Source organism: Sparus aurata, chromosome 19, assembly GCF_900880675.1.
Source record: "Sparus aurata chromosome 19, fSpaAur1.1, whole genome shotgun sequence".
In the NCBI taxonomy this organism is placed as follows: Eukaryota; Metazoa; Chordata; class Actinopteri; order Spariformes; family Sparidae; genus Sparus; species Sparus aurata.
In genome coordinates this window covers 29842143-29964642 of record NC_044205.1, presented here as the reverse complement: position 1 = coordinate 29964642, position 122500 = coordinate 29842143, and the positions used below count along the sequence as shown (strand labels likewise).

General features: G+C 44.0%; 3 protein-coding genes and 2 long non-coding RNA genes across 6 annotated transcripts in view; all 5 read left to right on the top strand.

Moving 5' to 3' along the window:
* The window catches only part of rreb1a (ras responsive element binding protein 1a), a 26187-nt gene extending 7689 nt beyond the window's left edge, over nucleotides 1–18498 (top strand). Inside the window, exons 5-18 of one of the 2 annotated variants that reach the window (XM_030398068.1) lie at nucleotides 210–299; nucleotides 445–608; nucleotides 7073–7208; nucleotides 7309–7457; nucleotides 8962–9151; nucleotides 9228–9497; nucleotides 9602–10073; nucleotides 10178–11909; nucleotides 12488–12864; nucleotides 13424–13585; nucleotides 14006–14161; nucleotides 14301–14428; nucleotides 16616–17339; nucleotides 17512–18498. In XM_030398068.1, coding sequence (XP_030253928.1) covers nucleotides 210–299; nucleotides 445–608; nucleotides 7073–7208; nucleotides 7309–7457; nucleotides 8962–9151; nucleotides 9228–9497; nucleotides 9602–10073; nucleotides 10178–11909; nucleotides 12488–12864; nucleotides 13424–13585; nucleotides 14006–14161; nucleotides 14301–14428; nucleotides 16616–17339; nucleotides 17512–18191 — 5430 coding nt within the window. In that variant the 3' untranslated portion in view covers nucleotides 18192–18498. The remainder of the gene's footprint in view (nucleotides 1–209; nucleotides 300–444; nucleotides 609–7072; nucleotides 7209–7308; nucleotides 7458–8961; nucleotides 9152–9227; nucleotides 9498–9601; nucleotides 10074–10177; nucleotides 11910–12487; nucleotides 12865–13423; nucleotides 13586–14005; nucleotides 14162–14300; nucleotides 14429–16615; nucleotides 17340–17511) is intronic. The other variant, XM_030398069.1, reaches the window with a different exon arrangement.
* Nucleotides 18499–31680: 13182 nt separating this feature from the next.
* Nucleotides 31681–33612, top strand: LOC115569980 (ribonuclease inhibitor-like). The gene is made up of 2 exons (XM_030398235.1): nucleotides 31681–31820; nucleotides 33389–33612. The coding sequence occupies exons 1-2, from the start codon at nucleotides 31708–31710 to the stop codon at nucleotides 33609–33611; spliced, it is 336 nt and encodes a 111-aa protein (XP_030254095.1). The 5' UTR covers nucleotides 31681–31707; the 3' UTR covers nucleotide 33612.
* An 11526-nt stretch (nucleotides 33613–45138) lies between these two features.
* On the top strand, nucleotides 45139–103164 carry LOC115569840 (NACHT, LRR and PYD domains-containing protein 14-like; the record flags this gene model as incomplete). Its single annotated transcript, XM_030398004.1, has 13 exons — nucleotides 45139–45259; nucleotides 45433–45555; nucleotides 64603–64707; nucleotides 66462–68300; nucleotides 68794–68967; nucleotides 69950–70123; nucleotides 71066–71239; nucleotides 81728–81779; nucleotides 82053–83749; nucleotides 85344–85517; nucleotides 91643–91816; nucleotides 92100–92241; nucleotides 103117–103164. Coding segments are annotated over exons 2-13 (4857 nt in total), but the record flags the coding sequence as incomplete, so codon positions are not given.
* On the top strand, nucleotides 93669–94332 carry LOC115570014 (uncharacterized). The gene is made up of 2 exons (XR_003981674.1): nucleotides 93669–93984; nucleotides 94150–94332. It is a non-coding gene; the product is annotated as an uncharacterized LOC115570014 (long non-coding RNA).
* An 11516-nt stretch (nucleotides 103165–114680) lies between the features above and the next one.
* On the top strand, nucleotides 114681–115573 carry LOC115569983 (uncharacterized). Its single transcript, XR_003981638.1, has 3 exons — nucleotides 114681–114779; nucleotides 114949–115088; nucleotides 115498–115573. It is a non-coding gene; the product is annotated as an uncharacterized LOC115569983 (long non-coding RNA).
* The last annotated feature ends 6927 nt before the right edge of the window (nucleotides 115574–122500 follow it).

Genomic DNA, 122500 nt, shown 5'->3' with positions numbered 1-122500 from the left:
GTGTGTGTGTGTGTGTGTGTGTGTGTGTGTGTGTGTGTGTGTGTGTGTGTGTGATTATTCCTGATAACGAACATGTCGTCAGCCGTTATCACCTGTATTAACACTGATTTAATGGATCCTGTGACTCTTCTGACTGGTTTCTGTTGAACTCTTTCCCTGATCTCTACATTGACCTGAATCTGTGTGTGTGTGTGTGTGTGTTGTTGCAGGACACCAAAGACGACAGCTCAGCTTTTATCTGTCCACTGTGTGACAAGAACTGTCAGACACAACACGGGCTCACCATGCACATCAGACAGGTACACACTGACTGTCCTGCAGAGAGACGGAGAACCTTTCCTACTGTTTAAGGCTCGAAGATAAGATTATAGTTGGAGTAAGACGGTGTGTGTGTGTGTGTGTGTGTGTGTGTGTGTGTGTGTGTGTGTGTCGTCCTCTCTGCAGCACAACGCCGACACCGGAGCGACGGATCACTCCTGCAGCATCTGTGGGAAGTGTCTGAGCTCGGCCTCGTCGCTCGACAGACACATGCTGGTCCACAGCGGAGAGAGACCCTACAAGTGTAACATCTGTGGACAGACCTTCACCACCAACGGCAACATGCACAGGTACACACACACCAACGCACACTAACACACACACTGACACACACTTCCTGTTGTCTGTGACGTAAACAACGACTCACAGGAAGTTAATTTGCTCAGGCAGAAAGATTCTCTGCAGTGCAAAGTAATGATTATAAAAACAGAGTAAAGTCATTCTTACTGCAAACAGACGGGCTGCAGATCAGTGTGTCCCTGCTGAACACACACACACACACACACACACACACACACACACACACACACACACCATGTAACCTCAGGCAGAGGAAGTTAGCGTTTAACTCGGTCCCCAGTCAACCATGATGGGAGCACAAACCCAGACTGGTCCTGAGAGTGTGTGTGTGTGTGTGTGTGTGTGTGTGTTGGGGGGGTTTACACAGGAAGTGGGAAGACGACTTCAAATCATCCATCTCCATCACACACACACACACACACACACACACACACACACACACACACACACACACACACACACACACACACACACACACACACACACACACACACACACACACACACACACACACACACACACACACACACACAGAACAACGCCCAGACATTTATCAGCAAAGTCCCGCCTCCACCATCAGACTCAACAGTCTCTGCAGTTTCCTCTCCTCGTCTCCTCTCCTCGTCTCCTCTCCTCGTCTCCTCTGCCCTCCCTGTGTTGCCCATCCCTCATTTTTCGGTGTACTGCTCCTTTAAGTCACACTTTTGCCGTCTCGTGTCTCGTTGAAGCTGCAGACGTGTTTCTCCGCTCCGTCTTCACCGGCAGGAAACGCGACATCTCGCAGCCAAACACCCGAAAAAACCTGCGAGCACAGAAACAAATCACAGTGGAAACTGATGGAGAGTTTCAGTGACATCCAGCAGATTTGTGTCTGCCGGCCTACAGTCATTCCTCTCTGCCCACTCCTCCTCATACCAGCACCATGACTGACACAACACAACTTTGTCCCAGTCAAACATTAACAGGCCGCATTTTCCATTAAAACTCGACAAACGAAGCGTTTCACTGGGATGAGTCTTCCACTCTGAGTCCATTCATCCCCCTGAAACACCAACATCTGTCAGAAAGCTCCAGAAACAAGATCACAGCGTCAGTATGAGGCTCTGCAGCCGACCGCGTTCAGTCAGACCAAACAGGAATGAAAGCAAATGAACTGAGTTTATAAGAGTGTCTGATTCGTTGTTCTGGAGCTCAGACGGTTTCTTTAAACTGAAACAAACCAGAGAAACAAACCAGAAGCTGTTTGAGGTGAAACATGTTTCATCCTCAGTTACAGTTCAAGTTAAAGATGTGAATAATTTGACTCTTTGTTTCCTGGATGTGGATTCCTTGTGGTTGTGCGACCCGATGACTCTTCTTATAGCTCTGTTCTGGTCTCCACCACCTCCTGAGGGAGATGTTCCTCACTTCAGCTGTTAAATGTTCACCAGCTCGTCTCGGACTGAACCAGAACCGTAAAGTTCTGTCAGTCCTGTGAACCACGAGCTCAGACTGTCGACACAGACGTGTTCTCGACAGAAGCAGTTTCAGTAAACTTGTTGTTCTGGACGTTGGTTCACACCACGACAAACTTCTGGGACCCGGTTCCAGATTGTGATCTTTTGAACTCATCTCCATTCTGTCGCCGTGTGACCCGGCAACACGCAGATCTGAAGACGTGACATCACAGACCATCTCTCTTTGTATTGCTGAGTTTATCAGCGCTAACTTCGTCCGTCCAGACAACATTTCTGAGCGTTTGTTTGCCTTCGTCTGCGTGTTTGTTTGTTCTCTCCGCCCTGCAGGAGAAAGTGTCGGCGGTGTTTCATTACAGAGTTACACCGCCGACCGACAGCCTGGCACGCACAGTGATCCTCTTCAAATCCATTTGAACTTGTTTCACACACAAGCAAATTAACTTTTCCATTCTAGTGGAGGATGTCGTCGTGTAAACGTGGCCAGATAAGAACAGGATCTTCTGTTGTGATTCAGACGACCGCCGCGGCTTCACATCCTGATCTCAGCGCCGCAGAAAGCCGGCGTTCTGGTTTAGTGAGTCTCAGACTGAACGCACGCTGAGCGAACAACACGCCGATCTGGATGCTGATTTCCGTCAACACACCCTGGAAACGGTTGCGTCATTTTCTGAGAATCCTGCGGGTCTTATTAAAACAAACCAAAAATAAAACTGTGAACAGGACGACACACAAACACAGCAGCTTTTTTTATTTAGCGCTGATTTACAATGCAAAGCAGAGAAGAGGAGGAAGAGAGGGAGGAAAAGCTGAGCTCCACATGTGGAGCTGCTCGCTCTGCTCGGCCTGAGCTCACACACTGCTGTAGGAAAATAAAGAGGAGGCCTGTTTGGATGGAGAGTGGAAACGAGAAGCAGAGGGAGGGAGGGAGACGCAGGGAGGGAGGGAGACGCAGGGAGGAGGGAGGGAGACGCAGGGAGGAGGGAGGAGGGAGACGCAGGGAGGAGGGAGGAATCCATTTTGCAGCGGAGCATCCTTTGAAATGTGAAACGTGAGAGTTTCCTACTCGACCGTCTTCAGAGAGGAAGACGGAGGGAGGGAGGAACAAAGGAAAGGAGAGATGGGAGGCGATGGATGGAAAGAGGGAGGGAAAACAGAGGAGTGGAATGTGTCCTTCCTCCCTCAGGAGAGAAATTCAGAGAAGTCAAGAAAAAGAAGGCTGAAAAGTTCTGATGCAGCACGACAACAGGAGATAAAAACACATAAAGAACAAACAAAAGGAGAGAAATGTGAAACTCTGTTTTTCATCCAAACATCAACTTTATTCAAAGTGTAGAAATCTAATATTCCTGTTGAAGCTCGAGCGGAGGAAGAAACGAGCTGCGAGTCTGTTTGTGTCAGAATTTACATGCTGCATTTCCTGAATTTGTTTTTTAACTAAACACAGACGGACGTGAGCTTTTACTGTGTTCACTCCCAGCATGCATCCTGTGGAGAGCAGCAGTGAAGAGACGCATCATCACAGCGTCGTCCAGTTTGTAATCATGGTTAAAAACATCTTCAACATAAAATAAACATCAGCTAATCTTATCTGACAAGGAGCAGAACTTTTTATCGTGTTAAAAATAAACTCATCTTATTTTCTGATGGATGAATTATTAGATTATCATCTCCTGAATTATTGCAGACGTTGTTCAACTAGTGAACGTCAGATCAGAGAGAGCGACACACATCTTTAAAATCCTCGTCCAGTCGGGATTAAGAGCAAAAGTTAAGTTTCCTTTTTATGCTGGAATTAGACTTTTGAAACATTTAACTGGATGAAGTCGTCGATTTTAAGAATTCATTCACTTATTTGGTTAATTTTTTAATGATTTTGTGTCGTAGAAATTAAGTAGTTTGGCGCAAACGGTTATGAAATAGAGACGAGTTGATTTAAGTTGATTTCTCTTAATTCACAAGTGATCAATACAATAATCAATACTACTATTGATAATCACTTTGATTAATACCAAGTTTCTCAAACCTGTAAAACAAACAGAATCTAAAGTATAAAGATGGACGTCTGACTGAGTTAGAACAACATTACACTCTCCCAACATCGATCGTCATGTCAGAAAAACTTTTCCACGGGACAGAACCGGGACAGAACCGGGACAGAACCGGACAGAACCAGGACAGAACCAGACAGAACCAGACAGAACCAGGACAGAACAGGACAGAACCAGACAGAACCGGGACAGAACCGGGACAGAACCAGACAGAACCAGGACAGAACCAGGACAGAACCAGACAGAACCGGGACAGAACAGGACAGAACAGGACAGAACCGGGACAGAACCAGACAGAACCGGGACAGAACAGGACAGAACAGGACAGAACCGGGACAGAACCAGACAGAACCGGGACAGATCCGGGACAGAACCAGGGCAGAACAGGACAGAACCAGGACAGAACCAGGGCAGAACAGGACAGAACAGGACAGAACCAGGGCAGAACCAGGGCAGAACCAGACAGAACCAGACAGAGGAGAAGCACAGATGGAGAGCAGCGGCATCACGAGTCGTCCTCTCTCGGCCCTCTGTCGCTCTGTTGTGAGGCCGTTGGGCCTGGTTGCCATGGCGAGGCATCCCATTAGCCTATTATGGGCTGGCAGCAGTGTGCTGAGCCGTGATTGGCTCTCGGAGGCTGCACGGTTCAGCCGAGCAAAGAGGAAGAGAAGAAGAGAGAAGCTCAGAAAGTTCTGTTCATCCTTTTGCCTCAATCCTTCCTCACTCCCTCGCTCACCTCCTTCCTTCCTTCCTTCCTTCCTTCCTTCCTTCCTTGTGTCCTACATGTGCGGCTCCTCCTCCCCTCCCTCCTGTTCGTCTCTCCGTCTCCTTCCTCTCCTCCTGACGGGAGAAGTGAAGTGTTTGTCGTTTGACTCACAGGCTGATACATGTGTCAGAGCCGCCTGGGCCGAGCGCTCGCCGACCCAACAGCGCCCCCGTGGTGATGTAGAGGAACTGCAGGTGGAGACGAGGAGGGGGGAGGAGGAGGAGGAGGAGGAGGAGGAGGGGAGGAGGGGGAGGGGGGAGGAGGGAGGAGGAGGAGGGGGGGAGGAGGGAGGAGGAGGAGGAGGGGGAGGTAACACTAGTACATCATGTTACTGTTTGTTCTGTTACTGACTGCAGCAGCTTGAGTTCTGGTTCTGGTTCTGTCTGCAGTAAACTTGGGTTGAGTTCAGGTATATTACCAAAGTGTACTTTATGTAGTCAGTTCAGTTCACAGTGCAGAACCAGAACCTGGTACTGACAGAACCTCTACTACACTGAGTGTGTAAATGTGATGAACTGAAGTGTTTTGGTCTAAATTTAGTAATTTTGTGTGTGTGTGTGTGTGTGTGTGTGTGTGTTTTTGTGTGTGTGTGCAGCTGTTCACAACACACACACACACACACACACATACACACACACACACACACACACACAGCAGGCTTGTGTCTCTGCTGACTCTGCGTGTTTCCTGCCCCCTGATTGGTCGGTTCTGGGGTCACAGTACACTTTGGGCCAAGAAGACTTTGCTCTCTCGTTGTCCCGCCTCCTCTGTTTCCCTTCGTCCACCTGATTGGTTAATAAACAGCTTCCTGTCAGCTGGTCCCAGGTCTGCTGACTGGACCTCTCTGTCAGGACCTCTTATGGGCGTCCAGCCTGCTGCCTGTTGGGTCCTATTAATAGACGATATCATTCAATCCCACCTCGTCCTCTCCTGCTCTCTCCCATCGTTTCCTATCCTTCCTTCTCTGTCGTCTCCTTATCTCCTCTCCTCCTGCTGCCTCTCTCCTTCTTCACCTCCTCCTCCACTGTGCTCACATCCTCTCCTTTCCTTGTTTCCTTTCCCTCACTTCCTTTCCTTCCCTGCTCTTCTCTCCTTTCTCCTTTCATTGTTTCTTCTCCTTGTCCCATTTCTCCTTTTCTTGTTTCCTTTTCTCTTTTCCTCTCCTCTCTCCTTTCTTGTCTTCCTCTTGTTGTCATTTCCTGTAGTTCCTTTTTTATCTCCCTCTTCTCCTTTCCTTTCCTTCCCTCCTGTTATCCCCTCTGCTTTCTCATTTCATTGGTTCCTCTCCTCGTCTCTTCTCCTTTTCTTCCATCCTTTCCTTTCTCCTTCTTTCATTTCCTTCCTTGTCTCCTCTCCCACTGTCCTCACATCCTCTCTCCTCTTCTCTTCTTCACTTCCTTTCCTTCCCTCCTCTTGCCTCTATCCTTCACTCTTCCTTCTCTACCCACGTCCTTTCCTTATTTCCTTTCCTCCTCTCCTTTCTTTTCTTCCCCTTCTTTTCATTTCCTTTACTTACTTTTTCCTTTCATCCTCTCCTCTTTTCTTTGAACTTCTGTAAACTGACACCGTCACTAGCGCCACATGCTAGCTGTGTGACCTTTATACACACACACACACACACACACACACACACACACACACACAGCTACACAAACACACACACACACAGCTACACACACACGCTAACAGCCTGCACACTTTCTCACGCTTCTAGTAACACTTAAACTTAAACAGACTCACAAACACTCGATCAACACATTCACAAGAATGAAACACACACACACACACACACACACAGCTTTAAATCATCCAACAACATCTGACCTTTGAGGAGACGCAGCTGAAGGAGAAACTGGAGGAGGAAGAGGAAAGATGAGATCTCCATCCTCCTCCTCCTCCTCTTCCTCCTCTTCTCTTCTTGCATGAAACCAATAATCAGCTGATCAGTCAGGTTGTATTTGAGTCTGAGCTGGTGGACGATGATGATGATTTATAACATTGAGGTTTAAATCATCTTTGTCAAAACAACTTTCATGTTTGTTCTGAGGTCTGAAGTGAAACAGGTTTTAACTCTCAGAATAAAGAAATTCCCTCGTTATCTCCGTCTGAAGTGATGCTGAACTCACAGCAGAGTGACGGTTGATGTTCTGAAGTTCACCGGTGAGTTTCCGTCTCTCTGTCAGACACATGAAGATCCATGAGAAGGACCCGGCCAGCGGTCTGCTCCCCGTCAGCCCGCCATCGCCCACCAAACGCCGCCGTCCGTCCGTCAAGAGGCGGCAGGAGGAGGAGAACGGAGAGGAGCCGCCCTCCAAGAAGGTACCAACACTTCAAGCTTTGTGTTCTTTTGCTGATGAAGCTGCGAGTGGATGATGCTGTAGAGGTGTTGGTGTGTTAATGTGTGTGTGTGTGTGTTCAGGTGGTGGAGGACGCGGCGGCGGAGGAGTCGGCGGCGGCGGTTCGCGGGGCGGAGGAGGAGCTGCTGCCCTGTCCAATCTGCTTCAAGACCTGCAACTCCAGACTGGAGCTGGACGCACACATGGACGCTCACCCGGACACCGCCCTGAGGTACGCACACGCAAACACCCGAGTACAGTAACTGAGTAAATGTACTTAGTTACATTACATCACCGCCAATAAAACATGTTGGATACTTTCACTAAAAGTACATTTGGCTGATACATGAAGTATTTTTGAGTACTTCTGTTTTTTACTTAAGAGATCTGAGTACTTCTTCCACCACTGGTGATGTAATTGTGCTAAGCTATGCTAAGCTAAGCTAGGCTAACATGCAGCTAGCTGATGTAAGAGTGGCATCAATCCTCTCATTTAAACTAGCGTTCAAAGATTTAACAAAGTTTAAAGTTTAACCAGAGAGGATGAAAGGAGGAAAGCAGTCATTTGGAAATAATGTTGAAGTGGAGAAAAACGGAAATGAGGGATGGAGGAGAAGAAGGATGGACGGATGGATTATGAGAATAAGAGAGGGAGGAAGCTAACAAGTTACTGGAGACACAGAGAAACTTAATAAGTAACGAGAGAGGAGGAGGAGCAGGAGGAAGAGGAGGAGCAATGGAGGAAAAAATGAAATGAAAATAAAGGATATAAAGACAGCGAAAAGAAAGAGGTAGAGAGGAAGAGTGCGGCAGGCGGCGCTGAGCTCGTTATGGAGGAAGGCGAGAATATTTAGCTGTAAATCCTCACTAATCATCCTGTAAGAGGATCGACTGAACCGGGGGGAGGAGAGGAGGAGAGGAGGAGAGGGATGGAGCCATATTGATTCAGCTTTATTTGTTATCATAATTACATTAGCTGCAGCTATGTAAATATAAGGCAATCTGTGTCTGAGGCTGCCGAGCTGCATTGTGGGTAATGAAGGCAGAAGGTTTTTGAGCCGGGGAGCAAAATGTGCTGAGGAGAGAAGATATTAAAGGTTCTGCTGCAGAGATTTACATCTTTTTTACAAGTGCATCCTAAAACCTTGAAGTCAGTTCCCATTGTAGCACTTCCTGTTCCCTCGTTAAAGCTAGAACCATAAACCCACGTACAGGGAGGAGGAGGGGGGAGGAGGAGGAGGAGGAGGGGGGAGGAGGAGGAGGAGGAGGAGGAGGAGGCTGAAACAGGAGGAGGAGGACGAGTGATGGAGAGGGAGGTGGAGGGTTTAACAAGTGCTGGTCCACATATGGTCCACTGTGTTTCCCTCTGCTGCCCCCAAAAATCCCCTGACAATGTGTCTGAGGGGATTACACACAGCTTATACACACACACACACACACACACACACACACACACACACACACACACACACACACACACACACACACACACACACACACACACACACACACACACACACACTGAGGATGTGATAAGAGTGTGTGACTGTGGCAGACACTGAGCAGCTGTCCTCTCAGCGCTTAACAAGAGCAGGAGCAGCACAGCCACCAGGGGTTATCACACACACACACACACACACACACACACACACACACACACACACACTCTCCTTCTTCTTCTTCACTTGTTCTTTGTGATGTAAATGTTGACGTCAGCTCCCTCGTTGTGTTCTTAGGTGTGATCTCTGCTGCCTGTCTTTCCGAACCCATCGTGGTTTGTTGCGTCACAACGCCGGCGTTCACAAGCTCCTCCCCCAGGACCCCAACGGGCACCCCTTCATCCAGAACAACCCCTCCATCCCCACCGGCTTCAACGACCTGGCCTTCATCGACTTCTCCTGCAAGAAGTTTGCTCACATCGCACAGGTACGACGCAGCACCGCGGCTCTGCTGCCCGTCAGGCGTGAGGGTCAGTGTGTAACCGGCTCTTCTGTCCTCGCAGGTCTGGTGTGAGACGAACCTTCGGCGCTGCATCAGTAAGTTCCACCGGTTCGTCTGCGATTGCTGTGACAAGGCGTTCCCGCTGCGCTCGGCCCTGGACCTGCATAAAACCATCTCCCACCCTGCCAAAACTGACACAGAGGACCTGGAGGCGGAGGAGGAGGGTGGAGCTGCAGAGAGCAGTGCTGAGAGCAGCCGTCAGGAGGAAGACGTGGTGCCGTCAGAGCAGGCCAGCTTCCTGGAAGGCCTCGGCCTCCAGCACGTTTCTACGGTAAGCTTTGGAAACACGAGGTTTAATAACAAGAGTGAGGATGGAAGGAGTAGAAGATGTGTTGCTGTAGTGCGTCCTGTAAACAGATGCGGTCTCTCTCTCAGGTGAAGTCCGGTCCCACAGACGATGAGATCCATCAGGCCCACCTGGACAGCATCAAGGTGATCCACGTGGAGCCGCCGTGCTCCAGCCTTCCCCTGGAGCCGGCCTCGGCCTTCCTGTCCGGAGGTCTGGGCCTGACTTTGGGGCTGGGTGTTGGCGGTCTGGCAGCCCTCAGCATCCCCCTGCTGGAGGGCTCTGGCTCCGCCTCCGCCCTGCAGGGCCTCTCGCAGCGGGACGCCCTCAGCCTGCTCTCCCTGCAGCCCTTCCAGACCAGCTTCCTCCTGCAGCCGGATGGGAGCGCTGCGACAGGCAGTGCCGCCTCGTCGGGGGTCAAACCCGGAGAAGCGGGTGGAGCCGGGATCATGGAGCTGGCCGACATCCAGCAGATTCTCAAAGTGGCGAGTGCAGCTCCGAATCAGATGGGGCTGACCCTCCCGTCTCTGGCCAAAGCTCCAGGATTCGCTGGAGGTCAAGGTAGTCCATTTATGATCAGTCCGTGTTTAAAGACGCTCAAAGATTTGGAGTTGTGGTTTTGACAACATTTCGTGCTGCTCATCGACTGTTTCTTCATCCTCCAGGTCAAGTCCAGGGTCAGAAGGCGATGCCTCCGTTGAAGCCCAAACCTCCCCTCACGCCTCGCTCCAGCCTCACAGCGACGACTCCTCCCCCCCTCCAGAGCTCCCAGCAGGCATCACTGGGCTGCATCAGCCCCAGCCTGCCTCCCCCAACCCCGACTCTCTTCAAAACCCCCTCCTCATCCTCCTCTTCCTCCTCCTCAGCTGGGAACGGAGGGCAGCTGGATGCAGAGTGTATGGGTGACGCTCACACGCCTTTGTCTGATTCCCCGCCGGCCGCCACCACAGCAGTGCACGATGAGGCGGGGCTTAGCGGGAGAAAGCCGGGAACCAAAGGGGGAAACAACGCCGGCTCGGCTAAAGGCTCGTTCCCGTGTCGATTCTGCGACCAGGTGTTCGCCTTCTCTGGCGTCCTGCAGGCTCACATGCGCTTCCACCTCGGCATCCTTCCGCATCAGTGCAACATCTGCGATTACGTTGCTCCGGACAAAGCCACGCTGATCCGACACCTGCGGACGCACAGCGGCGAGCGACCGTACGTCTGCCGGGTCTGTCACTATCCTTTCACTGTCAAGGCCAACTGCGAGCGCCACCTCAGGAAGAAACATGCCAAGACCTCGAGGAAGGACATCGAGAAAAACATCAAGTACGTCACCTCCAACACGGCCAACATCGCCACGGCAATCACCGCATCAACCACCACCCAAGACACGGAGACGGGCTGCACCGGAGCTGAGACGACGTGCCGGTTCTGCGGCGAGGACCTGAAGACCTATCGTGCGCTGCAGATCCACCTGCGCACTCACAACGGCTGCCAGAGGAAGCCATTTGAGTGCCGGCGATGCGGCGCCGCCTTCCTGGCCAAACGCAACTGCATCCACCACCTGCTCAAGCAGCACCCGGAGGTCCAGGAGAGGGAGATCGAGGACCACATCGCCACGCTCCTGCCGGCCACCGTGCCCGTCGCTACCGCCACCTCAGGTCGAGCTGCTGCGGTCACTCAGATGGCGCTGAACGGGGTCAGCCAGCCTCCCGTTCAGACGCTCCAGGCAGTGAAGGTGGAGGAGCTGGCCAATGTGATGTTCCCTACAGAACTGGACCAGCCTCTGGACTTCTCCGCTAAGGGTCGAGGATCCCTCAGCCAGTCTGGGTCTCCTGGAGTCAAACTGGAGAGCGTCTCCCCGAGCTTCGACTGCTCCATGCTGGACCAGCCCATCGATCTGTCCATCCCCAGCAAGAGGCAGAAGAGGGAGGCAGCGAGCGCCGGAGAGAAGAGGGAGATCAAGACGGAGCAGAGCGGCAGCAGCATCGTGGAGCAGCAGCACGCTCTGTCTTTATCCAAGGAGGAGAAGACGGCAGCTGTCCTGCCTCCTCTGCACCCTCACCCCCAGCTGGGCTGCTACCAGCTCCCCCCTGGATCCACCCCTCCCCCCGCCTCCCTCAACAACTCCACACGAGCCCAGCGCCTCAAACCCCTGCTCCCCAAGCCGACCTCCTCCACCAGCACCTCCTCGCCTTCCACTGCCCTCAAGGAGCTCCCTCCTCTGGCCTCCATCGCTCAGATCATCAGCTCTGTCTCCGGAGCTCCAGACCTGCTGAAGAGAGAGTCCGCGACGCTGGAGGGCAAAACACAGCCGGTGGCAGCGTCCTCTCAGGCGGACTCTGCTGCAGACGGGCCGGGACCCTCCACCGTCCTGGAGACGCCAAGTGACGACACGCCTGAATCATCCTCCAGGTACGAGACGCACACTGAATACAGCTGATATAATGATTTAATGAGGAAACACATTCACACGTATAGCTCAAACTCTGAAACAATCAACCAGAATAATTCAGTAGTTTGAGCTTCTTGTTTTTCACAGTTTGACATCAGATTTAGAGGTTTCGCTCAGTTTGTTGGAAAACTGAGAAGAATTTTTTTTGTCTAATAACAGTTTACCACAATTTATTGTCAACTCATAAAAAAAGACTGACATTGAATTTAATAGTCATGCTTTTAATTGTTATTTCCATGTTTATAACATCTCATCAGTAGATTTTTGCTAATTGATCCGTTAAATACATCAAACATGATCTCATTATTAAATCAGAAACAACACTTTACCCGTTTTAACTCAATTCTGTCAATTCTTCTGAGCAAAAAGTTTATTTTAAGTGTTATGAAAAGAGAGTCGATGATCAGTGTTGATACATGGAATAAACAGATGAAGGAAGTTAAAAGTTACAGCTGGAGGACTCAGCTTCTACCACCAGATGGCGCCAGAGTTAAACCAATAAACTGTTGTTGAGCTTTTCATCTCCTCTGTCCAACAGGAAGCGGTCCAGGAAGAAGCCGGCCGGCCTGGCGATGAAGGAGAAGTCCGTGGCGAGCGGCGGAGGCATCGACCTCGAATCCAGCGGGGAGTTCGCCAGCGTGGAGAAGATGTTGGCGACCACAGACGCCAACAAGTTCAGCACCTACCTGCAGACGGGAGCCGCAGACCTCGGAGGAAAGAGAGACGTGGACAGAGCGGGAGGAGGGGAGGAGAAGGATGGAGGAGCCAAGGAGGAGGTGAAGGTGTCAATCGGGCCGCAGTCCAAAGGAAAGAAGAACGCTTACTCCAACTCTGTCCAGAAGATGACCTGCCCCTTCTGCCCCCGAGTGTTCCCCTGGGCCAGCTCTCTGCAGAGACACATGCTGACACACACCGGTACTACACGCACACACACACACACACACACACACACACACACACACACACACACACACACACACACACACACGGTGAACAACAGACACCTGTGACTTCCTTATTTCACAGCTCAGGTGCAGAACTTAAATTGTCCTTTGCTTTATTTTATCACTGGTTGTTTTGTGAACATCAGTCCAAAATATCAGTTTTCAGTCTCTTTGATTTCTAATAATTGTATCGATATCGATATTAATATTTCGCCATGAAGCAGATTTGAGCCTCAGTCTGAGTTTTGCGCATCAGAACTTTTATCTCTCCTCTCCCATTAATCATGTGACGACCCCTCTGGTTTATCTGGCGACCCTTTGGAGGAGCCAGACCCCCATGTTGGGAAACTAAACTAATCTAACTGTCTATGAAGTCCTTCAGTGTGTCCGCAGCTGCAGCAGCGCCGACAGAACCGCCACAGAACTTTTCTTTGTGATGATGAACTTCCTCCACCTCTGTAGCTCCCTCAGCCCGGAAAATAAAGTTCATGAATCAGATAATTAAAAGAATAAATGTTGTCTGTCTTCAGGCCAAAAGCCGTTCCCCTGCCCCAAGTGCGACGCCTTTTTCTCCACCAAATCCAACTGTGAGCGCCACCTGCTGAGGAAACACGGCGTGACCCAACGGACGCTGCGACGCAACGGCGCCCTCGTCAAAAAAGACGCGGACGACGGATCGCACGAGAGCGCAGGTCAGAAACTAAGAACGCCTCAACATTTAAATATTTATTCCTAAAGAAGGACAAAGACATAAAAGTAACTTTAGTCTGAGGAATCTTTTCTCTCAGTGAGCTTTTGATTCGCAGCGATGTTTAAATTAAAATAATTAAATGAGGCTGAAAAAGTAAAACTGTGAACTAAAGGTTCATTAATGACGTTAGAATTTTTATAATTTTGCAAAAACTATGAACAAAAAGTCCAAATAAAATTCTCACGTGACCAAAAAAAGCCAAAAAAGTTTTTTCTTAGTTACCAACCTGGAAGTAAGACTCCTGGTGTTCATCTCACCTGGAGACCATCGATCTGTGCTGATCTGTGGACTGGTTGTATTGATTGTATTGATGTATTGATTGTGTCTTTGTATTGACTGTTTGGCTGTGTCGTCCCTACAGAGAGTCAGTCGGAGACGGAGCAGGTCGCAACAGAAGCACAAGATCTCAGTGCCTCGTCAGACTCAGGCTCCGCCCCAATAGATGATAAGCCCGCCCCCTCAGAACAACAAGAGGCGGGGCCGTCAACATCAAGCCCCACCCACAATCCATGCCACAGTGAGTCGACCGCAACATCTTCAAAATGAGTCTGCTTGTGTCTGTGTCTTTCATCTCTTCCGTCTCATTAAAGAATCACTGCTGTGTTGTTGGTGCTCAGTTTGCTGATGGTGTTGACAGATGTTGGTTTGTGCTGCAGGTTGGAGTCCAGCTGCCGGCGCTGAAGAGCAGCAGGACACAGAAACCTCGGAGCAGCCGGACCAGCAGGGGGCGCCAGAGACTGGCACAGCACAAGACAAACCGCCTCCACAGAGCAGCAGCAGCAAGGTAACATGAGCCTCCTGTTCACCTGCAGGATCACACCTGCAGCTTCACACCTGCAGCTTCACACCTGCAGCGTCACACCTGCAGCGTCACACCTGCATCATCACACCTGCATCATCACACCTGCAGCAGCTTCACACCTGCAGCATCACACCTGCAGCATCACACCTGCAGCTTCACACCTGCAGCAGCTTCACACCTGCAGCTTCACACTTTCAGCGTCACACCTGCAGCTTCACACCTGCAGCTTCACACTTTCAGTGTCACACCTGCAGCATCACACCTGCAGCATCACACCTGCAGCTTCACACCTGCAGCAGCTTCACACCTGCAGCTTCACACTTTCAGCGTCACACCTTCAGCATCACACTTTCAGCATCACACCTTCAGCGTCACACCTGCAGCGTCACACCTGCAGCATGAAACTTTCAGCGTCACACCTTCAGCATCACACTTTCAGCATCACACCTTCAGTGTCACACCTTCAGCGTCACACCTTCAGTGTCACACCTGCATCATCACACCTGCAGCATCACACCTGCAGCATCACACCTTCAGTGTCACACCTTCAGCATCACACCTTCAGTGTTACACCTTCAGCATCACACCTTCAGCATCACACCTGCAGTGTCACACCTTCAGTGTTACACCTTCAGCATCACACTTTCAGCATCACACTTTCAGCATCACACCTGCAGTGTCACACCTTCAGTGTTACACCTTCAGCATCACACCTTCAGCATCACACTTTCAGCATCACACCTGCAGTGTCACACCTTCAGTGTTACACCTTCAGCATCACACCTTCAGCATCACACCTTCAGCATCACACCTGCAGCATCACACCTTCAGTGTCACACCTTCAGTGTTACACCTTCAGCATCACACTTTCAGCATCACACCTTCAGCATCACACCTTCAGCATCACACTTTCAGCGTCACACCTGCAGTGTCACACCTTCAGTGTTACACCTTCAGCATCACACCTTCAGCATCACACTTTCAGCATCACACCTGCAGCGTCACACCTTCAGTGTCACACCTGCAGCATCACACCTTCAGCATCACATTTTCAGCATCACACCTGCAGCGTCACACCTTCAGTGTTACACCTTCAGCATCACACCTTCAGCATCACACTTTCAGCATCACACCTTCAGTGTCACACCTTCAGCGTCACACCTTCAGTGTCACACCTGCATCATCACACCTGCAGCATCACACCTGCAGCATCACACCTTCAGTGTCACACCTTCAGCATCACACCTTCAGTGTTACACCTTCAGCATCACACCTTCAGCATCACACCTGCAGTGTCACACCTTCAGTGTTACACCTTCAGCATCACACTTTCAGCATCACACTTTCAGCATCACACCTGCAGTGTCACACCTTCAGTGTTACACCTTCAGCATCACACCTTCAGCATCACACTTTCAGCATCACACCTGCAGTGTCACACCTTCAGTGTTACACCTTCAGCATCACACCTTCAGCATCACACCTTCAGCATCACACCTGCAGCATCACACCTTCAGTGTCACACCTTCAGTGTTACACCTTCAGCATCACACTTTCAGCATCACACCTTCAGCATCACACCTTCAGCATCACACTTTCAGCGTCACACCTGCAGTGTCACACCTTCAGTGTTACACCTTCAGCATCACACCTTCAGCATCACACTTTCAGCATCACACCTGCAGCGTCACACCTTCAGTGTCACACCTGCAGCATCACACCTTCAGCATCACATTTTCAGCATCACACCTGCAGCGTCACACCTTCAGTGTTACACCTTCAGCATCACACCTTCAGCATCACACTTTCAGCATCACACCTGCAGCGTCACACCTTCAGTGTCACACCTGCAGCGTCACACCTTCAGTGTCACACCTGCAGCATCACACCTGCAGCATGACACTTTCAGTGTCACACCTGCAGCTTCACACCTGCAGCTTCACACGGTCAGGGTCCGCCACATGTAAACACAGTAACACAGTTTAAGTTTTTGTCCTTTAAGGTCAGTTTGTTTGTTCAGTTTGTTTCAGTCAGTGCAGCTCCTTCTCTTCTCTTTAACATTCCTACATACTGCTCCTTTAAAGGACGTCTCTCCACAGGTATTGATCTCTCCTTCCATCCCATCGGATCAATAATCTGTAATAATCTGTTCTGTTGGTCTGTCTGCAGGTAGAGAGCGCCGACGATGACGACTGCCACAGCAACAAGAGTCTGGACCTGAACTTCGGCAAGAAGCTGATCGACTTCAAGCTGTCGACGACCTCAAGCTCCGCTCAGGAAGATCAGCCCTCCCAACCTGCATCCACCTCCTCATCCTCCTCCACCTCCCCCTCCTCCACATCCTCTACCTCCGCTCCCCACGTCACAACAGAGAGCCAAGAGAAGGAGAAGAGCGCCACCTCCTCCTCGTCCTCCTCCAGCAGCCCTGTGGTGAAGCAGCAGCCGGACTACAAACACGTGTGCCGGGTCTGCAAGAAGAGCTTCCGCTACGCCACCACGCTGGCTCGCCACGAGAGGGCGCACCTCTCCGAGGAGACGCCGCCCCCGGCGCCGGCAGAGGAGAACCCACCGGTGAATGAGGAGGCGACAGAGAGCAGCAGCACCAAACTAACAGAGGAGGAGAAAGAGGAGGAGCAGGGGAAGGATGCGGAGATGGACATGGAGGAGGAAGACGGAGGAGCGAGGGGAGGTGAGAGCGACGGAGGAGAGAGTGGAGGGGAGGAGGAGGAAGAGAAGGAGGAGAGGAGTGACGAGGAGGCGTCAGAACCAAAGAGTTTAGAGGGAGGGGAGGCGTCAGGAAGACGAGTCGACAAGAGGAAGAAGATCTGTAACGTCTGCGGCAAAAGATTCTGGTCTCTGCAGGACCTGACCCGACACATGCGGTCCCACACAGGTACCGTTCACCTCAGTGTGTTAATCCTCCAGTAGTTTGTTTCTATCATATCTTTTATTTTAAGTTTTTACATTATTTCGTCACATTTACTGACTTCTTTATTGATGTTTGATGTGATCGAGTCGTCTGAACGCTTCCTGTCCTCGTGCTGATCTCACCTGTGTCCCTGCAGGTGAGCGGCCCTACCAGTGTCAGACCTGCGAGAGGACCTTCACCCTGAAGCACAGCCTGGTCCGGCACCAGAGGATCCACCTGAAGCCCCGAGGAGCCGACGGAGGCTCGGCCGGGAACGACGACGTCAGCGAGGACGGAGACTCCTGCACCCCGACCCCGACCTCCACCTGCCCGCCCTCGGAGAACGAGAGCGAGTGCGGCAGCGGCACGGCGGGGACCAAGGAGCTGGAGGAGGAGGACGTGAAGGAGGAGGGCGAGGAGGACGGAGAGGAATCAGCCACGTTGGAGGAAGAACAACCTGCGAGCCAGGCTGATTCAGAACCACTGGCCACCGCCGCCTCCACAGACCCGGACGCTGAGGAAAAAACTGAACTCTCTGCAACGACACAACAGCTTCCTGTTGACACGACTCCCAGCCAACAAGCTACTGACACAAAGACAACTACTGGCGACGACTCCTCAGCCGCCGACCAATCCACGCCTGAATCAAACATCTCCAAAGACCCCTCCTCCTCCTCCTCCTCCTCCTCATCCTCATCCTCCGGCGCTCCGCCAGAGGAGTCTGCGGCAGCCGCCCCCGCCGAGGGCTTCATCCAGGGGCTACTGGAGATCCACGCCAAGCCCCCTCTGGAGCACCTCCTGCCCAACGGAGAGCCTCCTCTGGTGGGGGCGGACTGAGGGGACGTGGGCCCTCCGTCACCACAGTGCCATAAGACGGGACGACACCATTGATGATGATGCAAAAACCAGCCCGGAAAACTTTTTTGATAGAAAGACGAAAGCCTCGTTTTCTTGAAGTGCCTTACTACTAGTCCTACTTCTAAGAGATGTTTTTTGCTATATCTTTATCTGCATTATTACGGAGGATGGATCTAATTTTTATAGCTTTTTATGGTGACAATGATTTGCATTACTATTTTTTTGTGCGGGGAATCTATATTTCAGCAATAAAAAGAATAAAATTATGATTTATTATTGTTCTAGATTCTGTTTGAGAATTGATGATCAACTTGAGAGACGCAGAGAGACGAAGGCTGCGACGGACGTCTGCGTTTATTCTTCTGTATTTAAATCGCAGCAGACTGAACGACCCAGTTTTAACATTTGAACCAGCTCTGGATGTGAGAGCAGAACCGGGCCGGGTGACGAACTGGACTTTTGTTTTTTGTCCACCAGCCGCAGCAGCTTTTCTAAAACTCACCAGACTTGGTGGTTTGAAACATTTTTGAAATGGAACCCGGAGGCGCCGTCTGGTGGACTGGAAGCGGCTGCTGGTCGCTCGCTGTGTGACAAAGGAAGCTTCTTTTTGTTGTAACTGGAAACACAGAAAGTTCGGCGCCTCGTCGTTCTTTCCACTCGCTTCCGCACCGTCTGTCTCTCAGCTGGCTCACAAAACACACAAACATTCACAAACTTTTTCAAAGTGGCAGCGGATGTCTGTGTGAGGGAGTCGTGAAGGCGACATAGTGTCGATCAGTTTGTGTTCTCCGTGTCTTTTTTAAACCCATCACACTATTGATCCCTCTCTCCCTGAAAGCCACCCTGTGAGTTGGTCTGTGTGTTAATAATTTCTCATTCATAATCATTCTCAGTTGATTCCATGTGTGTACAGAGAGGTGAACATGTGGCTCGTGATGCTCGAGTATTTTCTGTTTTGTTTTTCTGCGTGTGTGCGATTATCAGTGACATGTCGGTGTAGGGAGGGGAATTCTTGTGTTACCTAGATTATTTTTTTTTCTTTTATAACTGAACAAATCAATTTTCTTTCTTGGTGTGTGTGAATGTGACTCCCACCTGTCTCTCATCAGCCCCCTAGTGTTCATGTAGGGTTCATTACAGTGCCTCCAGCGTGCTAACGTAGGCTACATCGCCGCCAACACGTGACCCGGGTTCAGTTTACCTCAACTTCTGCTTTTTAACTGCAACCATTAAAACAAGAGATGAGCAGCTCTGTAGGCGACTCTTTAAATCCTATGTCTTCCTCAAACGGCTAGCAGGGCTAATTCTTTGCTAGCCTACTTTGAACTGTGGGCCAAATCAGAGCTAGCCAGGGCTAACTTGTTTAAGTTTTTACTAGCGTAGCATGCACAATGGCCCAAACGGAGCTAACCGTAGCGATCTCCATATCACCGACAGTGTAAAGTACAGGTAACGTTTGCTAAGTCAGGCCTGGTTTGCGTAATTACCGTGCTAGACTTTGGCTTTATCTTCACCCCAGGTTATTTAAGGGCTAATACTAGCTAGCTGCAGTTATTAGCCTGCATTGGCTAAACTGACATCAGCTACAGGCTTGAACACAAGCTAGCAAAGGGCTAAAAGATGAGACCAAACAAGATATCGGAGCTAACAATGCCTTAATGTGGCTCATTTCTCAGTTAGCCCCGGCTAGCTCAACAGATTAGCTCGGAACTAGACTGGTATGGTCAGTTAGCTCAAGGGAGAGCTAACCATTAGCCTAAAGTTTGCTCAGTGGACACAGTGATATCAACCTGAGGTAAAAACACATGCTAACTAGAGCTAACTGACCGTACCAGGCAAGCTAATGCAGCCCACACATTGCACACTGTAGTTGGTTAACAGCATTTCTAGCTAACGGCAGGTCTCCTCCCAGTATTATCTCAGTATCGTGAGTTGGTTCTTTCTGTCTTTAGCACATGCTAACGGACAAACAGAGAAGCTAATAAACTCTGTGTTGATGTTGCATCGCTGACGTTGGACACCTGAAGACACGTGGTTATGAATTTGGCGAGACAATCACTCGAAATGGAAAACAGATGTTTTTAAAACTAAAGCCTGCAGCTGAATCTCAGCGTGGTTTCCAGAGAGAGCTAGACGAGGGTGAAAGGGATGGACGGACGGATGGATGGATGGATGGATGTGTAGGTTGGCGTGTGGGGGTGTGAGTGAACTGTATTAGCCTGCTGCACACACACAAACACAAGTTAAAGGGCTGTTCCGCCCCTCGCACCAACCTAACCGGACATTCCCAGCAGAAGATAACGGTGTGAACGTGGCGCCGGAGAGGACAGGCAGTGTGATGTGTGGCTCTTGTTTCGTGTGAAGATGAACATAGCAAATCTTTCTTCTTGTACATTTTCGTCTGTTTTTTGTTTTTTTATATATATATATCAAGCAACCTCATAATCAAAACGAATCGAACCTCAGCGGCTCATAACGGAACTGTAAGGCAACGACGGTCAGTCAGTGAGTCGGTGGAAAAGGCAAGAAATACAGAACAACCGCAGCTGGACTGACTGTCTGACTGGACGCTGCTGTGAACTGGCACTAACAACTTCCAAAACTACTACTTCTACTACTTCTACTACTAGTACTACTACAGTGGAATATCGCAACACAATCAAGAGAGAAAGAGAGCGAGAGAGTTTCTCAGCCGTCATCTGGAACCGAAGATCACGCTGACGTCTAGAAGCGCAGACATGGATGATTGATTCTGGAGCTGCAGACGCTCCCAGCAGGCGTCTGGATGGAATCTCTTAAAGTCACAATAAAAGACGAGTTTGTTGAACGTGCGGCGTGTCGACTGAGTTGCTGTGTCAGCAGAGCGTCTGAAGCTTCAACACTTCCTGTTGTGCAGAATCAGAACCTGATGTGTAGCTGTCGGTTGTTGTCGGTCAGTCAACAGATTCACGCAGAGTTTATTACAGACTGACTGTCACAAGAAAATACAATCCTGACTTTAATATCAAAGTGATGGTTGTGTTTGTCAGAATGACGTCTTCAGTCAGAACCTGGTCTTCTCTCTCACGCTGACCTCTGCTGGTGGAAACATGCTGCTGCAGAGCGACCGGCCGGCCGGCCGGCACACAAACTCACAAACTCACAATTCTGTCTGAGCACAAAGAGAGAGTTTCTCTAAAAACGTGTGGAGACTCTCTTCCTCTCTCTCTCTCTCTCGTCTGTTTATGTTTGTTAGCTCTCTGTACGTCCCTCTCCCTCGGGAATGTGTGTGTGTGTGTGTGTGTGTGTGTGTGTGCACGGCCATATGAATACTGGACTTCCATTCGAATGCACATGGACTGTTTTTAAATGTATTTATTGGAGCCCAGGTGTGTGTGTGTGTGTGTGTGTGTGTGTGTGACTGTGTGTGTGTGTGAGTTTCTACAATGACTTGAGAAGAAGCCATGTATTAAAAATATCACATTTATGCTGCAGAACTGTTTTGAGGAACTGATGGTTTTGTGTTGTGGACTCACCGGCTTGCCGTAGGGCGCCGCGCCGCGAATCGGACGAGCAATAAGAATCCTCTGAATCCAAAAAGCTTTATGTAGATCTCCTGTACACGAGTGGAGAACAGGCGGTCCGAGTGTCCCGGTTCTGTTGTTCTGTTGTTAGTTTGGCTGAGAAATGATTTGTGTTGTTTATTTTTCTCTCCGACATTTAAATGAGTATAAAACTGTGAAAATCCATGTGTTCAGTTAAAGGGTGAGTTTAGCTTAGCTGTTTATTTTGTTTCTGCATGTTAATCTAATTTGTTCAATTATGGATGATTTCTCCTTTCTCCATCTCTTCTGACGCCACACACACACACACACACACACACACACACACACACACACACACTTAAATATATATAAATATTAAATATATATAATCTCGCTCTCAGGGTCTTTCACAAATCCATTACTCGAAATGCTTCATGTTCTTATTTCCTGAGTTGCAACTTGTTCTTTCCGAGTCCTGATTATTTTACCTTTTTTTTTTTTTAAAGTATTGATTCAGAACTGTCAATCACTACATTGAGCACTTGACTGTGAACTCGTCATCACCTGACAGACGAGAGGTGTCGTTGGATTCTGGTGTTCTGAAGCCAGAATATTGTGTTCCGCTCCGTTCTCTCCTCCTCGCTCCTGGTTCAAGTCCCTCTCTCTGTTTCCTGTCTCTGGTTCAACCCTCGTGTCACTTCCTGTCCTGGTCAGAGGTCAAAGGGAACACACACACACACACACACACACACACACACACACACACACACACACACACACAGATGCTGGACCTCAATCAGAAGCATTAACAAACAATCATGTGGAAACTTTGTGATTTTCGGTGGTTGTTTCCATCCTCCCTTCATCCCTCGTCTGTCCTCCTCCTCTTCCTCTTCCTCTTCCTCTTCCTCTTCCTCTTCCTCTTCCTCCTCCTCCTCTTCCTCTTCCTCTTCCTCTTCCTCTTCCTCTTCCTCCTCTTCCTCTTCCTCCTCCTCTTCCTCCTCCTCTTCCTCTTCCTCCTCTTCCTCCTCTTCCTCCTCCTGCTGTTAGCAGAACATGACAGTGTTTCACAAAGTCAAGAGATGTAAACCTGTTCTGTATTCAACCCAATAAGAAAAAGCAATAAAGATTATATTAAGGAAAGGTGTGTGAATCAAATGCTGTTTGTGCTTCTGTCTTTCTTTACGCTGCTGTGAGAACATCAGAACCAGGAGCAGACCAGGAGAAACCTTCTGCTGGTTCGGTTCTGGCTGTGAGGCTTCACGGAGACTCGGTCCAGCTCCAGCTCACTGTGTTAAGAACCCACCAGTTCTGATCTGGGGTCAGGTGCTGGACTTGTTCTTCTTCTAACACATTCATGTGTTTAACAGCTGCAGTGTCAGATTAGTGTGTTAGATATAAACATGTGACAGGTTAACGAGCCTCCAGAATTAAGAAGCAGTTAAACTGACGTCCACCTTCAACAGACGACATTAAAGTCTCACTGATGACCAACATGACAACACTGACACGGAACATCCTGAGGGCTTCATGTCAGTCACTTCTAATCTGTTGTTGGCTCACTGAATAATATTTTAATGCAGTTATAATAATTATAGTAACAAACTTTAGTGATGAAGCTTTGACAGTCGAGCAAAAGCAGGAAACCAAACACGAGGAAGTTAAAACAAGAAAGAACAGAACAACACAAAGACAACATGAGTCATCACAATTTAAAGACATTAAAGTGATAAAACAGACAAAAGGAAGAAAGAGAAGAAAAATGCAACAATAGAAATCAGAGAATAAAGACAGAACTTCAAAGGACGGTCGTGTTGTTGATACTTGATATTAATACTTGAGTGTTCCAACACTTTTTATGACAGAAGCTCCACGTTACAGTCTGGTTCTATTGGATCGGTTCTGATTCTGCTTCTTATCAAATCTTCACACAGAAAATAAACAGAAGTGTTCTGTGAGCAGATTCAGGCGGCCATGTTGTTCCATCCTGTAACACTGAGGCTGCACCTGAGACGTTCAGAGCCTTTTCATCCTTATTTAGAGGAAAAGTCACAGAACGTTTGAAGTGTTTTTAAATGGGACTTGACTTTAACTTCACTCATGCAGTTTAAAGTGAAGCTGTGGCTCTTTATTCCGTCATTAGAAGTCTTGTTAACCAGAAGTAACTGACCAGTGTTGCCAAGATGGCTGCCGGATGCACCTTGAACATCTTTAGGTTAAGAAATGAACCCCGGTTCTCTGAAACATGAGTGAGGTCTCTCACTATAGGACACGCCCCCTGTGCTTGTCCCCAGAAGATATTTTCCACGACGCCAGTCTTGACTGGCAGACAGACGTGACGTCCGCTCCCTGGAGGAGGGACTTCCTCCTTATAAAGCCGGCGTAACGTCATCTATTCAGTCTTAAACCTCTTCTGGCTCCCAGAAGCTCTCAGACAGCAGGTGTAGCTCAACTAGCAATACAGTTCACAGAGCGAGCTAACCACTCAGTCGCTGAACGCTACGTTACCTAAAGCTACAAAGCTTTCTGAGTGCAACAGCTGGACTGTCTCAGAACAGGAGCTGCTTCCATCCTTTACAGAGCTGACAGAATGTCAGAGCTCGTACCTTCCCTCACCATGGAAGACATCAAGCCAGCGAGGATGTGTGATGAATGCCTGTCCATTAAGACCCGGCGATGCAGGCTAGCACGCCACCCGTCACCCGGGGGCGAGTCAGGCAGCGGGTCTCCAAACCCGCCCGCCAGTACTGACCTGCACGATGTCAGCAAGAGAACGGCTGCAGAGCTGGCATCACGTGGCCGGAAACCTCCACCGAGGCCACCAAGTCTCGTTATGAGGGAAGAATGCTGCCCAAGGTCAAATCCTCCACCAGTGTGGAGTAATGTGCTGGTGGACCCGAAAGACCTGTTCGGCCCGGCGGTTGCCACCATGCGGAGACAATGTGAGGAAAATAAAAAGGAGGGTGAAGTTCTTCAACTGTGTCTCTCCAGGAAGATGCAGCCACCTCCTCCCCTGCAGCACCTCGGCAGACGTTTGCCCAAGTTGCAACCCGGCCGGGTTACCACATCCCCAAACACCAGCCTCAAGCCCAGGCAGCCACCCAGAGCAAGCCACATGAACTTAATAATACACGGGTGAAGAAGTCCTCTGCTGCCAGGGTGACGCAGGGGAACCAAGCAGCCCCCTGCTGCTCACGGGGGTAAGAAGAAGCAACACCACCTAGTGCTCTGTCCTCAGAGGGAGCTGGCAGTTCCAGTCGGACGACTGCTTCACCTGATGAAAGATGTTCTGTTCCCGCCATGTTCAGAGAGGGCATGTTCTGGTCAGTTCACAGCCAGATGAAGAGGAGGAAGGTGGGACCTGCAGGGAACTCTGTGGAGCCCCAGCTGTGTCACAACAGCACACACCAGTGTCCCTTCCCCCTGAAACCTTTAATAAAAATGTTTTCTGGTGCTCATCCAGGCTCAAAGCTGCAGCCACATTTGTTAATGACAACAGGAATAAAAAAGAAACAGAACACGGCTGTACAGCCCCATATAACTCCACAGAGCGGAGACATAACCCCACTCATGGTGCAGCGGACCAGTCTGTCTGCTGGACAGCACAGAAATATCACACTGGTTTTACTGTATTTCTGACCATTCTTACCTTATTGTTTCTATAAATGTCTTCTCTGCTGATTGGATGGTCCACACAGCTGTGAACAGGTTTGTGTTAATAATCATAATATTACTTTGGTAGATAAAATGATGAAGATGCTTGTTTAGGTCCTCTAATAGTTCTTCTAAGTGTCCTGAGGTAGTTTTCAACAGAAGTATATGAGTCTGGCTCTCATTCATATGCTGTTACATTAGTGCTTTACTGTGCTGGTGCACACACACACACACACACACACACACACACACACACACACACACACACACACACACACACCTGATACCTGTAAGTTGAGAGGGGAGGAGCAGCGCAGATCATGTGATCCAGGATATAAGAACAGGTAAGAAACCTCGGAAGTGAAAGTGTTCAGTCAGTTGTCTGAAGTTTGAGGCGACAGACGAGGGAGGAATCTAAAGCTGATGCAGGGTGAGTCTTCATCTAACATTTTTTATTTCACTGCCAAAGTCTGTGAGTGAATGTTCTCCCTGTGGACTGGAGAGGAAAGAACTGCTAACATGAACTCAACACTTTGATTCATATGTGGACACAAAGTTGTGATTGGCTGAATAAAACACATTAAGTGTAACGCAAGAACACAGACACAGATTTAAAGAGAGCTGACTGAGTGGAGATCTGTCTCCATATATTATACTGTACACTGCTGCTGTGGGTGTGAAGGGAGAACCGGAGATTGTGAACTACTCCCTGTTTCTCAGTCTCAGCCAGTGCTGCTGTTTTATCTTGCAGAGAGATTAAAGTCCAGAAAATGAGTCATCATGTGGAGGAAACAGAGAACAAAATGGAGTCTCCAGTGTCGAGCTGTCTGTCTCTGAAGAGTGACCAGTCCAAACAAGAACCTCTACAGTTCAGTACAGAACCAGAACCCTCAGACACACAGTAAGAGAACTGATACTAACTTATTTATCTGACTAATTTTCAGTCTTTTCTGATTCCACTGGTTGATTGTGTGTTTTATGTGACATTATTTACTGAGATGTATTTGCTGCCTAAATCTAACAAACTGTCTGTGAAACTAAAATAATTAGTCTCATCTTCCTCTTCTTACCTGTGACAGCTGTCAGTCACCTTCTAATGTAATCAGTAATCTAATCTAAAGGACTAATACAAACTTTAAACTCCTAATAATAGGACACGTGGGATGCTTGTCCCTTAGCAAAAAGTAGTTTATTCAAGTGTACTACAAGTATACTTATTTTATACTAAAACTGAGGCAGTACACTTGAAGTGTACTTTTTATATACTACATTTTATATACTTAAGAAAAGTATAGTGAAGTATACTTGGCTTATACTGAAAAGTATAAAGAATAGTCTTAGACTAAGTACATTAATACTTAGACTTATACTTTAATACTAAAGCTTATACTTGTACTTTAGTATACTGTGGACTGTGGCGCAAAGACTCTTGGGTATTCTGTTGTTGTTAGTGTAATTATGGTTCATGAATGTGTTTGTGAATAAGATGATGTGTAAGACGGTTGCGGTTTAATTCACATCCTTGTTCTGTGGTTAAATTGTGTCGAATTAACAAAGATGATAAAAATGTACCGTGAGTGAAGGGGTGTTGTCTGTTAAGCAGTGGGCATGTCTGATAATAAATGGTGAATCTCTTGCTAGAGAGATACATTACAAGTGCTAATACTTACAATATCTTGATGTAAGTACAGAAAAAGGTTGCGTCATTGAGTTGTGCTTATATTTAATTTAGCAGAATAAAAATGTTTTCACTACACACACTTGCTTTGAGGTATTACCCCTCAACTTACATGTTAATAAACTAAAATGTGGACTAAAAGTATATACTTAGTACACTAGTAGTATATAGATGAGTGTACTTGATGTATACTTGAAAGTGTACTTCTGTAAACTTAAAATGACCTTATAAAGTATACTTAAAGTATACTTTTATAAACTTAAAATGTTCCAATTTAGTCCGAAGAAGTATTAGATTAGTATACTTTCTAGTACGCTACAAGTACATGGTCCATAGTATACTAGCTATACTTATACTTATACTCAAGCATACTTAATAAAATGAACTTCAAGTATACTACTTTTTGCTAAGGGGTGACATGATAGTAAAGTAATATTGCTACATTTCTGCTTATAAACTACTCAAAGTTAACGACAGAGCTAGCTTTAGCTAACATGGCTAACATTAGCCTAGCCACCGTAGCCAGTCTGACTAATCAATAGCAGAAACTTTGAGCCAGTGACCAGCAGCCGTTATTTCAATGTTGATTGAAGATGCAGTTACAACATGAATGTGTCACATAACACAATTAAATTGTGTAACTCGTTGTGATCATTTGTTCAGGCTGAGATGTTACATTGATGAGTGACAACAAGACCTTTCCCGGAACCCGTAACGCGAGTATTTTATACGTTAATGTCAAACAACACGATTGCGCTGACTGCTGTAGCGCGCATGAGCAAACACTGTGAACAACGACACTCGTAGTTGTAGAGAAAAAGGCAACAAGTGAAGGTTTGAGGTACGAGGCGCACCGGTGCAGTGACTTTCTTTATACTTCTTTATTTTGTGCCTTAAATTTACCTTTTATCCTTCACAGTGGGACAGATTTGTCATTTGAAAGCCAGGATTGCAAATTCTGGTGAAATATGGTCTAAATGTTAACATTTAATCAACATCCTCAAATAGACCTTTACTAAATGTGCACTGACAGCCCAGATGTTCTGGTCTGGATGTCAGGTTTCCTGTCTTAATCTGATCAAATATGCTTTTAATATATGAGGTTTAATTTATGAACCTTCATTTGTTCATCTTTGTTGTGTTTTGTTTTTTTCCAACTATGACTTTTCTGTTTTTCGAGTCAGAGTATTTTGAAAAGTAAAAAATAACTTCACCCTCTAATGTATGTTGTATTTTTCAGCCCTGTTAAGAACCAGTTAGTCTAAAATACTCAGGTGCCTTTAAACAATCCAGACTGAAAAATGTGTTCAGTATCTTTAAATGCCCTGAAATAATCCAAGTCATCAGACGTGGACAGTGCCACCTCCTGGCAGATATCTGGACCTGCGTCTGTACATTGACAGTAAACTATTTCAGGTGTGGTCAATACTTTACACACTATCCTAAGATCATGAGAAAATACCCCGATGTCCTCTCCAATCATCCAGTGTGCATTGTTCCTTTATAAAGACGAGGAAACTGTCTCCTGTCACCACCGACATACGTCCCTGTGCAGGTTTAAAGCGTCCTGTGTTCGTGTCTTCTCACAACGCTCCTAATATTCATGACTAAGCTCAGCTGCTGCTGCCGACGTTTATTCTGTTTATTTTAATTTTATTTTCTACTCAAATTAAGTTACTAATCAAAACTTGTGACACAAAGAAGTCATTTGTGTCGTCTTCCTCTGAAGAGAACTGAAACAAACTTTGAAACCTCCTAATTATCAACAGCAGCAGCAGTTTGTGTATTTACAGCTTCCTGAATGACGAATATATGATGAATAATATTGTGATATGACACGTTCTGTAAGATGTCAGTATGGTATGAAGCCTATTACATGTACAAATCTGGACATATTTGTAGTTTGCAGAAATGTTAAGTGCTAACATTTTGTCCTGGAGGCGCCTCAGTTGGCTGTCTTCAGAGAATTTATCAAAGATTCATGAGATATTAATAAAAACATGTTGTTGCAGAGTTCAGTTCTACAGACAGAGAGCAGAGTCTCCAGTATCCAGCTGTCTGTCTCTGAGGAGTGACCGGTCCAAAGGTCTTCCTGTCTACTTCAGTAATGGACCTTCAGACACACAGTAAGAGAACTGATACTAATATATGTATATGATTCATATTTAGCTGCTTCTGTCAACGCTTATTTTGTGTTCTAATCTATTAAAAATTGTACTATTATGTAGTTAATAAGTAAAACTAGTGACACAAAGAAGTCATTGTGTCGTTTTCCTCTGAAGAGAACTGAAACAAACTTCAGCTGCTTCTGCCAACGTTTATTTTGTATTAATCTATTAAAATGTCAACAAGAATGTAGTTGCTAAGACACAAAAAAAAATGAGTCACAATCTTCCATCACATTTTGGATGCAGAACTATCAGCTCAGATCATGTTTCAAACTGAAATGGATCTTATTTTATTTCTGCAGCAAACAAAATGAGAACTTCCATCAGAGAATTTACACTTCAAGAGAGTATTGTTAGTTTTGTACCTTTTATCAACAACCAACAAATCATATTAGTTAAAAATAAAAGATGTCTTGACAGGAAGAGGAGGCATGTTTCTGTGGAGGAGCAGCCGTCCTGCTGTTCTTTGTGTCAGGAGGTCCTGAAGGATCCAGTCTCTACCAGCTGTGGACACTGGTTCTGCAGACAGTGCATCACCTCATACTGGGACCAGTCTGCTTCATCAGAACACTCCTCCTGTCCCCAGTGTGGACAAAGATCCAGGTCAAGACCAGCCGGTCAGACCAGCAGTGTACAATGTAAGACTATCAAAAAAATATCACCTGCTACATGTAACTACAAATAACAGAGGGTTGATGGGCTCTATATGTAGATTGTCGTTGTGTTTTGTTTTGTCTCACACTTTTCTCCCTTTTTCTTTAGTGAATGTTGTTCTGCAGGAGGCTTTAGATGAACATAAGATCAGTCTGAGGATGAGATGTGAACGTGTGACTGAAGGAAGTGATGGAACAGGAAGTGATGGAACAGGAAGTGATGAAACAGGAAGTGGAACCCTCCTCAACAGGATCTACACTGAGCTCTACATCACAGAGGGACAGAGTGAAGAGGTTAATACCCAACATGAGGTGAGACAGCTAGAGACAGCTTCCAAGATGGAGACCCTCCATGACACTCCAATCAGGTGCTGCGACATCTTTAAAGCCTCACCTGACCAACAGAGACGCATCAGAGTCGTTCTGACCAACGGCGTCGCTGGAGTTGGAAAAACCTTCTCGGTGCTGAAGTTCACTCTGGACTGGGCAGAGGGCTCCGAAAACCAAGATGTCAGTCTGCTGGTTCTGCTGTCGTTCAGGGAGCTGAACCTGATCAGAGATGAGCGGTACAGTCTTCTCAGGCTGCTCCATGTTTTCCATCCAACATTACAGAAGGTGACAGCAGAGAAGCTCGCTGTCTGTAAACTTCTCTTCATCTTTGACGGCCTGGATGAAAGCAGACTTTCACTGGATTTCAACAACCATGAGGTCGTGTCTGATGTCACACAGAAGTCATCAGTCAGCGTGCTGCTGACAAACCTCATCCAGGGGAAGCTGCTTCCCTTGGCTCTCGTCTGGATCACTTCCCGACCTGCAGCAGCCAATCAGATCCCTCCTTCATGTGTGGACAGGGTAACAGAAGTACGAGGCTTCACTGACGTCCAGAAGGAGGAGTACTTCAGGAGGAGGTTCAGTGATGAAGATCTGTCCAGCAGAATCATCTCACACATCAAGACCTCCAGGAGCCTCCACATCATGTGTCTGATCCCAGTCTTCTGCTGGATCACTGCTACAGTTCTGGACCACATGTTGACTACAGACCAGAGAGGAGAGCTGCCCAAGACCCTGACTGACATGTACTCACACTTCCTGCTGGTTCAGACAAAGAGGAAGAAGCAGAAGTACCATGAGGGACGTGAGACGAGTCCACAGGAGCTGACGGAGGCTGACAGGGAAGTTCTTCTGAAGCTGGGGAGGCTGGCGTTTGAACATCTTGAGACAGGAAACATTATGTTCTACCAAGAAGACCTGGAGCGCTGTGGTCTTAATGTCACAGAGGCCTCGGTGTACTCAGGAGTTTGTACAGAGATCTTCAGAAGAGAGAGTGTGATCTTCCAGAAAACAGTCTACTGCTTTGTTCATCTGAGCGTTCAGGAGTTTCTGGCTGCAGTCTACATGTTCCACTGTTTCACCAACAGGAACACAAAGGTAATTAAGGCTTTTCTGGGAAAGAAACATGTTGATTCAACACTTGATGTGTTTCTGATGGGAGCAATAATGAAATCCCTTGAAAGTAAAAATGGCCACCTGGACCTGTTTGTTCGCTTCCTTCATGGCCTCTCTCTGGAGTCCAACCAGAGACTCTTAGCAGGTCTGCTGGGTCAGACAGACAACAGTCCAGAACTCATCCAGAGAGCCATCAACAACCTGAAGAAGAAAAGGAAGAAAAATATCTCTCCTGACAGAAGCATCAACATCTTCCACTGTCTGATGGAGATGAACGACCACTCAGTTCATCAGGAGATCCAAAAGTTCCTGAAGTCGGGCAAAAAAACAAATAAGGAACTCACTTTGATCCAATGCTCAGCTCTGGCCTACATGCTGCAGATGTCAGAGGAGGTTCTGGATGAGTTGGGCACAGGGAAGTACAACACATCAGAGGAGGGACGACAGAGACTGATTCCAGCTGTGAGGAACTGCAGGAAGGCTGGGTAAGTCCAGATGTGATTATCAAGACTGTAAAACAACATCAGTGTTAGAGTAGAGATCCTCCCTCAAGACACATGTACCATATAAAACCTCCATATTGGAAAAGTTTTCCTTAAATTAGTATTTAACCTGTTTCTTTATCAAACAATTAAACATGTTCATTTAGAAATGTCTATAAAAATCATTGTTGTGTTTCTATCTATGAAACTAGTGAACACTAGTAGCTTCTGTCATCTTCTCACTGTCTTTCTTTGGGTGATGGAGGCTTCAGAAATGTCTCCACAGTCGAGATTTTAATCCACATTTTGTGCACTGTTTCTTTTTTTAATGCGTCTTTAACGGTTCAGTTCAGTGGAGGATTTTATCATCACCGAGCTCAGAGAAGAAGTGAAGCTGTTACACACCTGAACTCCACTTTACACAAACTGTCACTGATACAATTATAATTACAGCTCAGTATCAGCAAGGACTTGATTCAATATGTGTCACGATACATTGTGATACGATGCATATTGTGATATATTGCACTTTAACACATAGTTAGTGAAAATGTAAAAACAGATGTGAACTACAAGTTGCTGTGTACAGTCACACTAGCCTCATTCACACGGCCCTGTCAGTGCAGGAATCATGCAGCGATTCTCTGCATCACCGTCTGTGTGACAGTTTCACTGCGGCTCTGATCCGCCTCCGGAGGTAGAATCAGAACCACAGAGGTGAGCCAGCGTCTGTGATTTTTACTGTAAATCATGATGACGGTCAGCCCTCCAGACAGAGACTTCAGTGAACTTTCCCCAGAAAACAGCCTCCCTCCCTGCGAGTGAGAGTCAGACAGCGTCCAGTTTACTGAGGGTGATTATTTAATTATGTAATTAAAAGGGAAAAACTTAACTTTGACTCTTTTCAGGATGTTTGGTGGGTCTGGATCTCAACCACAGCACATTATAACAGCATCCATGTGATTATAAACAGACAGCAGGTACATGTTTAGTTTAACAGCAGGACACCGGGGAAATGTGTTGAAAAAGAAACATCATCATCATGTCGTGTACCGTCACGGCTCTTTTGGATCCACAGCGCCGGCGTGCTGTATGAACTGACACACTGGTGCATCTTTAAAAACAAAAAACTAAATAAGCTAAACACAACAATGATATTTACCTCAAATGTCTCATAATAAAAACAATTTCACAAATTGAATCAAAATAAAACTATACTAATCAAACATCATCAATAACAAACAAACAACCAAATAGCTCCAACATCATGTTAAATAGAGTGAAACAAACAAATCACAGCATCTTGGTTGTTAGAATATGACACTTTACATTACAGCTGTTTGATGGACACTTTTGTCTAAAGCCTCAGATTTGTGTTCATCATGTTGCTGGTTTGGGTTTGACATGTGGACAGGAGGTGCTCAGTTTTAAACCACAGACATGCTGATCAGTGACTGACCAGCTCAGACTCAACAACTGACCAGCTGATCACAGCCACTCATGTTCATTTGCTTTGTGATTAAACTTGCAGTGTCTATTTTAATGAAGAAGTTTTTTCTCTGTCATCACAGATTTAGTCGTTGTGGACTCTCAGAGATTCACTGTGAAGTCGTGGCCTCAGCTCTGAGGTCCAACCCCTCCCATCTGAGAGAGCTGGACCTGAGTTACAACAACCTGCAGGATTCAGGAGTGAAGCTGCTGTGTTCTGGACTCAAGAGTCCAAACTGTAAACTGGAGGTTCTGAAGTCAGTTCATGTCTTTTTCTCTTATACACTGTATATCTACCTGATTTAAATCTGTCACAGATGTTTTAGTTTCCTTCAGTTCTCTTGTTTTCTGTGTTTATCTGAGCACAAATCACGCAGCTCTTTTTAATGTTTGTCAGTCTGAACATTTGATTCAGAATTCAGTCTGAACTCAAACTGGGTTGGAGTTAGTACAGAAACTGACATTTATACATAAAGGCCAGTCTCTGTCACACATACACACACACACACACACACACACACACACACACACACACACACACAGAGGATACAAAATTAAGATGGTTTGCTTATTACAAGGAGAAATAAAATCAGTAAGAGAACCGGATGTGGAGATGTTCCCTCCTGGGCTCCACTGAGCCTCTCTGAGACCTGCCAGTCTGTGTGTAGCCCCGCCCCCTTCGAAGAGCGACAGCAGGAGATGATGACAAAATGCCAGCAGGATGTTGTTTTAACGAGCGTTGGCTTGAAAATGGTAATTACAAACCATGGTTAATACGAGGACCGAATCAAGAGTGGCGTCATGCAAGGTCTGCAAAAAAGATTTGCAGATTTGTGCAATGGGAGATTCTGCGCTCTCCAGTCACATGAAATCTAAGTTAAGACTTTTTGAGTAACTTAGGCCAACACTGCACGTTAACACTTTATGCTATGCTAGCCATGCATGAATTGTCCCCCCCAATAAAAATACCCTAAATTATTCAAAATTGAACAAATGTATTTTCAGACTTCACATTCTTCACATTTTACATTCACAGCAAAAAGAAATGATTGAAATGGTGGAACAAATAATGTTTGACAAATATATTTCTGACTCCACATTCCCTCTCTGCTCTCCTCCACAATGCAAATGAATGGGTAGTTTCTTACACAGACGCTAGCTAGCTGGATAAAGTTGGTTGCTTGTTAGCACTAGCCCTAATACTTCTACATGCACTAGCTAGATGGCTCGCCTGCTGCTAGTGCACATTGATCAGGTGTTTGTTTATATTAGCTAGCTATATTACTGTGAAGTGAAGTTGAAGTATTTTGAATCATTCCATAATTAACCAGTGTCTGTCCTAGTAGTTTACACAACTTGGTTAGAGCTTCATATTTTGATATTCATCCATATTACCGTATTGACCCGAATATAGGACAAGTTTTTTTTCGGTGAAAATTATGTGTAAAAGTGGGGTCGTCTTATAATCGGGGTCTAACCGTTGACACATGCTGATAGTTGTCTGGGTCGCTACACGACCGCAACAGCAGAGGGCGCCATCTTATTGTAGAGACGTCACTGACACTGTGGCTGCGGTTATCTGTCAATCACAGCGGAGAAGAAGTGACAGGAGATGAAAAATGGAGAGACGCGGTGATTTTACGGAGCAAAGTGGATCAAGTGTGGCAAGTTAACAGACATCTGAGGCGGAGCTATGATGCTGATTTTAAGATAATGGTGATCAATGCAGCGGAGGTGCCAAACAACTGTCAGCCAGCCAAGAAATATGGAGTTACGGAGTGTAACGTCCGAAGATGGCGGGTCCAAAAAGACCGTCTGAAAACGCTAACAGTAAGAGAAAGCTTATCGTGGTCCTCTAAGCGGCCGCTTCCAAGAGACTGACAGGAGGGTATGTGAGTTTGTTACTGAGAAACTAATTTTGGTTATCAGAGTCTTTTTCTGAAGATTAGTCTTGAAAAGAGGGGTCGTCTTATAATCAGGGTCGTCCTATATTCCGGTTAATACGGTAATTAATCATGCATAAAGTAGTCCCACACACTGGGAAGAAAGGAAGATGGTGAGAAGGATAAGAACATGAGTAGACATTACATGCCCGAGACCCTTAAAATGATGATTTACTAATATAACATTTAAGTAAGCAGTGATACGCACTGTTGGCTGTTTAGGACAAATAAACAAGAAAGGTAAACACAATAAATGATTCCCTGTGCAGCACTTTTTGAATGATATGGCGAGCCTCTTCAAAGTTGTGATTTCTGGTGGCATGGTAGGAGTCTGTGGCCTGTGTGTCAGCACACATGCAGCCTGGTAGCAATAGAAGGATGGCTGAGGAGAAGGTGGAATTTGATGCAGTTTGGACTGATGACACGTTCAATATTAATATTAACTTTGATAAATAAGCGAACAGCGCTCAGTGCAGACAGGCTGTCAGCAGACGAGTCACTCACACTGGTTAACATCAGAGCTCAAAGTGCCAGAGTCAGAAACTGACTGTTAGTTTGTCTCTGTAACGTCACACCAGGCGCTGACGTCTGTTAAAGGGAATGTTCACTTTTCTCCACCTTTCATTACTTACTTCTAATAAAGTAAGATAAGATGGCAAGCCAAGACTTCTTACAGACAGGTGACACATTCTGAAACATCAACATTTATGTGAAAAAAGAAAATGACAGGGTGCTCTTTTTGGATTCGGGGTCTCTCTTTGTCTCAGTGCGAGTGTGCCTGAAGAACGCCAAGTGGCTTCCCTTTTTTTGGATAAAACTTTGTGTTCTCCTTTAATTTCTAAACTATTTGGCCGTTATGAAACATAATTTTAGATGTTTAGAGCATAATACAATGTACATAATTATGATAAACAGTGAAAAAAATAAATAATCATGAGTATATATCAGGGTTCGTACGGGTGCTTGAAATCCGTGAAAGTGCTTGAATTTCAATGTTGTATTTTCAAGGCCTAAAAAGTGCTTGGATTTTAGTTTAAGTGCTTGAAAGTGCTTGACATTATAACTCTGTCTTTCACAAAATTGAGATGGACTGGATAGTTTGCTTATTACAAGGAGAGATAAAATCAGTAAGAGAACCGGATGTGGAGATGTTTTCTCCTGGGCTCCGCTGAGCCTCTCTGAGACCTGCCAGTCTGTGTGTAGCCCCGCCCCCTTCGAAGAGCGACAGTAGGAGATGACAACATGCCGGGAGGCTGCTGTGTTAACGAGCGTTGGCTTGAAAATTATAAGTACAAACTATGGTTATGACGAGGACCGAATCAAAGAGTGGCGTCACGCAAAGTCTGCAAAAAGGATGTGCAGATGTGTGCAGTGGGAGAGTCTGCGCTCTAAAGTCACATGACATGTAAGTGAAGACTTTTTGAGTAACTTATGCCAACACTGCATGTTAACACTTTGTTTATGCTAACCGCTAACGTTAGCTAAACCATAACACGCTAAGGAATAATTAGCGGACCATTAATCACGTTACGTGACCTCGTTAAGTTAGCGCCTGACTGTCTGTGTGTGCAGTCTGTGGCCTGTGTGTGTGTGTCGTCACACATGCAGCCTGGTAGCAATAGAAGGATGGCTGAGGAGAAGGTGGAATTTGATGCAGTTTGGACTGATGACACGTTCAATATTAATAAACTTTGATGAATAAGCGAACAGCGCTCTATGCTGCACAGAGCATCTCTCCTGCTGCTCACAGCCAGTCAGCAGACGAGTCACTCACACTGGTTAACACCAGAGCTAAAGTGCCAGAGTCAGTAACAGATAGGTGACACATTTTGACAGTGTTGGGCAAGTTACTCCAAACATGTAATGCATTATTTATTACTTGTTACTGTCATTTCAGTAACTTTATTACATTGTGATATTACTGTATTCTAATTGTAAGGCATTACACTACTATTGCATTACTTTTAAGTTACTTTCACCAACATTCACAACCACTAACACTGAAAACAACAGTTTTTGAAAGGGCTGGCCATACTGAACATGAATTGCAGTGTTAAAATTGAAACATTTGGGGTGCACTACCTGTTTCATGAGAATATTTATATTGAAAAATCAGTATGTGTCATAACTTTGTGTATGTCAACACCTTGATCGTTATTAACATAAGGGAAAGCATTTTCTAAAAGCTTCTGTCCTCTAGATGTGATTAAACATGCATGATGCATAAACATGTCCCACCTTCCTCTATATATCAGGGACAGTACAGATTCTTAGAATGCATCTACATTGTATTGAAATGTTTTGAAACACACACACTGATTTCCAGTGTAGCCTAAATCTGTTCATGGGGCAGAAAGTGGTCGTACATCTCAAAATGGTCGATGTTAACACTCAAATTCAGTTTGGGCAGACCTTTCAAAAACAGGGGGGAGCCTACATTGTAAGGCCCTTTAGCTAATGTTTATTGTGTTTAACAGAAGTTTTTGTATGTTTTATCTGGATACAAACTGATGTAACACAGACTGACATTATGTCGCTATATTTATATTACAGTCAGTAGCCCAGCAGCACTAACCTGTTGAGGCAATAATAGCTTACCTTGTCATTGCTCGCCTGGACGGGGATCTTGCTCACAATTTTTCTAAAAGATGGAGAATCCACTGTTGAAAGTGGCAGCATGTCTTTGACAACATACTCTGCCACCAGTCTCCTCGCTTCTTGAGGTTTAAGCATCGCAGAACAGGAGAATGTTTTTTTCTCCGCTCTCATCCTCAGTTTGCTTTCTTTTGGTCACTAGCTTAATGTTAGTGTGACACCGCTCTAGATGTTTCGTTAAAGGACTTGTGCTATTTTGCGAGGTAGAGAGATCTTTTGGTTTTGCACACAAAATGCACTTAACTATAATGTTCTTCACATCCTTCCAGTCATCTTCTCCTCGATCAATATTTCTCTAGCATTATATGCATTATAACACGCGTTACTGAGATTTGTACTGAGTAAAATATTACCTTTTTTTGTTTTGTAATGCCTTACATTACTGTGTTACAGCAAAAAGTAATGCATTACAGTAATTGCATTACTTTTGTAACGCGTTACTCCCAACACTGCATTCTGAAACATAAAGATCTATGTCAAAAAAGAAAATTACAGGGTGCTCTCAGTCTCTCATTGTCTCGGTGCGAGTGTTCCTGAAGAACACCAAGTGGCTTCCCTTTTTTTGGATAAAACTTTGTGTTCTCCTTTAATTTCCAAACTTTTTTGCCGTTATGAAACATGATTTTAGATGTTTAGAGCATAATACAATGTACAAAAATGAGTGTATATATTCCTGTAGATATGTATTCTACCCCAGCAATAAGGTGGACAAATTTGAAAAGTGCTTGAATTTGACCTTGAAAAATGTGTACGAGCCCTGAATGGAGCATCTTACTTTACTGAGTAAAGTTTAGAAGATGATTTAGGATGAAGCTCAGAGTCAGTCAGCTGCTGCTGATGATGATGATGATGATGAAGTCTGAACGTGTGAGCAGAGAGTGAGTGCTGGAACAGCTGTTTGTAAAGTGATGCATTTACTTAAATACTGTATTTGCCTAATACTGTAATATATGTACACTGTGTATATAATATGTAAGATGAACGAACCCATACTTGCCAACATTGGGTTGTGAAAAATAGGGAGATTTTTTTCATCTGTGTTTCGGCCCAAGGAACAAGGTTCTTCACCAGGTGTGCATATAAATTGTCATCATTTCCTGCCTTGTATTTTAAACCTGATGAAGGAACCTTGTTCTGAAAATGTTGTTTCTTCTATATTCAATAAATGACTCTGTTTACCACTGAGGACAATGAAAAAATTAGCAGTTTTAATTGTTGAAATGAGTACCAAAAGGCTAAGAAAAAAAAAAAATTCTAATTTGGGATTAACATATATTGAATAAATAAATAAATAATAAGGCAGTTACACTGCAATGCATTTAATATGCAGTATTTATTGCACATTAAATGAAAAATACATACATCCTTCCCTCCTCAAAATCTCAAAAGTACTGAAAAAGAGAGTGTACAGAAATACAATATTGGGTTCTCCACCGGCTGGCTCTGACCCAGGGGAAGGTCTCGGTCCATGTTGTGTTAAATCTGGACGCATATTTCTTTTTTTCTTTTTCAGTTTTTCTTTTCTTTGGAGGAGTGTCAGGTGTCACTCTTTCTCTGACTCTATCCATCTCTGTCTGAACGCTGAACTGAGCGGGAAGACAGAAACCACCAGCGGGTGACATCTTATTATTATTAGTTTGGCAACCCTGGCCTGCCTCATACGCGCATGCAGGCCAGGGTTGCCAGATACTGCGAAAAATATCCCCCACAATCTTACTTGTTTCCTTCACTGTAAAAAAGGGAGATTAAGGGAAGATGTTATGGACCGGGAGCATTGTGGGAGATATGGTTAAAAATCAGGAGTCTCCTACGTGAATCAGGAGAGTTGGCAACCCTGCGAACAGAACCGTCCGGTTCGTCCTGTCGGGACTTATTTTCCTGATAGTGACCTCCGTTCTATATATTATCCTGCTTATTACACGGTCACTTGTCAACACTAAAGAAAACTTGACACAGTTTGTCTTTTTACAGTTTATTTGTTACCGTTCAGTGTTTTTCAGCAGAGAAATATAGTTCACCAAACCGACGCCATTTCTCTTCTCCCTCTTCGCTGCTTTCCTCTCTTTTTCTTTTCTTGACCGGTGACGACGACTCAGCCTTTTGCCAAGAGTTGAAATCACCGTATTTACCAAGAATATTAAAGTTAATGTGAAACTCATCCATACTAGTGGCCTAGGAGCAGTTTTTCCTGATATGAAGTAGACTACAGATCAGCTGACGTCGCTTAGCAGCCGAAGACTCTGCGGTGATGAGTGACCGGACTACTTACAGAGCAAAGATTTTAGAGCGCGGAGTGATACGAAATACGTGAATCAGAGGCAGAAAGGCCACTTTCCTTGACGACGGTCAAATATGCTTAGCAACGGTCAGTTATATGAAAATAATTAATGTTTGGAAGGTTCATTGAAGTGAATGGAGCATTCTGCAGCATTAAGAAGAGCCGTGTGATAAATTTACATATCAGCCAATTTAGAATTCTACAGAAAACATCTGTCTCAGTATTTTTAATGAATTAGAAACAGAAAAGAATGAAAGAACAAAATTAACATGATGTCTGATGTGATCATTGATCCAGACCTGACTGAGATCAGCAGCTTGTTATTAATCTGTGTTGACATGAACAGCTGTATGAATGTTGTGCTGACATGTGGACGATGTCTGTAGAAGGCTGATGATGATCCACAATAACACAATGACAAAGTCTCTCTACTCATTTTAGAGAAAAGCTCATTGATGAGGACACAGTAATGTTGAGCTACACATTTAAAACCTGAACACATCTGACTGGATTATAAAGTGATTTTTATCTCCATCATTTATTCTTTATTCAGATTGATGGACTGCAGTTTGTCAGAGATCAGCTGTGCTTCTCTGGCCTCAGCTCTGAAGTCCAACCCCTCCCATCTGAAAGAGCTGGACCTGAGTTACAACAAGCTGCAGGATTCAGGAGTGAAGCTGCTTTGTGATTTTCTACAGAGTCCAAACTGTAGACTGGAGAAACTGGAGTCAGTTATTGTTGAATTAATATTTAATTTACATTCATACATTACTTACATCCATGAAGTTATAAATCTCCTTTGGTTCATATTTTCATGTTTTTTTAATCTAAGTTCAGTCTTCAGACTTCTGTTTCTTAAAATAACTGTAGAAAATGTTCAGTTAGTTGTTAAAGTAAATTAATGTTTATGATTTAATCTGTTAACAGAAGATCCTCTGAACTAACATTTGATTTACACACATTAGATTATAAAGTGATTTTTATCTCCATCATTTATTCTTTATTCAGATTGTGGGACTGCAGTTTGTCAGAGATCAGCTGTGCTTCTCTGGCCTCAGCTCTGAAGTCCAACCCCTCCCATCTGAGAGAGCTGTGGCTGTATAACAACAACCTGAAGGATTCAGACCTGAAGCTGCTGTGTGATCTGAAGGAGAGTCCAGACTGCAGACTGGAGACTCTGAGGTCAGTAGAGGGTTGGAGTCAGTTCATGCTGGTTTCAGCAGTATTGTACTAAACACAGTATCAAAGTAAAGATCCAGTATTTCCTGCTTTCCTCAGTGAAGCTGTGAGAGGAGAACAGTCAGCCAATCAGACGAGCCAGAAGCTTGTTGTGATGGTGTGTTTGAGTTGATGTGAAGACGACTGTTGTTGTTGTGTTCATGTCTACAGGAAATAAAGCTGATCACAGCTGACAGCATCACAGGATGTATAGAGACAGTGTCCTCATTCATCAAACTGTCGGAGCATCAGATCTGATCTCAAAGTGTTTGTTCTCTCATTTCAACACTGAAGAACTCATCAGTTCATGTTTGTCACAGCTCTCAGATCAGTCTGACTGAAGGCTCTTATTTCAGAGAACCATCATTACATTTAGTAACCATGTGGTCTGTATACAGACCAGAACCTCTGCTGAAGTCCAGAAACCACAGCTGATGTTTTACTGTTCAATGTAGGACCTTTAACCTTGTATTTATATCTGCCCATGTGTCATTTGATTTGTCCAAATATTTTATAACAGACTTCATATTTACACATTTGTCATGTAATGTTTCCAAAGTAGATGAAATCTTTAAATGTGAGTGAGACTCTGGTTTTTAACAGCAGTAAATCATCATTAAAGTGAGCTGTGAGTATCTGTGTTCCTGCAGTAATGATGCGTTCAGGGACTGTCAGCAGTTTATTTCCACTGTGTCCTTCAGTGAAACCTGCAGAGTAAACAGACTTGATGTCCAAAGTGTCTGCAGGTCTGTGAGCTTCACTCCAACACGTTAACATGAAGCTGAAAGGAAGCTGGCTACGCTACACAGCCGCTCCACTTGTGGTCTGAACAGGACTGAAGTCCTGCTGGTCTTTATATCACTGACTGACAGCTGATGGAGGGAGTCTCTGGAAACACTCATTTATCACTTCTGCTGTCTCTCTGCTTCTCTCATCAGATGGAAGTGGCGGTCTCTATCAGAGTGCTGAGAAAGGTGGAGGTGTTGAGAGGATCAGCTGTGTCCTGATGATCCAGAGAGGTTGAAGCAGCACCATCAGCTGGTGGGTGGAGAGGCTCTGACTGGGCCGTGTTACTGGGAGGTGGAGTGGAGAGGAGAGCTTCATCCAGCAGTGACTGACGGACCAATCACAACAAGTGGAGATGACTGTCAGTGCTGCAGTGTGAACTGCTCTGAGATCAGCTCCACTGTCACACACAATGTCCAGTCCAGCATCATCCCTGTGTTCCTCTGGATGTGACAGAGTATCATCAGTGTATCTGGACTGCTCTGCTGCTGCTCTGTCCTTCTACACAGTCTCTGCAGACACACTGACACTCCTCCACTCCTTCTGCTCCACACTCACACACCTCCTCCACCTGGACCTCCACCTGGACCTGGACCTCCACCTGGACCTCCACCTGGACCTCCACCTGGACCTCCACCTGGACCTCCACCTGGACCTCCACCTGGATCTTTATCTTGTACTGTTTAGTAGTAACAAAACATATTATTATTATTTGTTATTATTATTGTTAAAGCATTTTAAGTCACACACAGGCCTGTTAAACTATTGTGAAGTTAACTGTAAAATCAGTTTATTGCTCTGTGTTGTAGCTCCACCTTGTGGTGTCATGAAGAACTGCAGCTGATGTCCACATTGTATTTCTAATCATCCTGCAGATTGATATCAGTATGCAGCAGCCAGACTGCAGGTGCAGAGTTATTAAAGTAAGATTGTGTATCATTCTTACTTCTTAATTGTTGCTTAGTGCTTGATTATAGTTTAAATGTATTTGTTCCGTTCTTCATGTGTTTATATCTTTTCACAGATTCTATTATTTGCAGAACAACAACGAGACTCACAATCCATTCTGTGCTTTATGTGTTTAACAGAGTCTACAGACTGTCAGATGTCTGCAGGACACACACTTAAAAAACAAAGAGAGACACACTGAGGAAATCAGACTTACAGAAATATAGAATGAAGAAATAAGAAAGTGAAGTAAATGATTCCAGCAGACACTGTGAGCACGACTACAAAGCATCAGTCACTGAAGTTTGTTTCTGTTCAAAATAAAAAGACAGAAAATGATTGTGGTCTCCTCTCCCTGTTGTTACATGAACTAGTGCAGTGCCCGTAGGAAATATGTCTTCCTATAGAAAAGTGGGATGTTAAGTAGCTCAGTGAGGGATGTAACTAAGTACATTTACTCAACAACTTTAGTTACTTTGCAGATTACATGCTGCATCACAGCCAAATCAACAAAAAACACTAATTTAATATCCATGTACAGAAACATGAGCTTTAATTTCATGAGCCCTCTGTTTATTATCTGCACCAAATTTGGCGCTTTTAGATGAATTCGGCGAAATTACCTATTTATGTGTTGAAGGCCACCAACTAATAAACACACTGCACACCTTTCTGCAAGGCACAGAGTGCCATGTCTTTTTGGCACACGATCAAGTCTCTGCATTCAGGAAAAAGTTGTTCCCAACCTTGGAGGGTGTTGTGGAGAAGACAGGACTGCAACTGGACTGTGTACAACAGGTGGTCATTGCACATCTGAAGGGGTTGTGTGAGCAGTTTGGAGACTATTCTGGAGAGGAGACCTTGGCAAATCAGTGGGTGAGAAATCCGTTCTATATCCCAGTGACACCCCGAGATGGACTGACCCTGCCAGAGGAGGAGGAGGCCCCTGTCGAGCTGAACTCTAATATGGACTTGAAACATGAGATGAGTGAAGTGTCACTTGCACACTGGCTGTGGAGACTGAGTTCCTCCACCTCACCAAAAAGGCTGTAAAAGTGTTCATCCCCTTCACCTCCACTCACCTGTGTGACAGTGATTAAAAGTAAGTCCCGGTCACGGCTGCTGGTAGAGGATGATCTGCGTTTATTCCTTCCTACAGCATCAAGGACAGACTCATTGTTCCCACTTAAATAGAGGTGAGCAAAATAAGGTGGCAAGATTTATTATTCAAGATTATTCATTATTTTATTTGATAAATGTAGTTACTGGAATGGGGAGATCATGTTCAGAGTTTCAGCCCACTATGTCAGCGTTAATGTGGGATAACGTCGGATGAGTGAACATGTGTTTAAAAGATCAGTTGTTAAATTGTGTTGTTTTTTTAAGTGAAGATGTTTTTTTTAACAAAAATCAGTTTAAATGTATTCAAACTATGTTTTAAAACACACAAAGGTGTTAAAATGTGTTTAAAAAGATGTTAAAAACATACACAAAGATTGTGTTTAAAAAACTATTTGAGCACATTCACAGATAAACATGTTTAAAATGTTTTAAAAAATAAAGATGTGTATGACATGTATTGTTGAAACCTTTTTAACCCTGCGTGGAACATACAAAACAACATCACTAACATTAATAAAAGTAATAATAATGAAAACGCCTGCATTAAATTACTGATTTCATTCACTTCATCACAGTGACGTCACTGTACCTGCATCTTCTTCACGTGTTTCTTCTTCTTCTTTCCTTCTTTTCCTTCACTGGGTGCCGGATGGTTTCAGTCTTTTGGACCTTGTGGTTCCGCTCCACTATCAGTGAATCTCTCTCTGGGTCTCGGGGTCTCGGTCCGGTTAGATTCGGGCAGCTGGCCTCTGGCCCCGCCCCCCTCACAGAGGACAGGTACAGTACACCGAGTCTCTCCGTGATTTAATAGTCTTTGCTATGACGTTATGTTGCTGCGGGCTGATATAATATTTAGAAATAATAATAGTAACGTGGTCGGTGATGAAGGGACGGGTTCCACATTTGCTCCAGTTGTGTGAGAGCTGGGCGGGAATAATGAACTGAAAGTAAAAACAGATTCACAGACTCCATTTGTTGGACAGAGCAGAGGGAGCTGATGCAGGGTGAGTGCTCACACAGCATTTTATTACTTTACTGTTATTCACTTATTTCCATGTTGACTGAAGGAATAAAACACGAGACTGTTACTGAGAGAGTTGTTGGTGACTGATGAACAGATGTTTCTTTGCTCTTTGTGCTCTGAGCTCGTCTTCACTGTTAATGTTTCACCTCTCAGACTGACTTCAGACCAGAACATGAGCGACAGAGAGGTGGAGGAAGAGTCTGCAGACTTACTGTCTCTGAAGAGTGACCGGTCCAAAGAGGATCCACCTCCAGGCTTCAGTACTGAACCAGAACAGTAAGAGACTGTTTCTCCTCATAACTGACCTTTAGACATCAGAGGGAGCAGAGATCATCTGAGAGGGAAAATAAACCTGTAACTGGACGAGACTCCTGCTTCACAACAAACACTACTCACGTTAACCACTTTCACCTGAAGCTGACGTCATAAATGCTAAATGCTAACAGGAAGCCCAGCTAATGAGCCGAGCTCTGAGGAGGTGCTGTCAGCTCTGCTGTCAGCTCTGAGAGGTGTGCAGCAGAGTCACTACATGTTTCATCTTAAAGCTGCTGTGTGAAACTATATTACTGTAGATTACAACAGACATGTGAGACACTGCAGATGGAAAACTGTTTGTTTTGTAATGTTCATGTGTTGAAAAGCTTTTATTTTGTAGACTGCTGAAGTCTGATTGTTGGAAGGACTTTCAGAATAAAAGGGGAATTTAAATGATGAAGAAGCAGCCAGTGCAGTGATGAAGATCACTGACAGCTATATACACACACACACATAAACATTAGAAGAGACAGGGTTAGATCTCTGAACCTACAACAGGTTGCTTAGAAACTGGGAATTTAAACAGTGATTTGTTAAGCTGGTGGTGAGGAGACTCTCCCAGCTTCTACCTGCCTGAATCTGAACGTCTACCTGCTTCCTCTGGATCAGAACCTGACATGAAGCCCTTCAGTCAGATACGACCAGCAGCCTGTTACAGCAGCTCTCCTCTAAATGATCTGAGCACTTGGTCTGGTGCTGGGTTGGATTTTGGGGGCTTTAGGTAAACAATAAGGGACTGTTTCAGTTTGGTAGGCTAGAGTAACCTTAAACTTAACACCTGACTTTACTTCCATCAAAGAGACATAAAATCAGTGTGCACAACTTTAACTTTAACTATATTATGTTGGTTTTATTGCGTAGACTTTAGCAAGGACAAAGCATACAGTGCAATACTTATTTCAATTACCATCAATCATTATCAAAAATACTTATTGATAAAATCACAATACTGTAACTAACAAATCAATCAAGGCTGGAGCGAGTGGAAGAACCAACTTTAGTCATTTTCATTTCATGCGAAAATCAAACTGCAGAGAAGAACAATCTGAACCGAAATAAACAACAATAAATGTTCAAACATTCTTATGGGGGTTTAATAAAGTGAAAAAGTAGTGTATGTGGTTGTTGACTGTGTGGTTGCAGTAGTTAAAAACAGTGTGAAGGTCAGTAGACAAACTTGATAGTTCTGGTCTAAGACGTGTGTGCTAATAGATATATTAGCATTGGATGTGATTTATTAGATGGTAGTTTGTGTGCGTGTTGTTTTTGGCTTATTAATACTGTTCGTGCAGGCTGAGAGTTTCTAAATGCATGTGTAAAGTGTTCCAAGCATCCAAGCGACGGTCAGTTGAGGTTACAGCTGAAGAGACACGTCGCCGGGCGGGATTTGTGTTAGTTTAACAGCGAGTTCTGTCTCTCTGGTGGCTGAGAAGTTGTGTTTGAAACTGCGGCTCCACTGCTCCTCCCCTGGTGTGAGAGGGCGATCCCATCACCTCACATCCTGCTCTGCTGCACATCCAGTGTGATGTAACCGCCCTCCCTTTCTCTCCTCACTGTCGGCGTGTCAGAGCTCAGTGAGCTTTTATTCTCTTTGACTACAGCGAGGATGTGTTGTGGTTTTTCAAGCTCCTTTCAAAATGCTGTTTGATGATCACATACAAGCTGCTATTTAAAATATTTCAACCAATTGTGTTGCAAATGCATTTAAAGCCTGTTATATTCAAATAAACGCTGTGATCTGTTTTTCCAAATAAAAGGTGTGAGTTGGAGGAAGCTGTTGTGAATCAAGTAGTATTTGAGCAGCGTTCATAAATGAGAAATTTAAAGCTGACATTAGAACTGAAACAGGTGAAGCACTAATTGAAAATACTGTGTAAGTGTCTGTGATGATTGCATCACAGTTTTCACACAAGGGCTCACATACACACTACAGAAACAAGAATAAGCAGTTCAGTGTCATACTTATAATCTTTTTTGAAAGTAAAGGTTGTATTTTAGAAATTCATTTTTATAACGATATATACAATAGTTGATAAAAAAGTGAGAGCTTAAGAGTTACCAAGTTGTCAATACAGTATAATTAACATAAGTAAACATCTATATTTTAAGTGCAATCATTTGTTTATTAAGGCTTACACCCAGTAACAGCTGTGCAGTAAACCAATATGCTTCCTGCTGCGAGGAATTCAAAGCAAGAAATGAAATTCAAACAGGCTTAGAATCCATATTTCTTTGGATCACACCAAACAAAAATGCTGATAGGATTAACTATGTCTATTACAATCAACAGCGGTTCATAAACCACATGAATGAAGCTTTCACAGGTCTTGGAGAACAGCTGCATGAAACCAGTAGGGCTGCTTGGCAGAACCGACAAGCATTAGTCTGGATTTTGGCCGATGAAGGTGGAATCTGTCACATGTTTGGAGAATAATGCTGCACTTATACCTGAGAACACAGCGACAGGTGGATCATTCACCACTGCGATGTCTAAACTTAAAGAACTAAGACAGGAAGTGACAGTAAATCAAAGGTATAATTGTTCTATGAATGTGAACATGGACTGAACCTTGAAATAAAGAATAAAAGGATTTCAGTGTGTGTCTGTGCTGTGACCTCTGGACACTGTGATGAAGACATTGTAGTAGTTACCATCGAATGGAGCGATCAGAAAGTATAAAAGGACGAAAGCAGTATAATCAAAAAATTTATTACGCATATTCTGAAGATGAATCAACAAATTATGGTTGAAATTAGTTTTATTGTTTTTTGTGTAACAGTGTAATAGACTACATTCTGTTTTACAACTTGTCATGAACAAGGTTTTGATGTGCACCCACCATATATTGAGTCCGCTGTGTCATGTTGACTTAATAGTTGTCAAAATTATGAAGAATATATCACATCAAGAAGTGTTTAATTAATCAGTACAGCAAATGTTTTTATACCATATTTGTCATTTAAGTTTTAATATTACACTTCGAATTGTATTACTCCATTTGAGTCTAAAATACACATAACTGCACACCGCAGGCAAAAGCCTAATGTTTGGTATGAATGAATGAATGAATGACTTTTATTATTGTGTCATGCATACAGTGTATGCCCAGCCCGCATGGGCTTATAGGACACCAAAAAAGAAAAGAAAGAACCAAACCAGATCCAGAGCACAACTGGATCAGCACAATATCATCAGCACATCAAAAATTAATTAAACAAATGTACCTGTCGTCTTTTCCAGGCTTGAGAGATAAAGCTAGCAGTTTTAAACACATTAAAATTAAACAACCACTCCAGCTTCTGCTCATCAGAGCACCAAAATATTTCAGGGTTTTGTCCATAGATTTCATGAAATAATACCTCTCTTAAGTCATCATACTAATGTTAATGTTAATGTTTGGCCATGCTTACATAACATTTATAACAAAGAGGATGTGTATATGCAATATGTATAACTGATGTATGATCAGCTCATGTAAACAATGTGAGCCTTAGGTGGTCGTCCAGATCATTTAAAGTAAAAGGAAAAATGGGGGCTGTGGGGGAACTTCTAATCCTTATAAGAATTTTCAAGGTTTTTTCGCCCTCATGCTCGTTGTTTAAGTTTTGTGTGGGATTAGAAACCCACAGAGGGGAATATATACTAGGTGACTGGTATTGATGAATGTGTTATTCTGTTTTGGAGTCTGAGAGAAACAGGGATTGAGAAATACTGATAACATCTTACTGAATAAGCGCACACACACACACACACACACACACACATACACACACACACACACACGCACATATACACACACACACACACACACACACACACACACACACACACACACACACACATAACTGCATAGAGATGCCAGGACTGTCTTATGTCTTGGTGCTGTGCAGATGTTTGTTGCAGGCAGTAACATGCAGCGGATCTCAGTCACAATGGCACCCTTGGCTGTGAGCTACTGACAGGTGCACCAGAGCTTGTAGGCCTCGTGTACAGACGGGTGCTATCACCCAGTTTTTATGGCACATTGTATGTTTCCCTTTAAGATCCTTATGTTACCCACCTGTTTTGTCTAGGTGAAATGTTTCAGTCATCGGACTCCTGGATCTAGAGTTATAAACTGGTCTGTCTGCGTGTGTGTGGCCTGGCTCGATTCATATAGATAAAACTTCAAATCCATTTGCCACAGACTTTTTAAACATCTGTAAATCTTTTAACCTTGTGCAGCACGTCCCTGCCCTACACATAACTGTGGGCACACCCTTGACTTAGTTTTTACTCTGGATCCGTCTCTTAGCTCCCTGAATATGCAGGATTTTGTCTCTGACCACAAACGTATGACTTTTGTTACACACTTTATAACTGCTTCACCATCCCAGGAACATAATCCACACTCGCATCTTTAATAATCAGTCAGTAGCTACATGCTGTAGCCATTTTACTGGTCTGGCTAATTCTCCCCCTCACTTCCTCAATATTAATGAACAAATTACCTGGTTTAATAATTTGTGTACATCAGCCCTTGATTTTTCCACTCCATATACAACCAGGGCTGTCCCAGTTATTAATAATAATGCAGATGATACACAGATCTACTTTTCTGTGAAACCCAATCTCCTGAATCAACTGTCCTCTCTTCAAGAGGGCTTAGCTGCCGCCAAAGACTGGACGTCTCTCACTTTTCTCCACTTAAATCCAGATAAAACTGAAATCATTTTATTTGGCCCTGATAAATTTGTCCCTGCAGTTGATCAGTTTATTGGACCACCAGCACTAACATCAAACCCTCTGCTAAGAATCTGGGTATCATCTTCACCAGCATGACATTTGACCTTCATGTCACAAAACTTGTCCAGTCCTGTTTCCTGCAGCTACCAAATGTGGCAAAAATCCAAAGATTCCTGTCCTCCAGTGATCTGGAACAAGTTATTCACAACTTAATTTCCTCCTGTCTAGATTACTGTAACTCCCTCTACACGTGCCTCAGTCAGGCTTCGTTAAACAGGTTACAGTTAGTCCAAAATGCAGCAGCCAGACTTTTAACCAGAACCAGTCGTCCCATATCACTCCTCTTCTTGCATCCCTTCATTGGCTTCCTGTGAAATTCAGAATCAATTAAGATCTTACTGATTACATATAAGGCACTTCATGATCTTGCCCCCAGTTATATTTCAGATCTCTTTGTTCCTCATTCCACTCCTCGGTCACTCTGCCCCTCAAACCTCAGCCTTTTATCCGTTCCACACTCGAACTGTAAAACTAACCGTGCCTTTGCTGTTTTAGCCCCAACATTGTGGAATAGTGTTCCCCATTCACTAAGACTAACTGAATCTGTGGACAGTTTTAGGCAGCTGCTCAAAACCCACCTCTACAGACAAGCTTTTTTATAGATTTTTCTTTTTTTGTTTTCTCTTCTGTTGTGCCTCTTTTAATTTATCCCTCCCTTTTCAAAAAGGTGTTATATAAATAAAGTTTCACTTACTTACTTACTTCCCAAAACTGTGAGAAACAGGAAAACCACGCACCAAACTGACATTCCTGATTTCAGCAAAAAAGAACAGCACACCCACACACATGCACACAAGCTTTGCAACAATTACTGGAAGTCAAGTGGTTTTTAGGAAAGATACAGAACAACAAGGCAAAGATCATCTGGACCAGGGGCGTCACCAGGTTTTAAGGACAGGGGAGGCTAAGCCCCCTAGAGATGCACAGGATGAGAGTGAACGTAGCGCGCGAGCACAACATTTCATAAACAGCTAACAAAGACTGAGAAATTATTTATTATTATTATTTCAGTCTGTTTTTTTTTTATACAGTACAAGGACAAACACATATTTGCACAGTAACAGCATGTTTAGAGCATTATTATGTTGTGAGCCTCACAAACAACCCCGGCTCAGTGTCGATTCTTCTCTGAGTTTTGGCTTCAGCATGTACATGTTGTGTACATTTTGCTACAGCACTAATGATTTTGTAACCATGTGACCGTTTCTGACCGTGACCGAGGTGTGACACTTCCTCTTGTCAGCTGAAGCAGTCTTGCAACATTTCCTCTTGGCCTCAACTCATCTCAGCTTCTCTGCTGATTTAACCTTTCCTTCCTTTAAGTTTCTAAAAATACAGATTATTTCAATCACAGCTAAACACTACATGTTCTTTTAATGTAATCACAGCAAATTTAATACTGAACTCTATTCATTAAAGCTCCTCAACTTTAATACAATGCAGTAGGCAGAGCTTGATATATTTCAGAATCATTTCGGGACTATGTATAATGTTCATTAATTGTGTTTGGCAGGAGTAAATGGATCTCAACTTTTCTGACTACATATACAATGACTTTTTTCACTGTTTGTGTGTGTTTCCATCACAGGTTTGGTCTTAAATTTCATATAACTTGGTATTTAAAAGGTCTTAAAGTCTTGAGTTGAACTTGTTAATGTCTGTACACCCTGTAAACTAGAGCAATGCTGCAACATTAGCAGGGTGAGGAGGACAAAACACAGCCGAGTGAAGAACCTGTCAGAGTCTGATCAGCTTTATTTGAGATGATATGGATCCATTGAAATATGGATCAGTGCTGTTCCCCTTCTTTCTGCTGGTTGAGCATCAAATCAACCTCAGTCATGTAGTCTACATGTAGAAACTCATCACTCTTAAAATATGTATCCAGCTGTAGATAAAATGTTGAGAACATGCAGATGGAGAAATAAACATAATGATGAGTCATGATTAAATATCTTCTGTTGTTTCCACAGACAGAGAGCAGAGTCTCCAGTGTCCAGCCGTCTGTCTATGAAGAGTGACAGGTCCCACAGTTATCCTCCAAACTTCAGTACTGAACCAGAACCCTCAGACACACAGTAAGAGACTGTTTCTCCTGATAACTGACCTGAAAATGATTCATTTTCTAGATGTTTTCTTATGATAGACATTTGTTTTTGTAATGACAACAGTGTCTTTATCAATCAGTCACTAGAGATGTCCTGATGAATCATTTGAAACCCTGATCTGTTCCCGACTCCTTATATTTACCTAAATGTTGATTTAATATGTGTCTGACACACTGAAATAACAGCAGTAGATACTAAATTTGGCACAACTTATGTTTTACCTGCAACGTGAACCAAGTGCAGGTTCAAGGTTCAGATTTATTGTCATGCAACATTACAGAATTGCACAATGTAAAATGTATAGGGATGATTAAACATGTTTGACTTATCAGAGCGATATGAATCAAGTTGTAATTGGAAGAATGTGACTCCTGAAAGTGACGTGACACGATCAGCTGGTCTCACTTTGTTCACCTTGTTGGAACGATTCTCAGTCTACTTGTATTTCCAGATGCTGCACTGTGGACTCGTCAGTGCTGCAACACTAGAGGAGAACAGTAAAGAAAGGCATCAGAGGTCATGAAGGACCTCAGTAGAGTTCATGAAGTAATCCAGTAATGAACCTGGACCCTCAGACAGAAACAGTATCAGAGATGGTTTTCACTTTAAGCTAACATGATGAAGATTCAGTGTTTCATGTTTTCCTGTTCAAAGGCTCAAAATATGTAAAGAAATGATGGAAACATGCAGTTTTCACTGCAGCTGAGAACTGAAACACTGAAATATCCCTCAGGTGGTTTTAAATACAGAAGCTGACAGTATGTGAAGTTTTCATTTTGACACTTGATCTACTTCATCTAAGATGCTCCATCTTCTGCCACTAATGTTGAGTTGAAAGCAGTACAGCAGTGAAAAGATCAATTATGAGGGCTGGACGAGACTTCTGCTTCACAACAATCACGTTAACCACTTTCACCTGAAGCTGATGTCATAAATGCTAAATGCTAACAGGAAGCGCAGCTAATGAGCCGAGCTCTGAGGAGGTGCTGTCAGCTCTGCTGTCAGCTCTGCTGTCAGCTCTGAGAGGTGTGCAGCAGAGTCACTACATGTTTTATCTTAAAGCTGCTGTGTGAAACTATATTACTGTAGATTACAACAGACATGTGAGACACTGCAGATGGATAACTGTTTGTTTTGTAATGTTCATGTGTTGAAAAGCTTTTATTTTGTAGACTGCTGAAGTCTGATTGTTGGAAGGACTTTCTACAGTGGCCCTGAAGTGCAAAACACAATGGCAAATCAGAAAACACAAACGCAGATCAGAAAACACAACGACATTAACCAAACCAGAAGAGGTAGCTACCCTCGGGCGACAGGACATGGTTGACATGTTTTCAAAATAAGAGCGCTGCCAGTGACGACTTATGCGCTGCTATTAAAGAATCTTTTGATGCAAGACATGGATATTATGATGTTTGATGTTTTATGATGTTTCACCTATTTCGGCCATAAGCGGTCATATTGACCGCACATCATTTGTCAGGGTTTGCTGCTTTCATTGTCTCTCTTGTCTCTAACTGTGTTAGCGGTCTCCAGCTGTGCCTCTTTGTGAATTTACTTGTAAGTTAATTATTATATAGTTGTATTATATCGCCTGTTTGGCACCACGGGCAAACAAAAACGGGAGTTCCCCCTCCGTGAAACAGCGAGCTGGGCTGATCAACACGAAGGTGCTGAAGTGATGTAACTCTGACTGTGTACCAGGGAAAGCCGAGGAAGAATGTCTGCATCCTGAGCACCGTGCACACAGGTGTGGGCACCTTTAGTGGGGCGAAGGCAACACCAGAGTCTGTGATGTACTACAACAACACCAAGTACAGCGAGGACCCGGACCAGATGGCGAGGGTGTTCTCCATCAAAGGCAGTACGGAAGATGGCCAGTGGCGGTCTTCTATAACATCCTCAACCTGGCTGGGATCAATGCCCGCATCTTATTCAAGGCGCACCAGCAGCAGGAGAGCCCGGAGGAAAGTCCTGCAGCAGCTGGCAGAGGAGCTGAGGGCAGAATACATGGAGGGGAAAGAGGCCGCGGCAGTCGGCACAAGGTGGGCAGCAGCGGAAGCAACCACCGCAGCAGCAGCAGACACAGAACCGGAGGCAGTGCTGGTCCCAAAGAGCTGCCAACGGAACCAAACGTGGGACACTTGAAATGCCACAAGCCCGTGTGTGGTAACTGTGAGGAGAGCGGAGGTAATCTGCAGACTGTGACCAGTGATCACAACGGCTCTTTGTTGGTTTTACATCAGCTCCTTTACAGCTTTTTACATTATTATCTTTATTATTATTATATATTATTAAGTGTTAAAATAAAATGTTTCGAAATCAATTCAGTTACTTTTGATTTTAAGAATGTTCTCTATTTAAAATCTTGTGTAAATATGCAATAATTACGGTTTACTATGTGCCATGATATGGATATTGATAAATGTATAATTAAACTTGTTACAATGTACATTTTGGTGTAATTTCATTTTTTTTTTAATATCATGACACAATGAATAATACATTCCCTTTGTTAGCAGTTAAATACCCAATTGAGTCAATCAACTGGGTATTTAACTGCTAACAAAGTTAGAGACTAGAGAGACAATGAAAGCAGCAAACCGTGCAAAATGATGTGCGGTCAATATTACTGCTTATGGCCGAAATAGGTAAAACGTCATAAAACATCAAACATCATAATATCCATGTCTTGGATCAAAATATTCTTTAATAGCAGCGCATAAGTCGTCACTGGCAGCGCTCTTATTTTGAAAACATGTAAACCGTGTCCTTCCGGTTCAAAGGACTGACCACTCCAATCAGCGACGATTCCTGTTGCCCGAGGGTAGCTACCTCTTCTGGTTTGGTTAATGTCGTTGTGTTTTCTGATCTGCGTTTGTGTTTTCTGATTTGCCATTGTGTTTTGCACTTCAGGGCCACCGTAACTTTCAGAATAAAAGGGGTTATTTAAATGATGAAGAAGCAGCCATGTGCAGTGATGTAGATCACTGATATGGATCCATTGAAATATGGATCAGTGCTGTTCCCCTTCTTTCTGTTGGTTGAGCATCAAATCAACCTCAGTCATGTAGTCTACATGTAGAAACTCATCACTCTTAAGAAAATGTTTCCAGCTGTAGATAAAATGTTGAGAACATGCAGATGGAGAAATAAACATAATGAAGTCATGTTAATGTTACCTCTGTACATCTGAAAGTGCTTTATGTAAAATATCTTCTGTTGTTTCCACAGACGGAGAGCAGAGTCTCCAGTCTCCAGCCGTCTGTCTCTGAAGAGTGACAGGTCCGACAGTTATCCTCCAAACTTCAGTACTGAACCAGAACCCTCTGCCACAAAGTAAGAGACTGTTTCTCCTGATAACTGACCTGAAAATGATTCAGTTTCTAAATGTTTTCTAATGATAGACATTTGAGTTCTTATGAGTTCTCAGAGATGCTGAGCACTTGTTGGCCCTTTTGCCTTCACTCTGTGGTCCATCTCATCCCAAACATCTGGACTGGGTTTAGGTCAGGTGACTGTGGAGGCCGGGTCATCTGGTGCAGCACTCCATCACTCTCCTTCTTGGTCAAACACCCCTCACACAGCCTGGAGGTGTGTTTGGGGTCATTGTCCTGTTGAAAAATAAATGATGGTCTAACTAAACACAAAGCAGATGTGATGGCATGTTGCTGCAGGATGCTGTGGTAGCCATGCTGGTTCAGTGTGCCCCACACCATCACACCTCCTCCATGCTTCACGGTGGGAACCATGCATGTAGAGACCATCGTTCACCTTTTCTGCGTCGCACAAAGACGCGGCGGGTGGAACCAAAGATTTCAAATTTGGACTCATTAGACCAAAGCACAGATTTCCACTGGTCTAATGTCCATTCCTTGTGTTTCTTGGCCCAAACAAATCTCCTCTGCTTGTTGCTTTTCCTTAGCAGTGTTTTTTTTAGCAGGTATTTGACCATAAAGGCCTGATTCACACAGTCTCCTCTGAACAGTTGATGTAGAGATGTGTCTGCTACCAGAACTCTGTGAACACGAACCTCTGTACATCTGAAAGTGCTTTATGTAAAATATCTTCTGTTGTTTCCTCAGAAAGAAAATAAAGTCTGCATTCTCCTGCTGTCTGTGTCTGAAGAGTGACCGGTCCAAATATGAACCTCCATACTTCAGTACTGAACCTGGACCCTCTGCCACAAAGTAAGAGACTGTTTCTTCTGATAACTGATCTGAAAATGATTCAGTTTCTAAAGGTTTTCTAACATGAAGTAATCCAGTAATCTCAGACAGAAACAGTATCAGAGATGGTTTCCACTTTAAGCTAACCTGATGAAGATTCAGTGTTTCATGTTTTCCTGTTCAAAGGCTCAAAATATGTAAAGAAATGATGGAAACATGCAGTTTTCACTGCAGCTGAAAACTGAAACACTGAAATATCTCTCAGGTGGCTTTAAATACAGAAGCTGACAGTATGTGAAGTTTTCATTCTGACACTTGAATCTACTTTATCTAAGATGCTCCATCTTCTGCCACTAATGTTGAGTTGAAAGCAGTACAGAAGTGAAAAGATCAATTATGAGGGCTGGACGAGACTTCTGCTTCACAACAATCACTACTCACGTTAACCATTTTCACCTGAAGCTGACCTCATGAGTGATAATTTCCTGTGCCGTTCCTTAAGGCAGCAGGTTGAATGAGTCTGTTGCTGAAGCTGCTCTTAAGCTTGTCCAGAGTTTTGTGGAAGGCTGAGAGACATTGTCCATGATCACCAGCAACAACAGACTGATAGAACATCTGGACCTGAGCCTCCTCAGGAAGTAAAGCCGGCTCAGGCCCTTCTTGTAGACTGCCGCCATGTTTGTAGTCCACTCCAGTTTATTGTCCAGCACCACACCCAGGTATTTCTATGTATCCACAATGTCAACGTCTGTCCCACCGATGCAGACTGGCGAGGGCGGGGGCTGGTTCCTCCTGAACCACCATCTCTTTCGTCTTTGCCACGTTCAGCTGCAGGTGATTCTCCCCACACCACTTAACAAAACTGCAGACCAGGTCCCTGTACTCATCCTCCCTCTCACCCTCTACATGCCCCTCAATGGCCGTGTCATCAGAGAATTTCTGCAGATGACCCGACTCAGTGCAGTACTTAAAGTCTGCAGTGTAGGTGGTGAAGAGGAGACAGCACAGTTCCCTGGGGGGCGCCGATGTTGCCGATCAGACGGTCAGACACACAGTTCTGTAATCTCAAGTACTGCCACCTGCCCGTCAGATAGTCATCGGCCTGTGTGACGAGGGGAGAATCCAACTGCATGTTCTCCAGTGTGCCTTCAGCAGCCTGGGCTGGATGGTGTTAAAGGTGCTGGAGAAGTCGAAGAACATGACGCGGACAGCAGTGTTGGGTCTATCCAGGGAGGTGGAGGCTTCCTGCAGCAGGTAGATGATTGCATCATCAACCCCGACATGGGGCTGATATGCAAACTGAAGGTGTCCTGTGATGGACTCACTGGGGGTCTGAGGTGTGCTAGAACCAGCCTCTCCATGACCTTCATGATGTGAGAGGTCAGTGCAATCAGCCTGTAGTCATCCAGTGCCACAAGACATCCTTTTTTGGGCACTGGAACAAGGCAGGATGTTTTCCAGAGCACTGGCACTCTCTGAAGATGGAGGTTCAGGTTGAAGAGCTGCTGGAGAACTCCACAGAGCTGGCTGGCACAGGCCTTCAGCACACGAGGACTGATGTGGTCCGGTCCAGCAGCTTTTATTTGCTTGAGCCTCTCCAGCTCTCTCCTCACCGGGCTGGCTGTGATGTGAAGTCCAGTCTGGGGGGTGGGGGGTGTGAGAGGGTCTGTGGTGGGTGACAGAAGAGGGGTGAGAGGTGAAGCAGGGTGGTATCTGCTGCAGGAGTTGGGAGGCCGCAGTGGGGGGTGTGCAGGTGTCCTGGGAGGGGGCGTGTGAGAGAGTCTGCTGCGGGGCCAGCAGGGGGTGGTGGTGAAAGCTGGTGTCTGCCATGGGGGTCAGTGTGTGGCTGTGGGGGGGTTTTGACCTCAGCCCTATTCATGCTGCCGTTTGCATGCGGGGATCCTGCGCCAATTCTCCGCTTCTGTGTCAAAGTTTCAGATGCGGAGAGGGGTGAAATTTAGCTCCGGCGCTGATCCGCCTCTGGAGGTAGTATCAGGGCCGCATTATTGGTGAACCGAACCAGTCTGAACGGATGGCTTCGCATATCATATCGAGGCTGTGTAGTTATGTAGTCTGATAACTACACAGGTCCCTTATTCGACTTGATAAAGAGAAATTTCCCACAAATCAACGTTACAGGACCAAACAAAAGTAACATAGTAACTGTAACTGTCTTTGGCAACTTATATGAAGAAAAAAAACAACTCTTCATCACATTTCTGCCTGAAAAACAGCGTCTGTCACCGGCAAAAAACTTTAACTCACCAAGTGTTTGTGATGAAACTAAATCTCCGCGACCATCAGCCCTCCAGACCGAGACTTCAGTGAACTTTCCCCCGGTAAACAGCCTCCGTCCCTGCGAGTGAGGGAGTCAGACAGCATCCTGTTTAAAAACTTGGTCACATGTTTGGCAGGCCAGGATCTCACTAACGACACATTATAACAGCATCCATATGATTTTAAACTATCAGCAGGTTTAGATTGACAGGAGGACACCTGGGAAACACCTTGAAAACACACAGACGTCATCATCATGACATCACTGTCATGCCTCTTTAGGAGCCACAGTGCCGCCTTTCTGTGTGAATTACACAGCAGTTCGTCTTTAAGACGGAGATGCTTTGCTCTGTGTAAATCACCATCGGTGGAGAATTGGCGAACCAACGCTGCAGAGATAATGCAGCTTCTCTGTGTGAAAGGGACTCTTGAGTGGTTGCTCAGAGGAGCAGCAGGGGGGAGCTCGAGTCAAACCTGTTGAAAAACAGGTTGAACTCGTTTGCTTCATGTGGGTTAGAAGAGCTGAATGCATCTGTAACATTTGCATACAGCAGATCTATTGTTTTATTGTCCCTTGTTGTATATTTGACAAACTGGCGAAACGTTGGGAGTGTGGATGAAAGAGAGACGTGGTTGAAGTCACCTGTGATGATGACGAAGGCTCCAGGGTGTTTTGTTTGCACGAAAGTGCCGCAGTCGCAGCGTGGATGACATCACAAGCGGCGTTGGCGTTCGCAGATGGCTGAATGTTAACAGAATGGTGATGACACTTGTGAACTCCCGTGACAAATAATATGGATGTAGCCCGATGGTGATGAGCTTGATGTCCGGGCTGCAGAAGCGCTCTTTCACTGAGATGTGTCCGGGGTGTCACCAGCTGATGTTGACGAGCACGGCGAGCCCTCATCCTTTCTTCTTGCCACTCGTGGAGGAGTCTCTGTCGACTTGGACGGTTTGGAAACCGGGAATGGTGATGTTGAAGTCCGTTATCTGCTCGTGTAGCCACGTTTCCATGAAACACATGATACTGGTGTACTGAAGGACAGATATAGAAGAGGTAAATGAGAGTCAGAACTGCGCCACCTGCTGTCAAAAAGGAGCCTCCGCAGAGTGGGTTGATGCAGCAGGTGGACATGTGCCAGAGAGAGAAAGAGAGACTTTTGTTTGATTATTAATGTTTCTGTCGAGAGTTGGGAGCTTAACAGTGTGCGTTCAGAGACCAGTGAGTGTGATGTTTGTGGTTGTTTATTACTTTATGTTATTCCTTATGGTTTATATAATTTGATAATCCGGCTAACCAGTTAGCTTGTTAATGCTAATAATCGCTTATAGTAAGAAGTCTCTCACACGTATATGTTTGTATTATTACTGTATATTACTGGTTGTTGTAAGTAAGCTGAATGATTCATTCTTTACCATTCCTGGTACTGTATCGTTAATAATGTACATGCTGTTCTGATAACTGTTCTTTTTGTCCTCTGTTACACTGAAAAAAGTATAACCTATCTCAAATTAAAAAAATGTTTATCACATCTAAAATATTTGACTTCACAGAATCTAAATTGAGTTAGTTCTTATGACCTGATTATTTTATGTTGATGTAAACAATAATACTGCACTTGACCCAACCTTAATTCTTTGCCTTGACCCAAATGATTTTCTTAACATTCTATTTATTGAACCAAACAAATAAATTGAAATTGAACCAACCTAATGTATTCACTTTTACCTAAATTAACATGAATTAATGTTTGCATTGACACCACTTAATTCATTTACATATAACCAAACTATTTTTCACATTATATTTGATCTTATTTCAAAAATAACTTTTATTTCCCACCTCATAAAGTCTATAGCAATTCAGCCTCAAGGAGTACATAGACTAAAGATTGGGAAGCTCTAATCAGAGACTCACAAATTATTTGAATATACATGAACTGTGTAACAGTATGGTAAGTCTCTCCCGGCAAACACCCCTTCACTCACGGTACCAACGTTTTATCATCTTTGTTAACTCGACACAATTTAACCACAGAACCCGCAACTGTCTTACACATCATCTTATTCACAAACACATTCAGGAACCATCATTACACCAACTCCAACAGAATAGCCAAGAGTCTTTGCGCCACAGTCCACAAGGGGCGCTACAAGACAGTTGGCCAACAGATCCCTTTAAATGTATTTATTCATCTTTAACATATGAACCATATGCAACATATTTATCACTAAAACAAATGAAGGCCGACTGCCTAATCTAAAAGAGGGCAGATATTGTCTGGTCAATATGTGAGTAACCCTGGACTAGAACACTAAAACTTTAATTATCAGCAACTGCTTTGCTACTTTAGTAAACGATATCTGCGATGTCAAATGGTGCGTCTTGGCCAGCGTGCTGAAAGAGAGCTACGGGACTTGACATGTGCTCTGACTGTGCAGTGTGCAGTGTGCATGAGCAATTCACATTCGACTCAAACTAAAAATATTACCTGCAGGTCATGAAGGAAAAAAAAAACAAATTCAGAGAAATCAAATACATTGTTTTGGGTCCTTTGGACGTATATTTAGTTCAGTATAAATCAAACTTGATGTCTCTAAATGCAAAAAGAATGAGTTTCACAATCAAATCAATAATTTTATCCGGTTTAAATGGCAGTTATTCGTGAACAACTGCATGTTACACTTTTTTCAGTGTACAGAACCACACACACACACACACACACACACACACACACACATCTTCCATACGTCTTTCATACATTCACACTCATCTGTCACACTCACACAATCAACCATCAGCAATAAAGAAACTAAAGGGAACATCTGGACTTGTGTATTCTAACTGATGCCCCCCAGCAGCCACAAGTGATTCAATCCAGGCTACTACACAGTCCTTACAATAAACCACAAAACAACTCTCTTTACTCCCTCTGCATCCTGGTGAGCGCTTCCATTTCGTCCATCTCTTTTGCCAGGGACCTTACGTTTCCAGTTATGACTGCATTTAAAGGGAGTGAGTGATTAGTAACTGGGTGTCAGCTCTGTCAATCACTCTCCTGGCTCTGCTCTCCTGTAGCCGCGGCCCGACCACACTCACCTCCACAGATGTGTCATGTTAATGTACCTCTGTACATCTAAAATATCTTCTGTTGTTTCCACAGACAGAGAGCAGAGTCTCCAGTGTCCAGCCATCTGTCTCTGAAGAGTGACAGGTCCAGAGATCTGCCTGCTCCAAACTTCAGTAATGAACCTGGACCCTCCACCATAAAGTAAGAGACTGTTTCTCCTGATAACTGACCTGAAAATGATTCAGTTTCTAAATGTTCTCGAATGATAGACATTTGTTTTGTAATGACAACAGTGTCTTTATCAATCAGTCTCTAGAGATGTCCTGATGAATCAGTTGTTAATGTTACCTCTGTACATCTGAAAGTGCTTTATGCAAAATATCTTCTGTTGTTTCCACAGACAGAGAGCAGAGTCTGCAGTCTCCATCTGTCTGTCTCTGAAGAGTGACTGGTCCGAAGATCATCCTCTAAACTTCAGTACTGAACCTGGACCCTTAGACACAAAGTAAGAGACTGTTTCTCCTGATAACTGACCTGAAAATGATTCAGTTTCTAAATGTTTTTAATTTTGGAATGACAACAGTGTCTTTAATCACTAGAGATGTCCTGATGAATCAGTTTAAACCCTGATCCGTTCCCGACTCCTTATATTTACCTAAATGTTGATTTAATATGTGTCTGACACACTGAAATAACAGCAGTAGCTGCAAAATTTTGCACAACTTGTGTTTTACCTGCAACTTGAACCAAGTGCAGGTTGAAGGTTCAGATTTATTGTCATGCAACATTACAGAATTGCACAATGAAATGCAGCTGTTGCCTCCATGTTTCACACAGAAAATAATAATAATAATGATAATGCATTTTATTTGAAGGTGCATTTCAAACCACTCAATGACACCGCACATAACAACAACAGTACAACAAAAAAAATGGGACAACTTCGTGCAATAAAAATAGATGAGTAAGAGGATACAATTACATGGTGCCAGGAGCTCAGCACAGAATTCAGACTCCACAGTCCTCACCATACAGGAAGTCAACTGGGCCGGGTTAGGCAGGGTTGAGCTTCTGGGATGGGAAAAGTGCAATGGAGTTGAAAAGAGACCAGGCAGGAGTGTGATTATATGATTAGTCTGATACAGAGTAAGCCACGCCGAATAAGTGTGTTTTCAGGTGAGATTTAAAAACGGAGACACTGTCAGAAGTGCAAATGTCTGGTGGGAGAGAGTTCCCACCAGTTCCCAAAATGTATGAAGAGATTATTAAACATGTTAATGAGACTGGAAATAAACAATGAAATAGAAAACGTACATAGAATTAAAGAAAGATAAGACAGAAAACTTAGTTCATGAAGGACCTCAGTAGAGTTCATGAAGTAATCCACTAATGAACCTGGACCCTCAGACAGAAACAGTATCAGAGATGGTTTCCACTTTAAGCTAACATGATGAAGATTCAGTGTTTCATGTTTTCCTGTTCAAAGGCTCAAAATATGTAAAGAAATGATGGAAACATGCAGTTTTCACTGCAGCTGCGAACTGAAACACTGAAATATCCCTCAGGTGGTTTTAAATACAGAAGCTGACAGTATGTGAAGTTTTTATTTTGACACTTGATCTACTTCATCTAAGATGCTCCATCTTCTGCCACTAATGTTGAGTTGAAAGCAGTACAGCAGTGAAAAGATCAATTATGAGGGCTGGACGAGACTCCTGCTTCACAACAATCACGTTAACCACTTTCACCTGAAGCTGATGTCATAAATGCTAAATGCTAACAGGAAGCCCAGCTAATGAGCCGAGCTCTGAGGAGGTGCTGTCAGCTCTGCTGTCAGCTCTGCTGTCAGCTCTGAGAGGTGTGCAGCAGAGTCACTACATGTTTTATCTTAAAGCTGCTGTGTGAAACTATATTACTGTAGATTACAACAGACATGTGAGACACTGCAGATGGAAAACTGTTTGTTTTGTAATGTTCATGTGTTGAAAAGCTTTTATTTTGTAGACTGCTGAAGTCTGATTGTTGGAAGGACTTTCAGAATAAAAGGGGAATTTAAATGATGAAGAAGCAGCCAGTGCAGTGATGAAGATCACTGACAGCTATATACATGTATAGTTTATACATATATATACAATTTGTTTTGGTTTATCACAGTTTGTGTGTATTTCCATCACAGGTTTGGTCTTAAATTTCATTTAACGTGGTATTTAAAAGGTCTTAAAGTCTTGAGTTGAACTTGTTAATGTCTGTACACCCTGTAAACTAGAGCAATGCTGCAACATTAGCAGGGTGAGGAGGACAAAACACAGCCGAGTGAAGAACCTGTCAGAGTCTGATCAGCTTTATTTGAGATGATATGGATCCATTGAAATATGGATCAGTGCTGTTCCCCTTCTTTCTGTTGGTTGAGCATCAAATCAACCTCAGTCATGTAGTCTACATGTAGAAACTCTTCACTCTTAAGAAAATGTTTTCAGCTGCAGATAAAATGTTGAGAACATGCAGATGGAGAAATAAACTTAATGATGAGTCATGTTAATGTTACCTCTGTACATCTGAAAGTGCTTTATGTAAAATATCTTCTGTTGTTTCCACAGACGGAGAGCAGAATCTCTAGTCTCCAGCTGTCTGTCTCTGAAGAGTGACCGGTCCGGAGGTGAACCTCTAAACTTCAGTACTGAACCTGGATCCTCAGACACAAAGTAAGAGAACTGATAATAACTTATTTATCTGACTAATTTTCAGTTTTTTTTTATTTTGTCATGTTTGTCCTCAAAATAATTAGTTGTCACGATTCGATTATCAATCAGTTTTTCTCTTTTAGCACGATGTCTCTGCCTTTTTTAGACTAGTCTAGTTCAGGATCATTGGTTTTATGCCTGATGACTCATTGAATTATTAATTCTTGTTTAATAACTGTTTATCCTGATAACTGACCTGAAAATGATTCAGTTTCTAAATGTTCTGTAATGACAGACATTTGTTTTTGTAATGACAACAGTGTCTTTATTAATCAGTCACTAGAGATGTCCAGATGAATCATTTGAAACCCTGATCTGTTCCTGACTCCTTATATTTACCTAAATGTTGATTTAATATGTGTCTGACACACTGAAATAACAGCAGTAGATACTAAATTTGGCACAACTTGTGTTTTACCTGCAACGTGAACTAAGTGCAGGTTCAAGGTTCAGATTTATTGTCATGCAACATTACAGAATTGCACAATGAAATGCAGCTGTTGCCTCCATGTTTCACACAGAAAATGTATAGAGATGATTAAACGTGTAAATTAAACAGGAAATAATGAAATAGAAAACGTACATACAACTAGAACTAAAGAAAGAGAAAACGGAAAACAAAAACAGTCATCAGAGATGGTTTCCACTTTAAGCTAACCTGATGAAGATTCAATGATGGAAACATGCAGTTTTCACTGCAGCTGAGAACTGAAACACTAAAATATCTCTCAGGTGGCTTTAAATACAGAAGCTGACAGTATGTGAAGTTTTCACTCTGACACTTGAATCTACTTTATCTAAGATGCTCCATCTTCTAATGTTGAGTTGAAAGAATTACAGCTGTGAAAAGTGTGCAGACTAATTATTTAGCTTTTGCTCAAATATCAGACTGACAGCACTGATCCAGAGTCTCCTGGATTCATTGCACTGTCCATTTAAACTCTTTATTATTATTGAACCTGCGTATAAAATCTACTTACCAGTAGCTGATAATGTGTCATTGTGCTCTTGATCTGCTCGAGTATTTACAACATTAAAGGAGTTTCCACAGCATGTTGCTCTCCTACACCTGTTTGTATGTGAAACCACCTTAATGTTTTAGTCTTTGTGATCTGACCTCTGTAACGTGTGGGCTGTTCCTTTAATCAGTTAAGAGATTGTGTCTCATATCCAGTCAATGATTGACATCTGTGATGTTGATGATATTTGATTAGAAAGTTAATTAAAAAAATATCAGGATGTTGACTTCTCCCATGTATTTCTGGTTTTAAAAAACTATGGACAGCCGAGAGGGACACAAAGCACCACGTGGTACTACGTAGTAAGGCTAAACGCGTTTTCGTTCAGAGCTAGCTTGACTGCGGAACTGAGAGGGAGCTCAGCAAAAGCGCTCGTCGCTAACAATAACAATAACTGACAACATCTTACCTCATTACTTGAATCAGTAGAAATACTCGACGCTGTTGGGAAAGAGTCCATATTTTGAAAATGAGTTTCTTGTCCGTCAAGGCCACCGTAGCTCCCGGAACGTCTCCAACGTCTTCAGAACGGGAGGGGTGAGCAAAGGAGTGTTGCAGTGTAGAACCTCACAGCTAGATGGCGCTAAATACTTGATATATTACACACTGTCCCTTTAAGAAGTGCATTCAACATGTGAGGTGTTGGTTGGTCACTAGTAATGTAATGTGTTGTAAAGAATCTGTTCATCTCCACAGAGAGAAGAGTGAGGACCCTGGACTGCAGACAGTAAGTCAGGGCAACACTGTACAAGCTGATAGTGTTCTGCAGGAGGCTTCAGATGAACATAAGATCAGTCTAAAGAAAAGATGTGAATATGTGACTGAAGAAAGTGATGAAACAGGAAGGGATGAAACAGGAAGTGGAACCCTCCTCAACAGGATCTACACTGAGCTCTACATCACAGAGGGACAGAGTGAAGAGGTTAATACCCAACATGAGGTGAGACAGCTAGAGACAGCTTCCAAGATGGAGACCCTCCATGACACTCCAGTCAAGTGCAGCAACATCTTTAAAGCCTCACCTGACCAACAGAGACGCATCAGAGTGGTTCTGACCAACGGCGTCGCTGGAGTTGGAAAAACCTTCTCGGTGCAGAAGTTCACTCTGGACTGGGCAGAGGGCTCCGAAAACCAAGATGTCAGTCTGCTGGTTCTGCTGTCGTTCAGGGAGCTGAACCTGATCAGAGATGAGCAGTACAGTCTTCTCAGGCTGCTCCATGTTTTCCATCCAACATTACAGAAGGTGACAGCAGAGAAGCTTGCTGTCTGTAAACTTCTCTTTATCTTTGACGGCCTGGATGAAAGCAGACTTTCACTGGATTTCAACAACCATGAGGTCGTGTCTGATGTCACACAGGAGTCATCAGTCAGCGTGCTGCTGACAAACCTCATCCAGGGGAAGCTGCTTCCCTCGGCTCTCATCTGGATCACTTCCCGACCTGCAGCAGCCAATCAGATCCCTCCTACATGTGTCGACAGGGTAACAGAAGTGCAAGGCTTCACTGACGTCCAGAAGGAGGAGTACTTCAAGAAGAGGTTCAGTGATGAAGATCTGTCCAGCAGAATCATCTCACACATCAAGACCTCCAGGAGCCTCCACATCATGTGCCTGATCCCAGTCTTCTGCTTGATCATTGCTACAGTCCTGGAGCACATGTTGACTACAGACCAGAGAGGAGAGCTGCCCAAGACTCTGACTGACATGTACTCACACTTCCTGCTGGTTCAGACAAAGAGGAAGAAGCAGAAGTACGATGAGGGACGTGAGACGAGTCCACAGGAGCTGACGGAGGCTGACAGGGAAGTTCTTCTGAAGCTGGGGAGGCTGGCGTTTGAACATCTGGAGACAGGAAACATCATGTTCTACCAAGAAGACCTGGAGCGCTGTGGTCTTAATGTCACAGAGGCCTCGGTGTACTCAGGAGTTTATACAGAGATCTTCAGAAGAGAGAGTGTGATCTTCCAGAAAACAGTCTACTGCTTTGTTCATCTGAGCGTTCAGGAGTTTCTGGCTGCAGTCTACATGTTCCACTGTTACACCAACAGGAACACAAAGGTGCTGGAGACTTTTCTGGAGGATTTCTTCCTGAGGAGAGTGATGGAGAAATCCCTTGAAAGTAAAAATGGCCACCTGGACCTCTTTGTTCGCTTCCTTCATGGCCTTTTTCTTGAGTCCAACCAGAGACTCTTAGGAGGTCTGCTGGGTCAGACAGACAACAGTCCAGAAATCGTCCAGAGAGCCATTAAGAGCCTGAAGGAGATGAACAGAGATGATGTCTCTCCTGACAGAAGCATCAACATCTTCCACTGTCTAATGGAGATGAACGACCACTCAGTTCTTCAGGAGATCCAAGAGTTCCTGAAGTCAGAGAAGAGATCAGTGAAGAAACTCTCTGAGATCCACTGCTCAGCTCTGGCGTACATGCTGCAGATGTCAGAGAATGTTCTGGATGAGTTAAACCTGAAAAAGTACAACACATCTAAGGTAGGACGACTGAGACTGATTCCAGCTGTGAGGAACTGCAGAAAGGCTCGGTGAGTCCAGATGTGATTATCAACATTATAAATATCATAAAGCTGAAGACATCAACTTTAGAGTGAAGATATCATCATCAAGCTTGGAGAAGAAATCATCTTGTTAAACTCCACTTGAGGAAAATCTTTCTAATACAACTTTAATAACATAATCTTAAGTACTAATTATACTATCAGTGCAATAGGAGTCATTAAATTAATTAAATGGTTGATGAAAATCAGACAGAGTGAAATAAGACAATCAATGATGCACAAAATTAATACTCGCACATGACTGAAGTAAACACATTTGAGTGCAGTTACAACCTACAGTGAATCACTGTAGGTTGTAACTGCACTCATACTGGTCATTGAACAACACGTCAAAATAAACTTCAGCAAACACAAATCACAGCACCCTGTTAATTAAAATATGACACATTTACATCATAGTCAGGATGTTTAAGTGTCAAACTGTATTATTGTTTAAGTTGTATTTCCTCTTTCATCACAGACTTTCTGATTGTGGACTCTCAGAGCTTCATTGTGAAGTCGTGGCCTCAGCTCTGAAGTCCAACCCCTCCCATCTGAGAGAGCTGCACCTGAACGACAACAGCCTGCAGGACTCAGGAGTGAAGCTGCTGTGTTCTGGACTGAAGAGTCCAAACTGTGAACTGGAGACACTGGGGTCAGTTTGTATATATTGTTCTTATGCAGTGTAAATCCTAATTTGAATATATCTCAGAAAGTTTTAAATGTCTCTTGCTTGTCACAACAGCTGTTATTTTAATTTTGTCAGTCTGAACAGTAGTCTGTACTCAAACTGTGTTGCTCTTCGAACAGTAACTGTAGAATTTACCCTGATGTAAAATAAACCAATATTTAAATTTTTTGAGACACATCTATGGACAGAAAATGAACAAGTTCAGCAGATTATAATAATAATAATGATAATAATAATAATAATAATAATAATGATAATAATGCATTTTAACTTTTTTGGAGGTGCCTTTCAAGACACAGAAAGACACATTTTAGTGCAAGACAACATACTCACACTAGTTAAAACAGCAAATCATGGCAAAGACATGACCAGCATGAACAAAACAAAACCAGACATAAGGTGGCATCACTGACTGATGACATCTAAATATGCATTGATGCTTTTATTCAGAAGATTAAGTCACTTTGTGTTTTGACTCAACCAGTGAAAGAAGCATAACTACAAATACATTTAATTTATAATCACTATATTTCTGAAAGGTTTCAGGTTAAGTTAGTTTAAGAGAAAATACATGTCACTTTGCTTAGTGCACATTTGATCCAATAATAACTAAAGATTGGACCAATCCGATCTAATATCGGTACGAGGCTCAGATACAGATGCAATTGACTCATTGGATATTGGACTGATGCCACTGATCTTTGTCCCAATCCAGACTAATCTGTGTTGACATGAACAGCTGTATGAATGTTGCGCTGACATGTGGATGGTGTCTGTAGAAGGCTGATTACGATCAACAATAACACAATGACAAAGTCTCTCTACTCATTTTAGAGAAAAGCTCATTGATGAGGACACAGTAATGTTGAGCTACACATTTAAAACCTAAACACATCTGACTGGATTATAAATTGATTTTTATCTCCATCATTTATTCTTGATTCAGATTGTGGAGCTGCAGTTTGTCAGAGATCAGCTGTGATTCTCTGGCCTCAGCTCTGAAGTCCAACCCCTCCCATCTGAGAGAGCTGGACCTGAGTAAAAACAACCTGCAGGATTCAGGAGTGAAGCTACTGTGTGATTTCTTGCAGAGTCCGAACTGTAGACTGGAGTCTCTTAGGTCAGTTCATTCTTTACATCTGTGCTCAGATTTATATAATGTGAAAGTTGTGTTGATACTTAAGTGTAGACATCAGGCTGATATTATACTGATCCACACTGAGTATCTTAATGCTAAAGTCAATTTCTTCTTCGGTGGTTTAGTCTATTGTCTGTGGAAGAGGAAGCTTTCATTCATCTGCTCAACATACAAATTTAATGAAAAGTTATGGTTGATCTGTATAAATCCCAATAGGGAAATATATCTGTTTTTGTAATAGCATGCAATCTGACAAAGTTAGCTTTACAAAATCATTTATCAAAAAGGGACACAAATTGTTTTTTTTTCAAGGAGAGGCACTTTAATTCATTCGTGTGTTTGAAGGTGCACTGTATGTGTATGAAGGGAACATTGTCTAAGGTATGTTTAAATTACAAAAGAACTGACTTTCCAGGTCCCTGGAAGTGAAGACATTCTCTGTAGCTAGTAGAATGCCAGCTGAAAGGTTACACTGTCACAGTTGTTTACAGTGCATGCCATTCTGTTTACAAGCATATTTCTTGACTTGTGATTAGTTGCATTTTAACCCCAAAAGGGAAATTCAGTACAATGTATTAATCCCAGAAGGAAAAACCTGTTGTTTTCTTTTTTTAAAAGATCGCAAAAAAATGGATTCAAATTGTAAATCGAGTTTGGTGTGAAGATTTTGTTTTTAGGCCCAGCCTACTTGTATGGTATCTAAGTGAAGTATAATAGATATAAAGAATAAGTAATCAGTATTTCAACTATCAGACAATAACAAATGTATTCAGTTTTTTCCAACATGTTAATGAAGTTATATGATGCTGATCCCTCATCGTACTAACTGAATCTTTTAAACTGAAAATGTTTACATTTTCTAAACTTCTTCCCTTCACGCAGGAACTTTGTCTTCTAAACTTACATAATTTATTCTTTAATCAGATTGGCGGACTGCAGTTTGTCAGAGATCAGCTGTGCTTCTCTGGCCTCAGCTCTGAAGTCCAACCCCTCCCATCTGAGAGAGCTGCAGCTGAGTGGAAACAAGCTGCAGGATTCAGAAGTGAAGCTACTGTGTGATCTGAAAGAGAGTCCAGACTGTAGACTAGAGACTCTGAGGTCAGTGGAGGGTTGGAGTCAGTTCATGCTGGTTTCAGCACAGTAACTAAACACAGTAACAGAGTAAAGATCCAGTATTTCCTGAGAGAGAAATGAGATTTATCTCTTCTGCTGTCCCTCTGCTTCTTTCATCAGGTGGGAATCTTAGTGGTCTCTGTTAGAGTGATGAGAAAGGTGGAGGTGTTGAGAGGATCAGCTGTGTCCTGATGATCCAGAGAGGTTGAAGCAGCACCATCAGCTGGTGGGTGGAGAGGCTCTGACTGGGCCGTGTTACTGGGAGGTGGAGTGGAGAGGAGAGCTTCATCCAGCAGGGACTGACGGACCAATCACAACAAGTGGAGATGACTGTCAGTGCTGCAGTGTGAACTGCTCTGAGATCAGCTCCACTGTCACACACAATGTCCAGTCCAGCATCATCCCTGTGTTCCTCTGGATGTGACAGAGTATCATCAGTGTATCTGGACTGCTCTGCTGCTGCTCTGTCCTTCTACACAGTCTCTGCAGACACACTGACACTCCTCCACTCCTTCTGCTCCACACTCACACACCTCCTCCACCTGGACCTCCACCTGGACCTCCACCTGGACCTCCACCTGGACCTGGACCTGCACCTGGACCTCCACCTGGACCTGGACCTGCACCTGGACCTCCACCTGGATCCTTATTCTTTTATTCACTCACATATTCTGAACACAAAGCGCCCATGATGTAATATATGATGTAATAAATAATGACTTTGTTTTGTTGCTGTAACTGAAGACCATGAAAAGAACATTTGATTTCACTGATGTTATTTAGTATTTTATAGATTTGTAATTTCTGTCAAAATGTTGTAAAACAAACAAACAATGCACAAATATTAAACACCAGAGTCACATATTTTGGTCGTCATGTCTTTTATTAATGTTGAAGCTCACTTCTAATCCGACACTTCCCCTAAAGTGGCCACTCTTCCAGGATTTGCTCCTTTTAACGGCGTCGTAACCTGTAAAATATATCCACATGAATGCTGACAGATTGAGGGTCACAGGGGCGTTGCCAGACACTTTTTACCGGGCCACGTGCCCCGGTAAACATGCGCTGTGCCCCCCTGTAAAATTCCAGATGAAAATTCACATTGAGTCTATTTTTCATCACAGACAGTTTATGATCAAAGAATGGAGTAGTTGACAGCTCCTGTGACAGGTGAAAGCAGGAGAAGATGCAGGTGGACAGTCTGAGGGAACAGATTCCATAGAAACAGATATATCTGTTGAGGAGGACACTGGTCAGACGCAAGACTGAGACAGGGGGGGCTGTGCCCCTGTAAAGCTGCAGGGCTAGCAACGCCCCTGTTGAGGGACAGCACAACCTGGTGTAATATGAACAATGAGATTGCATGAGTCGGATATTTGGCTCATATTTACATGTTAAGAGAAAAAATAACCTTAAAAAGGAAATTGACAAATTGTATTCAAATTTGTTGGATTTAATTTGTAAGGTTGAGAAACTCCTGAAATGGAAAATAAAACAAGACTGATAGAAATGGTTCAACATTTGGGGAGATGTGCTTTCTCATGAGCAATTGGTCATCTTAGTGTAAAGAGTGAAAAGTGGTATTGTGGATAATGACACAGCTGGACTCATTATGGACAGTTTAAAAAACAAATGATCCAAATCGATGCAGCAGAACCAGAGATATCACCTTTTTTATTCCACACATTCTTCTTGCGTTTCAAAATCTGGTGCTACATTACACACAATGCATCTGAGCCACTGAGTGACATCACTGGAGGCAGTTTATCAGATGACATGCAGCTTCCTCTGAAGGCTTTATACCACTTTATTCTCCCATGCAGTTGTATACATGCACTGTAACTGTTTCCCTTTTTAACTGTTAACTTGAACAAATCCGACATTAACTACAAGTTATTTTCTTTGTTCTCCTTTTTTAATGAAGTTTAGCTCCATGTAATTCAAATGTGTCCTATTTATTAATGATGTATTATCGTACAGAGCCTGTCTTGTGTTTTATGGATCTTGTCTTGATGCCTTTCTGTGTCTCATGTGAAACACTCTAATGACCTTGTTGCTGAATGATCTTTCCTCTGCTGTCAATCATCCATATTTCCATCTGATAAGAGAGAAGCTTCCTGTTTGACCGGCTCAAGATTTTCATCCAAAATTTCCAGTTTGTGCCTGCACACATAGTTTCCACTGCAAAACATCTTGTGACCTCCAGATTCTTTCCTCCACACACAAGATGAATTCCAGCGTGCAGAAAACTTTATTTAAACCAACAATATTCAGTTTGTTTTGGAGACAGACGGTTGATTGTTGATAGCTTTAAGTGAACTGCTCCTTTAATGTAATCAACACAGAACTGCTGAAACACATCAGGAGGTTATAAATGTCATGTCTTGGAGACGGGTTGCAACAAGACTGGGCCATGAAATGAAGTCCTGCTGCTGATGAGTGGAAGAAGTTGTTCTTGTTCTTTATTGATTCAGATTAATGAACCAATTTGAGCTTCATTTCATTTATTCTCAACAACCAGCAGACGTGCAGTGAATCTGGGTTCCTCTGGGCCCTTTGGCCTGCGCCTGCTTTGTGATCCGGTCTCGGTGCCGTCCTGACAACAAGCATTTAGTCCAGTGAAGTGGATCACATGAAGCACACAGCACATTCAAACCCCTCAGAACCACAGAACTTTGATCAGCACCACCGTCTGCTGTAGTCTGGACTTCAGCTTCTCCTCCGTCATGGCAGAGTGAAATCAGAGAGTCAAGTCCTCACTGCTTGTTGTTCCTTTCAGCTCCACTGGAAACAACTGGTTTCTTTGCTGCTTGACATGTTTTGACAGGATGCAGATCAGCTTTCACCTGATGCCTCACCTGCAAAAGACAAGCAGCTTTATTTCTACAGCAGCTTCACACACAAGGCCGTACGAAGGGCTTCACAGGAGCAGAGAAATACAGCAGAATAACACTGAGAATGTGTTTAAAAGAGCATAAAAACAAGAAGCAAATACAGAGTTACACATTAAAATAAAGTTCTGTGTGATATTTAAATCTGTCCTTTGACACAGGAAACCTCTGTGGTGATTTAAGGATGGTGGAATGTGCTCCACCCTCTTGGTGAGCGAGGAGAAGCTGATGCAGGAATGATGAATCTTTGATTGAATATGGTTATTTAATTAGTGTTTTTTGTTGATTTGGCTCTGATGCAGAATGTAATCTGCAAAGTAACTAAAGTTGTTGAGTAAATGTACTTAGTTACATCCCTCACTGTCTCCACATTAGCTCTCTTTATGTAGATGAACACATTTAATGTGATATTTGTGTTGTGCTCTCTGTTGCAGCTCCACCCTGTGGAACGATGGAGTAGTGCAGTTAATTTCCACATGTTTCTGATCAACAGTACAAGTTGATGTTGCAGAGTGAAGTTCTGCTTATTACCACTAATATCAGCTGTTTGTCATGTTAGAATAAATGAAGCGGATCAAATCTGAACACAGTCTGGATTCAATCGAGGCTTTACTGAATCTTCTGGACTGACTTGTGTCTGGATTTTGGTGCAAAGTCAGCAGCTTCATATTTCATCTTTATATATTGTTTGATATTAAAAAGATGTGTTTAACATGCTGATTCTACACTTTATATTCATTAATCATGTCTGTGAAACAATCATAAGTGCACAGAAATATAAAACTCTCTTGATTTTTACAGAAAACCAACAAATTCGGTTTTTGACTTTAAAGTCTGAAGTTTATCAGAGTTTTATGTGTGACCCTGCTGGTTTTCACATCACGTCATCAACAGACACATGACGTCATCCTGTGGAGCTTCTTCTCCCAGAAGTCCTTGTTACATGCAGTTACATGAGAATTTAAATCAAATGTAAAGTGTTGCCACTGTTTTTATCAACTATTGAGTCTTTGTTGATGTTATAAAGAGTTCAGTTCAGAGCTGCTCCATATGAAAAGAGCCCTGAGAGAACTTCTGTTATCATCTGTATCTATAGAAATAACAGGGACTGGACTATTCTCTGGGTTTGTTCTGACCTTTAATAAAACTGGACCAGGCTGAGTCTCACTTTGTTAAATCCACATCAGAAACCAATTTGTGTCAAATAAAAGCAGCTCGACTGTCATTTTGAGTCCACAGAAAGGCTGTTTAATTTAACTTTGTAAATATCACTTCCTGTGCCTGCAGGTGGCAGACAAAAAGAAAAGATGAGAGAAAACGTCAACATTTCAAGCTTTGTGCTGACAGAAACAAAGGAGGCTGATGTGTGTAAGCTGCTGTTTTATTCTATTAAAGCTGAGTCCAGTAGGGGTGGGCGATACTGCAAATTTTGGTATCGATCCGATACCAAGTAAATACAGGGCCAGTATTGCCGATACCAATACCGATACCGATACTTTTTACTTGAAAATTCCTGATCAATTAATGATTTTGTACTTTATTTAAAATATCAAATCTCTAACCTGCATGTAGCCTAAATAGGAATACTAATGTTCCTTCAACAGATACACAAAAGGGTTATTATATTCTTGAGGTAGGTTATATATCTTAATATAAGTATATATTTTTGAGTTACAGTTACAGTGGACCTGAGTGAGCGGAGTGAGAGAGGTGAAGAGGAGCGCTGCGCTCACACAAACTCTGGGAAGAAATACAAGTGATTTGCTGAATTTATAGAAGAGAAACTACAACAAAAATATCGATCTCATCACGCTGGTATCGATCCGATACCAATACTCACCTTGGTATCGATACTATCGATATTTGGATCGATCTGCCCACCCCAAGAGTCCAGTTTGACTCGGAGGAAAACTAATTAAAGACTGTATTCGTGACCCGCTCGATGGCAGGATGAGCCGGGACTTAACCGGCGGCTGCGGCCAAGATGGCGGCCAAGCGGGCTGAAATAACCGTAGTAACTCGGGGTGTCAACGTCTACACGTGTAAACGGATGCACGGATAACAAATCATAACCGTTTAGAAAAATCAATAACCGTTTACACGTCTTTTTTTCTTCCTCCTCCTCCTCCTCGTTCATTTCTCATCAATATATATAGTATTCAGGGTTTCCCCTACATGTAATTGACTGTGGCGCACCGCCACGGCAAAAAATAAAAGCCGCCACACCTTAAAAATTCAGGCACAAATAAATCCAGTGGAAATATTTTACCGTCGTCTTCCACCGCAGTCTTTGACGTTAACTAGCATGTTTGATATTTAGCTTGATAATTGGCTAGAGGATTAAAATGGTCACTTAGACCAGAGTCCTGCACGGGTCACCGCAGCCGACCCGTTATCCGACAGTAGCACAGATTACATTCCGTACCAGAGCCGACCCGCTATAAATTGATACCGACGCCCGAAGGAAAATTGGACGGACGCAATTTTTAAAAGTGAAAGTAAGATAATGTTGCCTGAAAGCTTCAGATAATAACATTAACTAACTATACACTTAAATGTTCCCACTAGTGCAGTTATCCGCATACATAGCCTAATAGATGAATGGGGCACAATGTTACGTTGATATAAAAAAAAAAAAAAAACCCGCAGCCACAGCCAGTGTCACGTCACGTCACTTCAAGTTGACTGGGGGACACGATGGCGGCGGGCAACAAGCGGAGCATTGTGTGTTTTTTGAACAAACTGCCAGTGGAAATCAAGTTGAGTGGAGGCTATGTCAGGCAAAGTTGGCTTACAACAACAGCACGGGATCCATGCTAAACCACCTGCGATGGAAACACCCGAACAAGTTGGAGGGAGAGACTGCTGCTGGCATCGGTGCTACCACAACTGCGATAGGAAGAGATCATAAATCTCCGACGTGTAACCGTGTACACGTCGGTTAGAAGCCCCGTTTACACGTGTAGAACAAATTGTAAACGTTGACACCCCTAGTATAACATTAACCAAGTACCAACAAACTCTGGTCGCTTCTTAGATACACTTGTGATTTTTGTTAAACATGAGCAGAATGTAGGACAGTTTAATAAATACAGTTAGATAGCAGCAGATCAACGGAGTAATCAGCAGCTGCAGGTAGCTAGCTATTCTCGGCTTTGGCTAGCTACCGTTAGCTCATTAGCTCAGTTAGCCGTTACTGCCTGCACCGCGGGTCACGAGCGGAGTCGCTGTGGGTCAGTTCAACCGGGCTCAACAACCTTCCGGTGAACACCAGACCGGGACCAGACACAACCTCTGAGGTCACTGTGAAGACAGGGGGACGGTATGGATCCGATTAGGACCATGACTCCGGGGAGGAGCAGACACGACAGGCGGGGACAGGAGAGACATGAAGCGGCAGAGGAGAGAGGACGAGTCGGGCATCAGTGGCGGCGGAACGGAAACGGCGCGTAGAGCCGGAATCTGGGTTTCCGTTTTCCGGTAATTACCGGACTTTGACTGGTAAAATCTGCGGAAGTCAGGGTAATTTTTGACACCGCCGGTCAAAATATCCGGTGAAAAAATTCCCCCTAGCAGTGATAAACGATCACTCCGTCTGTTCAGAGCATCGTCGGGAGTATGCTGAATCAGTCACACAAACCATTATTGGTCATGTTGGCGTACAATTACAAGTGAGGACGAGTTGGCGGCAGCTACAGCTCCGCTCATCGATGCCACTTGTGCGCGACGAGACGCCATGGCTGTAATGACAGCGCTCCGCGGTTATGGAGGCTTGAACTTCTAAACAGCCTGCGAAGTTCTCATCAGAGATTTCAGCGAAATCTTCCCCAAGTGGGCTAAACTGGCCAAGATAGCCTGCGTGATCCACATCTTCAGGGTGCAGAACCGCATCAGAACAGAACAGCGAAGTCGCCTCGGGGAGAACAAGGTTCTCACACTGATGCGCATTGCACGTTGCGGAGAGACAACTGGTCCTGCTGCTGTCCTCCTCAGACAGACGCTGGAGCTCCGTTTCTCTCACTCTCTCGGGGTCGACAGAGAAACGTCCGGCGGCGGCTTCTCCAGAGTTTTCCTCTGAATATTTTACGACGGAAAGTTCGTGGCGATCATCAGTGTGATACTGACTGACAGAAAGCAGCACAATACGTGAAAAAGCGAAAAAGGAAAACGTCCAGTGTCAGTGGTCACGTCTTCCTTGATTAAAAAATATATATATATATATATATATATATATATATATATATATATATATATATATATATATATATATATATATATATATATATATAGATATAGATTCTGCATTAATTTGGAACCGGCGGTTATTTACCAAAATATACACCTGCACCCAGCGTTTAAAGGGACCCTGCGGTTAATTGAAACCCGGATATTATTTGGTAATTTATTGCATAGGCTATATTTCAAAAGCATAATCGTGAACGGACTTTTTTTTCATTTCAAGTTGCACACCGCGTTGTTAAAATGGTATGACCCTGTCCAGATGTGTTTTTTGTTTGCAGATGGTCTTATCTGAGAACAGGCCTTCAGTTTCTTTATGTTCATGTTAAAAGAGCGCATTGTGCAATATTTATTTTAGAAGTCACGCACGTGAGTCAATTGACACACTCATTTTATTTGATACAGCCTTTACTTTTTAATAAAAAGATTATAAACTGACATGCTTTGATATCATTCTTATATATACACTGCACATCATTTATCATTTTGATCTCAATAAATTCAGATAGGTATTTGACCGGAATTTCAAACGTTTGTCCGGTAAATTGAAAACCTGCCGGTCTTGCTGTCCGGTGCCAATTTTTTCTAGCGGAAACCCTGGCTGGAATATTTCCACATTTTTACTCTGAGAGCTGATGATTGATTTTCACCAAAGCAGACCTGACTGCAGAAAGACACAGCAAGACTTGGTGAGTTTGATTTCATGTCTGTCGAGTTTGAATGAAGTGTTTTAACAGAGTTATCAAGGTGATGAAGCTCTTCTCAGTTCTTTCAAAGAGACAAACTTGAACTCTGAAGCTGGACGGTTGAATTTTTCTGTTTAGTGAAGAAAATAGGTGTCAGAATTTTTCCTGTTTTTAGTTTATTTAGTTTAGTTATCTGAGTGAAAATATTGATAGATGTCCTGAAACGTAACTTCCGTCTTCTGGATGAGTTTGTGATGATGTGTGTGTTTTTATGAAAAGAGTTGATGAGGAAAGTGACAAACATGTCTGTTAAGAAGCTGTTCCAGGACAAAGCTCACGTTGAAGAGCTGAACGTTACCAAATACTTGTTCAGCTGATCTACAACCAGAAACATTGTTGAAGGGAGGTAAACTCAGCTGACCAGGGGAAGATTGTCTGACAGCAATCTGAACTTAGTTTGCTGTTTGGTTTATCTGTGTTAGTTTGAGCTGTTCAAGCAGAGGGAGGTCATCATGGAGACACCCGAACAGAAAAAAGTACACATGTGATTTACAGAAAATGACAAGAGGAGGAGCAACACTGACCAGGTGGTTCAGGTGCAGCAGGTGAGAACAGGGAGGAGACAGTTAAAGTGAAAGTGTTCAGTCAGTCAGAGTTCAGACTCCATTTTGAGTGAACAGAGCAGCAGGAGGAGGAGAAGACGTCTGAGGCAGGGTGAGATTTATTTCTACATTATTGTTTTACAGTCAAAGTCTCTGATTCTTCTGTGAGTACAGCGTGATTAGATTCAAAAATTACACAGAACAAGAGACAACAAGCTCATATTTAAAGACAACTGACCTGTGTGTGTGTGTGTGTGTGTGTGTGTGTGTGTGTGTGTGTGCGTTTCAGACTCAACAGACCGGTTTGTCTTGATTCTCATGTTCTGAGTTACCTCTAAATGTTTATCAAAAGGAGCAGGATTGCTCTGTAATTTTATCATATGTGTTAATATTCAAACTAAGGACTATGAGCGTAGAACATTTTAGATTGAAATAACAGAGAAAAGCTCTTAAATTCAAACCACAAACCTGAGCAGGTGATCCAGGTGCATGAAACATGGAGGAAGCAACCAACAAGTTACAGAGAAAGTGTGCAGGCAGTTAGTTGAGTCTCTGTTTTGAGTGGACAGAGCAGGACATACTGAGGGACGTCCCTTTAATTACACAGAAACATGGCCCATCTTTGTAAATGTCACTTTTGTTGAGCATCACATTGGGTGATGAGTCTGCAGCTTCACCAGCTCCATTTTACACCTTCCTCCTCCTCTTCATCTTGTTTCACCTGATTGTCTTCCTCGTCTTCATGTTGTTCTCCTTCCATGTGCTACATATTTACCCCAGTGCTTTCTGAAGTGCAGAAGATGAGTGATTGTGTGGAGGAAGAGGAGAACGGAGCAGAGTCTGCAGTCTCCAGCTGTCTGTCTATGAAGAGTGACTGGTCCAAAGATTTTCGTCCACCAGACTTCAGTAGAGAACCTGGACCCTCAGACACACAGTAAGAATACTGATACTAACTTCAGTTTATACAATTATATCATTACCATTATATGACTTGCTGCCCAAACGTAGGGATGAGACAACTATGTGTCAACATCAGATATTCCTTTCTATTTTCTATTCTATTCATTTTTTCACTGAAAGTGTTTAGTTTGCTCAGTTAAACCTTCAGGAGTTTGATGGCTTATTCAATGTGTTTTGGGGACAGTTTCCAGGAGATACTTCCAGCCCTCATCAATGGAGCCTTTTACTTTGCAAAGATAAAGAAGAAATCCTCACTTGTCATTAAAGCAGAACATAAATCCCTCATTTGTGTCATTTTGCTGCGATGGAAGAATTACTGATGAATGAAAACCAACAAAAGTCATCTCAGTGTTTTTACTGCAGATGGATCAAATGATCTGTTCAAAACACAAGAATTACAACTTTCACTGAATGTCAGGATGAGGAGCACAAAGTATTTTACAGATAGATAAATGACACAAATGAGGGATTTATGTTCTTCTTTCATGACAAGTGAGGATTTCTTCTTTATCTTTGCAAAGTAAAAGGCTCCATTGATGAGGGCTGGAAGTATCTCATGGAAACTGTCCCAGAATCTTCACTCTGAGATTGTTTTTATCTTCATCAAACCTTTTTTATCAAACACAGTTGTTGAAGAAAGAGAAGGGTATATTGTACTGAGCGTGACTATGTAGTTTGTCCAGTATGGTTTAAGTTTTTAATAGCTGCTAATGAGGTCATGTTTTATGGTCCTTTTTATTTGTGTAATAAAATCAAATGATGCAAACTGCTCCACTGTGACTCAGACAGAAACAAAGTGTTAGTGATCGGGAGTTCAGTCCAGATTCAGACCTTGGAGAAGACATACTTATGTTTACAGTCTGTCTTCTCTTTTGTCAGACTGATCTATGATTTCTAATCTGAGTGATATTCCTTTATCTCTTCAGAAAGACAGAGGGAAGTGTTTCTGTGGAGGAGCAGCCGTCCTGCTGTTCTTTGTGTCAGGACATCCTGAAGGATCCAGTCTCTACCAGCTGTGGACACTGGTTCTGCAGACAGTGCATCACCTCATACTGGGACCAGTCTGCTTCATCAGAACACTCCTCCTGTCCCCAGTGTGGAAAAAGATCCAGAACAAGACCAGCCGGTCAGACCAGCAGTGCACAATGTAAGACTCTACATCTGCACCAATTAAAAATATCACCTGCTACATGTAACTACAAATAACAGAGGGTTGATGGGCTCTATATGTAGATTGTCGTTGTGTTTTGTTTTGTCTCACACTTTTCTCCCTTTTTCTTTAGTGAATGTTGTTCTGCAGGAGGCTTTAGATGAACATAAGATCAGTCTGAGGAGGAGATGTGAACGTGTGACTGAAGGAACTGATACAGGAAGTGATGAAACAGGAAGTGATGAAACAGGAAGTGATGAAACAGGAAGTGGAACCCTCCTCAACAGGATCTACACTGAGCTCTACATCACAGAGGGACAGAGTGAAGAGGTTAATACCCAACATGAGGTGAGACAGCTAGAGACAGCTTCCAAGATGGAGACCCTCCATGACACTCCAATCAGGTGCTGCGACATCTTTAAAGCCTCACCTGACCAACAGAGACGCATCAGAGTGGTTCTGACCAACGGTGTCGCTGGAGTTGGAAAAACCTTCTCGGTGCAGAAGTTCACTCTGGACTGGGCAGAGGGCTCCGAAAACCAAGATGTCAGTCTGCTGGTTCTGCTGTCGTTCAGGGAGCTGAACCTGATCAGAGATGAGCAGTACAGTCTTCTCAGGCTGCTCCATGTTTTCCATCCAACATTACAGAAGGTGACAGCAGAGAAGCTCGCTGTCTGTAAACTTCTCTTCATCTTTGACGGCCTGGATGAAAGCAGACTTTCACTGGATTTCAACAACCATGAGGTCGTGTCTGATGTCACACAGAAGTCATCAGTCAGCGTGCTGCTGACAAACCTCATCCAGGGGAAGCTGCTTCCCTCGGCTCTCGTCTGGATCACTTCCAGACCTGCAGCAGCCAATCAGATCCCTCCTTCATGTGTGGACAGGGTAACAGAAGTACGAGGCTTCACTGACGTCCAGAAGGAGGAGTACTTCAGGAGGAGGTTCAGTGATGAAGATCTGTCCAGCAGAATCATCTCACACATCAAGACCTCCAGGAGCCTCCACATCATGTGTCTGATCCCAGTCTTCTGCTGGATCACTGCTACAGTTCTGGACCACATGTTGACTACAGACCAGAGAGGAGAGCTGCCCAAGACCCTGACTGACATGTACTCACACTTCCTGCTGGTTCAGACAAAGAGGAAGAAGCAGAAGTACGATGAGGGACGTGAGACGAGTCCACAGGAGCTGACGGAGGCTGACAGGGAAGTTCTTCTGAAGCTGGGGAGGCTGGCGTTTGAACATCTGGAGACAGGAAACATCATGTTCTACCAAGAAGACCTGGAGCGCTGTGGTCTTAATGTCACAGAGGCCTCGGTGTACTCAGGAGTTTGTACAGAGATCTTCAGAAGAGAGAGTGTGATCTTCCAGAAAACAGTCTACTGCTTTGTTCATCTGAGCGTTCAGGAGTTTCTGGCTGCAGTCTACATGTTCCACTGTATCACCAACAGGAACAAAGAGGTAATTAAGGCTTTTCTGGGAAAGAAACGTTTTGATTCAAGACTTCATGTCTTCCTGACGGGAGCAATGATGAAATCCCTTGAAAGTAAAAATGGCCACCTGGACCTGTTTGTTCGCTTCCTTCATGGCCTCTCTCTGGAGTCCAACCAGAGACTCTTAGCAGGTCTGCTGGGTCAGACAGACAACAGTCCAGAACTCATCCAGAGAGCCATCAACAACCTGAAGGAGAGAACAAAGACAAATATCTCTCCTGACAGAAGCATCAACATCTTCCACTGTCTGATGGAGATGAACGACCACTCAGTTCATCAGGAGATCCAAGAGTTCCTGAAGTCAGAGAACAGATCAGGGAAGAAACTCTCTGAGATCCACTGCTCAGCTCTGGCCTACATGCTGCAGATGTCAGAGGAGGTTCTGGATGAGTTGGACATGGAGAAGTACAACACATCAGAGGAGGGACGACAGAGACTGATTCCAGCTGTGAGGAACTGCAGGAAGGCTCGGTAAGTCCAGATGTGATTATCAAGACTGTAAAACAACATCAGTGTTAGAGTAGAGATCCTCCCTCAAGACACATGTACCATATAAAACCTCCACATTGGAAAAGTTTTCCTTAAATTAGAATTCAACCTGTTTCTTTATCAAACAATTAAACATGTGTTCATTTAGAAATGTCTATAAAAATCATTGTTGTGTTTCTATCTATGAAACTAGTGAACACTAGTAACTTCTGTCATCTTTTCACTGTCTTTCTTTGGGTGATGGAGGCTTCAGAAATGTCTCCACAGTCGAGATTTTAATCCACATTTTGTGGACTGTTTGTTTTATCAATGCGTCTTTAACGGTTCAGTTCAGTGGAGGATTTTATCATCACCGAGCTCAGAGAAGAAGTGAAGCTGTTACACACCTGAACTCCACTTTACACAAACTGCCACTGATACAATTATAATTACAGCTCAGTATCAGCAAGGACTTGATTCAATATGTGTCACGATACATTGTGATACGATGCATATTGTGATATATTGCACTTTAACACATAGTTAGTGAAAATGTAAAAACAGATGTGAACTACAAGTTGCTGTGTACAGTCACACTAGCCTCATTCACACGGCCCTGTCAGTGCAGGAATCATGCAGCGATTCTCTGCATCACCGTCTGTGTGACAGTTTCACTGCGGCTCTGATCCGCCTCCGGAGGTAGAATCAGAACCACAGAGGTGAGCCAGCGTCTGTGATTTTTACTGTAAATCATGATGACGGTCAGCCCTCCAGACAGAGACTTCAGTGAACTTTCTCCCAGAAAACAGCCTCCCTCCCTGTGAGTGAGAGTCAGACAGCGTCCAGTTTACTGAGGGTGATTATTTAATTATGTAATTAAAAGGGAAAAACTTAACTTTGACTCTTTTCAGGATGTTTGGTGGGTCAGGATCTCAATCACAACACATTATAACAGCATCCATATGATTACAAACAGACAGCAGGTACATGTTTAGTTTAACAGCAGGACACCGGGGAAATGCGTTGAAAAAGAAACACAGACATCATCATCATGTCGTGTACCGTCACGCCTCTTTTGGATCCACAGCGCCGGCGTGCTGTATGAACTGACACACTGGTGCATCTTTAAAAACAAAAAACTAAACAAGCTAAACACAACAATAATATTTACCTCAAATGTCTCATAATAAAAACAATTTCACAAATTGAATCAAAATAAAACTATAATAATCAAACATCATCAATAACAAACAAACAACCAAATAGCTCCAACATCATGTTAAAATAGAGTGAAACAAACAAATCACAGCATCTTGGTTATTAGAATATGACACTTTACATTACAGCTGTTTTATGGACACTTTTGTCTAAAGCCTCAGATTTGTGTTCATCATGTTGCTGGTTTGGGTTTGACATGAGGACAGGAGGTGCTCAGTTTTAAACCACAGACCTGCTGATCAGTGACTGACCAGCTCAGACTCAACAACTGACCAACTGATCACAGCCACTCATGTTCATTCGCTTTGTGATTAAACATGCAGTGTCTATTTTAATGATGAAGAATTTTATAGTTTAAGTTTTTTCTCTGTCATCACAGATTTTATAATTGTGGACTCTCAGAGATTCACTGTGAAGTCGTGGCCTCAGCTCTGAGGTCCAACCCCTCCCATCTGAGAGAGCTGGACCTGAGTGTCAACAAGCTGCAGGATTCAGGAGTGAAGCTGCTGTGTTCTGGACTGAAGAGTCCAAACTGTAAACTGGAGGTTCTGAAGTCAGTTCATGTCTTTTTCTCTTATACACTGTATACATACCTGATTTAATCTGTCACAGAAGTTTTGAATTTCCTTCAGTTCTCTTGTTTTCTGTGTTTATCTGAGCACAAATCACGCAGCTCTTTTTAAAGGTTTGTCAGTCTGAACATTTGATTCAGAATTCAGTCTGAACTCAAACTGGGTTGGAGTTAGTACAGAAACTGACATTTATACATAAAGGCCAGTCTCTGTCACACATACACACACACACACACACGGAGGATACAAAATTAAGATGGTTTGCTTATTACAAGGAGAAATAAAATCAGTAAGAGAACCGGATGTGGAGATGTTTCCTCCTGGGCTCCACTGAGCCTCTCTGAGACCTGCCAGTCTGTGTGTAGCTCCGCCCCCTTCGAAGAGCGACAGCAGGAGATGATGACAAAATGCCAGCAGGATGTTGTTTTAACGAGCGTTGGCTTGAAAATGGTAATTACAAACCATGGTTAAGACGAGGATCGAATCAAGAGTGGCGTCATGCAAGGTCTGCAAAAAAGATTTGCAGATTTGTGCAATGGGAGAGTCTGCGCTCTCCAGTCACATGAAATCTAAGTTAAGACTTGTTGAGTAACTTAGGCCAACACTGCACGTTAACACTTTATGCTATGCTAGCCATGGGTGCAGATGCAGTTGCAGTTTTTCAGAAATTGAGGGGGACATGTCCTCCCCAATTTCTGAAAAATATGAATTGTCCCCCCCAATAAAAATACCCTAAATTATTCAAAATTGAACAAATGTATTTTCAGACTTCACATTCTTCACATTTTACATTCACAGCAAAAAGAAATGATTGAAGTGGTGGAACAATTAATGTTTGACAAATATATTTCTGACTCCACATTCCCTCTCTGCTCTCCTCCACAATGCAAATGAACGGGTAGTTTCTTACACAGATGCTAGCTAGCTAGATAAAGTTGGTTGCTTGTTAGCACTAGCCCTAATACTTCTACATGCACTAGCTAGATGGCTCGCCTGCTGCTAGTGCACATTGATCAGGTGTTTGTTTATATTAGCTAGCTATATTACTGTGAAGTTAAGTTGAAGTATTTTGAATCATTCCATAATTAACCAGTGTCTGTCCTAGTAGTTTACACAACTTGGTTAGGGCTTCATATTTTGATATTCATCCATATTACCGTATTGACCCGAATATAGGACAAGTTTTTTTTCGGTGAAAATTATGTAAAAAGTGGGGTCGTCTTATAATCGGGGTCTAACCGTTGACACATGCTGATAGTTGTCTTGGTCGCTACACGACCGCAACAGCAGAGGGCGCCAGCTTATTGTAGACGTCACTGACGCTGTGGCTGCGGTTATCTGTCAATCACAGCGGAGAAGAAGAAGTGACAGGAGATGAAAAATGGATCAGAGCAAAGTGGATCAAAAGTGTGGCAAGTTAACATACATCTGAGGCGGAGCTATGATGCTAATTTTAAGATAATGGTGATCAATGCAGCGGAAGCACCAAACAACTGCCAGCCAGCCAAGAAATATGGAGTTACGGAGTGTAACGTCCGATGATCCGATCCAAAAAGACCGTCTGAAAACGCTACAGTAAGAGAAAAGTGTATCGTGCAGGGGCGGTTCTGGGGGGGGGCCAACAGGGGCCAGTGCCCCCGTAACTCTGAGTCTGGACCCCCCTGTGGCCCCCTGACAGGAGTCTGCATTAATAATACAATGACAGATTTCTTGCAATGATTTTGTTCTGAAGGGAAAGGCAGAAATAAATTGTCTCAGCAGTTTACTACCCAATCAAAATTACTGAAATTGTAAACACTGCTTTGTCCGAATGAGCGATTTATCCTTTTTTCCGGGTTGTATGTGCCCCCTAACAAAAAAGCCGGCCCCAACCTGGCCCCCCTATTAAAACTGGTCTAGAACCAACACTGGTATCGTGGTCCTCTAAGCGGCCGCTTCCAAGAGATTGCCAGGAGGGTATGTGAGTTTGCTATTGAGAAACAAATTTTGGTTATCAGAGTCTTTTTCTGAAGATTAGTCTTGAAAAGAGGGGTCGTCTTATAATCAGGGTCGTCCTATATTCGGGTCAATACGGTAATTAATCATGCATGCACTTTTTGAATGATATGGCGAGCCTCTACAAAGTTGTGATCTATGGTTGTGTGGTATGAGTTGCATATGGGCAAAAAAAAAAAATCACTTTTGTGTCCTCCCCAATCCTGACATCAGATCTGCACCACTGATGCTAACCGCTAACGTTAGCTAAATTAGCAGTTTTACAGACTAAATTATATAAAATGTAGGGATGTCAAAGTTAACGTGTTAACCATAGACTGTAGAAAAAAAACGTACGCGTTAACGCATGTGATTAATATGGAAACCATAACACGCTAAAGAATAATTAAAGCACCATTAATCACGTTACGTGACCTCGTTAAGTTAGCTGACAGGCTGTCAGCAGATGAGTCACTCACACTGGTTAACACCAGAGCTGAAAGTGCCAGAGTCAGAAACTGACTGTTCAGGGGGGATTCCAGAAAGCTGGTTTAGTGAAAACTCTGAGTTTGTTACCCTGAGATGAGAGAAACTCTGAGTGTTCAGTTCCAGAAAGAGAGGTAACTTAAACTCTGGGTCTGTTACTGCGGTAACTGACTCTGTGAACAGAACCTGCTCACTGGCAGGTTTACCTGAAGAAACCCTGAGTCTGACGGAGCTGTCTGACAGCGGCTGTCCTTCCCTTCTCAGTCCAATCATGTTGAAGCAGAAATAATTCACATAGTTTTACACCAGGATGAGAATTTAGATTCATTTAGATGAGCTCTCACTCCCTGACGAGGACTGAACCGAACAGCAGACGCTTCTCATCAGTCCGTCATTTATATTCTCCGGCTGCACAGCGAATAGTCCAAAATGATCCAAAATGATCAAGCGGCGCGATACAAGCGTCTCAAGCGATTGTATTCGCGTCTGTTGCGTTTGGTCTGAACGCAGCTTAGTGTGTGTCTGCCTCTGATGTTGGGTCCTGGGGGTGAGTGACGCCCTCAGCCTCTGCTCACCCAGCGACCTGACTCAGGACCAGCTCCTCTGCTCACCCAGCGACCTGACTCAGGACCAGCTCCTCTGCCTCTGTCGGACGTGCTGCAGGTGGAGGTGAGCACCACTTCATGTTCAACTACTCAGCAGGATGTCAGGACACAGATGTGTGTTAAACAGCATCTGTTGGTGGTAAAAGCTACTACAAGTTAAAATATCCACTGAATAAACTTTTACTTTGTTTAACATGTGAAATAAAACCAAAGTGAGGAGCCATCGTGAGACTGTTTCTATATGTCATTTTCAGCTGATTTAAATTAAATAAAAAAGCCTAAAATGAAATGAAACATTGAACAACATTTAACCACTTCCTCAAAGGCTAATATAAAAGAAAGTGATGTTAAATCCAAAATGAAAAGACGAGCGCATCTAAAACTCTGTCAGTGGTTTTTATTACGGCCGCAGCCGTGTTACTTTGTTTTTCCCAGAAAATGTCTGCTCCCTGTTTTCTCCCCTGTTGCCATGGTGAATCACTGTATCGGAGCTAAGATGTCTTGCTAGTGCACATTGATCAGGTGTTTGTTTATATTAGCTAGCTATATGACTGTGAAGTTAAATTTAAGTACTTTGAATCATTCCATAATTAACCAGTGTCTGTCCTAGTAGTTTACACAACTTGGTTAGGGCTTCATATTTTGATATTCATCTAAGATGGTGGGAAGGGGAGGCGAAAGATAAGAACATGAGTAGACATTACATGCCCGAGACCCTTAAAATGATGATTTACTAATATATCATTTAAGTAAGCAGTGATACGCGCTGATGGCTGTTTAGGACAAATAAACAAGAAAGGTCAGCACAATAAATGATTCCCTGTGCAGCACTTTTTGAATGATATGGCGAGCCTCTTCAATGTTGTGATTTCTGGTGGCATGGTAGGAGTCTGTGGCCTGTGTGTCATCACACATGCAGCCTGGTAGCAATAGAAGGATGGCTGAGGAGAAGGTCGTTGTTTGATGCAATTTGGACCGATGACACGTTCAATATTAATATTAACTTTGATAAATAAGCGAACAGCGCTCAGTGCAGACAGGCTGTCAGCAGACGAGTCACTCACACTGGTTAACATCAGAGCTCAAAGTGCCAGAGTCAGAAACTGACTGTTAGTTTGTCTCTGTAACGTCACACCAGGCACTGACGTCTGTTAAAGGGAATGTTCACTTTTCTCCACCTTTCATTACTGACTTCTAATAAAGTAAGATAAGATGGCAAGCCAAGACTTCTTACAGACAGGTGACACATTCTGAAACATCAACATTTATGTGAAAAAAGAAAATGACAGGGTGCTCTTTGTGGATTCGGGGTCTCTCTTTGTCTCAGTGCGAGTGTGCCTGAAGAACGCCAAGTGGCTTCCCTTTTTTTGGATCAAACTTTGTGTTCTCCTTTAATTTCCAAACTTTTTTGCTGTTATGAAACATGATTTTAGATGTTTAGAGCATAATACAATGTACATAATTGTGATAAACAGTGAAAAAATAAATAATCATGAGTATATATATTCCTGTAGATATGTATTTTACCCCAGTGATAAGGAGCTGGAAAAATGATCCTTAAAAGTGCTTGAATTTGACCTTGAAAAATGTGTACGAACCCTGAATGGAGCATCTTACTTTACTGAGTAAAGTTTAGAAGATGATTTAGGATGAAGCTCAGAGTCAGTCAGCTGATGATGATGATGAAGTCAAATACATACATCCTTCCCTCCTCAAAATCTCAAAAGTACTGAAAAAGAAAGAGTGTACAGAAATACAATATTGGGTTCTCCACCGGCTGGCTCTAACTCAGGGGAAGGTCTCGGTCCATGTTGTGTTAAATCTGGACGCATATTTCTTTTTTTCTTTTTCAGTTTTTCTTTTCTTTGGAGGAGTGTCAGGTGTCACTCTTTCTCTGACTCTATCCATCTCTGTCTGAACGCTGAACTGAGCGGGAAGACAGAAACCACCAGCGGGTGACATCTTATTATTATTAGTTTGGCAACCCTGGCCTGCCTGATACGCGCATGCAGGCCAGGGTTGCCAGATACTGCGAAAAATATCCCCCACAATCTTACTTGTTTCCTTCACTGTAAAAAAGGGAGATTACGGGAAGATATTACGGACCGGGAGCATTGTGGGAGATGGGGTTAAAAATCAGGAGTCTCCTACGTGAATCAGGAGAGTTGGCAACCCTGCGAACCGGACCGTCCGGTTCGTCCTGTCGGGACTTATTTTCCTGATAGTGACCTCCGTTCTATACATTATCCCGCTTATTACACAGTCAATTGTCAACACGAAAGAAAACTTGACACAGTGTGTTTTTTTACAGTGTATTTGTTACCGTTCAGTGTTTTTCAGCAGAGAAATATAGTTCACCAAACCGACGCCGTTTCTCTTCTCCCTCTCCCTCCAGTTTTTCCTGATATGAAGTAGACTACAGATCAGCTGACGTCGCTTAGCAACAGAAGACGCTGCGGTGATGAGTGACCGGACTACTTACAGAGCAAAGATTTTAGAGCGCGGAGTGATACGAAATACGTGAATCAGAGGCAAAAAGGCCACTTTCCTTGACGACGGTCAAATATGCTTAGCAACGGTCAGTTATATGAAAATAATTAACGTTGGGAAGGTTCATTGGAGTGAATGGAGCATTCTGCAGCATTAAGAAGAGACGTGTGATAAATTTACATATCAGCCAATTTAGAATTCTACTGAAAACATCTGTCTCAGTATTTTTAATGAATTAGAAACAGAAAAGAACGAAAGAACTAAAATATCATGATGTCTGATTTGATCATTGATCCAGACCTGACTGAGATCAGCAGCTTGTTATTAATCTGTGTTGACATGAACAGCTGTATGAATGTTGTGCTGACATGTGGATGATGTCTGTAGAAGGCTGATGATGATCCACAATAACACAATGACAAAGTCTCTCTACTCATTTTAGAGAAAAGCTCATTGATGAGGACACAGTAATGTTGAGCTACACATTTAAAACCTGAACACATCTGTTGGATTATAAAGTGATTTTTATCTCCATCATTATCTTTATTCAGATTGTGGAGCTGCAGTTTGTCAGAGATCAGCTGTGCTTCTCTGGCCTCAGCTCTGAAGTCCAACCCCTCCCATCTGAGAGAGCTGGACCTGAGTGGAAACAACCTGAAGGATTCAGGAGTGAAGCTGCTGTGTGATTTTCTACAGAGTCCAAACTGTAGACTGGAGATACTGATGTCAGTTATTGTTGAATTAATATTTTGAGTTTACATTCATACATTACTTAGATCCATAAAGTTATAAATCTCCTTTGGTTCATATTTTCATGTTTTTTTAATCTAAATTTAGTCTTCAGACTTCTGTTTCTTAAAATAACTGTAGAAAATGTTCAGTTAGTTGTTAAAGTAAATTCATGTTTATGATTTAATCCGTTAACAGAAGATCCTCTGAATTAACATTTGATTTACACACATTGGATTATAAAGTAATTTTTATTTCCATCATTTATTCTTTATTCAGATTGAGTGTCTGCAGTTTGTCAGAGATCAGCTGTGCTTCTCTGGCCTCAGCTCTGAAGTCCAACCCCTCCCATTTGAGAGAGCTGGAGCTGGACAACAACAACCTGAAGGATTCAGACATGAAGCTGCTGTGTGATCTGAAGGAGAGTCCAGACTGTAGACTGGAGACTCTGAGGTCAGTAGAGGGTTGGAGTCAGTTCATGCTGGTTTCAGCAGTATTGTACTAAACACAGTATCAAAGTAAAGATCCAGTATTTCCTGCTTTCCTCAGTGAAGCTGTGAGAGGAGAACAGTCAGCCAATCAGACGAGCCAGAAGCTTGTTGTGATGGTGTGTTTGAGTTGATGTGAAGACGACTGTTGTTGTTGTGTTCATGTCTACAGGAAATAAAGCTGATCACAGCTGACAGCATCACAGGATGTATAGAGACAGTGTCCTCATTCATCAAACTGTCGGAGCATCAAATCTGATCTCAACGTGTTTGTTCTCTCATTTCAACACTGAAGAACTCATCAGTTCATCTTTGTCACAGCTCTCAGATCAGTCTGACTGAAAGCTCTTATTTCAGAGAACCATCATTACATTTAGTAACCATGTTGAAGTCTGCTGAAGTCCAGAAACCACAGCTGATGTTTTACTGTTCAATGTAGGACCTTTAACGTTAGATTTATATCTGCCCATGTGTCATTTGATTTGTCCAAATATTTTATGACAGACTCCATATTTACATATTTGTCATGTAATGTTTCCAAAGTAGATGAAATCTTTAAATGTGAGTGAGACTCTGGTTTTTAACAGCAGTAAATCATCATTAAAGTGAGCTGTGAGTATCTGTGTTCCTGCAGTAATGATGCGTTCAGGGACTGTCAGCAGTTTATTTCCACTGTGTCCTTCAGTGAAACCTGCAGAGTAAACAGACTTGATGTCCAAAGTGTCTGCAGGTCTGTGAGCTTCACTCCAACACGTTAACATGAAGCTGAAAGGAAGCTGGCTACGCTACACAGCCGCTCCACTTGTGGTCTGAACAGGACTGAAGTCCTGCTGGTCTTTATATCACTGACTGACAGCTGATGGAGGGAGTCTCTGGAAACACTCATTTATCACTTCTGCTGTCTCTCTGCTTCTCTCATCAGATGGAAGTGGTCTCAGTGAGTGAAGACAAAGGTGGAGGTGTTGAGAGGATCAGCTGTGTCCTGATGATCCAGAGAGGTTGAAGCAGCACCATCAGCTGGTGGGTGGAGAGGCTCTGACTGGGCCGTGTTACTGGGAGGTGGAGTGGAGAGGAGAGCTTCATCCAGCAGTGACTGACGGACCAATCACAACAAGTGGAGATGACTGTCAGTGCTGCAGTGTGAACTGCTCTGAGATCAGCTCCACTGTCACACACAATGTCCAGTCCAGCATCATCCCTGTGTTCCTCTGGATGTGACAGAGTATCATCAGTGTATCTGGACTGCTCTGCTGCTGCTCTGTCCTTCTACACAGTCTCTGCAGACACACTGACACTCCTCCACTCCTTCTGCTCCACACTCACACACCTCCTCCACCTGGACCTCCACCTGGACCTGGACCTCCACCTGGACCTCCACCTGGACCTGGACTTCCACCTGGACCAGGACCTGGACCTGGATCTTTATCTTGTATTGTTTAGTAGTAACAAAACATTCTATCACTAATACTAATCATTATTGTTAAAGCTTTTTAAGTCACACACAGGCCTGTTAAACTATTGTGAAGTTAACTGTAAAATCAGTTTATTGCTCTGTGTTGTAGCTCCACCTTGTGGTATGATGAAGAACTGCAGCTGATGTCCACATTGTATTTCTAATCATCCTGCAGATTGATATCAGTATGCAGCAGCCAGACTGCAGGTGCAGAGTTATTAAAGTAAGATTGTGTATCATTCTTACTTCTTAATTGTTGCTTAGTGCTTGATTATAGTTTAAATGTATTTGTTCCGTTCTTCATGTGTTTATATCTTTTCACAGATTCTATTTTTTGCAGAACAACAACGAGACTCACGATCCATTCTGTGCTTTATGTGTTTAACAGAGTCTACAGACTGTCAGATGTCTGCAGGACACACACTTAAAAAACAAAGAGAGAGACACTGAGGAAATCAGACTTACAGAAGTATAGAATGAAGAAATGAGAAAGTGAAGTAAATGATTCCAGCAGACACTGTGAGCATGACTACAAAGCATCAGTCACTGAAGTTTGTTTCTGTTCAAAATATGAAGACAAAAAAAGATTGTGGTCTCCTCTCCCTGTTGTTACATGAATGTACTCTATACGGTTTATATCCACTATATAGTTATTGGACCAGTGAACTGTAGTTTGAGGTATGATACAGTCATGAAACCTAATAACCACTGATTGTGTGATATTAAAATACATCATCTATGATGTCATCTACGTATAAAGGGCACAGCATCGTAAAGTAGAGACACATACAGACTTTATATGACCTTTATTACTGACTGAATGAAAACCAGCTTTTCCACTTTATCAGCTGTTTCTAATCATCTTCATGAGCAACAACACAAACCTCTGACAACAACATGAACAGTCTCAATAACCACAGAAGCTTTCTTCTGCTGCTTTGTGCTCTTCAGTTATCGAGTATCTTCACTCAGCTTTTTAATTTGACGTTGTGTAAAAAACCCTTGAAACCTTCCAGCTGGTCGCAGCGGTCGACGCACCATCATCCTGCTTTCTTTGTTGTGAGTTTAGTTGCAGAGTCACTGACACGTGCAGCTCCAGTCGCCGTGGCAACAGTCAAAATGTTCCTTCTCAGAGCCAGTTTTGATTTACTTCCTGCTCTCACAGCATCTCTCTCTCTCTCACTGTGTGTGAACCTCGCTCTCCCTCTGACTCTGAGCTCAGTTTGTTTCAGCAGTGACTCGTCAACAAACAGCAGGACCAGGACTCTCAGCAGGACCAGGACTCTCTGCAGGACCAGAACTCTCTGCAGGACCAGAACTCTCAGCAGGACTCTCAGCAGGACCAGAACTCTCAGCAGGACCAGGACTCTCTGCAGGACCAGAACTCTCTGCAGGACCAGGACTCTCAGCAGGACTCTCAGCAGGACCAGAACTCTCAGCAGGACCAGAACTCTCAGCAGCACCGGGACTCTCAGCAGGACCGGGACTCTCAGCAGGACCGGGGCTCTCAGCAGGACCGGGACTCTCAGCAGGACCAGGGCTCTCAGCAGGACCGGGACTCTCAGCAGGACTCTCAGCAGGACCGGGACTCTCAGCAGGACCAGGACTCTCAGCAGGACTCTCAGCAGGACCAGGACTCTCAGCAGGACCGGGACTCTCAGCAGGACTGGGACTCTCAGCAGGACTGGGACTCTCAGCAGGACCGGGACTCTCAGCAGGACCAGGACTCTCAGCAGGACCGGGACTCTCAGCAGGACTCTCAGCAGGACCGGGACTCTCAGCAGGACTCTCAGCAGGACCAGGACTCTCAGCAGGACCGGGACTCTCAGCAGGACCAGGACTCTCAGCAGGACCGGGACTCTCAGCAGGACTCTCAGCAGGACCGGGACTCTCAGCAGGACCAGGACTCTCAGCAGGACTCTCAGCAGGACCAGGACTCTCAGCAGGACCAGGACTCTCAGCAGGACTCTCAGCAGGACCAGGACTCTCAGCAGGACTCTCAGCAGGACTCTCAGCAGGACCGGGACTCTCAGCTGGACTCTCAGCAGGACCGGGACTCTCAGCAGGACCAGGACTCTCAGCAGGACTCTCAGCAGGACCAGGACTCTCAGCAGGACCGGGTCTCTCAGCAGGACCGGGACTCTCAGCAGGACCGGGACTCTCAGCAGGATCGGGACTCTCAGCAGGACTCTAAGCAGGACCGGGACTCTCAGCAGGACTCTCAGCAGGACTCTCAGCAGGACCGGGACTCTCAGCTGGACTCTCAGCAGGACTCTCAGCAGGACCGGGATTCTCAGCAGGACCGGACTCTCAGCAGGACCGGGACTCTCAGCAGCACTCTCAGCAGGACCAGGACTCTCAGCTGGACTCTCAGCAGGACCGGGACTCTCAGCAGGACTCTCAGCAGGACTCTCAGCAGGACTCTCAGCAGGACCAGGACTCTCAGCAGACCTGGTCAGTGACTCGGTGCTTCCTGTGAGTCCTGGTTCATTCAACAGGAACTAAATGTGTCTCCACATGTTTTCTGCAGCAGTCAGTGACCTTCCTCATCCTCCTTTATAGGATGACGACACATTCACACACTACTTCTGAGTTTGTACATTTGAATCAGTGAATGCTGAAGATGTTTCCACTCTCAGATGGCAGATCCTGACTCTCAGCCTCCAGACGAGGTTTCACAGAGGGAACAAGGAGCTGATGTTCCCCCGGCTGGCAGCTCTGAACCTGGGCTGAGTGGATGTGCACCTCCCTCAGACTAAGACCACCACTAAAGACCACCATTTTTATAAACCAGAGTTCCTGTCATGTGTTCTGACTCCTGAGACTATCACAATTTGAATCAGCAGTGGTCCGAGCAAACCGGTTCTGTAAAGGTTCACAATCCAGAACCAGCAGAATTATAAAACATTGTTGGGAAAGATGGTAAAATGACAAGTAGAACTGATGAGAGCAGAACTGTTCTGTACTAGAATAGAGTAGAATAGAATATACTTTATTGTCCTCTAGGGGAAATTTGTCCTGGACTCAAAGTGCGTGTGCACAGTAGTAGCTGCCATTTCAAACAGTAAATACACATCAAATACATAGAACAGCTGAAGGCGTACAGGCGTAGGCTACATACACACTCATGACACATCCATAAAAGATTCAAACAAATACAAAACAAACAGAACACTTGTTATTGCACACTTCCCAGGCCTCAGCGAACAGATCTATTTAACATTTTGATGGAGGTGGTACGAAGGAGGATTTAAAACGCTTCAGTTTGCATTTGGGGATTCTGTACCTTCTGCCAGAAGATAAGAGCTCGTCATCTGTTTGAAGGATGTGGGACGGGTCCGACAACACCCTCCACACCTGCCTGAGTACAGACTGCTCATAGATGGACTGAAGGGAGAGCTTGTCAGTCCTCCCCATCACCTTCATAGCAGTCTGTACCAGGCGCTGCACTTTAGATTTGGACTGTGTGGAGAGATTGCAGAACCACGCCGTCATCCCATACCTGATGACACTCTCCATCACTGCCAGATGAAATAAAAACATGATGTTCTGGCTCACACCAAACACCCTCAGTCTGCGTAGAAAATACAGCCTCTGCTGTAAAGGAGAACACACAGAGTCTACGTGATCCCTCCAGCTGAAGAGGTTATCCAGGTGGAGACCCAGATACCTGTAAGATGTGACCTGTTGGATCTCCTCCCTGTGTGTGGACAGTGGAGTATGATCCCCCACCCACCGAGGGTCAAACACCATCTCCTCAGTTTTTTGGATGTTAATGATGAGGTAGTTGTCGTCACACCGCTGAACAAATGTATTAACCTCCGTGAAGTCCAATGACGGGTCTGAGTTCTGGTGAAGCAGGATGAGACTATTGGTGCAGTGGTTTGTGTGAAGGGTGAACAGGACCGGGGAGCTTACACAGCCCTGAGGTGCACCTGTACTGGAGAAAGGATTCACATTCATCTGGGTCATTTTCTGTCAGAGCAGATGAGGCTGTAATGTAGTGAAAGCAGAACTAAAATCAATGAACAAAAGGCGTGCATAAGCCTCGGGATCCTCCAGATGCTGAAGAGTCAGGTGGGTGATGCTATTAACTGCACCGTCTGTGCTCCTCCCCTGCTGTTAGCAAACTGGATCTAGTTCAGAATGAACCTCAGATTTCAACACGGATACCATGATGTATTTGTCAAAGCATTTCATGACAACAGAAGTTAAAGCCGGCGGTCTGTAATCATTGTTTTCTGTAGGACAGGGTTTCTTTGGAATGGGAATAATGGCAGATGTTTTCCAGAGGGCAGGAACCAGGTGGGAATCTGCAGACCTCTGAAACACAGAGCACCATGCTGGGGTTAGCTCTGCTGCAAAGGTCTTCAGGAGAAAAGCAGAGAGGCCATCAGGGCCTGAAGATTTCTGTCTGCATACATGGCTGAACAGTGACTGGATTTTAAGGGGATCAGCTGCTAACCTTGAACAGGAGTCAGCAGTTGTGATTGACTGTAGTACATTATCACATTCCAAAGAATAGTCCTGTGCATCAAACCTGAGACAGAAATCATTGAGTGTGTTTGCTTTGCTCAGCTCATCACATGTTATGAGGCACTTTCTATGTGTTGTCATGTTGGTAACAGCTTTCATGGAGACCCAGAGTTTTTTACAGTCCATAGAAACAAAGTTCTGTTCTGTGACATCCTGTGTTTCCTTCCTCCCTTAACGACTGATTAAGCTCCCTTTGCACTGATTTGAACTCCATCCTGTCATGATTCCTAAAAGCTAGTTTGTTCCGGTTGATACAGTCCTTTAACTCTCTAGTGATGTATGACTTATTGTTAGGGTAGATTGTAATAACCTTCTTGGTAGCCACACAATCCAAACAGAGCTGAATATACTCTGTAATAGTGTCAGTGGCTTCATCCATACTCATATTATCTATATTTATAATCTGTATATAAATATTTGCTGTTCATTCTGCACTATGTCATGTAAATATGTATATACATCAATTTGATTCTATTTTTCTCTCCTTTTCAATGATAATGTCTATTTTATATTGTCTATTGTCTATTTTGCTCTTGTTCTTGTAACAATCTGACGCTGCTGTGACAAACACATTTCCCGTCTGCGGGACATTAAAGGATTTCTGATTCTGATTCTGATACGGTGAAAAATGTCCCAGTCTGTAGAGAGAAACGAGCCCTTCAGTGTCTCTATGCTGTCTGTAGACCATACAGGCACTGTGTTGCAGAGATCGAGTCACTGTGACTCGAGTCGACTCGAGTCGTTGTTTTGATGACTTTTGACTTGGCTTGAAAAAAAATAAAAGACTTGAGACTCAACTCAGACTTGGAAGTTAAAGACTCGGGACTTGACTTGACTTGAGACACAATGACTTGAATGACTTGAGTGTTATTCAGTTCACGATTTCAGTTTGAATATACATTAATACATTAATTTAAAAAAATAATATATGATATATCGATTACCTGGTAGGAGTGCAGACTGAGAATGGCATTGTCATGATTGGATCACTACCCTGTCAATCAATCATGCCCTCTCTACGTATCTTATTGTTATTTGAGAAACCCGCCCTCTTATATCAGATCTGCATCAACATGGCAGCGGGAGGGGTGCTGACAGTCATCGTCTTCGGCTTTCGGAATTACCATTTTGACGGCAAAAGACGCACAGCACAGTGCAAGACATGCGACATAAACATCTCGGACAGCCAAGCGACAACTTCAAACTTTGTTCGTCATTTGAAGAGCCATTCTGCCCAGTAAGTGCTTGTCAGTTAGCTAATATTATCCTGTTAGCCTAGCCGGTAGCTAGCTAACTTTAGCTTGATATGATACGGAGGTGGGGGGGGGGGGAGGGTCGGTTTGGTGGAACTTCTTGTTTTTAATTTGCCAACATCAACCCCAGACAACGTGAGCGAAGCTTCCGACCGGTTCATCACAAGAATGGCTGTACGTTTTATGAACAGCAACACAACATACCAGCCCGCCAACACCGAATCATTACCTGGTGTTTTCCCGCCTCTGAAGCAACGGCAGGCCGCCTGCGGGATTTTGGCCGCTACCTCTGTGTGTGTGTGTGTGCAAAGTAAATATTGCAGCAATTAAGTCACCTTATATAGTAGTAGTAGTAGTAGTAACTAAGGTTGTGAAGTTGAATGAATACTGTTTGAGATGGACTAAATGAAGCAGTTGTCTTAAAACTGAGTAATTACTACAAGCTAAAACACTAGTAAATAAAGTAGATGCTGCTTAAAAACAGATCATGTCACAAATATGGTTTTAAAACTTAGCAAAGTAAGTAAATATAATTTAAAATGGAATACATATGTTCAAACAGTACAGTAGTGGGTTAACAGCTTAGTAAATGTACATTTCTGTTTTGTTTGATTCCATTATGTATTTTACTGAATATCAGTACTTACAATGCAAATCCAAAGTATTGTCATTTTTTAAACAGGTTGGACACATTGGCCAAGAAATACAGAAATAACCCTTGTGAAATAGACATTGAAATGTTTGCTGGGTAGTGTCGATCAGATACCAAGTAACACAAGATCAATATCACCAATATCTATACTTTATTTTTTTTATGAGTTGTTGAAGGTAAATAACAGAAGTGTTGCTCTCTGAGGATCACCTCTGTGAAATACCAAAACTAAAAAGGTCTGTGGTCTGTGGTCTCATGAAAAGGTTCATATACTGACAATATTCAACATGTTTCACTTTCATGACCATAATTGACTCAGATAAAGTTTCAGTGGACTGAAGACTTTATTCCTCCTCCCTTCTTCTCTGCTGCAGCTCCGTCTGCTGTTTCTAATGAGTCTGAACAAGTTGATGATGTCACAGCAGTGAACAGCTCAGAACTCTTTCATTTACAGCTGTGAACAAAACGTGGACATGTATGATTTTTGTCCTTATGAGTCAAATCAAACCATGGACACTCCTGAGTCTTCACCCAAGCAAGTGGAGGCACATGACAACCAGCAGCAGGTTTGTTCAGAGAGGGAAAAAAGAGGGTTTATTTAGTGGTGAATGTGTGCGGTAATATTGTTGGTTACATGTTTTTGCATAAGATATTTTTCTAATGCTGGTTTGGTGTGTTCTGCAGACTGGTGACATGGCAGAAGAAAGCAGATATGTGTTATGTTTCTTTTCTTTAAGAAGGGGAGATGTGTTGATAGTAGTGGGTGAACTACATTACCCACAATGCCATATAAGTACTCACGTGTTTGTGGCGTCACAGTTCAAAAATGTCTACCTGAAGTTGGTCAGTAAAAGCTGCATGAAACCTGTGCCGGTGTGTTCATTGAGAGCATTTTTTAATCGGATTTGACGGATAACTTCACATATGCAGTTTAAAGTGAAGCTGTGGCTCTTTATTCCGTCATTAGAAGTCTTGTTAACCAGAAGTAACTGACCAGTGTTGCCAAGATGGCTGCCAGATGCACCTTGAACATCTTTAGGTTAAGAAATGAACCCCGGTTCTCTGAAACATGGGTGAGGTCTCTCACTATAGGACACGCCCCCTGTGCTTGTCCCCAGAAAATATTTTCCACGACGCCAGTCTTGACTGGCAGACAGACGTGACGTCCGCTCCCTGGAGGAGGGACTTCCTCCTTATAAAGCCGGCGTAACGTCATCTATTCAGTCTTAAACCTCTTCTGGCTCCCAGAAGCTCTCAGACAGCAGGTGTAGCTCAACTAGCAATACAGTTCACAGAGCGAGCTAACCACTCAGTCGCTGAACGCTACGTTACCTGAAGCTGCAAAGCTTTCTGAGTGCAACAGCTGGACTGTCTCAGAACAGTAGCTGCTTCCATCCTTTACAGAGCTGACAGAATGTCAGAGCTCGTACCTTCCCTCACCATGGAAGACATCAAGCCAGCGAGGACGTGTGCGTCTGGCAACAAGACCTCGGGAGCAACCACCCACTCTTTTTGTGCTGCGTGCCTCGGCTGCATCCCCTGCCTCTTGTGAGCATTGTGCACGCCTGTCCATTAAGACTGTAGACTGGAGACTCTGAGGTCAGTAGAGGGTTGGAGTCAGTTCATGCTGGTTTCAGCAGTATTGTACTAAACACAGTATCAAAGTAAAGATCCAGTATTTCCTGCTTTCCTCAGTGAAGCTGTGACAGGAGAACAGTCAGCCAATCAGACGAGCCAGAAGCTTGTTGTGATGGTGTGTTTGAGTTGATGTGAAGACGACTGTTGTTGTTGTGTTCATGTCTACAGGAAATAAAGCTGATCACAGCTGACAGCATCACAGGATGTATAGAGACAGTGTCCTCATTCATCAAACTGTCGGAGCAACAAATCTGATCTCAAAGTGTTTGTTCTCTCATTTCAACACTGAAGAACTCATCAGTTCATCTTTGTCACAGCTCTCAGATCAGTCTGACTGAAGGCTCTTATTTCAGAGAACCATCATTACATTTAGTAACCATGTGGTCTGTATACAGACCAGGACCTCTGCTGAAGTCCAGAAACCACAGCTGATGTTTTACTGTTCAATGTAGGACCTTTAACCTTATATTTATATCTGCCCGTGTGTCATTTGATTTGTCCAAATATTTTATAACAGACTCCATATTTACATATTTGTCATGTAATGTTTCCAAAGTAGATGAACTATTTAAATGTGAGTGAGACTCTGGTTTTTAACAGCAGTAAATCATCATTAAAGTGAGCTGTGAGTATCTGTGTTCCTGCAGTAATGATGCGTTCAGGGACTGTCAGCAGTTTATTTCCACTATGTCCTTCAGTGAAACCTGCAGAGTAAACAGACTTGATGTCCAAAGTGTCTGCAGGTCTGTGAGCTTCACTCCAACACGTTAACATGAAGCTGAAAGGAAGCTGGCTACGCTACACAGCCGCTCCACTTGTGGTCTGAACAGGACTGAAGTCCTGCTGGTCTTTATATCACTGACTGACAGCTGATGGAGGGAGTCTCTGGAAACACTCATTTATCACTTCTGCTGTCTCTCTGCTTCTCTCATTAGGTGGAGGTCTCCTTCAAAGAGATGAAAAGGGTGGAGGTGTTGAGAGGATCAGCTGTGTCCTGATGATCCAGAGAGGTTGAAGCAGCACCATCAGCTGGTGGGTGGAGAGGCTCTGACTGGGCCGTGTTACTGGGAGGTGGAGTGGAGAGGAGAGCTTCATCCAGCAGTGACTGACGGACCAATCACAACAAGTGGAGATGACTGTCAGTGCTGCAGTGTGAACTGCTCTGAGATCAGCTCCACTGTCACACACAATGTCCAGTCCAGCATCATCCCTGTGTTCCTCTGGATGTGACAGAGTATCATCAGTGTATCTGGACTGCTCTGCTGCTGCTCTGTCCTTCTACACAGTCTCTGCAGACACACTGACACTCCTCCACTCCTTCTGCTCCACACTCACACACCTCCTCCACCTGGACCTCCACCTGGACCTGGACCTCCACCTGGACCTCCACCTGGACCTGGACTTCCACCTGGACCAGGACCTGGACCTGGATCTTTATCTTGTATTGTTTAGTAGTAACAAAACATATTATTATTATTTGTTATTATTATTGTTAAAGCTTTTTAAGTCACACACAGGTCTGTTAAACTATTGTGAAGTTAACTGTAAAATCAGTTTATTGCTCTGTGTTGTAGCTCCACCCTGTGGTGTGATGAAGAACTGCAGCTGATGTCCACATTGTATTTCTAATCATCCTGCAGATTGATATCAGTATGCAGCAGCCAGACTGCAGGTGCAGAGTTATTAAAGTAAGATTGTGTATCATTCTTACTTCTTAATTGTTGCTTAGTGCTTGATTATAGTTTAAATGTATTTGTTCCGTTCTTCATGTGTTTATATCTTTTCACAGATTCTATTTTTTGCAGAACAACAACGAGACTCACGATCCATTCTGTGCTTTATGTGTTTAACAGAGTCTACAGACTGTCAGATGTCTGCAGGACACACACTTAAAAAACAGAGAGAGACACACTGAGGAAATCAGACTTACAGAAATATAGAATTAAGAAATAAGAAAGTGAAGTAAATGATTCCAGCAGACACTGTGAGCACGACTACAAAGCATCAGTCACTGAAGTTTGTTTCTGTTCAAAATATGAAGACAAAAAAAGATTGTGGTCTCCTCTCCCTGTTGTTACATGAATGTACTATACGGTTTATATCCACTATATAGTTATTGGACCAGTGAACTGTAGTTTGAGGTATGATACAGTCATGAAACCTAATAACCACTGATTGTGTGATATTAAAATACATCATCTATGATGTCATCTACGTATAAAGGGCACAGCATCGTAAAGTAGAGACACATACAGACTTTATATGACCTTTATTACTGACTGAATGAAAACCAGCTTTTCCACTTTATCAGCTGTTTCTAATCATCTTCATGAGCAACAACACAAACCTCTGACAACAACATGAACAGTCTCAATAACCACAGAAGCTTTCTTCTGCTGCTTTGTGCTCTTCAGTTATCGAGTATCTTCACTCAGCTTTTTAATTTGACGTTGTGTAAAAAACCCTTGAAACCTTCCAGCTGGTCGCAGCGGTCGACGCACCATCATCCTGCTTTCTTTGTTGTGAGTTTAGTTGCAGAGTCACTGACACGTGCAGCTCCAGTCGCCGTGGCAACAGTCAAAATGTTCCTTCTCAGAGCCAGTTTTGATTTACTTCCTGCTCTCACAGCATCTCTCTCTCTCTCACTGTGTGTGAACCTCGCTCTCCCTCTGACTCTGAGCTCAGTTTGTTTCAGCAGTGACTCGTCAACAAACAGCAGGACCAGGACTCTCAGCAGGACCAGGACTCTCTGCAGGACCAGAACTCTCTGCAGGACCAGAACTCTCAGCAGGACTCTCAGCAGGACCAGAACTCTCAGCAGGACCAGGACTCTCTGCAGGACCAGAACTCTCTGCAGGACCAGGACTCTCAGCAGGACTCTCAGCAGGACCAGAACTCTCAGCAGGACCAGAACTCTCAGCAGCACCGGGACTCTCAGCAGGACCGGGACTCTCAGCAGGACCGGGGCTCTCAGCAGGACCAGGACTCTCTGCAGGACCAGAACTCTCTGCAGGACCAGAACTCTCAGCAGGACTCTCAGCAGGACCAGAACTCTCAGCAGGACCGGGACTCTCAGCAGGACCAGGACTCTCTGCAGGACCAGAACTCTCTGCAGGACCAGAACTCTCAGCAGGACTCTCAGCAGGACCAGAACTCTCAGCAGGACCAGGACTCTCTGCAGGACCAGAACTCTCTGCAGGACCAGGACTCTCAGCAGGACTCTCAGCAGGACCAGAACTCTCAGCAGGACCAGAACTCTCAGCAGCACCGGGACTCTCAGCAGGACCGGGACTCTCAGCAGGACCAGGACTCTCAGCAGGACCAGAACTCTCAGCAGGACCGGGGCTCTCAGCAGGACCGGGACTCTCAGCAGGACCAGGGCTCTCAGCAGGACCGGGACTCTCAGCAGGACTCTCAGCAGGACCGGGACTCTCAGCAGGACCAGGACTCTCAGCAGGACTCTCAGCAGGACCAGGACTCTCAGCAGGACTGGGACTCTCAGCAGGACCGGGACTCTCAGCAGGACCGGGACTCTCAGCAGGACCAGGACTCTCAGCAGGACCGGGACTCTCAGCAGGACTCTCAGCAGGACCGGGACTCTCAGCAGGACCAGGACTCTCAGCAGGACTCTCAGCAGGACCAGGACTCTCAGCAGGACCAGGACTCTCAGCAGGACTCTCAGCAGGACCAGGACTCTCAGCAGGACTCTCAGCAGGACTCTCAGCAGGACCGGGACTCTCAGCTGGACTCTCAGCAGGACCGGGACTCTCAGCAGGACCAGGACTCTCAGCAGGACTCTCAGCAGGACCAGGACTCTCAGCAGGACCGGGTCTCTCAGCAGGACCGGGACTCTCAGCAGGACCGGGACTCTCAGCAGGATCGGGACTCTCAGCAGGACTCTAAGCAGGACCGGGACTCTCAGCAGGACTCTCAGCAGGACCGGGACTCTCAGCAGGACCAGGACTCTCAGCAGGACTCTCAGCAGGACCAGGACTCTCAGCAGGACCGGGTCTCTCAGCAGGACCGGGACTCTCAGCAGGACCGGGACTCTCAGCAGGATCGGGACTCTCAGCAGGACTCTAAGCAGGACCGGGACTCTCAGCAGGACTCTCAGCAGGACCAGGACTCTCAGCAGGACTCTCAGCAGGACTCTCAGCAGGACCGGGACTCTCAGCTGGACTCTCAGCAGGACTCTCAGCAGGACCGGGATTCTCAGCAGGACCGGACTCTCAGCAGGACCGGGACTCTCAGCAGCACTCTCAGCAGGACCAGGACTCTCAGCAGGACTCTCAGCAGGACCGGGACTCTCAGCAGGACTCTCAGCAGGACCGGGACTCTCAGCAGGACTCTCAGCAGGACCGGGACTCTCAGCAGGACTCTCAGCAGGACTCTCAGCAGGACTCTCAGCAGGACCAGGACTCTCAGCAGACCTGGTCAGTGACTCGGTGCTTCCTGTGAGTCCTGGTTCATTCAACAGGAACTAAATGTGTCTCCACATGTTTTCTGCAGCAGTCAGTGACCTTCCTCATCCTCCTTTATAGGATGACGACACGTTCACACACTACTTCTGAGTTTGTACATTTGAATCAGTGAATGCTGAAGATGTTTCCACTCTCAGATGGCAGATCCTGACTCTCAGCCTCCAGACGAGGTTTCACAGAGGGAACAAGGAGCTGATGTTCCCCCGGCTGGCAGCTCTGAACCTGGGCTGAGTGGATGTGCACCTCCCTCAGACTAAGACCACCACTAAAGACCACCATTTTTATAAACCAGAGTTCCTGTCATGTGTTCTGACTCCTGAGACTATCACAATTTGAATCAGCAGTGGTCCGAGCAAACCGGTTCTGTAGAGGTTCACAATCCAGAACCAGCAGAATTATAAAACATTGTTGGGAAAGATGGTAAAATGACAAGTAGAACTGATGAGAGCAGAACTGTTCTGTACTAGAATAGAGTAGAATAGAATATACTTTATTGTCCTCTAGGGGAAATTTGTCCTGGACTCAAAGTGCGTGTGCACAGTAGTAGCTGCCATTTCAAACAGTAAATACACATCAAAATACATAGAACAGCTGAAGGCGTACAGGCGTAGGCTACATACACACTCATGACACATCCATAAAAGATTCAAACAAATACAAAACAAACAGAACACTTGTTATTGCACACTTCCCAGGCCTCAGCGTACAGATCTATTTAACATTTTGATGGAGGTGGTACGAAGGAGGATTTAAAACGCTTCAGTTTGCATTTGGGGATTCTGTACCTTCTGCCAGAAGATAAGAGCTCGTCATCTGTTTGAAGGATGTGGGACGGGTCCGACAACACCCTCCACACCTGCCTGAGTACAGACTGCTCATAGATGGACTGAAGGGAGAGCTTGTCAGTCCTCCCCATCACCTTCATAGCAGTCTGTACCAGGCGCTGCACTTTAGATTTGGACTGTGTGGAGAGATTGCAGAACCACGCCGTCATCCCATACCTGATGACACTCTCCATCACTGCCAGATGAAATAAAAACATGATGTTCTGGCTCACACCAAACACCCTCAGTCTGCGTAGAAAATACAGCCTCTGCTGTAAAGGAGAACACACAGAGTCTACGTGATCCCTCCAGCTGAAGAGGTTATCCAGGTGGAGACCCAGATACCTGTAAGATGTGACCTGTTGGATCTCCTCCCTGTGTGTGGACAGTGGAGTATGATCCCCCACCCACCGAGGGTCAAACACCATCTCCTCAGTTTTTTGGATGTTAATGATGAGGTAGTTGTCGTCACACCGCTGAACAAATGTATTAACCTCCGTGAAGTCCAATGACGGGTCTGAGTTCTGGTGAAGCAGGATGAGACTATTGGTGCAGTGGTTTGTGTGAAGGGTGAACAGGACCGGGGAGCTTACACAGCCCTGAGGTGCACCTGTACTGGAGAAAGGATTCACATTCATCTGGGTCATTTTCTGTCAGAGCAGATGAGGCTGTAATGTAGTGAAAGCAGAACTAAAATCAATGAACAAAAGGCGTGCATAAGCCTCGGGATCCTCCAGATGCTGAAGAGTCAGGTGGGTGATGCTATTAACTGCACCGTCTGTGCTCCTCCCCTGCTGTTAGCAAACTGGATCTAGTTCAGAATGAACCTCAGATTTCAACACGGATACCATGATGTATTTGTCAAAGCATTTCATGACAACAGAAGTTAAAGCCGGCGGTCTGTAATCATTGTTTTCTGTAGGACAGGGTTTCTTTGGAATGGGAATAATGGCAGATGTTTTCCAGAGGGCAGGAACCAGGTGGGAATCTGCAGACCTCTGAAACACAGAGCACCATGCTGGGGTTAGCTCTGCTGCAAAGGTCTTCAGGAGAAAAGCAGAGAGGCCATCAGGGCCTGAAGATTTCTGTCTGCATACATGGCTGAACAGTGACTGGATTTTAAGGGGTTCAGCTGCTAACCTTGAACAGGAGTCAGCAGTTGTGATTGACTGTAGTACATTATCACATTCCAAAGAATAGTCCTGTGCATCAAACCTGAGACAGAAATCATTGAGTGTGTTTGCTTTGCTCAGCTCATCACATGTTATGAGGCACTTTCTATGTGTTGTCATGTTGGTAACAGCTTTCATGGAGACCCAGAGTTTTTTACAGTCCATAGAAACAAAGTTCTGTTCTGTGACATCCTGTGTTTCCTTCCTCTCTTAACGACTGATTAAGCTCCCTTTGCACTGATTTGAACTCCATCCTGTCATGATTCCTAAAAGCTAGTTTGTTCCGGTTGATACAGTCCTTTAACTCTCTAGTGATGTATGACTTATTGTTAGGGTAGATTGTAATAACCTTCTTGGTAGCCACACAATCCAAACAGAGCTGAATATACTCTGTAATAGTGTCAGTGGCTTCATCCATACTCATATTATCTATATTTATAATCTGTATATAAATATTTGCTGTTCATTCTGCACTATGTCATGTAAATATGTATATACATCAATTTGATTCTATTTTTCTCTCCTTTTCAATGATTATGTCTATTTTATATTGTCTATTGTCTATTTTGCTCTTGTTCTTGTAACAATCTGACGCTGCTGTGACAAACACATTTCCCGTCTGCGGGACATTAAAGGATTTCTGATTCTGATTCTGATACGGTGAAAAATGTCCCAGTGTGTAGAGAGAAACGAGCCCTTCAGTGTCTCTATGCTGTCTGTAGACCATACAGGCACTGTGTTGCAGAGATCGAGTCACTGTGACTCGAGTCGACTCGAGTCACTGTGACTCGAGTCGACTCGAGTCACTGTGACTCGAGTCGACTCGAGTCGTTGTTTTGATGACTTTTGACTTGGCTTGAAAAAAAATAAAAGACTTGAGACTCAACTCAGACTTGGAAGTTAAAGACTCGGGACTTGACTTGACTTGAGACACAATGACTTGAATGACTTGAGTGTTATTCAGTTCACGATTTCAGTTTGAATATACATTAATACATTAATTTAAAAAAATAATATATGATATATCGATTACCTGGTAGGAGTGCAGACTGAGAATGGCATTGTCATGATTGGATCACTACCCTGTCAATCAATCATGCCCTCTCTACGTATCTTATTGTTATTTGAGAAACCCGCCCTCTTATATCAGATCTGCATCAACATGGCAGCGGGAGGGGTGCTGACAGTCATCGTCTTCGGCTTTCGGAATTACCATTTTGACGGCAAAAGACGCACAGCACAGTGCAAGACATGCGACATAAACATCTCGGACAGCCAAGCGACAACTTCAAACTTTGTTCGTCATTTGAAGAGCCATTCTGCCCAGTAAGTGCTTGTCAGTTAGCTAATATTATCCTGTTAGCCTAGTCGGTAGCTAGCTAACTTTAGCTTGATATGATACGGAGGTGGGGGGGGGGGGGGGGGTCGGTTTGGTGGAACTTCTTGTTTTTAATTTGCCAACATCAACCCCAGACAACGTGAGCGAAGCTTCCGACCGGTTCATCACAAGAATGGCTGTACGTTTTATGAACAGCAACACAACATACCAGCCCGCCAACACCGAATCATTACCTGGTGTTTTCCCGCCTCTGAAGCAACGGCAGGCCGCCTGCGGGATTTTGGCCGCTACCTCTGTGTGTGTGTGTGTGCAAAGTAAATATTGCAGCAATTAAGTCACCTTATATAGTAGTAGTAGTAGTAGTAACTAAGGTTGTGAAGTTGAATGAATACTGTTTGAGATGGACTAAATGAAGCAGTTGTCTTAAAACTGAGTAATTACTACAAGCTAAAACACTAGTAAATAAAGTAGATGCTGCTTAAAAACAGATCATGTCACAAATATGGTTTTAAAACTTAGCAAAGTAAGTAAATATAATTTAAAATGGAATACATATGTTCAAACAGTACAGTAGTGGGTTAACAGCTTAGTAAATGTACATTTCTGTTTTGTTTGATTCCATTATGTATTTTACTGAATATCAGTACTTACAATGCAAATCCAAAGTATTGTCATTTTTTAAACAGGTTGGACACATTGGCCAAGAAATACAGAAATAACCCTTGTGAAATAGACATTGAAATGTTTGCTGGGTAGTGTCGATCAGATACCAAGTAACACAAGATCAATATCACCAATATCTATACTTTATTTTTTTTATGAGTTGTTGAAGGTAAATAACAGAAGTGTTGCTCTCTGAGGATCACCTCTGTGAAATACCAAAACTAAAAAGGTCTGTGGTCTGTGGTCTCATGAAAAGGTTCATATACTGACAATATTCAACATGTTTCACTTTCATGACCATAATTGACTCAGATAAAGTTTCAGTGGACTGAAGACTTTATTCCTCCTCCCTTCTTCTCTGCTGCAGCTCCGTCTGCTGTTTCTAATGAGTCTGAACAAGTTGATGATGTCACAGCAGTGAACAGCTCAGAACTCTTTCATTTACAGCTGTGAACAAAACGTGGACATGTATGATTTTTGTCCTTATGAGTCAAATCAAACCATGGACACTCCTGAGTCTTCACCCAAGCAAGTGGAGGCACATGACAACCAGCAGCAGGTTTGTTCAGAGAGGGAAAAAAGAGGGTTTATTTAGTGGTGAATGTGTGCGGTAATATTGTTGGTTACATGTTTTTGCATAAGATATTTTTCTAATGCTGGTTTGGTGTGTTCTGCAGACTGGTGACATGGCAGAAGAAAGCAGATATGTGTTATGTTTCTTTTCTTTAAGAAGGGGAGATGTGTTGATAGTAGTGGGTGAACTACATTACCCACAATGCCATATAAGTACTCACGTGTTTGTGGCGTCACAGTTCAAAAATGTCTACCTGAAGTTGGTCAGTAAAAGCTGCATGAAACCTGTGCCGGTGTGTTCATTGAGAGCATTTTTTAATCGGATTTGACGGATAACTTCACATATGCAGTTTAAAGTGAAGCTGTGGCTCTTTATTCCGTCATTAGAAGTCTTGTTAACCAGAAGTAACTGACCAGTGTTGCCAAGATGGCTGCCAGATGCACCTTGAACATCTTTAGGTTAAGAAATGAACCCCGGTTCTCTGAAACATGGGTGAGGTCTCTCACTATAGGACACGCCCCCTGTGCTTGTCCCCAGAAAATATTTTCCACGACGCCAGTCTTGACTGGCAGACAGACGTGACGTCCGCTCCCTGGAGGAGGGACTTCCTCCTTATAAAGCCGGCGTAACGTCATCTATTCAGTCTTAAACCTCTTCTGGCTCCCAGAAGCTCTCAGACAGCAGGTGTAGCTCAACTAGCAATACAGTTCACAGAGCGAGCTAACCACTCAGTCGCTGAACGCTACGTTACCTAAAGCTACAAAGCTTTCTGAGTGCAACAGCTGGACTGTCTCAGAACAGGAGCTGCTTCCATCCTTTACAGAGCTGACAGAATGTCAGAGCTCGTACCTTCCCTCACCATGGAAGACATCAAGCCAGCGAGGACGTGTGCGTCTGGCAACAAGACCTCGGGAGCAACCACCCACTCTTTTTGTGCTGCGTGCCTCGGCTGCATCCCCTGCCTCTTGTGAGCATTGTGCACGCCTGTCCATTAAGACCCGCCAATGCGGGCTAGCACGCCAAGCTTGACGCCATTGCTCCACTAACTGACCATGATGACCTTGAAGCCTGCCTGATAGCAGAGCACGGCAACATTGCAGGAGATGACTTCCACTTGGGGATGAGTCCATTAGCCTCGGGTCTGACAATGATGACGAGGACCAGGACTGCTCCTTTACCCCCTCGACGGCTGCAAAGCCGTCACCCGGGGGCGAGTCAGGCAGCGGGTCTGCAAACCCGCCCGCCAGTACGGACCTGCACGATGTCTATAAGAGAGTGGCTGCAAAACTTGGCATCACGTGGCTGGAAACCCCCACCGAGGCCACCACATCTCGTTATGAGGGAAGAATGCTGCCCAAGGTCAAATCCTCTACCAGACAGTTCCTGACGGTCTTCCCTGAGTGCATGGAGGAGGGCAACCCAATTGTGGAGCAATCTTCTTTCCGCCAAGAACCCTGTCCTGGGCCTCCAGTCAAACCTCTGCTCGCATCCCGCCTCCATCCCTCACTCAAGTCCACCATGACAGCAGCGAGCCCCGCTCTCCCATCCAAGGCCGAGTGTTTTCAGCCTTCACTGACTGAAAAGGGCTACAAAGCAGTGGCAATGTCAGTGAGGGCCCTGAACGCATCATCGCTGCTACTGGCCGACCAGGCTGAACTGCAGGATGACATGTCACCTACCCGGCCCTGTGGGATGAGGTGTGCGTGGTCACGGACCTCTGCCTGCGCCATCCAAGCCTCCAGAAGAGCCATGGCCCTGATGGTCGCTCAAGAGAGAGCGAGGTGGCTGAACCTCTCCAGTCTCTCTCAGGAGTGACAGGCATGTTAGTTTGTTTGAGAGGTGAAAGTAGACAGACCAATAGAGAAGACAGACTACGACGTACTGTTAACTATTTAATAAGAAGAATTGTGTCATTAAGCAAAAGCAAAAAAGCTTGATCAAGGTCTTTCTCTGTTTGAAAAATCACAGGCCGCAAAAGCCAAGCAACCAGTCGCCCAGAAAAAGATGCAGAATTTCAGCATGTAATACATTATATATTGTTGTCACAACGTATGTGTTGAATTGTCATTGGTCAACCATATAGATAGGATGAATACTATTATTGGACAATCAAGTAAAAAGGTGGGGAGAAACCGTGGTTTAGACTTTAGCCCTCCCATCGTTGGTGCATAAACTGGTCCCAGTTTCTTAGCACACGAACCATGATTCCTGGAGACGTCACCCTGTTGAAGAAAACAAAATGTGCCTGGCCTCAACTGCCTGTTCCCCGTTATCTGCCTTTGTTTGTGGTGCCTTCACTGTCGCATACGCACAAAGGATTTGGGAGGTGATATTGCTGGCCTTGGAGGCCTCCTCATGTGTGAAAGTTTTAGTGAAAGTGTTCTGTTCACTTCTGACCATCTCATTAGTCAGCAGGATATGTGCAACTCTTAATAATGTGAGATAACAGGAAAAGATGGGAAAAGACAATCTATATGTGTCACAGTGTGGCAGACGTCATAATTTAATGAGCAATGAATGATGTGCGTGCAGTTTCATGAGTGGTGTGTTTGTTAAGGGAGTCACGGGCAGTCATGGGCAATATTTAGTAGGCCGGGGTCATAGGGGGGGCATACTGAGGGGTCATGGGGCATAGAGGGGCATAATGAAAATGTATAAATCCTAACAGGAGGAGAAAGCTCAGCTCCTCGACGTCCTGGTGGACCCAAAAGACCTGTTGGGCCCGGCGGTTGCCACCATGCAGAGATGATGTGAGGAAAAAAAAGAAGGAGGGTGAAGCGCTTCAACTGTGTCTCTCCAGGAAGATGCAGCCACCTCCTCCCCTGCAGCACCTCAGCAGACGTTTGGCCGAGTTGCAACCCGGCCGGGTTACCACATCCCCAAACACCAGCCCCAAGCCCAGGCAGCCACCCAGAGCAAGCCACATGAACTTAATAATATACGGGTGAAGAAGCCCTTTGTTGCCGTGCAGAGGCCGCGCCGGCACTCGCAGTTCACAGCCAGATGAAGAGGAGGAAGGTGGGACCTGCAGGGAACTCTGTGGAGCCCCAGCTGTGTCACAACAGAACACACCAGTGTCCCTTCCCCCTAAAATCTTTAATAAAAATGTTTTCTGGTGCTCACCCAGGCTCAAAGCTGCAGCCACATGTGTTAATGACAACAGGAATAAAAAAGAAACAGAACACGGCTGTACAGCCCCATATAACTCCACAGAGCGGAGACATAACCCCACTCATGGTGCAGCGGACCAGTCTGTCTGCTGGACAGCACAGAAATATCACACTGGTTTTACTGTATTTCTGACCATTCTTACCTTATTGTTTCTATAAATGTCTTCTCTGCTGATTGGATGGTCCACACAGTTGTGAACAGGTTTGTGTTAATAATCATAATATTACTTTGGTAGATAAAATGATGAAGATGCTTGTTTAGGTCCTCTAATAGTTCTTCTAAGTGTCCTGAGGTAGTTTTCAACAGAAGTATATGAGTCTGGCTCTCATTCATATGCTGTTACATTAGTGCTTTACTGTGTTGGTCAGAGCTGCAGTGGAGCATGAAGGAGCTGATGTTCAGCTGTGTGTGTGTTCGTCATCAGTCTGAAAAATAACGTCTTCATTTTAATCTAGTTTAAAACACTTTAGTTGTCACTTAAACAAAACATGTAACAAATATACATATATATCTTGAAAATAATGCCCAGTATTCTCTATCAAAACTCATCTTAATTAAAACTATTTAAGTCAAGAAAGGACACACACACACACACACACGGACACACACACACAGCAGCATGTGGAGAGAGGAGGAGGAGCTAAGATCATGTGATCCAGTGAAAGTGAATTGTTTTCAGACGACAGACGAGGGAGGAATCTAAAGCTGATGCAGGGTGAGTCTTCATCTAACCTTTTTTATTTCACTGCCAAAGTCTGTGAGTGAATTTTCAGATTTAAAGAAAGCTGACCAAGTGGAGATCTGCCTCCATATATTATACTGTACACTGCTGCTGTGGGAGTGAAGGGAGAACCGGAGATTGTGAGATACATCCTGTTTCTCAGACATGGCTGCTGCTGGCTTAAGTCCAGAAAATGAGTCATCGTGTGGAGGAAACAGGACAGAGCTGTCTGTCTCTGAAGAGTGACCGGTCCAAAAATGAACCTCCACTCTTCAGTACAGAACCAGAACCCTCAGACACACAGTAAGAGAACTGATACTAACTTATTATAATGACTAATTTTCAGTCTTTTTTGATTTTGTCATATTTGTCCTCAAAATAATTAGTTGTCATGATCAGATAATCAATCAGTTTTTCAGTCTTTTCTGTTTCACTGGTTGATTGTGTGTTTTATGTGACATTATTTACTGAGATGTATTTGCTGCCTAAATCTAACAAACTGTCTGTGAAACTAAAATAATTTGTCTCACCTTCCTCTTCTTACCTGTGACAGCTGTCAGTCACCTTCTAATGTAATCAGTAATCTAATCTAAAGGACTAATACAAACTTTAAACACCTAATAATCGACTGTTACAGGAGTTTGTGTTTTTAGAGCTTCCTACATTTTAAAGGTTCTAGTGAGATCAATAAAAAACCTGTTTGTGTTTGCAGAGTTCAGTCCAACAGACAGAGAGCAGAGTCTCCAGTGTCCAGCTGTCTGTCTCTGAAGAGTGACTGGTCCAAAGATCGTCCTCCATACTTCAGTACTGAACCAGAACCCTCAGACAAACAGTAAGAGAACTGATACTAACTTATTTGATTATGTCATATTTGTCCTCAAAATAATTAGTTGTCACGACTTGATTATCAATCGGTTTTTCTCTTTTAGCACGATGTCTCTGCCTTTTTTAGACTAGTCTAGTTCAGGATCATTGGTTTTATGTCGTGATGACTCATTGAATTATTAATTCTTATTTCCAAAGATGGTCTACATGGTGTCATGAGTGATATAATCTCCATTGTTTGTTTGCAGTGCACCACACTAAGACCTTATTGTCAAATTAAAATAATTTATTAACGATATAAATGTGACAGTAACTTGTTTCACCAGACAATTAGGAACTATCTGTAAACAAAAGATATGATAGAGAAACCTTGGTGTTAGCACGGAGATGGTGGTGTGGAGGTGTGTCACTCCATGGTCCATGTGTGTGACGTGTTGAGAACCCCTGCTGACCAGTTTGCTGAATGGCAAAGCTTCTATGTTGTTATGCTGCTAACATGCTGGACCTACTAGAGACTGTTTGTCCTCATGGACAGATTAAAAATAACAGCAGAGTCATCACATGCTGTGTGTCGTAGACTGCTGGTCAGATATAAATATATATTATAGAAACAAACATTTTCATTACAGACTGAATGCTGAATAAACAGAAAAATAATGACCTCTTATGGATCCTTGTGACCATCTGAGCTTCCACACAGTGTCTGCTAAATCTGGATATCTTTCAACAACAGTGAATGAATCATTATAGTTATAAAGACGTGTCTTCACAGAGAGAGGAAGAGGAGGCATGTTTCTGTGGAGGAGCAGCCGTCCTGCTGTTCTTTGTGTCAGGACGTCCTGAAGGATCCAGTCTCTACCAGCTGTGGACACTGGTTCTGCAGACAGTGCATCACCTCATACTGGGACCAGTCGGCTTCATCAGAACACTCCTCCTGTCCCCAGTGTGGAAAAAGATCCAGGACAAGACCAGCCGTTCAGACCAGCAGTGCACAATGTAAGACTCTACATCTGCACCAATTAAAAATATCACCTGCTACATGTAACTACAAATAACAGAGGGTTGATGGGCTCTATATGTAGATTGTCGTTGTGTTTTGTTTTGTCTCACACTTTTCTCCCTTTTTCTTTAGTGAATGTTGTTCTGCAGGAGGTTTTAGATGAACATAAGATCAGTCTGAGGATGAGATGTGAACGTGTGACTGAAGGAAGTGATGGAACAGGAAGGGATGAAACAGGAAGTGGAACCCTCCTCAACAGGATCTACACTGAGCTCTACATCACAGAGGGACAGAGTGAAGAGGTTAATACCCAACATGAGGTGAGACAGCTAGAGACAGCTTCCAAGATGGAGACCCTCCATGACACTCCAATCAGGTGCTGCGACATCTTTAAAGCCTCACCTGACCAACAGAGACGCATCAGAGTGGTTCTGACCAACGGCGTCGCTGGAGTTGGAAAAACCTTCTTGGTGCAGAAGTTCACTCTGGACTGGGCAGAGGGCTCCGAAAACCAAGATGTCAATCTGCTGGTTCTGCTGTCGTTCAGGGAGCTGAACCTGATCAGAGATGAGCAGTACAGTCTTCTCAGGCTGCTCCATGTTTTCCATCCAACATTACAGAAGGTGACAGCAGAGAAGCTCGCTGTCTGTAAACTTCTCTTCATCTTTGACGGCCTGGATGAAAGCAGACTTTCACTGGATTTCAACAACCATGAGGTCGTGTCTGATGTCACACAGAAGTCATCAGTCAGCGTGCTGCTGACAAACCTCATCCAGGGGAAGCTGCTTCCCTCGGCTCTCGTCTGGATCACTTCCCGACCTGCAGCGGCCAATCAGATCCCTCCTTCATGTGTGGACAGGGGTAACAGAAGTACGAGGCTTCACTGACGTCCAGAAGGAGGAGTACTTCAGGAGGAGGTTCAGTGATGAAGATCTGTCCAGCAGAATCATCTCACACATCAAGACCTCCAGGAGCCTCCACATCATGTGTCTGATCCCAGTCTTCTGCTGGATCACTGCTACAGTTCTGGACCACATGTTGACTACAGACCAGAGAGGAGAGCTGCCCAAGACCCTGACTGACATGTACTCACACTTCCTGCTGGTTCAGACAAACAGGAAGAAGCAGAAGTACGATGATGGACGTGAGACGAGTCCACAGGAGCTGACGGAGGCTGACAGGGAAGTTCTTCTGAAGCTGGGGAGGCTGGCGTTTGAACATCTGGAGACAGGAAACATCATGTTCTACCAAGAAGACTTGGAGCGCTGTGGTCTTAATGTCACAGAGGCCTCGGTGTACTCTGGAGTTTGTACAGAGATCTTCAGAAGAGAGAGTGTGATCTTCAGAAAACCAGTCTACTGCTTTGTTCATCTGAGCGTTCAGGAGTTTCTGGCTGCAGTCTACATGTTCCACTGTTTCACCAACAGGAACAGAACAACATTGGAAGCTTTTCTGTTGGAGAAAAGTCATCTCTTGAAAAGACTGATTATGATCAAAGTCACGAAGATTATGATGAAGATGAAGAAAATGATGATGACTCTCATTATGATGGTTATTCTGACAATGATGACAAAGAAACATATGATGATGAATATGATGACGAAAATGACAATGATGAAGAAAAATGATGATGACTCTCATTATGATGGTTATTCTGACGATGATGACAAAGAAACATATGATGATGAATATGATGACGAAAATGACAATGATGAAGAAAATGATGATGACTCTCGTTATGATGAATATGATGACGAAAATGACAACGATGAAGAAAATGATGATGACTCTCGTTATGATGGTTATTCTGAAGAATATAACGAAGACAAAGATGATCATGATGACTCAAATGTCCCTGATGACAATCCTGATGACATTCTCTCTTCCTTGAAAGTCTTCCTGGGAAGAGTGATGGAAAAATCCATGAAAAGTAAAAATGGCCACCTGGACCTGATTGTTCGCTTCCTTCATGGCCTCTCTCTGAAGTCCAACCAGAGTCTCTTAGGAGGTCTGCTGGGTCAGACAGGACAACAGTCCAGAAACCATCCAGAGAGCCATCAGCAACCTGAAGGAGATGAACAGTGATGATATCTCTCCTGACAGAAGCATCAACATCTTCCACTGTCTGATGGAGATGAACGACCACTCAGTTCATCAGGAGATCCAAGAGTTCCTGAAGTCAGAGAACAGATCAGAGAAGGAACTCTCTGTGATCCACTGCTCAGCTCTGGCCTACATGCTGCAGATGTCAGAAGAGGTTCTGGATGAGGTGGACTTGAGGAAGTACAACACATCAGAGGAGGGACGACTGAGACTGATTCCAGCTGTTAGGAACTGCAGGAAGGCTGTGTAAGTGCATGCATAATTATTGATACATTTTAAAAAATCAATGTAAAGTTAGTTGTTTTTTTATCAAACATTTACATTACATTTACTAATTTTGAAACAGATATGTATATATATGATGGTGTTCATTACCATCCGAAATGATGTTGAAAACAAAGGTTGCGATGTTGATTTGACTAGATTAGGCAACACCCTCTACTGGGCTCAATTTGGAATACTCTCCTCCAATCACACACATGTATTTCGCCCACTGAAATTTGTGTAAACCTTACCAGCCAAGTAGCATGTGTTTACAATAATTAATGTGGAGTTCACGGTATGGGCAGCGAGACAGCTGTCGGTCATACTACAACCTTTTTAGCAATCGGTGTAGGAGTGGTAGTGTCCATAGATAAATGACTATACCTGTGCTTATAGATCTAGGGATGAAACTGAACTGGGCAGAGCCATTGCCTTACCTTGCAGGGGTCCACAGACACGCTGCTGTCACCCTGTACACCTCATTGCCAGGGTCATGGAGGAGCATGGGGAAATCGAGATGTATCATTCCTAGAGGGGGTCAGGTTCATCACAGTTGACACACACCAGTCCTGAGTCGTTCATGTAAGCAGGAAGAAAGCCTTTTGGGCTAAGTTGGCCCAGGAGTCTTCTGTAACAGCAGCCACCATAAGGGCTCCAGCTTTGGTAGCCGCTGAAGCGCAAACCTGTGTGTGGGAGAAGTTTGGGGAGGCTATTGAGAAGGACTTTGATTGACCCCAAGGGGTATTCCACTCTTGGCCGCGCCGAGTCAAACTGAGCCATGCTGATTTGCTTTTCCATCACCACTTTTACTATGGGGAGTTGAGTGGAGTTGTGCCTGTGATAGACATGCTTCAGAGTATGACTGGTACAGGTACAAGGTGCTGAAACAAGTGTCTCCATTGGTTGGCTGGCCTCAGGGTTCAAAATAGGGTAAGCATTTCAGACACCTGGAGGGAGCTCAGAGTAGAGATGCTGCTCCTTCGTGTCAAAAGGAGCAGCCGCGCCCAGAGGTGGTTCGTGTTGCAGCATCAGGGAAAACCATTGTGGGTACTGGATGTTCCATCAGTTGACAAACATCCACTTCCACCTCCCTGAACCTGGTCCAAATCTCCTTTTCCACCTCCGGGTGAAGCGTTCCCTCTGCATGACGTTGGCATCACTACTCATCAGCCCCATTATTGAGGAGAGACTTAAGAGAGAACAGGTGCTTTGAAACCCACATCCACATGGTCCTCAACAGGGTAGCAAATTGAACTCTGCTGTGCCTGTTGATGTAAGCCTTTGCAGTGCGGTTGTCGGTGATCACTAACACTTTATCTGGGTCTTGAAGCATTGGACAACCAAAAATATTGCCTGAAGCTCAAGATGGTTGATGTGTTGGTCTTCTGTCAAAGGCCACACTCTACCTATCACTCTTTTCAACCAGGACTCTTCCCACCCTGCACAGGGGGAGTGGTTACCAAGTAGAGGTGGGTAAAAATATTAGTTCATCAATGCATTGCAATATATTTTTTCCCAATTCAGTATCGATTCAAAAAATCCTCTGAATCGATTCAGGCAAGCAGCGGCCCCGACCACCCGCTGTCCCTCGCCGGACGCCTCTCGGGCCCTGCCTCCAGCAGCTGGAAGCGCCTCGCCTGCGACCACGCTCGAGTTCAGTGTCAACGTTTTACTCCATTGCGTCTCGCCGGAGGTCGGAGGGACCGCAGTTATGTCTATGTTTATGTCAGACAAAAATTTACCATGCAGTCCCAGAAACAATGGCACTTTCTCATCTCAACTATGGTTGCACTATTTTATAACTAAACACATTTGTACTGCCCTCGCAGTGCGTGTGCCGATACAAAGCTAGACAGTCAGTCAACGGATAGAAGTCCCCCAAAAAACCACAAGGCTTGATCTTTTCTTGTCCTTTAATGGAGTCTTCTATTTCTCCTCCGTAAAACTGAAATTATCACAGATAGAAACACAATTTACTTACAGTACTTACAGTAGCATAGTATGAACACATTTCAACTAGCATCCATAGATTAACAAATGAAAAGAGTTAGCATAGACTGAAGGCTAGCAAGGGATATTTACCGAAAACATAACTAATCATGTCTTAATTACAAAAATACACAATCATGTAACACTATTCACGTATTCTACTCACAGATAAATATTCTCCAAGGCAAAAGGCGTCCAACAATATTATTTAGCAGTCTGTTTAGCCGTCTGTGCTCACTTTTACACCCAAGCATGAGAACTGAGCATGCAACAGAAAAAACACAGCATAGCTGGACTTTGACGAGCCGAGCGCTCACTCCAACGCTGGTTCTCTGAACCAAAGAGAAGACCTCTCACTCTGACGCGGTTTCTTTGAACCAAAGCACATATACTTTTTAGACCTGCTTACTTATGAACTGTAGCTTAACATTTTAACTTTTGAACCCTCAAAGACAGTACAACATTGTGTGCCTTTGGTTACATTTCAGTTCAAACTAGAACTTCCTAGAGAAATGATTTATAATTTAAGATGATATTTTGATAATTATCAACAGATACTCTAATGAATTATTTGTTTATTACTACTTATTACTGAATCAATATCGAAGCATTTAAATCAATATTGAATCGAATCGATATTGAATCGAATTGTGACCTAAAGAATCTAAAACGAATCGCGAGGTTCTTAACAATACCCAGCCCTATTACCAAGCGACGCTTGTGCTTCTTGGTATACAGGCAAACCACTTGCATGCATTGCATACGCAGTACTTCCAGTGGTACCAGAGGATGGACTGCTGCCATTAACCGCAGAGTCTGCAAGCCTTCAGATCAATGGTGGTCAACCAATCGCCCGGTTGAACCAGTGCCATTAATCGCTGACTGATTAATATATAAATTACCTTTAGGTTGATGCACTGGTTAAGGATGCAAAATGCAGATCCAGAATGGCTCTTTAACTCCCAATCTAGACTTGTGCTCAAATCACTAATCATTGATTCTGCTGAGTGATTGGCATACATTGAAATATGTCCCCTTCTTTATAACTGAAGGAAGATCATTCGTAAAAATGTTTTGCAACAGTGGCCCAGACAACTCCGTTGAAGCGCTCCATGTCTCATGTTTCACCTCAAAATAACTTCACCATACCATATGTCATTTTCCTCCTATAACTCCTATAACTATTATCAAATAGCTGTAGTGAAGATTGAGAGAAGCCATAACATCCTATTTCTTTTATCACTTACTCATGATCAATGATGCAAAAGGAGCTGAAAAATCAAGCAAAGCAACTCATAAATTTCCCTCTCCTCTATTTGCTGACATCAATCATCAACCATTTAAGTCAGTCCAACAAAGTTGTCCTTGGCCAATATTGGCTGTCAAATATTTTACTGTGTATGCCTGTTGGAAATAAGTGATTAAATCATTGTTGGACAAATATTGGCATTTTGGTGCCAAAGATGGAGGAAGAGGGAAAAGAAGTGTTGTTCAAATGAGGCAACGCAAAACAAATAATGAGTATTTAGGGTAA

Excerpts from the sequence above, each read along its gene's own strand:
- LOC115569980 (XM_030398235.1), top strand. The coding sequence starts at position 31,708 with ATGCTGCAGATGTCAGAGGAGGTTCTGGATGAGTTGGGCACAGGGAAG. Across the intron at positions 31,821-33,388 it reads AGGAACTGCAGGAAGGCTGG|ATTTAGTCGTTGTGGACTCT; the intron begins GTAAGTCCAGAT and ends CTGTCATCACAG.